At 48.9% G+C, this 108,344-nt stretch overlaps 3 protein-coding genes across 8 annotated transcripts; 2 read left to right on the top strand and 1 right to left on the bottom strand.

Annotated features, from left to right (window-relative positions):
• Positions 1-28,663: 28,663 nt before the first annotated feature.
• On the top strand, positions 28,664-78,480 carry ARHGAP45 (Rho GTPase activating protein 45). 6 transcript variants are annotated; one of them, XM_036769504.1, is made up of 23 exons: positions 28,664-28,939; positions 35,446-35,773; positions 47,210-47,353; positions 50,193-50,277; positions 50,843-50,915; positions 52,076-52,148; positions 52,769-52,906; positions 54,230-54,294; positions 54,473-54,583; positions 54,994-55,074; positions 55,585-55,788; positions 56,584-56,721; positions 58,234-58,388; positions 59,741-59,853; positions 59,997-60,083; positions 60,300-60,401; positions 61,390-61,556; positions 61,686-61,874; positions 63,853-63,990; positions 65,534-65,760; positions 68,737-68,974; positions 73,589-73,685; positions 76,366-78,480. In XM_036769504.1, exons 1-23 carry the CDS (start codon positions 28,850-28,852, stop codon positions 76,767-76,769), a joined length of 3,447 nt encoding a protein of 1,148 aa, XP_036625399.1. In that variant the 5' UTR covers positions 28,664-28,849; the 3' UTR covers positions 76,770-78,480. The 6 variants fall into 6 exon arrangements, with proteins under 6 accessions (XP_036625399.1, XP_036625374.1, XP_036625392.1 ...); XM_036769479.1 differs by having other exon boundaries at positions 58,234-58,424; positions 60,303-60,401; XM_036769497.1 differs by having other exon boundaries at positions 58,234-58,424; positions 61,393-61,556; positions 68,737-68,959.
• A 1,171-nt stretch (positions 78,481-79,651) lies between these two features.
• On the bottom strand, positions 79,652-93,402 carry POLR2E (RNA polymerase II, I and III subunit E). The gene is made up of 8 exons (XM_036755262.1): positions 92,921-93,402; positions 89,467-89,641; positions 88,189-88,304; positions 85,371-85,451; positions 84,131-84,189; positions 83,889-83,967; positions 82,760-82,846; positions 79,652-80,472 (listed from the first exon to the last, which is right to left on the bottom strand). Exons 1-7 carry the CDS (start codon positions 92,975-92,977, stop codon positions 82,781-82,783), a joined length of 633 nt encoding a protein of 210 aa, XP_036611157.1. The 5' UTR covers positions 92,978-93,402; the 3' UTR covers positions 79,652-80,472; positions 82,760-82,780.
• Positions 93,403-94,901: 1,499 nt separating this feature from the next.
• On the top strand, positions 94,902-103,982 carry GPX4 (glutathione peroxidase 4). Its single transcript, XM_036755249.1, has 7 exons — positions 94,902-95,101; positions 100,844-100,938; positions 101,209-101,353; positions 101,630-101,781; positions 102,044-102,068; positions 103,411-103,470; positions 103,743-103,982. The coding sequence occupies exons 1-7, from the start codon at positions 95,018-95,020 to the stop codon at positions 103,773-103,775; spliced, it is 594 nt and encodes a 197-aa protein (XP_036611144.1). The 5' UTR covers positions 94,902-95,017; the 3' UTR covers positions 103,776-103,982.
• The last annotated feature ends 4,362 nt before the right edge of the window (positions 103,983-108,344 follow it).

Raw genomic sequence — 108,344 nt, 5'->3', positions numbered from 1 at the left:
AATAATGGAGGCTTACAAAGTGATTTCCTCCCAACACCCCCTGACGTGGGCAATGCCAACATTATCATTCCCGTTTTACAGATATGGAGACTATGACCCCATAAAGTTAAGTGACTTACCCAAGATCACAAAACCGGTAAATTTCTGGGTTAGGATTTGAACCCAGGTCTCCGCACTCCGAGTCCAGTGTTCTCCTCACCTTTCCACACATGTACAATTCTGGATACGTATTAAGAGTGTGTGTGTACATGCCTGTGTGAAGGCCCCAACTCTTAGTCCTAAGGCCTTGATCATTCAGGCCCAGCACCCAGAGGACCAGGGCCTTCAGCCCCAAGGTCTTCACCATCGTCTATTTTTATGATAATTAATAATAATGGCTAGCATTTATATCGTGCTTTAAGGTTTGTGAAGCACTTTACAAATATCTCATTTAATCCTCAAAAACAACACGAGATGTTAGTATAGGTGTAGGTTGGTGTAGGAGCTATTATTATCTGCATTTTACAGAAGGGGAAATTGAGGCTGAAAGTTTTATTTTCTAAACCTCTGAAACCTGGAGACTTGGAAACCATCCCTCTGCCTCGCCCGAGCCCTCTAAGCATCTGAGACTCCAAGATCCCGGGGCTCAGAGACCTGGCGTTTCCATCCCTAACTGCCCCCTGCGGCCACCACCAGCCACCAGCCTTGAGTTTGACATCTGCTCCCTCTTCCTTGTCTCCCCCGCCTGCCCCCCAATCCTTAGTACTGGAAAAAAGTGCTGTGTCTGAAGTCAGAAAACCTGGGTTTGAATTTTGCCTCTCCCACTTTGGCTGTGTGATATCAAACAAATGCCTTCCCCTTTCTGGAGTTCCATTTTCTCATCTGTGGCCAGCATCATCATTGTCCGGAGATAACACTGACCCACAGACGTTTCAGAATGATGCTTTCTCTTTTGCCTTTCTTCGTATCCCCAGCACTCAACACGATGCCTTGCACACAGTGGGTGTTTAATAAATCCTCGTTGACCTGACTCTCCCACAGGTTGGCCACAAAGGGCCCACCCATGAGGCGGAGGTCTTTCTGGGGCTCTTTGACATCACGCAGGTGCCCATGTAACACTTAGGCCGCCCACCCCTTGTGGCCGGCTCCTTCTCCCGTTCATGTATGCGTTTTTTTGACGGCCTCCTCTGCTCTGGCGCTTCTTTGTAGACCTTCTTTCCTGAGGCACTACAGCGTCTGCTCCTCCGTGTCCCCGGGGCAGTGCCCAGTTTGAATTCTTCAGAGATCGTGGCACACTATGCCCGTAGCCATATGGCAGAATCAGCAGTAACGGCTCCCATCTATGTCATTTTTGGAGGCTTGCAAAGCAGATTTCTCTATCAAATAAAGGGATTGGACTAGATCATAACTCTAGAGCTGGAAGGGATCTCAGAAGCCATCTAGTCAGTACAGATGAGGGAACTGAGGCACAGAGAGACCCAATGATTTACTTAAAGTTACTCAAGCAGGAAGTGTCAGAGGCGAGATTTGAACCTAGAACCCTTGACTGGAGAGCCAGTGATCTTTTCACTATGCCATAGCTAAGGTCTCCTCCAGCTCCAAATTATATATTTGTATATATGCAACTTCATTTGCATTATATTTACATATATGTAAATGTGTCCATGCATAATGTAAAGTTTTTAAAAATGGGAAGATTCCAAAATGCTGTTCCGTGCGGTGACTCGTCAAGGACTGGCAGTGAAGCTCGACTTCCCCCTCTGGATTGCGGGCATGGCCCATGGCATGTGTTGTCAGACATGGCCAGAGTGTTGGTTGGTTTGGCTTGGTTGGGATTGCCTTTTCCAATGTGGGTGAGGGTGCCGTTGCCTGGGGGTGGGGAGTCCTTGGGGAGTGATGGGGATATTTTTTTAAAAAGAAAGAAAAGAATACCCATGTGACATTTTTTAAAGGGTGACAAATACACCCATGCCCACATACATGTCTCCGGTGTGTATGTTGGTCGCACATATGTGCATTTCTGAGTTCATGTGGTTTGTACATATATGTTTAGGTCTGCGGACATGTGTTCCTGGTAATTAGCATGCCCCCATGGAGTGGGGGAAGGAGGGAGCACTCCTTCAGGGATGAGCTCACCACCTGGGCATCCTAAGGAGCTGCTCTCAGCCTGGAGAGTAATCCTTACCCGCCTGCCCAGCTGCCAGCTGCCTGCCTGACCCAGGCTGAGCCAAGCAAAGGGAGGGCACAGGGCTGGTAGAGACCAGGCCTTGCCAGGGCCTTCCGGGGCACCAAAGAGGGTGGCTGGCCTGGGGCAGACTAGGGACCCCTGGCAATCTGGCCTTGACCCCACAATGCCCAAGGCTGCTGGCCCCAGGTCTAAGCCCTGTCCCAAGAAGAGGCTGAGCTGACCCCAGGATCCTCCCTCCCCTTCTCTCCAGGCCATGAAAGGACTCTGGTGCTGGGTACAGAGGGCCTGTCCCTGGATGACGGGCTGGCCGTGCCCCGCTCAGCCCCGGCAAGCCCAGAGAACTCCGGTGAGTGAGAAGGGGGAAAAATGATAAAATGAGCTTGGAGCCCTGACTTCTGAGCTCTATTCAGGATCACACTTTGGGGACTAAAACAGGCAAATTGGCAGCCTTTGAGATATGAGCTTCAAGGGTTCAGCAAGGGCAAAGGGGCACTGAGGGGAACAGGGGAGGGAGTCAGCAGGGGCATGAGGACTCAGTTTAAGGGGAGGGTCTGTGTTAGGGAGAGGGTAGCCCAGTGAAGGAGATGGGTTCTCAGGGAGGGGGAAGGAGTGTGCAGAGGTAGAGGTGGGGACTCATTGATAGAATACGGGTTTTAGTGAGGAATTGGGAATTCGTTGAGGAGGATGAAGGCTCAGTGAATGGATTAGGACTCAGTGAGGGAAAGTGGTCTCTGTGAGGTAGGTGGAGGCCCCCATTGATTGGGATAGGGGCTCAGTGAGAGGAGTGGGTCTCTGTGAGGTGGGCGGAGGCCCCCGATGATTGGAATAGGGGCTCAGTAAGTGGATAAAGGGTCAGAGGAGGGAATGGTTCACTCAGGGGGAAAGGTGACATCAAGAAGATGGGTGAAGGGGTAAGGGGTTCCGTGAGGAGATGGAGGTTCAAGTTGGGGGACAGAGTTTAAGGATGGAATTTGAGAGAGGAGATGAAGGTCCAGTGAAAGGGCGGGAACACATTGAGGGGACAAAGACTTAAAGAGAGATGAGGATGCTGTGAGAAGATGAGCATTCAATGAGGGGAAAGGAGGTTCATTGTGGATGTGGATTCGGAGAATGAATGGGGCCCATGAAGAGATGGGGGACCCAGGCACTGGAGTGGGGTAAGCGACCCAATTCTCAAAAAAAGAGGAGGGTAGGCCTACCAACTACAGGCCAGTGAGCTTGACTTCAACTCCCGGCAAAATTCTAGAACATGACATTAAGGGGATGGTGACCAGTAAACTCCAGCGGTTCCTTATTTTGTGTTGAATCGTTTCAGTCGTGTCTGACTTTTCATGACCCCATTTGGGGTCCTCTTGGCAGAGATACTAAAGTGGTTTGCCCTTTCCTTCCCCAGTTCATTTTACAGATGGGGAAACTGAGGTAAACGGGTTAAATGACTTGCCCAGGGTCACACAGCTTGTAGGTGTCTGAGGCCAGATTAGAACTCATGAAGATGATGAGTCTTTCTGACTCCAAGGCCAGTGCTCTAGCTGCCCAATTCTCTAATACCTCTTAAGATCAAATAAAAAACTCTTCTGTTTGATATTTGAAATCCTTTTCTGGCTCCAACCTCACCTTTCTAGCTTTATTACTCCTCTTCAAGATCCCTGCGGTGCAGTCAAACAAGCCTTATCTACTATTCCTCATTCACAGAACTTAATTTCTCATCTCCCTGTCTTTGCCTGGGCTGTACTCCCTGCCTGGAATCCATTCCCTTCTCACCTTCTCTTCTTAGACTCCCCAGTCTCCTCTGAGACTTGCAAGTACCAGCTTCTACCTGAGCTCCCAACCTTTAAGTTCCCTGTCCCCAAATCACCTTGTATCTATTTTGTATATCGCCAACATGTATACATGTTGTCTACCCTGATAGCATGTAAGATTCTTGAGGGTGGGGACTCTTTCACTTCTATCTTTGTATTCCCAGCACCCTAGCACAGTGCCTGGTGCACAGTAAGTGCTTAATAAATGCTTTTTAATTGATTGGTTGATTCAAAAACCATCCTGGCTTCAGAAGGAGCAGGTTATACCAGACTTAACTTCATGGACTTTTTTGGCAGGTTCACTAGTCAGGGAGAGAGGCAGGCATATAGCAGAGTGTATAAAGAACCGGGCTCTGGGTCAGGAAGAATGTCAGCTGAATAACCCAGCGAGTCACTTAACCTCAGAGTGCACAAGGAACTCTGTAAGACTGTAAAGCACAGACTGCTTTGCCAGAGAGAGTTTCCTCACCTGGAGTTCCTTACCAATGAAATCAGAGGTCTGATAGAAACCGGTGGTCAAGGCAAGGCTGGAGAAATTCTGTAGACAACTGACAAAGTCTTTTATGCTAAGATTGTGGATTATAAGGGCAGAAACTAGGCCAAAAGTGAGCAGAGTGAGGCAGCTTGGGCATCATTAAAAGAAGGAGGCCAGAGTGGAAGGAGGTCACCAGGGAAGTGCCCCAGGGCTCTGCACCTGGCCCCGTGCTATCACTGCCATGAATAAAAACACAGAAGGCACGCTTGTCAAATCCACAGTTGACCTGGAATTTGGAACATCAGCTGCCATGTTGTTTGTATAAGAGAGTCTGGACAGGCTAGAACTATGGGCCAGATTAAATATACTGAGACTCAATAAGGTTCACAAATTGAGAGTTGGAAGGGATCTCAGAGGCCTTAGCCCTTGATGAAGAAACTGGCATCGAGAGAGATTGAGTGACTGGCAGGATTATACCAATATTGTCTGAGGCAGGGATTAAACCAAGTCAATATACATTTATTAAGTTCCTACTATGTGCTAGGCACTATGCACTGAGGATGCAAAAAGAGACCAAAAAACAAACAAACAAAAAATCCAAACCCCAGTCCTTGCTCTCAAAGAATTTACAATATAATGGCAGAGACGACATGCCATCAACCGCGTACAACTACAAACAAACTATATAGACAGGATAAATTGGAAATATTCAGCAGAGGGAGGGTTCTAAGAACAAGGGCTGGGGAAGGTTTCTTGCATAAGCTGGGACTTTGGTTGAGACTTGATGGAAGCCAGGGAGCTGAGATAAGGAGGATGATCATATCAGGAAGGGCAGCCAGTGACAATGAACAGAGCCGATGGAGGGTCTTATGTGAGGAATAACAGAGGGGCCAGCATCACTGGATTCCAGAGTACGTGGCCGAAATAAGGCACAAGATGACGGGGAAGGGGCCAATTTAAGAAGGGATTTAGAAACCAGAGGATTTTTTATTTTATCCTGGGGGCCATGTGGAGCCATTGGAGTCTATTGAGTAGGGGGTGACATGGCCACATCATTTTAGGAAGGGACAGATGAGTGGAGGACGAACTGAAGTAAGAAGAAACTTTAAGCCAGGAGACCAGCCCAGCAGGATAGAGGAAATTATCTCATATAATAGGGTGCAAAAGCAGAGAGCTATACAGATGACGAGGTGAGGGTGGGAGGAATGGCTGATATTTACACTTCACTCTCCTCTGAATTGGTCTAAAGAAATTAGAACACACACACACACACACACACACACACACACACACACACAGAGTTAGGTAGGGAAATACATTTTGCCCAAAAGGAAAATAGGAGGAAAAGGGGAGGAGAATTAGAGAGAATTAAAGTAGGGCAAGGGGAGGGATTTGTCCTAAGTAAAACCAACTCAAAGGATGTACAAATATGTTTATAGCTCTTTTGAGCAAAGAATGGGAATCTGAGGAGGTGCCCAGAAATTGGGGAATGGATGAGTAAGTCATGGTATACGGATGCAATGGACTATTGTGCTGTAAGAAATGATGAAAAGGATGGTATCGGAGAAACCCAGAAAGATTTCTATGGACTGATGCAAAGTGAAGTGAATAGAACTGAGAAGAATTTATACTGTTACAAGAATAGCATGGTAAAGGCAAACAACTGATAAAATTAGGAACTCTTATCAGTATAAAGGCCAACCGAGATTTCAGAGGACTAATGATGAAACATGTTCCTCACCTCCTGATAGAGAAGCGAAGGACTCAGAAAGTAGAATGAAACAATTTTTAATATATATGTGGAAATTTGTTTTAATTCTATATAACATACATGTTTGTAACAAGGTATTTTTTTCCTTTAGTTCTCAAGTGGGAGAGGGGCCAGGGAAGGAAGATTTTTTTCTGATTGAAAAATATAAAATAAAAATTTATTTTAAAGATCCAGCAAAGAAGACTGAGAAGGAACAATCAGACAGGTAGGAGGATGGCCAGGAGAGAGCATTGTCATGAAAGCTGAGAGAGAATAGAGTATCAAAGAGAAGAGGATGATGGACAGTGTCAAAAACCACAGAGAGGCCAAGAAGGATAAGGATTGAGAAAAGGCCTTTAGATTTGGCAATGAAGAAATCTCTGGCCATTTTGAAGAGAACAATTTCAGCAGAATGATGAGGCTGGAAGTCAAGGGTATAGAGCGGGGGTAGGGAACATGCAGCCTCAAGGCCACATGTGGCCCTCTAGGTCCTTGGGTGTGGCCTTTTGACTGAGTCCAGGTTTTACAGAACAGATGCTTTTATTAAGGGGATTTGTACTGTGAAATTTGGATTCAATCAAAGGGCTGCACTTGAGGACCTAGAGGGCCACATGTGGCCTCGAGGCCACAGGTTCCCCACCCCTAGTGGAGTATAAGAAGAGGGTGAGAGGAAAGGAAAAGGCTCAACTCTTCCTGTCTCTAAGCCCAGCACTCTCTAGCTGCTCTACACTTGGGTTCAAAAAGTCAACTCCAGTAGGAAAATAGACCCACTCGTTGTTGGGGCTATGAATTGCTCAGTTGGTCAGCAAGCATTTATTAAGTGCCCACTATGTGCCAGGTACTGTGCAAAACAAGAAACAAAGAAAGACAAAGAGAGTCCCTCATCTCAAGGAGCTCAGTTTCTCATGGAGAAATAACCGTGTAAATAACTACATCCATAGAAGATCCATGCAGAGCTGATACAAAGTAATCTCAAAGAGAAGACAGTAGGAGGACGGGGGAACTGGTAAATTGGGGTTTTGATCTGAGGCTTGAAGGAAGCCAGGGAAGCCAGGGGAAGGGGTGGCAGGGGGAGGGGGGGGAAGAAGACCATTATAGGCATAGGGGACAGTCTCGGGAAACAATATGAAGAAAAGTGATTAATGTGTTCATATCCCTTGTTTGACCCAATGAACCCACAATTCTGATCCCGCTACATATAGCCCAAGGAGGATAAAGATGAGATGGTCATAGCATCACTTTCTTTTTTTTCTTTTTCTTTTTTTATTGTTTATTTTTAGTTTTCAACATTCGCTTCTATAAATTTTAAATTTTCTCCCCCTCCCTCCCATCTCCCTTCCCAGGATGGCGTGCAATTTGATATAGACTCTACATATACATTCCTATTAAACATTTTCACATTAGTCATGTTGTAGAGAAGAATTAGAACGAATGGGAGAAACCGTGAGAAAGAAAACAAAACAAAACAAAAAAAGGAGATAGTTTGCTTCACTCTGCATTCAGACTCCATAGTTCTCTCTCTGCATGTGGATGGCATTTTCCATCATGAGTCCTTTGGAATTGGTTTAGATCCTTGCATTGCTGAGAAGAGCCAAGTCTATCAAAGTCAGTCATCACACACTATGGCTGTTACAGCGTACAATGTTCTCCTGGTTCTGCTCACTTCACTCAGCATCAGTTCATTTTAGTCTTTCCAGGTTTTTCTGAAGTCCACCTGCTCATCATTTCTTATAGCACGATAGTATTCCATTGCATTCATATATCACAAGTTCTTCAACCATTCCCCACTGATGGGCATCCCCTCAGTTTCCAATTCTTGGCCACAACAAAGAGCTGCTACAAGTATTTTTTGTACATGTGGGTCCTTTTCCCATTTTTATGATCTCTTTGGGATACAGCCCTAGAAGTGGTATTACATAGCGTCACTTTCTATGGTAACCAAAAACTGGGTCCCTATCAGCTCCACGATCAAATATAAGTCCTGTATTTGGCTTTGAAAGCCCTTCGTGACCTGACTCCTCCCTACCTTTCCAGTCTTCTTACACTTTCCTCATCCATGAGTACTCTACAATCCAATGAACCTGGCCTTCTTGTGGTCTGGTTGCCTAAACAGAAATAAAGTGGGGTCCATTGACTGGGGAATTGGCTGGAACAAACTGTTGCATGTGTAGTAAGGAAGGACTAACATAAGGAATTCAGAGAATCATGGAAACACTGTCTGAGTTATTATTGCAGAATCAGGAAAACAGAAGTAAGAGAAAATATATCCACGACTACAATAGTGCATGAAAAGCATTTATTAGGCACTTACTGTGTGTCAAGTACTGTGCTAAGTCCTGGAGATACAAATAAAATTAGTTTACCTTCTAATAGGGGAAGACAAGGCCTGTAAGGGAAGAATGGAAGGAGAGGAGAGGAGGGAGGGGAAGTTTGATCGCTGTTTTCAGAGCCAGAATTAGAAGGCAAGAGAGGGAGAGGGAAGGTATGCAAGCTCCTGTTTGGCACGAAGATGCTCAGAGAGTAGCATGGTGGGTCTGGGTCCTAGCTAGATGGTGGTGAGTGCTCACCATTGTTCCAGGGTAGAAGCTTGCAAAGCTGAGTTGGGGTTGGAGACTGGAGAGCAAGAGGAGATGAGTTGGACCCTGAAGTCATCAGAGTGACTAAGCTTGGTTCCAGGGAACACAAGATGAAATATGCTTCCTTCCTTCTTGGTAGAGAGGACTATAGTACAGAATGACGCATATGATATCAGATATAGTTGTTTTTAGGGTTAGTTTTGCTTTATTTTTGATTTGTTACAAGGGAGGGTTGGAGCGGGAGTAGGAGATATGGAAAAAACTTTGGTGTGATAAATAAAAATCATATAAACAATGTTACCATGGCTAGGCCTATATCCTCTAAGAGATCAGAGAAAGAGGAAAAGGACCCATATATAGAAAAATATTCATAGCCTCTCTTTTTAGTGGCAAAGAATTAGAAATTGAGGGGGTGCCCATCAATTGGAGAATGGCTGAACAAGTTATGAGATACGTATGTGATGGAATACTGTTGTGTTGTAAGAAATGATGAAAAAGATAGTTTCCGAGAAACCCAGAAAGACTTGTATGAACTGATGCAGAGAGAAGTGAGCATAACCAGGAAAACCATTTATACAATAACAATACTGTAAAAACCAACAATTATGAAAGATCTAAGGACTCTAATCAACAGAGATCATCCTATGCCAGAGAACCAGTGATAACCATGCCACCCAGCTTCTGTCGAAGAGATGGTGAGCTCGGGGTGCAGAATAAGGCATGCATTTTTGGACATGGCCGATATCAGAGCTTGATTCACTTGATTTTGAAAACAAAACAAAACCAAAAAGGCATAAATAAAACTTTTTGAAAGGACATGGAAATCTTAATAGACTGCCCATTCAAAATGAATCAACTACCTATAAAAACGTTAATGGGATTTTAAGCTTAATCGAAAGTGGTATAATATCCAAGAGAAGGGAGAAGATAGCCCTGTTGTCCTTGGGGTGGTCCAGACTACATCTAGAGTGGTTGGGTGCCCCATTTTAGAAAGGACATAGACAAGGCATAGCATGTCCAGAAGACAGAGACAAGGATGTTGAGGGGACTGTAGGTCACGCAACCAAGTGAATACTGATTGATGGGAAACAGGAATGTTTCACTTGAGGCAGAATAGATTTAGGAATGGATAGAAAGGGGTTTGAGGCCTCTGAGAGGTTATCTGAGGCTCAGCGATTGGTTAGGGTGCTCAGTGAGGGGATGGGATTCTGTGAGCAGAGCGAGGGCTATTGCTGATGATGAGACCTCAGCGGAAGGTGAGGGTTCAGTGAATGTCACGGGGGCTTACAAAGGGATTCAGTCTCCCGGAGTCAAGTCAGGGCAACAAGCATTTATTAAGCACCCGTTAGGTGCCAGGCACTGTGCTAATCACAAAAGATACAAAGAAAGGCAAAACTAGTCCCTGCCCTCAAGGACCTCTGTCTAATGAGACGGACAACATGTAAACAACTATGTACGAGCAAGATATATAAAGGATAGACTGGCAATAGCTCTAGCAGTAAGGGGGACCAGGAAAGGATTATTGCAGAAAATGAGACTTTAGCTGAGGCTTGAAGAAAAGACAGGGAAGCCAGGAGGTGGAGCTGAGGAGGGAGAGAGCAGTAGGCTTGGGGCACAGACGGATTGTCATCGTGAGTGAGGAACAGCAAGGAGACCAATGTCGCAGGATCCGAGAGAACATTGAGGGGAGTGAGGTGTGAGAAGACTGGAAAGGTAGGAAGGGGTCAAGGGCTGAAAGCCAACCAGCAGATTTTCATATCTGATCTTGGAGACCATAGGGAGCCGCTAGAGTTTGTTGAATAAGGAAGTGCTACGGTCAGACCCAGCCGAACTTCAGGAAGATGGATTTGATAGTTGATTGGGTTCCATGAGGTGGGTCATGTCTGAGTGATAAAGACAGTAGCTCAGGGAGGAGGGTGGGAATTCAGGGATGGAATAGGGAACGTTGGGATAAACAGGGCCTCAGTAAGGGGATGGAGTCCAGTAAGTGGAAGAAGGCACGGCGAGGGCAGTAATCCCTGTGGTAGATCCTTGAGAAGGTGGTGGAGCAGTAGATGGCTCAGTGAGGGAATGGAGAGGATGGCGGAGGCATGGAGAGGTCACTTAGTAAGGAGATGGGAGATTCAGTGAGCGTGATGGGGGCTCAGCGGGTGTGATCAGCACTCCCTGAAGGGGGTAACGTAGGAACTTAGTGAAAGAATGAGGGGCGCTGACGGAAGGAGGAACTGGGGGGGAGAAAGTGTGGCTCAATGAGACAATGAGGGTCATGGAGGGATGGGGACTCAGTGAGGGGGATGGTGACAGCATGGGACATGAGCACTCAGAGAGGGACAGGGAAGCTCAATGTTCCTAAAGTACTTTATGTCATCTCTTTGTACTCGGGCTGACCGTATCACTCCTCCACTCGATAAGTTCTTTGTTATTGTTCAGTCATTTCAGTCATGCCTTCCTCTTCATAACCCAGCTTGGGGTTTTCTTGGCACAGATACTAGAGGGGTTTGCCATTTCTTTCTCCTGCTTATTTTACAGATGAGGAAACTGAGGCAGGCAGGGTTAAGTGACTTGCCCAAGGTCACACAGCTAATACGTGTCTGAGGTTGGATTTGAACTCAGGAAGATGAGTTTTCCTGATTCCAAGCCCAGCGCTCTATCCACTGCACCACCCAGCTGACACAATAAGCTCTAATGACTCCCTATCACTTCTAGGGCCAAACACAAATTCCTTTGCCCTGCTTTTGAAGCCCTTTCTAACCTGACTTTTAACCTGCTTCTGCAGCCTTATTCTGCATCACTCTCCTTCGTGCTTACCACCGTCCCATCCCTCTGGCTTTCTTGCTGTTTCTCACACTGGACGCTCCATTTCTGATCTCTATGCCTTTGCACGGTCTGGCCCCCTGCCAGGAATGCCCTCCTTGGTCACCTCTGCCACTTAGAATCCCGCTCTAGCGGCCCCTCCTTCAGAGCAGGGGCTGTTTCATTTCTTTTCTTCGTACCTCCAGAATCCGACACATCGTAGGCTCTAAATAAATGTTTATTTTCGCACTCTCTTCCCACCATATTATACTTATCTGCACATGTCTTGCCCTCTAGTGGGAACAGAGAGCCAAGCAGCCAAGGAATAGTAGAACTATTAGCAGACCAGGGCAAGGAGGTAGCTCTAACTAGATGATCAACTGCTCCGCTTGGCTTCTCTCTAGCTGTGTTTGCATTAGAGCATGGCAGGAATGCACCAGCTAACTGTCATCTAGAGGGAGGTGAATAGACCACATCTCCTAGGGAGGGGTCAACCAGCTCAGGGAGGGGTGAGGCCGGGGGAAATACGTTTGACATGCTTTAAAATTTCACCTGCATTACTAACATTTTATCCGAGGCCGCTAGGTGGTACAATTCATAGAGCTCTGAGCCTAGAGTCAGGAAGACTTTAGTTCAAACCCAGCCTCAGACATTTATTAGTTCTATGAGGCTGGGCAAGTCACTTAAATCCTATTTGCCTCAGTTTCCTCATTTGTAAAATGAGCTGGAGAAGGAAACAGCAGACGACTCTGGTATCTTAGCCAAAGAGTCATACACGACTGAACAAGACTTTTTATCCATCACCTTCTTGAGTCTTCTGTAAAACTTGGACTCAATCAAAAGGCCGCACCCAAGGACCTAGAAGGCGAGGCCACAGGTTAACCACCCTTGGCTCTAGACAATCAACAGAACAATGACTCAAACTCTGATTTGTAGTGTTTGCTTATTTCCAAAGTGTAAATGCTAACACTATAATTTAGCAATCAGCTCTCACAACCGTGGACCCCTAGAAAAGACAGGAAAACGCCACATCCCTAACCTTATGGGTATGCCCTATGTATGTTCCTGCTCTCAAGAATGGTGGGGTAACCTGTAGAACCATGTATCTTTTTGGATAGGAGAAATTTTCCTTATTATATGTTTCATTAAATGTTCACCTCAAAAAAATTTAACAAGTATTTATGAAGCACCTACTATGCACGAGGCATTGTGCTAAATTCTGGGGATAAAAAAAGAAGCCAAAGACAGTCCCTGCCCTCGAGGAGTTTACATTCTAATAGGGGGCAGGGAGGAGAGAACATGCAAACAGACATATACAAAGCAAGTTCTATACAGGAAATGATTAACAAAGGGAAGGCACTGGAATTAAGAGGGGCTGTGAAAGCCTTCCTGTAGAAGGTGGGATTTGAGTTGGGACTAACTGAATTGTATAGGCCAGTGTGAGAGTCAATGTGGTGTAATTGATAGAGGCCTGGCTTCAGAGAGAAGAGAACCTGTCTCTGATACCTACTAGCTGCGTGACCCTGGCCAAGTCACTTACCCTCTCACTGTGCCAGGCAAACTCTCTGAGACTCAAAGTTTCAGAGCACGTGCCAACCTGTTTTTTTTTTGAGGGGGAAAAGCAGGGCAATTGGGCTTAAGTGACTTGCCCAAGGTCACACAGCTCCTAAGTGTCAAGTGTCTGAGGCTGGATTTGAACTCAGATCCTCCTGACTCCAGGGCCGGTGCTCTCCTCACTGTGCCACGTAGCTGCCCCCCAACCTATCTTGAGAGATGTTCCTCACCAGGAATTCTCTACACGGACAAAACCACAGGTCTAGTCAAATGAAGGTAGATGGCACTTTCAAACTTGTTTTTTAATCAAGTGCTTTACAGATAGGACCTCACCACAGTCTTGTGAAGGAGTTACTACAGGTATTTTTAATCCCATTTGGCAGGTGAGCTAACTGATGAGTCTTGGGAATTTCCCCATTAGAGCCAGATCCACATGCCACTGAGTGTTGGACTCTGGTCCTGAGTCAGAGGGGTTGCGGAGATGTTGGTGCTTTCCCAGGATTCTGTGATTTGAAATGTCTTGCCCAACATCACATGTGGCTCACAAGCGTCAGAATCCAAAGCCGGGGGGTTCCTGACTCTAAGCCCAGCCCAGCATCCTAGGAGCTGTGCCAGGAACCCCAGGGCCTGAGTTCCCAGACAAGCAACCTGCCATTAGCCACACAAGTCAACCATGAGAATGACACCGATGAGAGCAAACAGAAAGACAATGAATTAGGATCTAGCTTTATGCAAATCAGAGAATTTTATTTTTTCCACTTAATAATATTTTGTTTTTCCCAATTACATGTAAAAATAGTTTTCAATGTTCATTTTTATAAGATTTTCATTTCCAAATTTTTCTACCTCTCTTCCTCCCTCCCTCCCACCTCCCTTCCCCAAGACACCAATTTGATATAGATTATACATGTGCAATCATGTTAAATGTATTTCCACATTAGTCATGTTGTGAAAGAAGAATCAGAAGAAAAGGGAAAAACCATGAGAAAGAAAAAATAAAAACAACCCAAAAAAGTGAAAATAGCCTGCTTTGATCTACATTCGGACTCCAAAATTCTTTCTCTGGATGTGGACAGCGTTTTCCATCATGATTCTTTTGGAATTGTCTTAGATCATTGTATTGCTGAGAAGAGCTAGGTCTGTCGTAGTTAATCATTTGCACAATGTTGCTGTTACTGTGTACAGTGTTCTCCTGGTTCTGCTCACTTCACTCAGCATCAGTTCATATAAGTCTTTCCAGGTTTTTCTGAAGTCTGCCTGCTCATCATTTCTTATGGAACAATAGTATTCCATTACACTCATACACCACAACTTGTTCAGCCATTCCCCAGTTGATGGGCATCCCCTCCATTTCCAATTCTTGGCTACCGCAAAAAGAGCTGCCATAAATATTTTTGTACATGTGGTCTTTTCCCACTTGCACGATTTCTTTGGGGTACAGACCTAATAGTGGTATTGCTGGATCAAAGGGTACGCACAGTTTTATAGCCCTTTGGGCATGGTTCAAACTGAGAATTTTCCAGCGACCTGTTGGAAGTGAGCTGTGTTTGCATTGTTTCCAGTCCCAAATCACAACTATACGAGAACAAAATATAAATTGGTCTCCATCTTGTTCTCTGGGAGACGATGAAGGGGCAGAGGACACATTGGTAACTTCCAAGTTACCAGGGAGAGGGAAATGCTCCTTCAGGAAAGCAAAGAAACTCTCCAAGGAGAAAAGAAAGGGGAAAAAAGTGAAGTGATACAGGGCAATTCTCACCGACAGCAGGAGGTTGCAGCTGAGTAATAGGTGTGAAGTTCCTCCAGGAGAGGCTGAGGCTGGACCATTTGCAGAGAAAATAGCTCCACAGGTGCCCTGAAGCCAGGGATCATCCAGAGGATGAAGATGTGGGGAGTGGTGGTGGGTCAGCCTGACATCCCTCAGGGCCCGTACAACCCTGCCTCTGAGTCTGGCTACTGGTCAGCTTAACCCATAGAGGGTCGGGTGCATTCCCAGCATTCAGTTAGCTGCCAAGGTCATGAACTGAGATTATCCATGGAGAGTTCTGGGAGAGAGACACTGGAAAAAGGAGGAAGTTTCGATCTAGGGGGTAGAAGGCCACCCTTGTACTGCTACCATAACAGAGGCTGCCTGGATTAATATTTCGTAAGAATGAGTGTGACTCGGGGGCAGCTAGGTGGTGCAGTGAGTAGAGCACCAGCCCTGGAGTCAGGAGGACCCGAGTTCAAATCTGACCTCAGACACTTGGCACACTTACTAGCTGTGTGACCTTGGGCAAGTCACTTAACCCCAATTGCCCTGCCTTCTCCCCTCCAAAAAAAAAAAATAATGACTGTGACGCATGAGCACTGAGCCTGGTGGACTGGGTTTGGTGAGATGACTTCTGATGCCTTCATGGCAAATTCCTCCTTCCACAGCTGTAGCGTGGGCAGCCGCCCTTCACTGCTGTTGTTGTCTACTCGTTTTCCATCGTGTCCGACTCTCTGTGGTCCTTTTGGGGGTTTTCTTGGCAAAGATACTGGAGTGGTTTGTCATGTCGTCCTCCAGCTCATTTTACAGATGAGGAAACTGAGGCAAACAGGGTGAAGTGACTTGTCCAGGGTCACACAGCTCATAAGTGTCTGACTTCAGATTTGAACTTGGGCCTTCCTGAATACAAGCCCGGCACTCTATCCACTGCGCCACCTGTTTGCTCATCTCCTCCGGTGTTTCCAAGCTGGAGGACACACCTACAGCCCATTCTGTCTCTTTCTCTCGCTTCTCTGGGGGTCTTACTCCAAGAACTCTATGCCAACAACACAAGAAGCATTCACACAATTCATGACTTCGAATCTCATGGAATCCTGGGAAAGCGCCAACATCTCCACAGCCCATCCGACTCAGGTCCAGCGTCCAACCCAGGGTGACACGTGGATCTGGCTCTAACGAAGAAGCTCCCAAGGTTTGTCAGACCTTACAACCCCTACTGATTGTTAAGGGACTAAATAACACCTGGTAGAGAGAACCTGGCAGCTGGGTGGTAGTGTGGATAGAATATTAGAGTCAGGAAGACCTGAATTCAAATCTTGCCTCAAAAGTTAGTTGTGAGGGGCAGCTAGGTGGTGCAGTGAGTAGAGCACCAGACCTGGAGTCAGGAAGACCTGAGTTCAAATCAGACCTCAGACACTTGACACATGGACTAGCTGTGTGACCTTGGGCAAGTCACTTAACCCCAATTGCCCTGCCAAAAAAGCAAAAAAAAAAAGTTAGTTGTGTTACCCTGGGCAAGTCATTTAACCCCTCTTTCAGCCTCGATTTCCTAATCTGTGAAATGGTGATGGTAATAGCACATACCTCACCAGATTATTGTGAGAATCATGCATGTAGACCCATGTAAAGCCCTTGGCAAACCTTAAGGCACCATTTAAATATTAGTCATTATTATTATCATATAAAACATAAAAGTCTTAATCTCAGTGATGGATGAAACCTTTGTTTCTGGCATTGAAAATGTCACTCTACACAAGGTGGGAAAACCCTTCTTAGTACCACATTTGGAACCTGAGTCACGGCCAGTCATTCTTACGTAAAGCCACACATTTGATTTTGACCTTTAAAAAGGGGAACTACAAAGATGGAGAAGATTCTGAACGTTGAGACTCAGATTTTGTTTCCTGAAGAAGAAGCTCGAGCGTTTGTGGGGCCCCTCCTGGGAATCACGTGCCCTAGGGAGAGGAAGAAATAGGGGATAGTAGAGATGGCAGCGGGGTCCCTAGAGAAGGCGAGGAATTCCCAGATAAGAGAAGGAATTCCTGCACAAAGCCTCCTGGACGGAAGGGGAGGAGATGCTGGATGTCCCTGGGCTCTGGGAAGCAGTAGCCGAAACCAAGGAGGCTTTGTGGGCTCACAGATTTAGAACCTTAGGGACCAAGTAGTCCAGGCCCCTCATTTTACAGATAAAGAAACTGAAGCTCATTAAGGTGGAAGGATTTCCCCAAGGTCATATGGTAGTAAGTGACAAAGGCAGGATTTAGACCCAGGTCCTCTGAATCCAAAGCTGGTGCTTCCCCCGCTTCCCCACCCCCACCCCACTGCTGAGTAGGAGGGGAAAGAGCCAAAATTCGGTAGCACAAACCCAGACCTTGTCTTCCACTAGTTCTGTGAGTGATACACACTGTGAAGATCCTGGAAAAGGGAGCTGACTTTTTTTCTTTTTTTACAGACAGGCCTTTCCGCTTTAGGATACCTCAACCTTAGGATAGCGCTATGGGTCTATAGGACTGCATGGATCCCTAAGGGAGGGGAAAGAGACTAGATATTTAGTGCCACCAAGAGCTTTCCCTTTTTGGATGGACTTCAGCTGTAGAGTAGTATCTGGGATAGGTTGAGGCCTATAGGAAAAGGAAGGAGAGTTGTTTTGGTCCTTTATGGGACTGTGCGAAACGAAGACTGTCCTATATTCGGTGTATTATTAACCTGAGTCCTTGTGAGGGAATTGAAGACATAGATTGACCTTTTCTGTATAGACCTAGACACAAGTCATATTCTGGCGTTTCCAAGTAGGACATGAGCTAAAGAGAACTTTGAAGGTGACGTTCCCAAGACTGAAGCTAGTCCATGAAAATCCAGAGCCCCTGAACCATGGGTTACATACAATAGGAACACTGAACCCTTACCAGGATTGGTAATTACTTTGGAGTATTGGCTTGGATGTGCTGTCATGGAGCTAATTATTCATCCAAGGAGTATGAATTAGCTCAAAGTGCAATATCAGAGTTACATGCGTTGCTCTACTAGAGTTTTTTAGTCATTCATTTATACTTGACATGGGTGAGCCCCGTTTGACAATCAGTATTACCCCTGGGGACTAGAGGGTGTTTAAGCTTGTGAATGCCCTAGACTGCTTTCCTCACCTGGGCAGGGTGGCTTTTCTCCATTCAGTGCTATTCCAGTTTGGAAGGTTTTTCTCCCTTTAACCTCTAAGTCCAAATCTACTCGAGGGGATAAAATATTGATGATAGAAACCATAAAATTTACTGTGTATGCCTTTGTTCATTAGACCGCGAACTCCTTGAGGTATGGACTGACTTTTGCCATTCTTTGTAACCCCAGTGCTTAGCACAACCTGGTACATAGTAGGTGCTTAATAAATGCTTATTGCCTGACTGTTCCCACCCCATAAGATATTTTAGTCTCTAGGTCTTTTCCTTCAGTAACCATAAATATGGACGTTCCATATATAATCTCAGAGCTTTAAAAACAATGAAGAAAAATGCCACATTAAATATAAATTCGTCCTGTCAATCCATTTCCTCCCAGAACATCGGTGTGAAGGGAAGAAAAATTCAAGAGTGCACACCTCTCCCAAAGAGGAATAAGGTGAGCGCCATTCACCTCTCTGCTTGAGACTCGTAGATAAAAGGAAATTGGAGAAGATGACATCTCCCCCCCAGTTCATCATACAGGTGGCTCTGGGTGATGCTGAGTGTGGCATCTACTATCAACCACCCAGATCAGCCCTGGTGCTTCATCTCTTGACCCCGAGTGCTGCTTGCCTCATGACTGGACTGAATGAGAGGAAGAGAGGAAAAGGGAGTGCATAGCTCAGATAGCGGCTCTTATCCTGTTGGAAGACACCCTTGTAGCGGGGAAGTTTATTGCAACCTTGGGATGGTCCCACTTCCCTGTCACAGGGAGGAAATCTCATTCATAGCGGATGGTCTCAGAATCTTGCTCTTTCTAGCCTCCTTCCTCCTCCGATTTTTCAGGACCCATGGAAAAGATTCAAAGGAGTTAGGAGTGAATGGCCTTCACCCCAGTGTCCTTTAGACATGTGAGCATTCTCAGGAATTTTTTGTCACACCTTGGATGATGGTTAAGATGCAAAAAAAGATCTAATGACAGGCTTGAGCATTGAGTAGGGACGTTCAGTGGGGAAAAATGGAAAGTCTTACACTTGGATTCAGAAAGTCTGCTTCACAAGAATATAAGATGTTGAGTTTTGTAAAGTGCTTTATAGACATCTTGTTTTATCCTTATAACCATCCTGGGAGGTAGGACTATTGTGAACCCCATTTTACATATGAGGAAACTGAGGCTGAGCGAAGTTAAGTGACTCGCCCAAGGTCATACAGCTAATAAGTGTCGGAGGCTGAATTGAAACTCAGGTCATGCTGATTCTGGGCCCAGCCTACTATCCACTGAGCCATCTAGCTGCCTCTAAGCACAAGATGGGGGAAACATAGTTGGGCAGTAGTTTGTCTGAAAAAGATCTGGGGGTTTTAGTGGACTCCAAGGTCAATGTCAGAAGTGTCAGAAAGTTAATCTCGAATCTTGGCAGGGCAGAGCCTCCAGGAACAGGTTAGTGGTAATCCCTCCGTCACACCTGAACCACTGTGTTCAGTCTTGGGTTCTGTGTTTTAAGGACATTGAGAAGCTGGAAACCTTTCCTGACTTCCTTTAATCTAAGATTGTCTCTGAGTTAACTTGCATATATCTTGCTGTCCTACAAACATAATACATTGTGTCACCTATTAGACTGTGTGCTCCTTGAGGGCAGGGGCCATATTTCGTCTTTATATTCCCAGCCCTTAGCACAGTGTCTGGCACTCAGATATTGAATAAATGCTTATCAACTGACTAGCTGACTGGCTGGCGAGTGTCTAGAGGAGGGCAGCCGGGATGGCGAAGGGCCTTGGGATCATGCCACGAAGGACTGAAGGGCCATGACAGGGCTCTTCAAATACTTGAAAGAAGCATTCAACTTGTTATGCTTGGCTACCAGGGGCTAAACAAAGAAGGTTGAGGGAAAGTTAGAGGAGCTGAGAAGCCCATTTCCCGTATTTGTGAAACTTAGACATGAATAATATTTGGAGATTTCCTGGAGTTAACTGAAGGTGAGGGGATACGAAGTCAAAGAGATGATCTTTTGGACATCAGCCCCCAGGCTCAGACCCAGTCCATGTTAGCCCAGAAGTTGGGGAACCATGAGCTGTATGACATTTATTTCAACCATTTTTGATGGAAATCTTTCTAAAATTTGCCACCAGATTCCCTCTTTCTCTACTTCTTTTTTTGGAGGCAATTGGGGTAAGTGGCTTGCCCCGGGTCACACAGCTAGTAAGCATCAGAGGCTGGATTTGAACTCATGCTCTCCTGACTCCAGGGCTGGTGTTCTATTCACTGTACCACCTAGCTTCCCTCTTCCCTATCTTCTTTTTCTTTTTTAACCTCATTTTTTGGTAATTTTTTTTTTATTTTACACTTACATACAAAATGGGAAAAGAAAGAAAAACATTGTCATATGCACAGCAGACCATAAGAGAGGACTCAATATAAAACTAATATATAAATATATAATATATTTACATTATTTATACATTAATATAAATATATAATATATAAAATATGTAATATATTAAACTAATATATAAATATAAAATAAAAACTCCATAAAATATAAAATTCAAAAAACATATAATAAATGCATTGTTTTCAGATTTCAATTATGTAACTAGACATCTGCTTGATCTTTCTCTCTGCCAGAGCAACTGATAAAATAGTGACTTGCCTTAATGAGAATTTCAAATATCGGGTTCTGATGCTGTGCTCAGGTTCTTAGGACTTTTAGGGTTTGTAATCTTTTCACCCACTACTCATGAGCCCCCATTTCTCTCTCTGTCCCCTGCCAGCCAGAATTAATATGGAGCAGCTAGGTAATAAAGCGGATAGAGGGTTGGACTTGGAATTAGGAAGATCTGAGTTCCAGACCTACCTTAAACATTTATTGATTGCGTGACCCTAGGCAAGTCATTTTACCACAGGGTGCCTCAGTTTCTTCATTCTGTAAAAATGGGGATAAAAACAGTACATACCTCGTAAGGTTGTCCCCCATGCCTGTTCCTCATCTCTGCCTCCTGGCTTTCCTGCCTCCCTCAAGTCTAAGCTAAAATCCCACCTTTTACAAAAAGCTTTTCCCAATCTCTCTTAATGCTGGTGCCTTCCTTCCACTGATAATTTCCAGTTTATCTTGTATATATCTTGTTAGTACGTAGCTGTTTGCATGTTGTCTCCCCCATTAGACTGTGAAGCCAGGGACTGTCTTTTGCCTTTTGCCTTTCTTTGTATTATTCCCAGCTCTGGGGCCAGTCCCTGGCACACAGAAGGCATTTAATCAATGTTTATTGACTAACATGTAAGGGATTTTACAAACCTTAACACACATATAAGTAGTCGGTTATAATTATTATGTAATGTCATGGTAATGCAAAAGTATGTTTAGTTAAAAGAGAATGAATGATATGCACCAAGAAATAATCCAACAACAAATATCCTCACCTTGCACTTCCCCAGCTCTAAGCCTCCTAAACTTCCAGGGAATGTAGGCTGCAAGGCCTCTTGGACCTACTTCCCATGCTGTCTTATCAGCATGGCTCTGCGAGTGAGCAGAAGAGAAAAACAAACAAACCCCAAGTTTCTGAGTCTGCATTCCTGACAGTGCTGTATCAGCCAGAGGCAGCAACCTAGGCAATGAGAAAGGGATGTTAGCAATCAGCCCAGTGGCTGGACCCAGGAGCCTTGGGGTTTGCAAGATGTTCCCTCTTTGAATCAGGTCCGGGAAACATTGGAGTCTTGCAAAGGGAGCTCCTTGGGATGAGAACTGCAGCTCCAAGTACCAGACCCACAACTGGGAGGGTCTGTACAGGGGGCACTTCCTGGTATAAGAAGGAATGACTCTGTTACTATCAGCAAAACTTGGTCATAGCCTTGGAGTCCCTTCCCAGCTCCATTTCTGTTTGCTCTTCTCTCTTTTCCAGAGTCCTATTCAAGTCTTCCCAGTCCCATCTCCTTCTAGGGAGTTAGCGCCCAGCGTCCCACTAGGTACACTGAAAATAACTGCATCCAACCAGAATCCTTCCTGGGAAGCGTCATCACCTGCTGTACAGGCACGTGGGGGATATAGTTCCCAAGGTAAACATGCGCCCTCCCCTACGTTTTTCACAAGGTGGAAAAAGCGAAGGGGGGAGTTCTACTATGGGTCTAATTATCATTTTTAAACAGACATCAAAAAAGGAGGAATTAGTTGATGAAGGGGGAATAATAGGAGCCTTGGGAGGAAGTAACCACTCAGTCTTAGAATTCATAATAGAGAAGAGGGAAGCTTCATCGTCTGACAGCGAGGCTAGATTTTTTGAGACCAAATTGAAAATAATTTGTTGAAAGAATAGGTAGGATCCCGAGGGCTAGACTTCTATACTTCTGTGATCTCATCTACATGTGCAGATTACAACCCACTCGTCTTCTCAGCCTGTGTGACCCCTGTCCATGTGCTCTTGTATGTATTCCATAGGCACTGCTCCCAACATCCACAGGCAGTCCACCCAACATGCCATGGACCTCCCTCACGATGTCTTGGCTGGCTCTGCCTCCCTATTGGTACATAAATGGGCCAGTTTTTTCCTAGTCATGCCACTTGCCATTTTTTTTTTGCTCACTGCACCTCCATTGTCTTTTGGGGGACCATCCACTTTTTCCCATGTGGTACTCCATGACTTGCACTCATATGATTATCACCAGAAGAATATAGATTTTTTTTTAATGGGCCAGGGAGAAGCTTAGGGTGGCTAAATGCAATCTAGTATTGCCCCCAGCACAGCACACCAAGGAGGACATTGAAGCCAGGGTCCAAACGGAAGTGGGATTCCATGTGGATAGTGGAGTCCTCCAGATGCTCTTGTTTGAAGATGATGCATTCATTGCAATAACACAACGATAATAGCTAATATGTATATAGTGTTTACTGTGTACCAATTACTGCGCTATGTGCTTTACCGATATCTCATTATTACCCCCATTTTACAGTTGAGGAAACTGAGGCAAATAGAGGTTAAGTGACTTGCTTAAGGTCACACACAGCTAGTGAGAATCCGAAGCTAAATTCAAACTCAGGCCCTTCTGAGTCCAGGCTCTATCTACTGGCTGCCTTAGAGTATTGCAGATCCTCCTGAATGAATGAGACCATCAAAAGAATTCAACCTGACTATCCACACAAGAACAAACAAGTGGATGAAGAAAATCTATTGTCCAGACTAGACCAGAAAGTAGAATTTTTCTCACTGGGCAGATGGGGGGTAAGGCAGGACAATGACACAGAGAACCATTTGACCATAGGTTCAGTTATATCAGGAGAGGGGAAAGTCTGACTTTTGCTCCAGTGTGTGTGTGTGTGTGTGTGTGTGTGTGTGTGTGTGTGTGTGTGTGTGTGTAGGAGGGAAGGAGGTCTAAGAAAAGGGTAGTAGTCGACCCTTAGTTGTGCCACGTGGCTACATGAGCTGGCTAATCACTACAGGGAGTAAGACTGCCTTCTCCGCATCCTCAGGAGAAAGTCATTCCCCACCCATACCAGTGCCAGATGTTGGCACTTTGGGGCAAAGCCCCCTTTGCTCTGGTTCAATGGTGGTTGTGGCTCTGGTCCAGATTATGAAATGCAGTTGGATGGACAATCCATAAAATTGGTCCTTCAGTAAACATACTTTGGACAGACCCTGCAGATAGGCAATGAACTGAGTCCAGGATTGAAGGCAAAGTGAGTGGACTTTAAAAAGGATCAAGGGAAAGTCCTATATGTCAAACAAATCAACCATACAGGTTAAGAAGTGGAGGTGGAGAAAATGTAGCTAGACAGCAGTTGAGAAAAAGACCTGGGAGTTCCAGGGGACCACAAGTGCAAACTGAATCCAACATTACAACCAGAAAAGCTTGAGTGACTTTAGGTTGGATTAAGAGAGGTAGTATGTCCAGAACATGGGTGTCTGACTGCCTTTATATTCTGTTCTGGTTAGATCACCCCTGGAGTACTTTGATCAGTTCTGGGGGACACATTTTAGGAAAGACACTGATGATCTAGAGAGCTTTGGGAGGAGGATGAGAGGCCTGAAGATCATGCCCTATGAGGATGAGAGACCCTGAGGAGAGAAGATTTATGAATTAAGAGAAAGTTTGTGAATTAAAGAGATCAGACTTTTTCTGCTTGATCTCAAAGGACAGAAGGAAGAGTGAAAGAAGGTGGGCCTAGCGTTAGGAGAACCATACTAACCAGGAGAGCATCCCAGAGTCGAATAGGCTGACTGCCTTGGGCCACAGGGAGCACCCAGCACAGCCTCCCTTCAAATGGAGGCTGGCCAGCCATGTGGGGGGGGGGGGAGGGCCTGGGCAAGGGATTGTTGTTCTGGTTTAGGCTGGGCCAAGTCTGAGATTGTGTGATTTGGTCACTCTGGGTCACAAGATGGCCCGGCTCTGTCTGGAAGGTGGGGAGGCCTTAGGTTCACTGACTTCCCACCAGCCTGTTCTGAAACGTGGCAAAGATTTCTGTTAAGAGGGCTGCCTTGCGGAGAGTCACCCATCTCTGAAGATGTCATGGCTCTCTAAGTTCAGAAAATTTACAAATAGGAACTAGTCAAAAGTGGAACCCGGTGTCTTGGGAGGGAGGGAGTTCTCCATTGCTTGGGGTCTTTGGGGAGAGGCTGGAGTGTGCCCCTTTGCTGGAGATGTTTGTGGAGGAGTTGCCAGCAGGTACAAGGCTGAGATTCAGAGAAAGCCTCAGCTGCTCCACCCCCACCCCCCAGGTAACTAGGGATCCTGGAGGGAGGGAAGGAAGGGATAGGGAAGAGAGGGAAGGGGAGGAATGGGGAAGGGAGGGGAGAGCAGGACCAGATCCCAGGCTTCAGGGTAGGCCACAGCAGGGCAGCTGGAGAGACAGAGAGGGAATAGGGTTGGTGTGGGCCGGAAGAGAGTCTCCAAAGGAGGGTGGGGCTGGCCGGAAGAAGAGAGATCTGGGGAGGAGGGAGGCTGGGAGGTGACAGGAGGAGGGGACAATGTGAGGGTGGGGCAGGGAGGTGCTTTGTAAAGGCTGGATGGGGCCATAGGAGGAGGAAGAAGAGGGGGAGAAGGGGAGGGAGAGGAGGAGGAAGAGGAGGGGAAGTAAAGGTCCCCTGAAGCAGCCAGGCTTTCCCATCAGAGACAGGTGCCAGTTGGCAGGAGCCCAGAGGTTGAGCTTTGTACAGCAGGGGCTGCCCTCCTAGGCAGCCAATGATCCGTCAGGGTTCAGCCACGGCATCTCACCCCATGCATGCTCACTGGCACACCCAAATACCTCCTCCTTGGGCCCTACAGGTGTTTGACCCCTTCAATAGCCCCGGCCCGGTCCCAGAAAGAGACAGGGATGTGGATGTAGCTGTGTGTGTGTGTGTGTGTGTGTGTGTGTGTGTGTGTGTGTGTGTGTGGTGGGTCAGCTTGTCTAGAATGTGGCTGGTACACCCGCTGGGGTCCAGCCCTCAGGCAGGCGGTCCCAACCACCAGCCTTCTGATGAAGACAACATGCAAAGAGTACATAGGAGTACATATGTACATAGGAGATCTATCCAATGTAAAGGGAGGTCTCCCAGGAAAGGATGTGTGGGGTGGGAAGGGCCTTCTGCAGAAAGTGGTGGTTCAGCATTTGAGCCTTGAAAGAAGCCAATGTGGCCTGGAGGCAGAGGTGAGGAGGGAGGGCGTTCCTGGCTTGGGGCACAGCTGGGGCAAAAGCACCCAGGTGGGAGGTGAGAGGTGGGAGAAACAGCCAGAAAGCCAAGGTTGCAGGATCATGTGGAATACTTGGATTTAAGAAACCTGGAAAGGTTGGAGGGGGCTTTTTTTGGTAAGGGGCTCTAAAAGCCAAACAAGATTTTATATTTTACCGTGGAGGTAATAGGGAGCCACAGTACAAATGAACTGGAGAAGGAAATGGAAAACCACTCCAGTATCTCTGCCAAAAAAAAAAACAAACAAACCCAAAAAGGGGTCACAGAGAGTTGGACGGGATTGAACCACAACTACAAAAATGGCAGAGGGGTGTGTGCGGGGGCGGGGTCCAGTTCTAAATGTCCAATGCTGGCGATATAAGACTGGGGGAGGAGGAGGGTGCACACAGATGTGTGTGGATGTCAGTTTTTCCAGGTGAATGGTTCTGTATCTGAGTGTGTGAGCACAGGTCTAGGATTTAAAGTCCTAGCTCTCTCGGGAGGCAGGAGCATGCTTGAGAGAGTTGGAGGGAGGAAGGAAGGGGCCGGGAGAGGCTTGGCCAACCCAGAAGGTGGAGGGGCTTGGGGAAGGCGGGGTAGGAGTTTCCCACAGATGAGGAGGATGCTAATCAAAGAGGCAGGAGAGGAATTCCCCTGCAGGCCTCCAAGGTCCAGGGGAGGCAAGTGCCCTCATCCCAGAGGCAGTCCCGGGGTCCCCTCAGGACACTCCAAGGGGACTGCCCCTTGCTAAAGGCCACTGTAGCGAGAGCCAGTGCCCTTCCCATTCTCTGGGAGTCCCAACCTATACAAAGAGCTTTTTCGTTGTTGAGTCATTTTGGCCATGCCCGACTCTCCCCATTTGGGGTTTTCTTGGCAAAGATACTGGAGCGGTTTGCCGTTTCCTTCTCCAGCTCATTTTATACATGAGGAAACTGAGGCAAACAAGGTGAAATGACTTGCCCAGAGTCACACAGTTAGTAAGTAAGACTAGATTTGAACTCAGGTCTTCTGACCCAGGCCCCTTTCCATTCAACTTACCACCTAGCTGTCCAAGCATACTTCCATTGAATTCACTCACATAGCTCTGGGGCAAGCCCAGGTGTCCTGGCTCCCAGGCAAAGGTTTCCCCCCAGAAGTGGGGGACTCAGAGGATTCCTGAATCTGAAAGGACTCTGGGAGACCATGCACTTCCATCCCTCCCACTTCACAGATGAGGAATCTAGAAGGCAATCTCTGCAGGTCTAAGGCCTCTCTACCACTGCAAACTGCCTTGGCTTACTCTCTGTCCTTCAGTCATTTTTCAGCCCTGTCCAGCGCTTGGTGACCCCCTCTGGGGTTCTCTTAGCAGCGATGCTGGAGGGGTTTGCCATCTCTTTCACCACAAATTATACTTACCTGTGTCTATACTGTACCTTTTTTGTAAGCAGAGCCCTAACCAATACGGGGCCAATGGGGCTTAGGCCCAGGGCACTGACATCTGTCCCTGAACTATGGTGCTCCTCTCTGAACCTTCCTCTCTTCCTTCGCCTTTCCCCATCACCCCCGCATTGAATGGAGAATCCTGGTTGTTCCATTGTCTCTGAACACTCCCCACTCCTCTGCTGCCCCCCTCAGCTTTTACTGCCACTCCCCGCTTCTGTTCCTCTTCAATCAATCGATTAATTGGCAAGCATTTATATTTAATTATACCTACTATGTGCCAGGCACTAGACATACAAAAACAGAAATTAAACAGTTACTGCCCTCAGTGAACTTATAGTCTGGGGGGTGGGGGTGGGGAGTGATATGTAGATGTGTAGGACTACACAAAACATACAAAATGGATTCCAGGAAACTTTGGGAGAAGGGCACTAGCAGCTGGGTCAGGAAAGGCTTCCTATATAGAAGATGGCTTCAACAGAGTCCTAAGAGAAACTAGGAATTCTAAATGGTAGAGGGGAGAAGGGAGTGCATTCCAACCAGGGGGAACAGCCAGTGCAAAGACATGGAGGTGGGAAATGGAGCTCTCTGTATGAGCTGCTGTTCTTTTTCCAGCTCTCCAGCCCCCCAACGAATTTGCCCCAGAGCTCAGTAGCAGGCTCCGCCCTTAGGGGCAGGGATTGTTTCATTTGTGTGTTTTTATTCTTAGTGTCTTTCATATCCCAAGACCTTAAAAAATATTTGTCAAATGAATTGAAATAAGTGGAGAGAATTCTGGGTTTAAAGTCAGTGGGCCTGAGTTTGAATCCCAGCTCCGCTCCTTACCGAGCTGCATGACCTTGGGTAACTCACTTCCCCTTTCCGGGCCTCCCTGTTGGATGAGATGATCCCTGAGACCCTTCCCAGCTCTGCATCCTCTGCTCCTCTGAGAGGGGAACTGACCTGCTCCAGTCACCTGCCAGACAGGTTAATGCTGGAATTGCTGAGACTAGCTGGGACCGCCTCCTGAGGCCTCTCCACCCTTAAAGACGTGTGTGTGTGTGTGTGTGTGTGTGTGTGTGTGTGTGTACGTGTGTGAGCATGTGCATGTGTGTGCGTTGGTAGGTGGGTTTGGCTGCATTTATAGCTGACACACATATGTAGCACTTTCAGGTTTATAACGAACTTTATACAGGATATCATTCGAATCTCACAACATTGGACAGATGTGGAAATTGAGGCTGAGAAGTTAAGATTTTTCCATGAGGTGTGTGTGTGGGGGATTGTATTTGAGATCCTGGGCCATACTGGGGTCCCTCCCCCCAGATCCCAGGGCTGCTGCTCCCCAGGGTCCTCCACACTCCAAAGCTCTCAGGGAAGGGGGCAGGGGAGTGCAGGAGAGGGCTCCCAAGCCGGCCTGTGCAGAGGAGAGTGCCCGAGAGAGGAAAATAAGCTTGGTGGTATGTTTTTGTGGGTGTGTGTTTAGCCTTCCGCTCCTTTTCCTGTTGGGGGGTGGGGGGAGACCACGGGGCCAACGCCAATGAGTGGCGGGCCCCTGTCACATGGCTCTGGCTCTGACAGCTTGGAGGTGGAGGGGGGAGAACCAATGTGGTCCCATCGGCCGCCAGACGTCTGGAGTGAGGAACCGAGAGGGAGGGCTGGGGATCTCGGAGCTCCCCTCCAGGGCCCTGAGCTGGGCAGGCACCTTGGCCCCCTGGCCCCCTTGACCCCCTCTGGAGGGCGGCGGCTCAGCTCAGCCCTTCTGCTCCTCCCACCCACGGCCCCGGAGCCAGACACATCATGTTCTCCAGGAAGAAGCGGGAGCTGATGAAAACCCCATCCATTTCCAAAAAGAGCCGTGCGGGAAGCCCCAGCCCCCAGGCCCCCTCGGTGAGTGGTCCTGGCCTGGGGGGAGGGGAGGGGAGGAGACTGGGCCAGGGCTGAGCGCAGACCTGAGGCTCCTGAGATCCAGAGAAGACTCTCAGACATCAGCTAGTCGTCCACCACACTCATCTTAAGAAAGGGAAACTGAGGTCCAAGGAGGGGGATTGCCTGGCTTAACGGCCCAAAGGGGACAAGATCTGAACCCCAAACCTCGGCTCACTCTCTGGGGCAGGCGGAAAAGGGGGAAGGGCCAGAGATGACAGGAGCCAGATAGGGTGGCAGGATCAGGAAATGAACCCTCAAAGCTAGAGGAGGAAGGGTCTCCAAGCTGGAGTGAATGGGGGTCCCAGGGCCTAGAATGGGTCAGAGCTCAGAGTCTCCCCAATTCTTTGACTCCCCCCACTTTTTCCCTTGAGATTCGGGTGTGGCACCTGGATTGAGGTAGGCTTTAGTTAGCCTTAAGGAGATCCTGAGAGGGGTCCCTGAGGTCTGGGGGTTGGGGTGGGGGGCGTGCTCCCCGGGGATCCCGTGGGCTTCATCAGTAGTGGTCACGCCCATACTCGGCACCCCCTTCCCTGCCCTGGGTCCTCCCCCGCCCCCATGAAGCAGCGCCCAAGAAGCTCTCTAGGTGGGGCTCCCCCTCCTACCCTGTGTCCCACCCTAGGGGCACTGGAGGTCAGGGGGATGCTAAGCCGGCGACTGGGGACAAAGCAGAGCTACAGTCCCTACTCAGTTGGTCTCAGGGGGGCTGAGTCTCTCAGCAGAGACCCCCGCGTGCGGCTGAAGGTAGGCCTGGCCAGGGTACGGCGAATGGCGGGAGGGAAAGGGGGAAGTTGGGTTCCCAAGCCTGGCTGAGCAGAGGGGTGGAGGGAGGCCCTGCAGTCAGTTGCCCCTCTGCTCCCCCTGTCTGAGCTGGACACCTGCCCATCCCCCAAGGACTGGGTGGTTTTCTCTTGAACTCAGGACTGCTCCAGGAAGCTGCTGCTTCTTCCCAAGGGTCATTGGGGGCCATCTTGGGAAGACTCTGAGCCATTGAGGGTTTTGGGGGGAGATCAGGGAGCTTCGCGGGAGACGGTGGGGAATGCCCATGCCTTGCCCTCTTCACCTGGTGAATTCCTACTCATCCCTTAAAGCCCAGCTCCAGAGCTCCCTTCTCCTGAAAGCCTTCCTGACTCCCCTCGAGGCTTCGTAGCACCCCCACTCATCATGTGGATCATTACAGTTACTTGTGTTGGAGGTCATTCACTCCCACCCTCTCATTTTACAGACGAGGAACTGAGGCCCAGGGGGGTCAGTGGTTTGGCCAGGATCACATGCTCTCAGACACCGTCTCCTTAGCCAGGGGTTCAGTTCCCAAGCCAGTCTTTCTTTTCTATCTTCCTTGGCTTCAGTGAACAGTAGTGATGTAAAACACCACCACTGCTCCTTAGGTCTTCAGTTTCTTGCTTAATCCATCCTTATCTCTGGCAAGAATCTCCCAATCTCTGATGGAAGTGATGAGGGAGACCCAGGGCTGCCTGGAGATGATGCACTTAGCATAGTACCTGGTACATAGTAGGTGCTTAATAAATACTTGGCTGGCTGACTGACTTATGGGGAGTATCTATGGGGCTCTCTGGAGCCTGGAGCATCACATTTAGAATGGACCTTAGCAATCATTTAGTCTAATTCCTTCATCTGAGATCATGGAAAACTGAGACCCAAATAGGTCTTGTGCACGGTCCCAACAGAAAGTGGTGATGATGGGATTCAGACCTGTGGCCTCTGCTGAGGGACATGATTCCCTGCTTCCTGCCCTCCCACTCCCATCTTTGGGCACTGGCTGGGAGGCAGTATTGGTAGAGTGCAAAGACGGCTGGATTTGAAGTCTGAGGACCTGGCTTTGAATCCTGACTCTCTCACGTGATACCAGTTACATTTTCTTCTCTTGGTCCAAGTTTCCTCCTCTGTAAAATGATCAGATGATCTTTAAAATCCCTTCTACCTCTAAATATGATTCTCCCAATTCTGGAGCTCCTGATTCTCTCTCTGCCTTTCCATGCCCAGATTCCTGGGGGCCAAAGGAGACATTCTCAAGCCTCTTAGCAGAGGGAAACTTCGATACAAACAAACATTTCCTAAGTGCCTACCATGTGCAAAGTTTTGTCCTCAAGGTAGTTGTTGTTAAACATAATCCCTTCCTTAAAGGGGGAAGTTTATATTTTGATATAATACGAGATAGGTGGGTGCAAAAGTGAAATCCAGACAAAGTGCTTTTGGAATATTTGAGGAGGATTCTGAAGGGCAGAGATGAGGAGGAAGGGCATTCCAGGTGTGCTGGTGTGTTATGAAACAAGTACCAGGAGATGGGAAACTGTAGCACAAGATTAGGGGAAAGAGCTCTCTTGCCCAGTTTGGCTAAAATGTACAGTTCATTGAAGTGATGTGAAATAAGAACAGAAAGATTAAAAAAACATTTTTAAAAAAGAATAGAAAGGTAAAATTTTTTTAAAAGAATAGAAAAGCTAAAAAATATTTTAAAAATAGAAAGGTAAAAAATAATTTAAAAAAAATTTTTAAAAAAGAATAGAAAGGTAGATGGGAGGCTGATTGTAGAGGGTCTGGAATCCCAGGCTAAGGAATCTCCATTTCACCTTAGAACCACTCAGCTTTTTAGAGCAGATGGTGGAGTGGTCAGTGCATCAGATTTTAGGTTTTTTTGCTCCAGTGAGAAGGCATTATTGGAGAGAGGAAAAACGGCTGGTTTTGAATTGATTGACATCTGTATAGAAGGAAAGGGGCCAACCTGAGAGGCGTTGTGGATGAAGGATGGACTGGATTGCTGGGGCGGGGGTGGGGGAAGTGAGGAAAAGGGAACAGTCAAAGATGTCTGAGCCTGGGTGCTGATCCAGGGAGAATGGTACTGCCCTCAAGAGAAAGAGGGTGTTAAAAGAGGTCTAGCTTTGGGGGAGGGATGAGGCCTTCATTTAGGGACTCCAGACACCATGCAGGTGGGGAGGTCCCATAGGCAGTTAGAAATGTGGGTCAGGAATCCCCTGGAAAGACAGGGCCATGACTTGCCCCACCCTGCCCTGAGTCCTGTGGCCCTTGGGCACAAAATGGTTCCCCAGGGTTGCCTCCTACCCCTTTTTAATTCACCTGGGACTTGACATGAGGGTCTTGCTTTCTATTCTTCAGCTGCTGCTTGGCTTTCTGGGGAAGAATTAGCAAGAACCCAGGGTGTTCAAGTTTATCTGGAGGGCGTTAGAGAGTGAATTCCCCATCCTGAGCAGAAGGTGAAGAAGAAGTTGTAGAAGGGAGTTCTGGATGGGTACAGCTACACGTCCTCTGGGGACCCTTCTAGCAAAGAGTTCTTGTGATCGTGGCACCCTGTTTTCCTGGTAGTGGGGATGGAACTGAAGCAAGCAGCCCTACCCCACCCCCACCACGCTGTAGTCAGAGCAGGAAGAGACGGCTGAGCCGCCCTGCCCTGTGGTTTGGAGGTTCTGTAGAGTTGCTTGTGAAAGGGCCCCCAAACAGGAGGAAATTGAGTAACAGAGGGAGGCCTGGAAAAGGGTGGGGGGGAACCCCATAATAAATCTCACCCCTTTGCCTTTGACCTGTAAACCCAGGGATGCCCCATAACTTCCCACTGGGACCTGAGAACATCAACACTAGGAGGGCTCTCAGAGTTCAGAGTATGCACATTCTGGGGGACCTTGGAGGTCCTCAACCCAACCCTGTACAAAAGAACATACTGGAAGTATTGGGGCAGGGGAGAGGGGCAGCTAGGTGATGCAGAGGTTGGAGCACCTGGAGTCAGGAGGACCTGAATTCAAATTTGACCTCGGATACTTACCACGTGTGTGACCCTGGACAAGTCACTTAACCCTGTTGTCCAGAGAGAGAGAGAGAGAAAGAGAGAGAAAGGGTTCATTCATTCAATCTCTGCTTGAAGACCTCTCTCCAGAGGGATCCCATGATCTCTTGAGGAAGCTCATTCCACCTTAGGACAGCAGGTTTTTCTTAACTCTAGCTTAAACCTACCTCCGACAACCCCCCTCCCCTGTTAGTTCTGCTGCTTGGGGCCGAGTAGACAAGTCAGTAGACTCCCTCTTCCACAAGACAGCCCTGACTACTGGAAGCCAGCTGCATCCTCCCGAAGACTTCATTTCTGCAGGCTAAACTTTCCCAGTTCCTTTAGTAAATCCTCATATGACTTGGTCTCAACCACCAGTCTCCAACCTCCTTCCTCTGGACACCCTCCAGCTTGTAATCATAATAACAACAGAGGTAATAATAAAGGCGCTTCAGTGTGAAGACGGTTGTGGAGAGAGGAGAAACTGAAAGCAGGGAGGCCATTTCTGAGCTGATCCACTAAGGGGGTGGCCATCTACACAGAAGGAAGGGGGCAGATCTGAGAGGCGGAGGAGGAACAGATTGGACTTAGCCAGGGACTGGATGTGGGTGGTGAAGAATATTCCAGTATTTTGGAATATTGGAGGAGGGAGCTGGCAGGGCAGCTGGATGGTGTAGCGGATACAGCACCTGGCCTGGAGTCAGCAAAACTCCTCTTCCCGAGTTCAAATCCGGCCTCAGGCACTTACTAACCATGTGACCCTGGGCAAGTCACTTGACCCTGTTTGCCTCAGTTTCCTCATCTGTAAAATGAGCTGGAGAAGGAAATGGCGAATCATTCCAGTGTTTTTTGCCAAGAAAACCCCAAATGGGGTCGTGAAGCGGTTGATACAAAGAGCAGAGATGAGGAGGGAGGGCATTCCAGGGAGTGGTGGTGTTTTGTGAAGGAGGTGGGAGACAGCGGCACGAGATTAGGGGAAGAGCTTTAAGGTTTGCACATGTATATGTGCGCATATACATATGCGTGTGTATTGACTCCTTTGAGCCTCACAACAACCCTGTGAGAGAAAGAGATGCTATGATTGTGTCTACTTTGTTGTCACTGTTCAGTTACTACAGTCGTGTCTGACTCTTCACGACCCTTTTTTGGGAGTTTTCTTGGCAGATACTGGAGCGGTTTGCCATTTCCTTCTCCAGCTCATTTGACAGATAAGGAAACTGAGGCAGGCAGGGTTAAGTGACTTGCCCAGGGTCACATGGTTAGTAAGTGCCTGAGGCCGGATTTGAACTCAGGAAGATGAGTCTTCCTGATGCCAAGCCCAGTGCTCTATCTATTGCACCACCCGGCTGCCCATTTTATAGATAAAGAAGGTTGAGGGATGCTAAATAAATGACTTGTCCCAGGTCACACAGCTGTTAAATGTCTATTGTAGGATTCGAAATCAGATCTCCAATTCTAACACTATATCTGCCATGCCTAACTGCCTCTCAATGTCCCTTTTAAACTGTGCCAACCAGAGCTGGACAGGATGAAGGCAGATTACAGAGGCATTATCATCTCCTTACTCCTGGAAGGTACTAGCTTTTTTTTTTCCAGGCAGTTGGGGTTAAGTGACTTGTCCAGGGTCACATAGCCAGGAAATGTCAAGTGTCTGAGGCCAGATTTGAACTCAGGTCCTCCTGACTCTGGGGCTGGTGCTCTCTATTCACTAGGCCACTTAGCTGCCCCATGTTGCCTGATTTTTTTTGACTGCCACAAGACACAGCTGACCCACATTGAACTTGCAGCCCACTAAGATCCTGGGGATGTTTTCTAAACAAATGATTGTTTCACCCCACCTCCCTATCTTATACTTCTGCAATTGATTTTTTGAACCCAAGGGTGAGACCTGACATGTATTTATCCCCATTGAACTTTATCTCTGCTCAGGCCTGTCAAGATCTTTTTGGTTTCTGACGATCAGCCAGTGTCACCTATCAGTCCTATCTGCTGCTCTGATAAGCAAAACGTGGATGTCCTCATCCAAGCCTCTGATAAGCCAAACACAGATCCCTGGGGCGCTCCACTGGAGACGTCCTGCCCGGTTAACGCTGACCCATTAATGGCTTTCTGAGCAGAGCGGTCTGATCAGCTCTCTGTCTAATTGTATCACGTCTCTGCCTCTTCTCCACGAGAATAGTAGGGTGCTCTAATCAAACTCTCGGCTAAAAACCTATGTAAGGCTGATTCTTCTTTACAACATGACTAATGTGGAAATATATGTATAGCCTATATCAGATTGCATGCTGTCTTGGGGGAGGGGGAGGGAAAATTTAGAACTCAAAATCTTATAAAAGTGAATGCTGAAAACTAAAAATAAATGAATTAATTAATTTTTTAAAACCCTATGTAAGATTCTAGTCACATCATTCCCCCATCTACCTGTTACAAGATGAAATAAGGTTAGTCAGGCATGACTTGTTTCCAAGTTCTCCATGACCACCGCCTGCTTCTCTTTTCTAGATTTCTAGCTTATATAGCCCAAGCCTCTCATTTCACAGATGGGGAAAGTAAGAACACATAGCAAATTAAGGTCAGAAAAAAAAGACTAGAACCCAGGCTTCCTGGCTCCCCCAGCATCATCCTGTTCTCTTCACCTTCCCTCACCTCATGATGTCTCCTTTCTTCCCACCAGGAGCTGCCCAGGAAGGATACCACAGAGCTGTCATCTCATGCTGCTGGACCGGAGTCATCTCCTAGCGGGACCAAGTTAGGCTCAGGAGCTGTGGGTACTCTCAAGCGCCCAACTAGCCTGAGCCGCCATGCCAGTGCTGCCGGCTTCCCCCTCTCAGCCCCGAGCACCTGGACACTGGGCCGGGGTCATAAGAGCCCCATGACCAACAGCCCTGTGGAAGGCAGTGATGGGCTTTTTGTGGATGTCGAGGACATATCCCAGCTGCTGGCCCACGTGGCCCGATTTGCTGAGGCCTTGGAGAAGCTCAAAGACACGATCCTGAGAGACGGTGAGTGCCTTTCCCCCTTCGTTGATAGGGTTGCCAAGCCTTTTGTCTCCATGGACCCATGGGACACCTACCCTCAACCCCCTCCTCACCTGGCATCATAGGCCCCTGAGGACAACACTGGGGGGAATCAGAAGGCCCAGATTTATATTCCAACTCTGCCACTTACTTCTCATGACCCCCTATCACTTAAGCTCCGTAACCCCTATGAATACAGAACTTAGAAGGTCACACAGCTAGGAGGAACTTTAAAGCATAGATCTGAGCCTCAGTTTCATCATCTGTCAAACACAGTCAACTCAAATTAGGTCAACTCTGAGGACCCTTCCAGCTTGACATCTTACGATATAATGATCTGGGATCAATATGCCATCCTGCAGCATTGCTACGCTGTCCTGTTCCATGGCCTGGCCTTGATGCCAATGCACATAGCTGAACTCTGACCTACTCCCCTCCCTCCCCACCCGATTGCAGGCCTAGCCTGGCTATGACCAGGTCCTGCCAGGTGTGAGGCTTGGAAGAGGTATCTGACCCAGCCTGGGTTTATCCCTTATTCCAAGGTTGAGGTCAAGGCCACGCTCCCCAAAGATTGGGCACAACCATGTCATGAACCGTTAGGCACTTCTCCATCAAGGTTAGGCACTGGGTGCATGGGAGTCGAGGAGCTCAGGCTGTGAGTCCCAGGTCTGCCACACTCTGGGCTTTGTTTGGCCTCTATAAAACAAGCTGACTGAGTTAATAGAGTCTTGAAGGCTCCTTCCAGCCTTACCATTCCATTTTCTAAGGATCCTTCCAGGTTTGATGGTCTATGCTCGAAGGATCCTCCCACCTAGGACATTCTGGGTTCTAAAGACACTTTTGGCTATGATGTTCTATTTCAGAAAACCCTTCTTCCCCTTCTCCTTCGTCGCCCAGCTCTGACATCTATGCTCTAAGGTCCACCCCAGCTCTAACATTCCACGTTCTAAGGTTCATCTGGTATTCTCTGTTCTTTAGTCTCCCTAGCTTTAACAATCTCATAATATGATATTCTCTGTCCTATTCCCAACTTTGCCCCCCATTGGCCTGGGTGAACTGTTGAGGATTGTTTCTATTACCTCAGAACCAGCCTCCAGTTCCCTCTAGGAAGGTATGTAGCCACTGGGTATGAGGAGCTAGTATGACCTCCCCATTCTGTCACAGTGGAAAAGCCACGTGGGGAAGTGTTGGGTGAGGCTTAGGTTTAAGCTCTGGCTCCCCGTCCCTGGGGCCAGGATAAGTGAGCTTCCTGCCCCAGAGTTATTTTCATCTGCCTGTCTTCCTGTTTACCCATCAGGGCCTCAGAGCTGTCGGCGGGTAGGGCTGGGCCAGGGGCACCAAGATAAATGCTCCCAAGGCTGCCAGGTCCCTGCCCCAACTGCTCCAATGACTAGGGATAGAGCTGGGCCTCTATACACTGGGGGCAGATGGGAAGAGATGACTAAGGGAGTCTGTGTGGGGACCATAGCTCCACACTGGCCCTTTAAGGGGATGCCTGTACCAGAAGAGATAAAGGAAGCAGGGAGACATTCTTATCAAAGGTGGATATGACTTGTCTATGAATTGGAACTAAGCCTCCGCTGGTCCATTCTCTCCTCGCCCCCTATGAGTCATCCAGGGCACAGACTCAGGGACTGGGGGACAAGAGCCCTGATTCTAATCTAAACTTTGCTCCTAGCCTGATGTATGACCTGGAAAAAGTTAGACTAGAGAATCTCTACGGGTCCTGCCCAGCTCTGGCATCCTGTGTTCTAAGAGCCAGCCCCTACATTCTGGGTTCTAAGGGCCTCTCTCCTAGCTCTGACATTCTCTGTTCTGACTGCCTCTCCCCTAGCTCGGACATTCTGGGTTCTAAGCGCCCTCCCTGGCTCTGACATTCTCTGTTCTGTCTCTCCCTTAGCTCAGATATGCTGTGTTCTAAGGGTCCTCCTAGCTCAGACATTCTCTGTTCTGTCTTTCCCCTAGCTCAGACATGCTGTGTTCTAAGGGTCCTCCTAGCACTGACATTCTCTGCTCTGAATTCCTCTCCCCAAGCTCTGACATCCTGTATTCTAAGAACCCTCTCAGCACCTACATTCTGGGTTCTAAGGGCCTCTCTCCTAGCTCTGACACTCTCTGTTCTGACTGCCTCTCCCCTAGCTCGGACATTCTGGGTTTTAAGGGCCCTCCTTAGCTCTGACATTCTCTGTTCTGTCTCTCCCCTAGCTCAGACATTCTGTGTTCTAAGGGCCCTCCCAGCTCTGATATCCTGCATTCTAAAAGCCCTCCCAGCCCAGCCATTTCATGTTCTAAAGGCCCTTTGTTTTAAGGTCCATTCCAGTTCTGCCATTCCATGTCCTAAGGGCCCTCTTGGTCTGACTTTTACGATGGAAAAGATGAAGTCTCTGTTTTGGTGAGATGGGTGTATCAACTGATTATGGTCATGGTGTATAACATTCTGACTGCAAGGGAGGGAGGAGGTTGTGTCCCCCAAACTCCATGGAGTTTGGGATCCATGTACCCCTGTGCTAAGAGGAGGGTATCTGAGCCCCAAATGATTGCTTCACACCACTTTGTGAACCTTGAGGGGAGGACAGAAAGGAACTAAGGAGGAGGTCCTTGAGTGCCCAGAGGCTCAGAACCCCTCCCCCATCTGGACTTTTCCTTGGAAGAGAAGATCCAGGAGATCATATCCCAGCCCTGGGCAGGGGGGCGGGGGGAGGGTGTAGGAATTTTACCAGAAGAAATAATTTCCTAGGGAAACTCTTCCATCCCCCTTTACTTTTGCCTCAATGGCCCTTTCTCCTAGAGGTCCCCCTATGAACCCTGAAAGTTGGTTATTGGCCAGTGTGTAGGGAAGGAGGGAGAGGCCGTTTGCAAGATGGAGAAACTGAGGCCCAGAGTGGGGAGGGGACTCGGCCAAGGTCTCCCACTGAGTCAGCAGCAGAGCTGGGAGCTGAAGCCTTGACTGAGCGGATCACTTGTTCTTTCCAATGTACGAGTGTCTCCCCTGGGTGTTCCCAGGGGAGGATGTGTAGCCTCTTAATGGAATCTACTGTTATTTCCTGCCTCTAGCTAATAGACTTTCTTCCTGTCCTTCCTCACGTGCGTGAGTCCTCTGCCCTCCTCCCTTCCCTAACAAAAAAAAAAAAAATTCCTCTTCCTTCTTTAGGTTTCCATGGCCCTGAATTCCCCCTGAGTCATTGTAGAATGACCACAGCAACCCCCACCTCTCCTTAGCCCCAGCTCGGATAACCTTCAGCCTCTAGGAGGGTAGAGAGGCAAGAAGGGAGGAGGACCTGATCAGACTGGTCTGTTTCCTGGCTCCCTGAGGCAGGTGTGGGCTGGTAGGAAGGGTCCTTGAATCAGGCCCTCCATCTGCAAAAGTGGACTGAATAACGTTTTTGGTCCCTCTCAGGGCCTACCTTCTGTTATTTAAGATTCCTTCCAGTCCTGGGCCATTTTTTTTTTTTTTTTTGGCAATCAGGATTAAGTGACTTGCCCAGGGTCACACAGCTAGTAAGTGTCTGAGGCTGGATTTGAACTCAGGTCCTCCTGACTCCAGGGCTGGTGCTGTATCTGCTGTGCCACCCCACCCATACCTGTGCCATTTTAATAATAATTTTATGTAGAGCTCTTTAAGATCCACAGATGTTGGTTGACTTGGTCTTCACAATAACCCGATGGTAATAATTAATAATGATGGCAGCTAGCATTGATTTTAAGGTTTGTAAAATGCTTCATCAACATTTCATTCTATCCTCATCCCTACCCCAGGAGGTGGGCACTATCATTACCTCCATTTTCTAAATGAGGATACTGAGGCTGAGAGTGATCACCTGAGGCTCAGTTTGAACTCAGGTCTACAGGCCCATGATTCCATCTACTTCTTCACCTCCTTGACACAGGTCCTTCTAGCTCAGACACTACGTTCCAAGGTTCTGTTCCTTTCTGAGTTATATATTCTAAAGTCCTCCCCTGCTCAAACTTGCCAAGTTCTGTGTTCTAAGCTCCCTTCTGGCTCTGAAATTCTATCTTCTAAAGGCCTTTTATGTTTCTTCTCGTTCTAACCTTGTAATAAGGGGAATTTCTATAGTGTCTTGAGCTCCCCAACACCTCTGCTCTGCAGGGCAGGAATTTTTATCCTTGTTTCACAGATGAGAAAGTGAAAATTTGTCCATGGACACTGAGCTAGGAAGTGTAGAAACAGGAGTCTCCTTTCCCCTGACTTGCCTGCAGTCTGGTCCAGAGACTTTCCACGATCTCCTGCCCTATCTCAGCAGGGTAGGGTATACCCCACCCCCCACCTTGTAGCTGGTTTTGAGTGTCCCCAGGGGAAGTGATCAGAGTCCGGTGGACCTAGAACAGGTCCTGGTACATAGTATTTGTGGAATTGATTAGAGATAAACGGAGGAATTCCTCCCCAGCTTCATTTCCCTAGAAAAAAATTCCTTACTTGGTGACAATCCTTCTTGGAGATAAACCTCTGGCTCTATTCCTTTGGTCAAGGAGAGACAGATATGCACTCTGTCCCCAGGTCCGGAAACAAAGCCCTTCTGTCTTAAGAATACTGTCCGGAGCCTGGGTTCCTCTGATAGCCTTGGGGATCTCGGTCTCCTCTGAAAAAGGGAGGGGGCATCGGAAGTAAAAGGAGGATTTTTATGATCACAGATAAGCCACCTGCCTTCAACCTAGGCAAACAAAAACCACCCGCCACACCAAAAACTCACCACCAACTGACAAAACTTAAACACCTCCCCGGGTCTAATTTCAGCTTTCTTCTGGCTGGTGAGCTTACCTCCTTTTCCAAAGGTTTGTCTGTGTGATGACGAATTAATCATTAAAATGAGATCAATTCCATTCAACAAGGTTTGGCTAGGTGGCCCAGAGGATAGAGAGCTGAGCCTGGAGTTGGGAAGGCCTGAGTTCAAATCTAGCCTCAGACACTCATTAGCTGGGCAAGTCTTATTAATCCTTGTTTGCCTCAGTTTACCCCCTGTAAAAAATCCCTCCCAGGATCGTTGAGAGGATCAGAAGAGATACTTAAATCGTGAAGTACTTAGCCCATAGTAAATGCTACATAAATGTTAGCTACTGTTAATAATAATGTTATTACTGTGTGTGAGGAGGCTCTGGGCTAGGGACTGAGGATAAACAGATTCAGATTTTACTCTCAGGGACTTGTTGGAGGAAAAGACAAAGCCACAAGTCTCTCTGACATAAGAGAAAAGAATTTGGGGGTGGGGACGAGGTACTGTCTTGGACTAGGCCCTACAGGGTTTCTTCTCCCTGTGTGACCCGGGGCTCAGTTCCCTTATCTACTAATGGAAGGAGGGGGGTCAGACTCTTAGACCATCTTGAAGGCCTGTTCCAGCTCTAAATTCCATTGAGCTCACACACTCCCCCCAGGAAGGAAGGCTGTACCTGGGGGTAAGGGGAGGGGAAGAGGGGCTGACTTTAAAAAGGGGAGGCGGTCCATGGGTGGAGTTGGAGAGGGGGATGGGGAAATCTGAGCCTTGGAGCCGGAAGGGACCCTAGAGACTATCTAGTCCCACCTCAGAGACCCTTCCAACCCCAAGTGATTTGGGGCCAGTCACTTAACTTTCCTTCCTTCCAGCGTCCTCGAATGTAATATGGCGGTTGGGTTAGATTGGCCTCTGTGGGATCCTGGACAAATCGTTGAACCCCCGTCAACCTCAGTTTCCTCGTCTGTAAAATGGGGGTGATTATCACAGTCCCTCCCAAGATTTATAAAGTTGCTACATAAACGCTGTAGCTATTCTTAGGAGCGTGAGGATGACTCCACCAGCCCTGGAGCTAAGATGCTGGCTGCAAATGAGGAAACTGATCCAGAGAGGGTAACTGATTGTCTAAGGTCACACCGGTGCTGACTGGCTCCAACCCTGGCACTCTCTGGCACCTAAGGCTGCTACCCAAGGGGCTCCATTGCAGTCTTGGGGAAAGTTGGAGTAGCCGTGTGACCCCGGGCAAGTCACTTTCCCGCAAAGGGCCTTGGCTTCCATCCGTATAATGGGGGCCGGACCAGCCCACCCAGAGTGCCCTCCTTGCTAGAAAGCAGGAACCGGTGGCACGTTTCCCCTCCCCCACCGGCCAGGGTCTTCTCCCCCGCCCCCAGCCCGGGGCTCGCGGCCTTTGGAATGCGGGCTGTGCTGGGGGGGTGGGAAGCGAGAGGACGAGTCCATTGGGGTTGAGGAGGGGGGCCTAAGTCCACTTGGTCCGATTTGGCGGGGGTGGGCCCCCGAGCCCCGCGGACCAGGGCGAAGGTGGGAGTTCTGCCGATGCGCTTGGAGAGTCGGCGCGCACCCCCGCTCTCCGAGCCTCCCCGGCCCAGCACCCCGGCCACCCCGTGCGCCCCCGGCCCCCCAGACCTGGGTCACCTGTGGGGCGGGGCGGGGGTGTGGCCGCTCGCCGCCCCGCCCCCGCCCCATGTGAGCCGCTCGGGAGGCCGGACCGCGCTAGTTCTGGGGCCGCTCGCGCCCCCTCCCCGCTATCTCCCCTCGAGGGCGAGGGACCCCCGGCCGGCAGTGGCCATGTGCGTGTGCGGCCGCCTGCATCCCCAGCTGGACGGGGGCCGGCTTGGCTGCCCCGTGGGTGCTCCAGGTGAGAGGGCCGGGGGCTGGGAGCGGGGGGCCAGGGGCTACTGCCCTTCCTGCGCGCCGGCGCCCTTCCGGTCCTCTCCTGGGCCGGATGGCCCCGCCCCCCCCACCTGACCGGGTGGTGGACCTAAGGCCGGGGCCAGGTGTGCTGGGGTGCCCGCCCTCCCCCCGGGAGGGGGTCCTCCCTGGTGCCAGGTGTGGGGGGTTGCCCGCCCCCCCGGGAGGGGACCCTTCCTGGGACCAGGTGTGCGGCGGTGCCCGCCCCCCCGTCCTCCCTGGGGCCAGGTGTTCGGGGGTGCCAGCCCCCTGGGGAGGGGACCCTTCCTAGGACTAGGTGTGCTGGGGTGACCGCCCCGCGGGGAGGGGGTACTCCCTGGGGCCAGGTGTGCTGGGATGGCCGCCCCCCGGGGAGGGATCCTTCCTGCGGGGGTGCCTGCCCTCCCCTCGGGAGGGGGCCCCGGAGCTCAGAACCCCGAAAATCCCTTGCCTGCCGGCAGGAACCTTAGAACAGAGAACTCAGGATGCCAGAGCTGGAAGGCGCCTTAGAACCCGAGAAAGTGAGGTTTTTATAGGATGTATGTACAGCCCTTAGAAAATAGACCCTTAGACCTGAGAACGTAGGATGGCAGAACTGGGAGGAACCTAGAACATTTTTAAAAATTCTGAACTAATACCTCCCACCCTCCACCCAAAAGGAGTATTTCCATTTACATAGCACAGCACCCAAAAAGAGTGTTGTATATGAAATCTTGAGTCTCCCTTCGATACTGCTTGGCTTTTAAAAATAAATTCCATGCATTACTTTCAAAACTGTTTTGCTTCTCTGAACTTCCTTCCGAACTTCTCTGTCACACATTAAAAGAAAGTTTCGATGCACCTCCCCTCTTTGTAGCATCACTTTCTAATCCTGTCTCTCCCCTTTCCTCCCCCCATTTAAAAAAAAATACAAACAAAAGAAAATGGGGGAAAGGTCCTTCCACAAATAGCTAGTGGGGTCAAATCCGCACAATGGACCTTCCTGAATATGTAGGACTTCATGCACCTTTAGCCCAACACCTCTTTGTTAGGAGGAGGGTAGTGTGCTCCCTTTTAATCCTCCTGGAGATCAGGGTTCTTAAAGCTTTCAAAGTTGGTTTTCCTTTACAATGTTGTTATCATGGTATCGATTGTTCTCCTGTTACTGTTCACTTCACTGGTTGTCACTCCTCAGGCTTCTCTGAAATTGGCTCTTTCAGCATGCCTCACAGCACAATTATGTTCCATTATGTCCACAGACCCCAATTTGTTCCAGCCTTTCCTATGTAGCACTTAGAAGGAGGGCTTTAAACTTTAGAATTTGGGGTGAATGCTAGAAAGGACATAGCATCGTAAGATGGAGAAATCAGATTTAGAACTGGGCATTAAGTCCAATCCCCTCATTTTACTGATGAGAAAATTCAGGCATCCTGAGGTTAATTGGCTTGCCCATTGACATACACCTGGTACATGCCTTGAGGCCGGATTTAAAAGGTGGTCTTCTAGACTCCCAAATCCTTTGCCTCTTGGCCATGGTGACCTTAGAATATAGAATATCAGAGTTGGGAATTTAAAACATAAGATGTCAGCTTGGAGGGCCCATAAAATAATATTGGAGCTGGAAGGACCTTAGAACTTAACACTTAATGTCAGAGGTGGGAGGGACCTTAGAATGTTGAATATCAGATTGCTTGTCTCTTGGAAAAAAGGGAAGGGGAAGGAAGGAGAAAAATTTGGAACTCAAAATCTTATTAAAAAATGAATGTTGAAAACTATCTTTACATGTCATTGGAAATGTCATCTTGAAAGGCCCATAAAACAATGTTGGAGTAAGAAAGACCTTAGAACATAGGGTACTTAATGTCATAGGTGGGAGGAACCTTAGAACGTAAGATATCCGAGCTGAAAGGGACCTTAGAACATTGAATAATAGAGCTGAGAGGGACTTTAGAAAATATAATATGTCCAAATAGGAGGGATTGTACTTGATCTCCTTGGCCCCAGAGGACTGGAACATAGGCAATATTTGCAGGCAGGGAGATTTAGGGTCTGTTTGAGGAAAAACATGCCAAAAGTCAGAGAAAATCAAGATCAGAACTGGCTGTCCTCAGAAGGAGGCATTCCCCTTGCCTGGATGTTTTCCAGTTAAGGAGGGATGAGCATTTGTTGGAGAAATTGTAGAAGGGATTCGATTCTAAGACTTTCTTCTCACCGTGATTCTGTGATCTGGGGGATTGCTGCAGAGACATACCTATATCTCATCGAGCCATCTGACAGTCTTTTACATTATCTTTGTGGATGAGATAGAGAGATGTGGGCTGGGTGATAGTATCATTAGATGGGTTTGGAACTTGTTAAATGAAGATTAGTCCTTAATGGGTTTGATGTCACTTTATAAGGAAAATTCTAGTGAAGTACCCCGGATCCCTCTTCTACTGAACATTTTTATTGATGACTTGAATGCAGGCATAGATAGATGCTTATTTAATTTATAGATGACACAGAGTTTGGAGGGATAGATAATACAACTCAGACCCAAAAAGAATTAAGAAAATTAATATGGATAAATGTAAAGTCCTCCTTTTTGGATATGCGTTCAAAAAATCAGTGGCACAAGTAAAAGGTGGAGAAAAAATTTAAAAAAAAAGATCTAAGGGTCAATATGAGTCAATGGTGTGACTCCCTGAAGAAAATCCAGTATAGAAACGGACGATGAGTAATCCTGAAATTCCCTGCCCTCGACAGATCACGTCTAGAGCGTTTGTGTGTGTTCTGTTCTGGGCAGTACCATTTTTGTAATGACTTCCAGTGGTGACCATGTCGGTGGGAGTACTTAAACTGTATTCCAGGTGATCTGTTGGAATAACTCTGAAGAAGACACACTTTGATGAAGAGTATTCACATACAAGGTGTCCTGAAAGTTTTAGTGTTTATTAAACACCCTGTATTTGAAGGGTTGTCCAATGGAAGAGGAATTCAATGTACTCCGTTTGACCCCAGAAGGCAGAAGAGTTGGGGTGGGGCTGGGGTTAGGGGGAAAGTTTAGGAGAGGGGAGAGTTGCTTAGAGGAAAATTTTTGGCTCAAAGGAAGGAACATTTGTTTTAAGAATTAGAGCTGTCCAAAAAGTGAATGTGTTTCCTAAGAAGGTAATGAGTTCCTAGTTCCTTCAGGGGGAGGTTGAATGACCGCTTGTTGGGGATATCATTACTGTTTAGATAAGGGCTGTATTATTTCAGGGATTCTTAACCTTTTTTTGTGATCTAGACCCCTTTGATAGTGAGTCTGGTAAAGCCCATGGACCCCTTCTCAGAGTCATGCTATTAAATGCAGAAAATTAAATACATCGGATTACAAAGGAAATCAATGATAATTATCAAAATAGAATTATCACAGTGTTTTTTATAAGTTCGTGGACCCCAGGTAAGGAATCCCTGGACTAGATGACCCCTGAAGTCCCTTACAACTCTGAGATTCTGTGATTCTTTGACTCTAGAACACAAAGTTTCCAAGCTGGGGGTTGGTGGAGGGGGTACTGAGGCGGGCCATGGCCCAGACCATACCCAGGTGTTAGAGTTGAAAACACTGTTGGGATCATGATTCCGACAGGCTCATTTTGCAGGGAAGGGAAGGGACACCCCCAGAGAAGGGTGGACTTGCCTCTGACGGCACAAGAAGTTGTCGGCAGATTGGGAGCTAGAACTAGTGACGTGAGAGGCTGTGTTGCAAAAGGGCTAGACACCCAATCCAGAGACCTGGGTTCAAATGCCATCCTAGTCAGTTACTAGCTTTGTGACTACATCCTTTCAGTCCTCGGAGCCTCTAAATAAAACATGGGCTGTTGTGAAGGAAGTGCTTTGTAACCCTCACCTCACTATAGAAATGCCTGTTGTCATTAGAAGCCAGGCCTTCTGAATCTCAGGCTGGCCGGGCTCTTTCCGTCATTCTTGATTTTCCATATGGAATGAACGTAGGAGCCTCCGGCCTCTAGCTTCTTTCCCTCTTGTGCCATCTTGATTCTGTACTTTTCCACTCCACCGGACCAGAGGAGGATGGGGGAAGGGCTTTGCCTGCCCAAAGAGGCAGGGGTCCAGCAACGTAACAAGACCCACAGCCTTTATATCCAAACATCTCCCCCCATTCCCTCCCCTTGCCCTTTGTAGTATAGTGGGAAGAGGATTGGACCGGGAGTCAGCAGAGACCTGGGTCCTAGTCCTTCTAACACTGGCAAGGCGTGTGATCAGAGGCAAGCTCTCCAAGCCTCAGCTCCTCATCTGTAAACTAGGGATAAGAATATCTGTGGAACCCACCACATGGGAGATGTTGTGAAGATCCAATTTTCTCTCTGTCTGTCTATATATCTGTCTATCTGTCTGTCTATCTATCCATCCATCTACTAGGTGGCATGGTGAATAGACTGCCAGGTCTGGAGTCAAGAAAATTCATATTTCTGAGTTCAAATCTAGCCTCAGACACTTAATAGTTGTGTGAGTCACTCTACCCTGTTTGCCTCAGTTTCCTCATTGGTCAAATAAGCTGGAGAAGGAAATGGAAAGCCATTCCTGTATCTTTGCCAAGAAAACCCCAAATGGGGTCACAGAGTCGGACACGACTAAAAATAACTGAAATATATGTACACACGTGTTATTGACCTCTCATGGCCTGGGCTTTGACCATGGGGTGACCCTGCATCTGAACCAGGCATGCGTGTTAGTATTGCCCATAATGTGGGGGATTCTGCCGTGTACTCCACCTGACCTCCACCTCCTCTGGGTGCCCCCCTGTATCACTGATGTTTCTGGATGATTTCAGAGCAACTGGATGCTCGGAGACCGTTGGCCCACGAGTGCCTGGGTGAAGTCCTGAGGGTCCTTCGACAGGTCATCAGCAAGTATCCCCTGCTCAATACTCTAGAGACCCTCACAGCTGCTGGGACCCTCATCTCTAAGGTCAAAGGTGAGATGGGAGGTGAAGAGGAGGGGAGGTGTTGGGGAAGAGCTTTTCTCAGTGACCTTTCAGGCCCAAGGGCTGGCATCTGGCCACCTGAGCCAGGCTTCACCAGGTTGAGGATGGGCATAAAGTAGGAAGAGAATAATTTGGGACTGGGTGACTTAAGGCCCAGAGCCTCTTTCTTTGGCAGTGCCATAGACCTTAGGTGACAACAACTGACATTTATTAAACACCTACTGTCTACATGTTGCATTCAGCATTGAGAGAGATGAAAAACATGGACCCCAGTCCCTGCCCTCATGGAGTTTAGGGTCCAGTAGAGCACTAAGACACCAACACAGACAATAGTCATACAGACATTGGAACTCTGGGAGCCCCAAGGAAGAAGGGTGTTTTTGAGCAGAGGAGGCTTTTGAAGACAGATTGGAATTTGGCAGAGATATCGGGAAGGGGGATAGTCATTCCATGAACACAGACATAGAGTGAGTCAAGGCACGGGGGCCAGCGGGTGCAGTGTACTGAACATGCAGGGACAGAGTTTAGCTGTAACGATCAGTGGTTAGAGAGGAGGAGTAAGACGTGGGTCTGGAGAAGTAGGGTGGCAGCAGGCTGCGAAAGGCCTTGAATAACCAGCAAAAGAGATTGAACTTTAACCAAGAAGCAACAGGAAGGGACAGGATCCTGAGCAGGGGAGTGATGAGACTCCGCTTGGGTGGGAAGACCCATTAGGAATTGACACTTCAGGTGGGTGGTGCTGGGGGCATGGCTGATGGCACTGAGGGATACAGAGGAAGGGCCAGAGGCCAGATGTGCTCGGTAGATAGGCAGAGGAGAGGCAAAGCTCGCCCTCAGGTTATAGGCAAAGGAGAAGGTGAGTGGCTATAGATGCCACAGACAAAGGGGAGGGACGATGGGCTTGGTTTTGAATCTGTTGAGTTGAAGGTGCCAGGAGGCCTTCCATTGTAAGGTTGGCAGCTGGAGGTACAGGTCTGGAGCTCCAAAGAGGAGTCAGGGACTGGGGATCATCTGCATTCAGGTGGTAGTTAATGCCATGGCAGTAGGTGAGATCGCCAAGGAGTAGTGGAAAGAGAGAAAAGAGTGGGTATGGGACGTGAGGAATGCCTGAGCTGAGGGGCTGGAGAGAGACTGAGGACCCCCTGAAAGGCCAGGACACTTGTAAAGCTGAGGGAAGAGAGGAGATCCAGAAGGATGCGCTGCTCTGCAGTGTCAAAAGTGAGAGAAACATCCTGGAAGGTGGGGGCTAACACGGACCCTTGAATTTGGTCACTGAGTGGTCATTGGTGACCGTGGAGGAAGCAGCTCCCACAGAATGGTAGCATTTGCCAGGAGTCGGGAGGACAGTGAGGATCTGCAGTCGTGAAAGGCAGGTAACTTTGGGAAAGCCTCACCATGATAATGTTGGGGAAGGGAGGAGAAGAACTGGCTGGTCCAAAAAGATGTTTAAGGACTGGTTAGGAGACCCAGCCTGTTTGTAGGTAGATGGGAATGAGTCAGCAGGTGGGGAGAAAGTGAAGGTACATGACCAGGAGTGACCATTACAGGAACTGAAGGTGGGGGTTGAGGGGGCAGGGTCAGAGGCCCTGGTAACTGGAGGAGTGTGGGAGCTCGGGTCAAAGAATGAATGAATGATGATACCGAGGTCAGAAACGGGAGAAATTGAAGATACAGACTGCAGAGGAAGCAGGGTCTAAAGCAAGAAAACAAACCTCGGAGAGCGTGTGGGCTTGGTGTTGGAGGTGCTGCTGGGACGTGTTTGTGGGCATCCAGATGCCCACAAAGCCGAGGGTTCATCCCTGAGCAGGGGCCGTGTATCACGTCCCCCAAGGCTGGACTTTGTGTTTCCCAGCAGACTGACCAAGGGCAGCAGTGGGTGGGTGGGTGAGTGGGGAGGGGAGGGATGCCTTCTTGGGGTACAAGCTGAGCCTTCAGGGTCATTGCCCCTCAGTGGTGAGGATTGGTCTGGGAAGAGCGCCCAAGAATTCTGGAAGTCTGGAAGGGAGTCCAGGGGGAAGCCTTTCCCCTCAGGCCCTGCCCAGGGGCCACGTCTAGGCCTAGCTGCACTGCCATGGCAGGACCAACTTCCTGTGTCTGTAACTGTTCCTGTAGGAAGAGCCTCTGTCATAGGGGGAGCCAGACCATGGGGAGAACTGTTTGTCTTTGGTGGTGAGGGGTGGGCTGCCATTTTTTCTGGTCAGGGCAGCTAGGTGATGCAGTAGATAAAGCTTTGGGCCTGGACTCTTCCTGAGTCCAAATCTGGCCTCAGACCCTTTCTAGCTGTGTGACCCTGGGCAAGTCACTTGACCCTGTTTGCCTCAGTTTCCTCATCTGTCAGGTGATCTGGAGAAGGAAATGACAAACCGCTCCAGTATCTCTGCCAAGAGAACCCCAAATGGGGTCACAAAGAGTCAGACTAGACTGAAATGACTGAACAACAAAGTGGTTTTTGGGGTTTGTTCAGGGAGACAGGAGGGAAGAAGACCTCTGAGAAGGAGAGTTCTGGTTGGTCCCTGCCTTGGGAGCCTCAGTTATCCTCGTGGGTCACCTGGGGATTGAGTCCTGGGATCCAATGTTAAACTGACATGGCCGGGGCAGGGCGGGGGGGGGGTAGCTCTTCCTCTGGGGCTTTGGGGTGATCGGGCCAGCCCCACTTAGAGGTTTCCACCTCTCCAGGAATGTGCTTCGGCCAGTCGTGGGGGACCAAGGACTTCTTCCTTGCTTGTCCTATGGGGTTACCTGTGGCCCCAGATGTCTTATAACAGTAGCTTTAAACTGTGACTTTGAGGGGATCCTGGGAGATGGTTCTCACTCCTCTCCCCACCCCCAGGGTTCCATTACGAGTCAAACAATGAGTCTGACAAGCGTGAGTTGGAGAAAGCCCTGGAGACCATTGCTGTGTCTTTCAGCAGCACGTGAGTACTGGCCTGTGGCCCTCAGGGCCTCCCCGCCCCAGGTAGAGGGAGAAGGGCATCTAGGGGAATCCCCTCCTTCTCCTCCTCCTGAGGCTCCAGAGCTCTGGTCCCTCCACGGAGCAGGGATCGCTCTCTGGCTCAGTGTCAGGAGGCCCCTCTTCTGTTGCTGACCTCGCTCTGGCCGTGGGTCACATAGAAGGGCGATAGGCTTTGTGCATCCGGGTTTTGCCACTCCCTGTGCCCAGGAAGCAAATTGCTTTCTTCTTGGGCCTCAGTTTCCCTTTTTATAAAATGACAGGGGTGGGAGCGACCAGTGGGATCCCTTCTAGCTAAAAATCTCTGCCCCTGTTGTCAGTCCCTTCCTTCCTCTGGGCTCTCTGTTTCCTCATCTATAACATGAGATAATAAAGCCCATCTTACATGCCCGCTATGGGGATCAAACAAGGCTGTGGATCTCCAAGCACCGTGCAATTCTATGAGCTTCTTACTGGCCCTGTGGAGGTTGTGCCTACCTCCTCAGCACTGTCATCCTCCTCACCGGCTCTCTTACCCTCTCTGTGTCCAGTGTGTCTGAGTTCCTCATGGGTGAGGTGGACATCAGCACCCTTCTCTCGGTGCCTCCCAGTGACCAGAACCAGGTAAGTGGGCCCAGCCCTTCACTTTCTTGTCAGAGGGTTCTAGATCTTGCAGGACCCTGGATCAGTCGTGGCTGGGGGGTCCAGAAACCTCAGTACTAGGCCTTCGTTGTCCTGGATTTCCCGCTACATGCCCTCAGGCAAGTTCCCCCTCCATTCTCTGGGCCTCAGTTTCCTGCTCTGTCATTTAGGCTAACACACACCTGCCAGGCACTGCTTCCTAGAAGCAGTAGGAAATCCTAAGAAACCTGACTTCCCTCTTTATAACTGGGAGGGACATTAGCACGTAGAATATTGGTGCTAGAAGGCCTTGTAATGTAGACTGGAGCATGTAGCCTTTCAAAGGCCCATTAGCAAAGAGCAGCCTGGTATGGTGCGAAGAATAATGGACCTGGAGTCAGGAGAAACCTGGGTTCAAATCCCGCTATTGCCCTTTGCCAGGTTTGTGACCCAAGACAAGGCATTTCACCTTGAGCCTTATTCCTCATCTGTAAGATACTTGTGATACCTGCCTCACAGGAAGGTGTTAAGGACATTAACATAGTACTGTGAACAATAGTGCCAGAGTGCGGCAGGCCGTCGAGACACTGCGTGTCAGAGCCAGAAACTACCTTAGAACATAGGATGTCAGCTATAAAAACATGGAAGCTCAGAACATAGAATGTCAAAGCTAAGACCTGTAGAACAGAGAATGCCAGAGCTAGACAGGGAACCTTAGAACAGAGAATGTTAGCACTAGGAGGAATCTTGGAACAGAGACTGTTAAGAGTTGGGAGGGACCTTAGAACATGGAATGTCAGCACTGTAAAGGGAACCTTAGAACACAAAATATCAAAGCTGACGCCTTTAGAACAGAGAGTGCCAGAGCTGGAAAGAGAACCGAACAGAGAATATCAGAGCTGAGAAAATAAGAGAGAAGCGACTTAGCCAAGGTCACGTATCTTGAACCCAGGGCCAGTCAGCCTTCCAGACCTAGGCTCTTCCTTTAAACCTGATTGTCTCCCACAGGTATTTCACAGATCTATCAAGGTCACACACACATACTTGAAAGTACTGGACAGGGAGGGTTCCTGGTTCCTGGTGGCCTTCCGGTGTGGGTAGTTTAGGCTTGCTTTGCATTGCGTTGTGGAGCTATCTAACCTGTTCTCTCTTTCTTTCCTAAGTCCATGGAAAACCTTTGTGGGGGCCTCTCAGGGCAATGTGCGGATAGCATGTCACCTGGCACAGAACCTTATGGTAAGCTGGCCTGCTACATCTGGGGTATCTGGGCCCATTTGCTGGGGAGGATCCTGTCCTGGCTGGGCAGCTTGGCCCTGGTGCATTGCTCCTGGCTGGTGCTGGGAAGCCTGGGCAGAGTGGGCCGGTAGCTGTGGGGAGCTGGGTGGAGATCTCTGTTGGGCAGGTGTGGCCTTTGGTGATGCCTTCACTCTTGAAGCCTCCAGCTGAAGTAACACAGTGCTCAGCATTGAGGGAAGGGCGGTCTCTCCCTGGTGGCTGAATCTTGTTCCCAGCATAAGCCAGCATCTTGTGGGGGCAGAGCCCCAGACTTGGCACTTGATGGGGTTCTGGCTGGAATAGAATGCCCAGCCCTTAGCCCCAGGGAGTACATGGTCTGAGGAACTGACACCAGCCCCTGCTCTCTGGAATAGGTCATCAGAACTCAGGTCATTCTGGGAAGGGGAATGTGGCCTTTGAAGGCAAGGCAGTCCCACTGCCTGAAGAAAGACACAGCTCTTTCCAGAGTTCTCTCTCTAGCAGATCCCAGAATGTCTCTGAGGAGAACAGTTTGGGAGCTGGGAGAGGTTGGGAGGAACTCATGGGGGAGGCTTCCTCAAAACCTGGTCTCCTGGGGGTAGGCTGCCTGTCAGCGGACGACGTGGACATGGTGCTGCAGCGTTGTGAGGGGGGTGTGGATGTGGCCTTGCAGTACGCCAAGAACATTGCCAAGTATATGAAAGATCTCATCAACTACCTGGAGAAACGGACAACGCTCGGTGAGACGCAGTGAGAGCTGGATTCCTGTGTGCATGGGATCTCTCCAGGAGGAGATAAGAGAAAGAGCAGGCAGAGACTAAGACATGAGTGAAGGAAATGTGAGAGCTAGGAAGAACCCAAGAAGGTCAGAGCTGGGAGGGCCCTTAGGACACAGGATGGCAGAGCTGGGAGGGCCCTTAGAACACAGGATGGCAGAGCTGGGAGGGCCCTTAGAACACAGGATGGCAGAGCTGGGAGGGTCCTTAGAACACAGGATGGCAGAGCTGGGAGGGCCCTTAGAACACAGGATGGCAGAGCTGGGAGGGTCCTTAGAACACAGGATGGCAGAGCTGGGAGGGCCCTTAGAACACAGGATGGCAGAGCTTGGAGGGCCCTTAGAACACAGGATGTCAGAGCTGGGAGGGCCCTGAGAACACAGGATGTCAGAGCTGGGAGGGCTCTTAGAATACAGGATGGCAGAGCTGGGATGGCCCTTAGAACATGGGATGGCAGAGCTGGGAGGGCCCTTAGAACACAGGATGTCAGAGCTGGGAGGGCCCTTAGAACACAGGATGGCAGAGCTGGGATGGCCCTTAGAACATGGGATGGCAGAGCTGGGGGAGGGTGCTTTAGAGATAGTTTAGTCCATTTCCCTTATTTACAGTTGAAGAAACTGAGTAGTGCCATAGAGGTTGTGACTTGGCCAAGGTTCCAGAGTGTGTTACTAGCAGGGACCTCAGTCCAGGCTTCTACATTATACCACACCCAGAAATTAGAGTGTAAGACAAGATGGTGCCTTCTTAGGTGGGTTGGGCTCTAAGACGCCTCAGGAAAGGAAGCTCTCCCTGGTGGTTAGGGAAGTCGCCTTGGAGGAGGGGGGTCAGACAGGCCCTTGGAGGAAGGTGGGATGTGGAGGATGGAGCGAGGACAGAGGTCCTCCATTGGGGTAGGGGCTCAGGATGCTAAAGTGAGTGACACTCATACTTCGAGGAAGAGAACGCTGTGGCCTAGTGGACAGAGCACTACATTTGGCATCAGGAGCCTCTGCTACTTTGACTGCCTCTGTGACCATGAGCCAGTTCACCTAACCTTTCCTGCCTTAGTGTTCTCCTGAAAAATGAGGGTGTTTGACCAGTGATCTTTAGAATTCCTTCCAGCTCTGAATCCCAAGTCCTGTGCACCCATGTCTGAGAGCTCTTCCCAAGTGACTTTGGAAGTGAAATCCAGAGAAGGAGGATTCCCCAGCCCTTAGGCCACGGGGTGGGCCCAGGCTTTCCTCTGCTCCTGTGGGTCAGCTTCAGGTGCTGAGGACTGACAGGTCCCCCTCCTCTCCCCTTGCCTAGAGATGGAGTTTGCCAAAGGTCTGCAGAAGATTGTCAACAGTTGCAGACAGACCATCACCCAAGAGGTGGGCAGATGCTCCCGCTGCCCCCCCACCCAGAACAAAGGATGGGGGTGGGGCCTTTGCTAGAGAGCTGCAAGGGGAGGGGGAGGGGGCTGGCTGTGTGGGTGCGATGCACTGGATGGGAGTGGGGGGTGTTAAGAAAGGGGCCTCCTGGGTTTGACCGGGTCCCTTCTTTCTGCAGCCCCACATGCCCTTCCTGTCCATCTATTCCCTGGCCCTAGAACAGGACATGGAGTTTAGCCATGGGATGCTGCAGGTGGTGGCTACCCTGCAGAACCAGACCTTAATGCAGGTGGGAGCCTCCCCAGCCCCTCTTCCATCCCTCTTCCTTTCCCCATCCCCTTCTCCATCCCTCTTCCTTTCCCCATCCCCTTCTCCTGAAGCCTTGGACAGAAGAATCAGTGACTTTGACTTTTGAACTGAACCTAGGGATTTCTGCCCAGTATGGGAGTGGGTTTGGGAGGGGGACAATTATCTTCACTATGTTAGGTGTCACCTCCGTGGAGCCTTTCCTGTAGCTCTCCTCATTGGGGGCGCCAGGTGTCTTTGGGGATAAATGATGGCATTGAATGGGGAGGTGTGGGGGGCAGGCTTACCTGAGGCCTTAGCTCGTGGTGGCTGGCTACAGGGTCCCCCTGATGCTAGGCCTGGGGTCTGGGTCCCCCCTCCACCACCCCCTACACATGTCTCCTTCCTCCCTAGCCCCTGACTCTTCGGCGTCTAGAGCACGAAAAGAAAAGGAAGGAGATCAAGGACCAGTGGCATCGGGCGCAGAGGAAGCTGGTAGGGAAGAATCTCTGAGCCTTGTCCAGGAGGCCATAGATGAGAGCGTGTTAGGACCTCCCAGGGGCCTGGGGGGCCACTCAGTCGAACCTCCCCCTTTCTTACAGATAGGGAGGATGAGGCTCATAGAAGGGGAGGGATTTGTTCAAAGCCACTCATTGAATCAGTGGCAGAGTCAGGAATATAGCCCGGGTCTCCCAGCTGCCGTTCAGAATGCTTTCATCACCCTACACAGCACGGGGAAGCCAGTTTTGTGTCGGAACATGATCTGGAGGTGTTCACACAGGCTAGGAGCTCAGCGAAGGGTGACCCAGGTTACCTCGGAGGCTTCTGCCACTTCTGAGATTTTAGGGAGTCTTAAATTGTACTGCTGTCCGCTTTTTGCTCAGGCCCAGGCAGCCTCATGTCTCCTCCCTCTGAGAGGCTGACAGAAGAGGGTCCACTCCCTCCTGCCCAGGAGTCTGGCCTGGGACCCACTTCCCCCTTCAGCTCTCTTCCCTCCCTCCTCAGCAAGAAGCAGAGACCAACCTTCGAAAGGCGAAGCAGAGTTACATGCAGCGCTGTGAAGACTACGAGAAGGCCAAGTACTTGACCGTAAAGGCCGAGGAGGAGCAGGGTGGTGGCGGTGGGGCTGGTGCAGGCGGTGGGACCAGTAGCGCTGCCACAAAAGCCCTGGACAAAAAGAGGCGGCTGGAGGAAGAGGCCAAGAACAAGGTGAGGAGATGCTGGCTGGGCTGGCTGGCCGGGGCTAGAAAAGTAGAAGGACAGGAATAAGGGAAGGGAGCTCTTGGTGCCCCTCCCCCTTCAAGCCACTAGAGAGCTGGAGGAACCAGGAGGGTTGAGCCTGGGGAAGAGAAGACTTGGGGGGAAGCAGGGCTGGGGCAGGAATGTGGATCCTAAGAGGTAGAGCCGGAAGGGGTCAGAGTATTGGACAGATGAGGAGGCTGACCCTGCAGGGTAAAACTGGGAGCTTCTCGTGCAAGTCTCAGGGATTCAGCAGTCTATCAACAAGCTAAGTTGACTCAGTGTGTGCCAGGTTCCAGGCATTGTGCTGGTTCCTGCCTCAGAAGCTTGTGTGATCCTGGGTTTCCCCTTAATAATAATGATAATGACACACATTTTATAGTGCTTGGCTGAGTTGTTAGAGGGATGGACTGGACATCCATGTGGTTTCCCAGCCCGGGTTGGAACCCTACCAGCCACGCTTCTGTCTTTGAGAGGCACCATGGCAGAGTGGATAGCAGAAGTCAGCAAGAACAGGGTTCGAATCTCACCTTGGACCTGGGCAGATCACTGAGCCTCTCTGGGCCCCAGCTTCCTCCTCTTTAAAATGAGGGGCTTGACACCCAAGGTTCCTTTCAACTCTAAATCAGTCTCTCCCTGGGAAAAGTTAGGGACGAGTGTGCCTAGCGAAGCCCTAGAAAGGGCTTCTCTTAGGGGCAGGCAGTGTTTAGGTCCCCTGTAGGTGTCCCCACTCATTGGGTCACGCATCTCCCTGCGCTGCCCCAGGCGGAAGAGGCCATGGCCACATACCGCACCTGCATCGCCGATGCCAAGACGCAGAAGCAGGAGCTGGAGGATGTGAAGGTGAATGCTTTGCGCCAGATCCAAGAAGTTATAAAGCAGAGTGACCAAACCATCAAGTCGGTGAGTCCCGCCAGGTGCTGCCTGGGCCCCTCCTGGGGTGGGGGAGCGTGGCAGCATGGCAGCCGAGAGTGACTTGGGGTCCCGGCTCATGGGGACGAAGGAAGGAGGCGGGCACTGGGGGAGGGGGCCTGGGCCAGGCCAGGCCAGGCCTGGGGTGGTCTTGAGGGCAGCTGAGCATGTAGAGCCAGATGGTGCAGCTGAGGAGGAAGAGGTCACCAGGCACGGGGGGAGGGGAGGCTCCTCATGCAGGGGCTGAGGGGAGAGTGGAGCTCAGGGAATAGCTGAGAGTTCAGTCTGGCTAGAGCATTGAGTGTGGAGGGCAGTCATGGTAAAATACAGCTAAAAAGGCCATTGGGAGGCAGATGGAGAAGGGCTTCAGATGCCAAGCAAAGAAGTTTCCATTTTGTTTCACAGCAACAGGGAGCTCCTGGTGCTTGTGGGGCAGGGGAATGACTGATCAGATGGCTCCCTTTGGGTCAGTCCCATTGGCTGGGTGGGGGATGGGTGGGAGAAGGGAGGTGATTAGGAGGCTGTTGTGATAGTCCAGGTGGACTGGGCAGGGCCAGGGTTGTGAGAGGAACTGGAGGTCAAAGTGGCCTCACTTGGCTGCCTCTGTGGGAGGGGAGGGGAGGGCCACTGGTACCTGCACCAGGATCGGGAGGGTGGTGTCCACTGTCTGCAGGAATGCCTCGGCTGGGCGCCGGCAGACTGAGGAGGGTCCTGGGGCATTGGGCTTTGACCGTCGCTGGTAAAACATCCCTGGAGGTTCTTAGCAGACAGCTGGAGATGCAGGCCTGGGGTTCAGGGAAGAGATTAAGGTTGAATCAAGAACTCCTCTACATTATTTGTGGTCATTGAACCTTTGGGAAAGTATAAAGGGGGCTGAGGACACAGGCACAAGTCACACAAAGGCCAGGAGATGGGAAGACATTGGGAGGCCAAAGGGAGGCCCTGGCTCCCATTGGAAAGATTCAGGTGGTCTGTGATGCTCAAGGGGGATGTATTTGGTGATCCATTAGTGTTGGTGCTTGCGTGCGTACGTGTGTGTGTGTGTGTGTGTGTGTGTGTGTGTGTGTATGCATGTGTGTGAATGTGTCTCTGGTCTCTCCATCTTTTGAGTCTCTGAGCATCTCTGGGTTTCTGTGTGTCTGTGTGTCTATCAGAGCATCCCTATTGTTAAAGCTTCCTGAGGATGGGGCCGTCTTTGCTTCTGTTTCTGTGTCTCCCATGCTTTTTAATGTTTGGTCTTCCTGTCCCCAGCTAAGCCCTACCACAGTGCTTGGCACCTAGAGGCTTAATAAATAATTAGGCATGTAATGAAGGATTGACTGTTTCTGGGTGCCTGGGCGTGTACCGTTTATGCATCTCCCCATGGCTCTCTGGTCCCTGTGTCTGTTCTCACTTTCTGTCTGGGCATGGCCTTTGTGGGGAACAGGACTTATACAAGGGGCTTCCTGAGCCCAGGCACCCAAAGCCACCTTCCTAACTTCTCCCCATCTCTGGACCCCACAGGCCACCATCTCCTACTACCAGACCATGCACATGCAGACGGCCCCACTCCCTGTCTACTTCCAGACCATGTGTGAGAGCAGCAAGCTCTATGACCCTGGACAACAGTATGCCTCCCACGTGCGGCAGCTTCAGCGGGACGTGGAGCCGGACACTCAGTACGACTTTGAGCCCTATGTGTCCCACAACACCTGGTACGGCCTGAGTTGCAGCCCAAGCGGGCCTGCAGTTTGGGTCTCCCCCGCTCCTCACGTTTACGGGACCAGGCACTGCTTGGGAAACCGGGGGTCTCCTGATGACGGCCATCCAGCTCTGGTTCATGACACAGGCCTTGCGTTTGACGTGGCTTCTGATTTCTAGGTCTAGGCTGGGGAAGGAGCGTCTGCTAAAATATTCCCAACACTCCCTGCAGTAGCAGAAAGCTGGAAGTAGCTTGTGTGCCTTGCCGTTTCTGAACAGATGGTGGTGCAGGGCTGTAGTCTTTATCTCCCATAATGTAGCTTGCCAGCCAGCATTTCTATAGTGCTTTATTAGTTCATTTGATCCTCAAAAAACATTCAGAGGGAGATGGTTATTCTCTACCTTTTACAGATGAGGAAACTGAGGTTGAGAGAGGTTTTGAGTAGCTTGTTAGTCCCGGGTCACACCACTAGTAAGGCAGGATTCACACTCAGGTCTTCCTGACTCCAGTTCTGGCATCTATCTGCTATGCCACCCAGCCGCCATAGAGCAGAGTCTGGGGACGGCCGGGCTGTGAGTGTCCCATCTGGCTCCTGGCAGAGGTGAGGGACGCCCAGGAGAGCAGAGTAGGCTCTCGCCACTGGATTTGGTTTTTTAGTAAATGTTAAATAAACACGATGGTAAATTTGGAGGCATTTGGAATCCCTGTGTCTGCCCCTTTCTGCCCACCTTGAGATCGCCCTGTCCTAAGCCCAAGATGGTTCCTAAACTGGCCTCTGCCCCCTTCCTCCCAGTAATCAGTTATTTAGGTGAAGGCCTCTTAACCCCTTGTGGGTGTTCTGGACCCTTTTAGCAGTCTGGTGAAGACTGTGGACCTCTTCTCATATTAATATTTTTAAATGCAGAAAGTAAAATCTATAGGATTACACTGGAAATCTGTTATATTGAAATACAGGCATCTACAGATATAAAGTGAATTATAATTCTATATATGTGTTTGTGTGTAGATGTCTATGTTATACAGATTCCACTGAGCTAATGTGATCATTGGGCGTTTTCTTGGGCAGGCTACTTACCTTCTCTTGGCCTCAATTTATCTCATCTATAAAATGGAAAGGGGAGAAGGGACTGGACTGGATGGTCTCAGAGATCCCTCCCGGCTCAGCCATGTTCTAAGCTCCCTTCCAGTCCCAACGTTCTAGATTCTGAGGTCTTTTTCAGCCCTGACATACTTGGTTCCATGTTCCAAAGTCATTTCCAGCTCTGATTGTTTCTAAGTCTGAGCCTCCCTACCCTGCTGAGTGTCACCCCTCTTATGTTCTCTGTTTAGGTCGCCCTTAGTACGGGGGCGGAAGTCCAGCTTCACTGCTAATGATGTGAGCGGTGGGACGGAGGGTAGCGGAGGGGGCTCTGATGGCGGGGCGGTACCTAAAGATCGTCGAGGTGAGTTTGGAACTCCAAGCCATTGGTCAGACATGAGGATACCTCTGGGGGCCAGACAGATGCGGTTACATGGTTGAAGGTGGCTGGTGGGGGTAGAGTTATTTGTTGACCCACAGACCCTTATGGACTTGGCTCCTTTCCAGGTGGACGGGGCCACCAAGTCCATAAGTCATGGCCCACCCCCACAGCAGACTCCGATAGCAGCTTGGACCCCAGCGCCGCCGGTGCAGGTAAGAGAAGTTTCTGAGAACTTTTCTTGTCCCTCTTCCTTCTTGAAAGGACATTGGGGTGTAGGATGGAGTCTTATCCATCACGTGTTTTGAAGTTCCTTGAACCTGTCAAATGTTGTTTATTTCCCGGGGCCAGTCTCCTGGAGTCCCAAGATGGTGTCTCTAGGCCCAGGCCACATGGATAATGTGAACTGATGGGGGGGTGGGGTTTCCTAGCAGGGGACTTCCAGAAGATTGAGAGGACCTCCTCCAGTGGCACCATGTCTTCCAATGAGGAATTAGCCGAAAAGGAGGGTGACTCAAACACATTTGAACAGAGTATGTGGGGGCCCTACCTCCCTTCCCCCAGAGAGCAGAACAGGGGGTGGGGTAACTGAGTGAGGGGATGGCGGAGGCAGGGGGATGTGTTTGGGACAGGGATTTCATGCCATCACTTAATTCTGTGCCCCCGGGGAGATGAACAGGGTCTCAGAGCCAAACCCCCAGAGAGGGGCACGGCCAAAGCGGACGGGTATGTCAAGCCTCTCCTCCAGTGCCTGCTCCCCGGCTCTCTCTCCTCTGAGCCCCAGACTGAGCAGATGTCACTGAGGCCATCTTGAGGTGGTGTCTGAGGTGCTGGTGATCCTGTTCCAGGTGCACTTCAACGGATGGGCTTAGGGTCAGGAGATGGAGGTCTGAGAAAGAATCTGTAGGTGACCCTGACCAGATTATGTGTCAGCTTCCCCACCCCAAAGATGGGGATGACAGTTGTTGCACTATTAATCTGCCAGTATTGTTGTAAGGAAATTGCTTAGTAAGCTGTAAAGAGCTTTCCGAGTATGAGCTGTTAGTTAAACCATTTTTGCTGTCTAGTGAATCTCTCCTTTTGGGCCTTGGTCAGTGGCAGAAGGCTGGGGGACCCGAGAGGGAAAACCAAAGGAAAGGGCCATTTCAGGGAGAGTGGGGGGCAGGTGCCACCAAGGAGTGTCAGGCAGGCAAAGCCAGGGGTTGGGCAGAGACAGGTGCCTTTAAGGGCACTTAGGATTAGTGGATGTTGCTCAGGCCACCAAGAGGACTTCAGAGTGACCTTATCCAGACTGGTCAAGGAGTAGAGAGACAGGCCATGGAGGAAGACAGCCGTGGAGCCACAGAAGCAGCTTTTAGTTCAGTTAAGCATTTATTAAGCACCTTATGTGTGCCAGGCACTCCTCTGGGTGTGGGGGCTACACGTACAAAAATGAAACCATCTCTGTCCTCGAGGATCTTGCGTTTGGCATAGAACCAGAGAGTTGGGGTGTGAGGCGCTGACTTGCCTTTGCCCCCTCAGCAGACCTCAACGGCATCGCCCCTGAGATGGCAGTACCCACTGGCCCCTTCCGAAACGTGGGGCTCTCCAAGGCAGCCCAGACTCACCGGCTTCGGAAGCTGCGTACGCCTTCCAAGTGTCGCGAATGCAACAGCTACGTGTACTTCCAGGGGGCCGAGTGTGAGGAGGTGCGGAGGGGCGTGGGGCTGGCTTCCCCGTAGCAAGGACAGTTGCCCGTCCCCCTGCGCTCCAGTCTGGGGGGTAGGGGTGGGCGTGACAGTGAGGTCACACCGGCGGCTCTTGTCCTCTCTCCCCAGTGCTGCCTGGCCTGTCACAAGAAGTGTCTGGAGACTCTGGCTATTCAGTGTGGCCACAAGAAGCTCCAGGGAAAACTGCAGCTGTTTGGACAGGACTTTGAGAAGGCGGCCCGGGGCACTGCTGATGGCATCCCCTTCATCATAAAGAAATGCCTGTGCGAGATCGAGAGGCGGGCGCTCAGGACCAAGGTGAAGGCCCTGGCCGGCGGGGGAGGGGCCAGGGGTCTGGGCCAGGGCCTTAGCCCTGCTGCATGAGCCAGGCGGGGGTGGGGGTAGCGGGGGGGGGGGGGGGGGGGGGGGGTGGCGCGGGGAACCCTCCAAGAGGGGCGGGGTTGGAGGAAGCAGCAGAGGCCGGCTTGGGGAGCTGCTGAGTGTGTGACTGTGAGCCAGCAGACCTGGGTTTGAATCCTGGCTCTGACGCTGACTGGCTTCATGGTCATGGGCGAGTCACTCATGCTGTCTCTCAGCCTCAGTTTCTTCCCCTGTAAAATGGTCCCAATAATATTTGCACTTCCTCCTCCATGGGTATGTTGTGAAGAAAGTGCTGTTTTACAGATGGGAGATTATTAAGGAACAAGCATTTATTAAGCACCTCCTGTATGCCAGGCACTGTGCTAAGTGTTTTTCACAAATAGGATCTCATTTGATCCTCCCAGCAGCCCTGAGAGGCAGGTGCTTTATCGTCCCCACTTCACAGCTGAGGAGACGTGAGACAAGGGGGGGTTAAGTGACTTGCGCAGGGTCCCACTAAGTGTCTGAGGCTGCATTGGCATTCAGATCTCCCTGACAGGGAGGGGTGAGTCATGGGTTTGAATCCTGAACCTTTCCCTTGTCACTTATGTGATTATGGGCCAGCCGTTTCCCTCCCGAGCCTCGGGTCCTTCTCTGTGAGATGGAGATGATAATGCTTCCTCTGCCTACCCCCCAAGGCTGCTGTGAATGGGCCTCATGGACTCTGAACGCATAGGGACAGGAGTCTTTGTAGAGTCAGAAGGCCTGAATTTGAACCCCAGCGCTCATGCTCACCCTTGGTGGGGGCCAGGGGCTGGCTGCTGAGCTTTCCTCAGCCTCAGGCAGAGGGAGCAGCCCCAGCCTTGGGTTCTAATCCCAACCGACCCACCCTTCCAAGGTACATTCCTGGACGGTGGGAGTGACTGCTGCATTTGGTTGTGGGGGAAAGCACTTTGAAAGGCCTGGAGTACTGTGGAAATGCCATAATAGAGTAATAGAAAACTAAAAATCTAGCAGCTGCAATAATCTTGTTACGTAATTACGCAGTCATTCTGTTACTATCGTGTGCCTCTGCCTGCCTGCACCCTCCCTCCAGAGCCAAGGAGGGGTTGCAATCTGTATTGGTGGAGGGGGCCCCATACAGCACAATCACAAATCTGCTGGGGGATGGTAGAGGTGGGGCTGGTGCTCATGTTGGTAGCAAGGACTCCTCTCTGTGACCTTGGGCAGATTTGTTTAACCTCTCTCTGCCTCAGTTTGGTCCTGGGGAATGAGGGATCTGGACTGGACAATGTCCGAGGTGCCTCCCAGCTCTGAACCATGACCGTCTGTCTTCTGGGCTCAGGCTGTGCTGGGAGCCGTCTGGCTACTTAGTGCCCCTCATGAAAATAGCCAGAGGACGATGTGAGCTCGGGACCCACCAAGGGAGTCGTTGCTGAATTTGAACTCAGGTCCTCCTGACTTCAGGGCTCGTTCTCTGCTCACTGCACCACCTAGCTGCCTTCACAAAACTTTTTTTTAAAAAGTTGTTTCTCCCTTTTGTTTTTACATCACAGTCATTTATGGCTCAACGGACATTTGACAAATTCTCTTACAATTTTTGTGGATGAGATGATAGGGCAGATAGTTCACTTAATCGGGACCAGCTCCCAGCATCATCTACTTAGGGCTGGGGTGGGGGTGGGGTGGGGGGCTGTTGATGTGGTGGTATGGAACCACCTCATTTTATAAACTAGAGATGTGAAGACACTCATCCAACGCCCCGGGGTCATTCATGCATGCCTAGAGCTGGGATTCAAACCCAGGGCTTGGGACTGAGGCCTGTGCTCCTGTTGCCCTCCTTCCACTGATCCAGGCCACTGGAGACATGGAGAGAGCAGACCATGGTCTTCAGGCTTCCATCCCACTCTGATCTTCTGTGCTCTGGCCCACACAGGGGATCTACCGGGTCAACGGAGTCAAGACTCGAGTGGAAAAACTCTGCCAGGCCTTTGAGAACGGCAAAGAGCTGGTGGAGCTGTCCCAGGCCTCCCCGCACGACATCAGCAATGTCCTGAAACTCTACCTGCGTCAGGTGAGCCTGGGCACGGAGCCTGGGTGCGTCCCTCTACCTTCCCGGGTGGTGGGCGGGCCTCATTGGGTCAAGATCAGTTTGTCCCTGGAGAGATGACTAAGGGGCTCAACTGACTTCCCCACACACTGTCTGGGGCTTCTGACCTTGTCCTGGCTGCTCTGTGGATCTCAGTCACCTGATCCCCAAATAAGGAGGTTGGATTGGGTGACCTCTAAGACCTCATCCAGCTTTAGATCTTGTAATGTGTCGGCTCACCCGTGTCCCAAACACAATCAGCTCTCCCATGAGGAGGGAGCAGATGAAAAGCCCCCATCCCTGAGATATTTGCAGGAGGGGAGGGCTCTGTCAGAAAGGGCAGTGGTTATTTCTAAGGCTTTGTCAAGGACTAGTCAGGCCGGACTAACCCCATCCCTCCTAGCAGGTGCTTCATAATGTTTATTGATTGATCAGGATGTAGATTGGGGTTGGAGGGAATGCAGTAGGTTGAGAGCATCTTGGACAGGGAGGGGGTAGCGGTGGGAAAAAGAATGCCAAGTCTTAGAGTATCTCTGGACAGGGGGCAGGGGGGAGGGGAGGCAATCAGGATTGAGTGACTTGCCCAGAGTCACACAGCTACTAAATGTCTGAGGCTGAATTTGAACTTAGGTCCTCCTGACTTCAGGGCTGGTGCTGTATTCACTGTACCACCTAGCTCCCTTTTGTTTATATGTCACGGTCATTTATGGCTCAACAGACCATTTGACAGATTCTCTTACAATGGTTGTGGATGAGATAATAGGGCAGGTAGTTCAGTAGACTCCTAGCTGGTTAAAGTCTGTGTGAGAGCTGTCCTAAAGTTGGGGGAGGGGTCCTCTGGGAAGGTGGTGGAGATCTGCAGATGGAGGCTGGAGGACCAACCACTCTGAGAACGTTGTAAAAGGGATTCTTGACCAAATGGCCCCAATGTCCCTTCTGCCACTTGGGGTGTCCAAGAGGGGATTGGTCTCTGAGCTCAAGGGGGCTTCTCACTGCAGTGGGGAGAGGGGTGGGGCAGAGAGCCAGTGTGGGGGACCCTGAATTGGCACGCACTCTGGTGTGCTGGTTCTAGAATTAGGAGACCTGGGTTTGAATCTTTGCTCCAGTGCGTTTTGATGTTAGACAAATCAATAAACCTCGCCGAGCTCCAGTTTTCTTACAGTCTTACAGATAATGAGCCTTTCATGATTTCCATAGCTGAGTTGTAAGGTTTAATCTGCTCTAGATGAAGGGGACCATAATTGTGGAGAAACATTGTGGTGGGGAGGTAGACATGGCCGAACATGGGGGTAAGGGGATATGGGATCTGTAGATCCCAGCCCAGGAACTCAGAAGCTCTGCGACCATCGGCAAGTGGCGATAGCTTTCTGAGCCTCAGTTTCTGTAAAGCGGCAATAATATTCTTGTGGGGAAGATGCTTTGTAAAGCTTGAAGTGCTAGAGAAGTGAGGATGAGGAAGGCGGTTAGTGGGAGGCAGAGCAGTCTCCGGACATGGCTCTGGAAGCTCACACCTCACTGTCCCCCACAGCTGCCTGAGCCCATCCTTTCTTTCCGCCTATACCATGAACTCATGGGGTTGGCCAAGGAGAGCCTGCAGGCTGAGGCAGAAGCCAAGGCCGCTCGGGGCCGAACCGAATCCAGCAGAGACAAGGAGCAGGATACAGAAGCCATGACAAGCAGGCTCCGGGACCTGTTGAAGGAGCTACCCCCAGAGAACAAAGCCACCCTGCAGTACCTCATTCGGCACCTTCGGAGGTGAGGGAGGGGCAGGAGACCAGGCAGGGGGCCTCTCCAGCTACCTAGAGGGAGCAAGAGAAGGCTGCTATCTCTCATGGAGTCAGGGACCCTGGGGCCGTGAGTGTGGGTTAAGAATTTTTTTTCAGTTGACAAAAGTCTCTTTTTTCTTTCTTCCATCTACCCCGTCCCCATTGAAAAAAAGAAAAACAAACTCCCTATGATAAATACGTGCAGTCAAGCAACACAAATCTCCCCATTGTCCATGTCCCAATAATACGTACTCTGAGTCCATTAACCTCTCTGGCACGAGGTGGGAAGTGTGTTCTATCATGAATCTTTTGGAATCTCTGCAAATCCTTTGGTCATTGGGCTGGTCAGAGTTCTGAAGTCTTTTATTAAAGCTCTTTGTCTTTACAATGTTATGATATGAATTGTTCTCCAGCAGCCCTGCTTTCGAATCCTTTTTCTGATAATAAACTGGCTCTGTGACCTTGGGCAGATTATCGAACCCCTCTGGGTCTCAGGTTCCTCATCTATGAAGTGAGGGGGGGTTAGACCAGTTGATCTCTTAAGGTCCAGCTTGGGATATAGTGGGTTTATGGGTTAAGAGGACCAGGGTTGAACTCTCCCCTCCAAGAGGTGTCAACTGTCTGGGTGACCAGTCTGAGTCCCTTTCCTCGTCAGTAAAGTAGAGACCTGATAATCACTGTACCTCCAGTTCTGGACCTCTGGTAGGAGGCTTGCTGTGAAAGTCCTATAAACAAACATCAGGGAAAGCTCTTTGCAAACCTTAAAGTCCCTTCCCAGGGTGGTCATGCAGAAAATGCAGTGCAGCCTTTAAATTGCTATAGAATATGTAGCATGCTATTATTTTTAAAAATCTTTTACTTTTTTTCCCCCAATTACATGTAAAAATGTTTAATATTACTATTTTTTTTAAATTTTGAGTTCCAAATTCTCTCCCAGCCTCCCTACCTTCCCCTCTCATTAAGAAGGCAAGCAATTTGATATAGATTATACAATATGCAAATATTTCCATATTAGTAGGGCTATGAAAGAAAACAGACCCCCCCCCCCAAAAAAATACACAGAAAAAATAAAGTAAAAAATAGTTTGCTTAAATCTGCTCTCAGACTCCGGAGACGGATAGCATTTTTTCATTATGACTGTTGGAATCGTCTTGCATCATTGTATTTCTCAGAATAGCTAAGTCATTCACGGTTGATCATTGTACAAGATTGATGATACCGTGTACAGTGTTCTCCTGTCCGCTTACTTCACTTATATCCGTTCATAGGACTCTTTCCAGGTTTTTCTGAAACCATCCTGTTTGTCATTTCTTAAAGCACAATAGTATTCCATCACAGTCGCATACCACAACTTGTTCAACCATTCTCCAGATGATGGGCATCCCCTCAATTTCCAGTCCTTTGCCACCACAAAAAGAGCTACTATAAATGTTTTTGTACATGCAGGTCTTTTTCCTTTTCTTTTGATCTCTTTAGGATACAGACCTAGTAGTGGTATTATTTCTGGGTCAAAGGATATGAACAGTTTTACTAGCACTTTGGGCATAGTTCCAAATTGCTCTCCAGAATGGTTGGATCAGTTCACAACTTCATCAACAGTTACATTAGGATCCCAACTTTCCCACATCCCCTCCAACATTTATCATTTTCCTTTTCTGTTGTATTAGCTGATCTGATAGGTGTGATGTGGTACCTCAGAATTGTTTTAATTTCCATTTCTCTAATCAATAGTGATTTAGAGCATTTTTTCATATGACGATAGATAGATAGCTTTGGCAGAGACGATAGATAGATAACTTTGATTTCTTCATCTAAAAACTGCCTGTTCATATCCTTTGACTATTTATCAATTGAGGAATGAATTATAAATTAGACTCAATTCTCTATATATTTGAGAAATGAAGCTTTTATTAGAGGTACTTGCTGTAAAATTTTCCTCCAGCTTTCTGCTTGCTTTTAATCTTGGTTGCATTGGTTTTGTTTGTGCAAAACCTTTTTAATCTAATACAATCAAAATTACCATTTTACATCTCACAATGCTGTCTATCTCTTGTTTGGTCCTAAATTCTTCCCTTTTCCATAGATCTGACAGGTAAACTATTCCGTGCTCCCCTAATTTGCTTATGGTATTGCCTTTTATATCTAAATCATGTACTCATTTTGACCTTATCATGGGGTATGGTGTAAGATGTTGCTCTGTACTTAGTTTTTGCCAAACTGTTTTCTCAAATAGTGATTTCTTGTCCCAAAAGCTTGGATCTTTGTGTCTGTTAAACACTAGATTACTACAGTCATTTACGACTGTATGCTGTGTACTTATCTATACTGATCGGCCACTCCATTTCTTAGCCAGTTTCGGCAATTTCTACACTTTGTAATACAGTTTGAGATCTGGTAGGGTTAAGCCACTTTACTCCACATTTTTTTAATTGACTCACTTGAAATTGACTTTTGTTTTTCCAGATGAATTTTGTCATTATTTTTTCTAGCTCTATAAAATAATTTTTTTGTAGTTTGATTGGTATGGCATTGAATAGGTAAATTAATTTAGACAGAATTGTCATTCTTATTTTATTGGCTCAGCCTCCCCATAAGCAGTTACTATTCTTCCCAGTCATTTAGATCTGTCTTTATTTGTGTGAAGTGGTTTGTAATTGTGTTCATGTAATTCCTGGCGTTTGTCTTGGCAGGCAGACTCACAAGTATTTTGTATTGTCTGAAGTTGTCTTACGTGGAATTTCTCTTTGCGATCTCCTGCTGCTGGACTTTGTTAGTGACACATAGAAATGCTAATGATTACAAGGGCCTTTTTTATGCCCTGCGACTTTGCTGAAGTTGTTCACTATTTCACTTAGTTTTCCAGGTGATTTTCTATGGTTCCCCAGGTATACCATCATCTCATCCGCAAAGGGGGATTGTTCATACAAAGGTCTTGTTCATACGTTATCTTCTCACCCCCGGGCAGGATCGTGGAGGTGGAGCAGGACAACAAGATGACTCCGAGCAACCTGGGCATCGTCTTTGGGCCCACGCTGCTGCGCCCTCGGCCCACAGAGGCCACCGTGTCTCTGTCCTCCCTGGTGGACTACCCGCACCAGGCGCGCATCGTGGAGACCCTCATCTCCTTCTACGACATCATCTTTGAGGTCCCGGCTGAGGACATGCTGGAGGAGAGCCCCAGCAGTGAGGTCAGTGTGCAGGAGGTCAGTGCGGGGCCGCTGAGGCCACACGGGGGCCCTGGGTGCTGGCCGTCTGCAGAACACACTGCACACTGGCCACTTGTGTGTTGTAGAAATGGTGCTATTTGTATGAATGTTATGGATCGGTGTTAATCCATATTGGGAGGCATGACGGTAATCAGGTTTCTGTAGCAGTTTCAGGCTTATACCTGCTTTCCCTGCAGTCACCCTCGGGGTAAATTAGGACATTTTTATTCCCACTTTACAGGTGGAGACACAAAACCTTCTCTGAGGAGAGTTAGAGTGATTTGCCCGTGATCAGATAGCCAGGAGAATTTGAATTCAGTACTTTCCACACTGTCTCACTGACTTCTTAGAATGGCAGGAGCTGGAGAGGTCATCTTGTCCGTCCCTATAGGCCAGGGATCCTCCTTAAACCTCCCCAGAACTACAGGGTAGAAGCCGAGTCAGAGTGGGCAGCTTAGGGTGTGAACCAATGGCTTTCCCTTTCCTCACTTCTGCCATTCTTCCCCCTGTCGTCCCCAGGGCATGCCAGATGTTTGGGGACTGTAGCTGTGGCATGCCATGTTGGAACACCCACACTTAGAACTGAGTGATGCTGGGCAAGTCACTTAACTTGTCTGCCTCAGTTTCCCCAACTGCAAAATGGGGTTGCTAATAGTAGCACCTGCCTCCCACGGTCATCGTGAGGAATGCGTGAAATGACATTTGTGAAGTACTGGCACGCAGTGGCCACTTATTGGATACTTATGGCCTGCCTTCCTTTGTTCTCCTGAGCCTCAGTTTTTCTCATGTTTGTAACTGTTAAAAATTAAGGTAGACTGAGGCACAGATGGGGCAGCTACTTGGCACAGTAGAGAATACTGGGCCTAGAGTCAGGAAGACCTGAGTTCAAATCTGGCCTCAGACGCTTCCTAGCTGTGCGATCCTGGGCAAGCCACTTCATCCTGTTTGCCTCAGTTTCCTCATCTGTAAAATGAGCTGGAGAAGGAAATGGCAAACCACTGCAGTGTCTCTGCCAAGAAAACCCCAAATGGGGACACAAAGAGTCAGGACAAGACTGGAAACAGCTAAACGCCAACAAGGGGCGCAGAGTTCTGACCATGATCATTTGATTAGTGAAGCTTGAATTTACCAAGAAATAGGATCTTGGCTTCCCCAGCAAAGCTAAGACCCCGAGGTAGGGAATGGCTGCCCTTTTTTAAAGTTCTTAGGGACATGCAGAACAAAGAATAGGACTCAGTAGGCAGAGAATGAGCTGTGATTGGTGAGAAATGGGGAAGGAGGAATGGCAACCATGCCCTCCTTCCCCCCGGGACTGAGAAATGGGCATTGCCTGAATCCACCAGCAAGGTTAGAGATGGGACCAGACATCTTTGGATGACAAAGCAGACGTCCTCCAAGGGCAACAGACTTCTCTGACACAGGCATGGAACAGTGAGAACAAGAGAACTGAATTTCTGAACTCACCCCATTATAGGACAGCTCTGATTCCATCAGAGACAAAGAATTATGACTTAAGCAGTTAGCAGGACAAAATCAATTAACTGCAAATAGGAGCCATTTAAAAAGACATCGAATCTGATTACTTCATGTTCAGTGGCGATGATAATGCTCATGCTCCGTACTTCTGGGGGCCGTTGTGAAAAAAGCGCTTTGTGAGCCATCAGAAGGAGCTGCTGGAGAGTCTGGTGGCCCAGCTGGCCTCTCTTTGCCACCTCTGGGCTCTAGGAAGGCTAGGATGTCCATCGGTCTCCTTGAAGGGCAGGGGGGGGGCAGGGAAGCGCTTAGGCCAGTGCGCATGTTGGCATCATCATTATCATGGCTGGCTTTCTACCTCGCAGCTGTGGGAGAGTTGTTTTTTTTGTGATCAAATAATATGATTTATCAGGAGAAACAAGATCTGGAATATCCAGAGAAATAAGGGAAAAAAGAAGGAGTGCCGGGAGAATAGTACTTTTATGCTCTAAACTTCATCCCAGAGCAGGTCGTCAAAACCATGTTAGCTGAATGCTTCCTTTATTTATTTATTTATTTGGTACTGGGGCAGAACAAGGCCCAGGACTGTAGATGACTCTTGAGTTTTTTTTTAAATAATATTTTATTTTTTCTTAATTACATGTAAAAAAAATTTTTTTAATGAGAAAAAGGATTTATTATTCCCTTACTATGTGACACACATTGTATTAAATGCTGGGAATACAAATGAGACAATCCCTTCTCTCAAGGAGCTTACATTCTAATTGGCAGAAACAACATACGTGAAAGTGTTCATTAGGGTAGCATGTCATAGGGATAGTGAGTTGAGCCACAGGGGGTTGCTTTCTTTCCTTTCTAAATATAATGTAAGTACTTTTTTATTTTCCTGAGCTAGAGATGGAAATTGTCAGCTTCCTTCATTTCATTCTTTTAGGCTACATGTAAAAACTTTTAACCTTCATTTTCAAAAATTTTGAGTGCTAAATTCTCTCCCTTCCTCCTTTTTCCCCTCCTTGAGCCATTTGATATAGGTTATACATGTGCAATCTTGTAAAATATTTCCATATTTGTTATTTTGTGGAAGAAATCTCAAACCAGAAAAAAGTGAAAAATAGTCTGCTTCTCTCTGCATTCAAACTCCATCAGTTCTTTCTCTGGAGGTGGATGGCATTTTTCATCATGAGTCCTTTGGGATTGTCTTGGACCCTTGGATTGCTGAGAAGGGCTAAGTCATTCACAGTTCTTCATCGTATGATATTGTTACTGTGGACAATGTTCTCCCAGTTTTTTAAAAAACATTTATTTATTTTTAGTTTCCAACATTCACTTTTATAAGATTCTGAGTTTTAAATTTTCTCCCCCCACCCCCAAGATGGCTTATAGTCTGATACAGGCCATAAATGTACAATCAATCATATTAAACATTTTTCCACATTAGTTACGTTGTAGAGAAGAATTAGGGTTCTAATTCTAGTTCTAATTCAAAGGGAAAAACCACAAGAAAGAAAAAAAAAGGAAAAATAGTCTGCTTCGATCTGCATTCAGACTCCATAGTTCTTTCTCTGGACGTGGATGGCATTTTCCATTATGAGTCTTTTGGAATTGTCTTAATTGTTGCATTGCTGAGAAGAGCCAAGTCTATCCAAGTTGGTCATTGCACAACATGGCTGTTACTGTGTGCAATGTTTGTTCTCCCAGTTCTTCTGATTTACTTTGCATCAGATCATGCAAGTTTTTCCAGGTTTTTCTGAAGTCTGCCTGCTCGTCATTTCTTATAGCACAATAATATTCCATCACATTCATAGACCACAGCTTATTCAGCCATTCCCCAGCTGATGGACATTCCCTCAATTTCCAATTCTTAGCCACTACAAAAAGAGCTGCTGTCAGTATTTTTGTACAGTTTCTTCCCCCTCTCCCCTTTTCTAAAAAAAAAAAAAAAATCTCTTTGGGATATAGACCTAATAGTCATGTTGCTGGGTCAGAAGGTATGCACATTTTTGTAGCCCTTTGGGCATGGTTCTGAATTGTTCCCCAGAATGGTTGGGTTGGTTTACAATTTCACCAACAGTACCTTAGGGTCCCATTTTTCCATATCCCCTCCAATATTTGTCATTTTCCTTTTCTGTCATAGCCATTCTGATTGGCATGTGAAAAACTAAACTCATCTTTCTTCTCAAAGCCTGTGGAGTAGTAGCTCAGAGTTGTTTTAATTTGCATTTCTCTGATCATTAGTGATTTAGAGCATTTTTTCATATGACTATAGATAGCTTTGATTTCTTAATCTGAAAACTGCCTGTTCATATCCTTTGCCCATTTATCAATTGGAGAAAAACTCCTATTAGTATAAATTAGATTCTGTTGTCTATATTTTTTGCAAAATCTTTTTAATTTAATCAAAATTATCTGTTTTACATCTCACAATGTTCTCTCTTATTTGGTCCTAAATTTTTCCCTTATCCAAAAATCTGCTCATTTGCTTATGATATCACCCTTTATGTATAAATCAGTGTATCCATTTTGGCCTTATCTTGGTATATGGTGTGAGATGTTGGTCTGTACCTAAGCTCTGAAGGGCCCTTGAGTTGTCGGTGTCAACCTTTCTGGGGAGCTCTGAGGTTTGGGGAGAGTGTTTTCTCTCTCTGTGTATATGGTGTGAGATGTTGGTCTGTACCTAAACTCTGAAGGGCCCTTGAGTTGTTGGTCTCAGCCTTTCTGGGGAGCCCTGAGGTTTGAGGAGAGAGTTTTCTCTCTCTGTGTTTAAGATGGGAGAGAGTGATATGGTGAATAGAGAGCTGACCTCCGAGTCAGGTAGGCCTGGGTTTAGGTCCTGCCTCTGACAAGTGCTAGCTTTGCTAGGGGTATGGGGAGGATCCATTGCTTAGCATGGTGCCTGGTGCATATTGGGTGATTAATAAATATCAATTGATTGTGACCCTAAGCAAGTCACTTAATCTCTCTGTGGCCCAGGTAACCCTCTAAGACTGCAGGTTGAAGAAAAGCTGCCAATCTACTTTGATGGATGGAGTTTCCTGTACCAAAGTAGGGGCCCAAAATCCCACCCAGATTTCAATGGGATATAGCTTGGCCTTCTTTGTAGGGGCTCTGATGTCCTCACCACTCCCAACTTCTTTCTAGGATGGACCATCTTCCCAGCATCCTAGGGATGAGATACCTTTCTTGGAGGTGAGTGAAGATACAACTGACCTGGATTTCCAAACAGATGCATATAGAGGTGAGTTGGAGGTGCCCCTCCCTACCCCCGGGGAGTCAGTGCTTGGGGCAGGCAGTGTCAGCCCTTGGTGAGGAAGGTTGGGAGGTGGTCAAAGGAGAGAAGGGTGTGTATGAGAGATGTGAAAGTGGACTTGGCCCCAGATTGGATGTGTGGAATATGAGAGGGATGGAGGGGTAGATGCTGAGGTTGCAGGCCTGGGCGAGTGGGTGCTGGTGCTCCTGTCAGAAATAGGGATGGTTCGTGGATGGAGATGATGACTTTTGTTCTGGGCATATTGAGTTTAAGGTGTCTTTGGGACGTCCGGCTTAAGATGTTCAGAATTCATTTGGTGATATGGGACTGGAGGTCTAGAGAGAGTCTGGGCCAGACCTCTAGATCTGGTGGAAGCTCACTTGGAAGATCCTCAAGTGAGACGGTATAGAAGGGGAAAGGAGAGGGCCCAGGACCAAGTTTTCAGGGTTTGGCAGGGTGACCATGACTCAGATGAAGATCCAGCAAAGGAGATTGAGGAGCCAAAGAATGAGTAGGGCGCTGTGTTCCAAATCCCCAGACGAGAGAGTATCCAGGAGAAAAGGGTGATCAGGAGGGTCAGAGAGGACTGAGAAAAGGGCATACATTTGGCAATCAGGACATCACTGGGGACTTTGGAGAGAGCAGCTTCACTAAAATGATACAGTCAAATGCCAGCATGCACAAGGTTTAGAAGCAAGTGAGAGGAGAGGAAGTGTAGGCATAAAGTGTAGATGGCTTTCCTCGAGGATTTAGTGGAAGCGGAGAGGAGAGAAATGAGATCCTAACTCACAAGGCTGGGAGGAGTGAGGGAGGGTTGGTTTGTTTTCTCTAAGAATGTGGGAGACGAGCACCTTTGTAGGTGGTGGGGAGGGAGTCAGGAGATAGGGAGGGGCTCAAGATTAGAGACAGAATGGGCACAGACTGTTGGAGGAGATGGAGGAATAGGGGCTGGAGGGGTTTGGGTTGGACTGCCTTTCTCTCTATCCCCAGCATGGCACATTTTACCTATTACATTTAATGCCTAAGTCATCTTTGGGCAGCTGGGTGGTATAGGGGCGGTAGAGCCCTGGACCTGGAGTTCAAATCTGACTTCAGACACTGCCTGTGTGACCCTGAGCAAGGAACTTAACCTGTCTGCCTCAGTTTCTTCATCTGTAAAATGTGGATGGTAGCACCTGACTCCCGGGGCGGTTGTAAGGATCTGGTGAGATGGCAGATGTAAAGCATTCTGCAAACCTTCTGGCGCTGTGTGACTGCCGTCATTCTTTTAATAAATGCTTGTAATTTGGCTTCCCACCTACCACCCAAACACAGCTGCTCTTTCCTGGGTTGCTAATGATCTCCTACCTGCTAAATCTAAAGGTCTTTCCTCACTTTGTCCTGAAGCTTGCGATGCTCTAGACCACTCCCTCCTCCTCCTTCTCCTCCTCCCCCCTGCTCTCTTCCCTGGACTTGTGCTTTTTCCCTGTTCTGCTCATTGCTGTCTGTTGTTTCTCCTCTGCTAGATCAGCACCCGTTTCTTGCCCCCCTGGCCTCTGTTGGGGGCCATCTTCTCTCCCCATTCATAAAATGGATAACGCTACTGTTAAAGTGATTCTAAGGGACAATTTAAGAGCTAACTCAAGTATAGATGGTAATTATTATCTTAAAAGATGGTAGCATGGGTTCAGTGAGCATCTCCACCCAGAGGACTCCCAAATCTCTACAGTAACTGTCATCAGTGCTCTAAGCCCCAGTTGCTGGGCAGACGGTTCTACAGATAACTCCCGTATGCTCTTCAAACCCAGTCCATCATTTCCCTTACTCCCTTAACCAATCCCTCCTCCAGAATATCCCTTTGTTTTGAAGATGCCACCATCTCTGCAGTTACTCAGGTCACAGCCTCATCCCCCGTGTCTGGCGGTTCTTTCTCCCTATGTTTCAGATGCCTGCCTCTTGACTCCCATGCCCACTGCCTTCTTCAGGCCCTCATTCCTGCCAAGGTGGTTGCAGTAGCCTTTTAAGTGGTGGCCCCCTCTCTAATCCATCTGCCACCTAACAGCCAAAGTGACTGACTTTCTAAGGCGTGGTTCTGACCATGTGTCTTCCGTGTTTTTTTTATCAACTTTGTATTAAAAAGCCTCAGTGGCTTTCTCCATTGCTTCTAGGATAAAGTAAAAATAGAGTTTGGCATTTAAAACCCTCCACAAACTGGCTCCCACCTATCTTTTGAAACCTGTCTTACCACTTTCCTTTGTAAAATCAGAGCCCAACTGGCCTAGTCTTCCTTGACTGCCACCTCGCACTCCTGCGGGTTCCCCTACCTGGCTCAAGCTCCCTCATCATCTCTTCCAGGTTAGAATCCTTTCTTGAGCTACAAGGGACCTCAGAGGCCAAGTAATGCAAACCCCTTATTTTACAGATGAGGAACCTGAGGCCCAAGAAAATGATTTGTTTTTAGCGTTCTTTTTCTTCTGAAGTGATCTTTTTGTGTATGTTGTATCTCTTAAGAGAAGGTAAGCTATTTAAAGGGAGGGACTAGTGTTTTTGGTGTCTTCATAGCCCTAGCATGTCAAGTTATGCAATGCACATAGTAGGTATTTTAGTAAAATGTGTATTGAATGAATATATGTTTGTCAGTTGTAGAAAGGCATAGAAATGTGAGCTTTTATTTCTTTGGTTTTCCCAGCGTCCATTAACCGTTCCAACGACTCTGACTCAGAACTGGAAGATAGCTCAGACTTGCAGGCATCTGATGGTGCCAGCACCCTGCACCGACTCAGTCTCTTGATGAAGCAGGAAAGTGAGACTAGCACCGAGGAAGGGTCCCAGAGCCACAGCGGCAGTGTGGAGCACCTGGACCCAGTGAGAGGGGAGCAGAGTGATGGCGATGAAGATCAGGACCCCAGCAGAGAGGTCCTGGTCCTGCAGCTCTCATCTTACAACACCAACCAGTCCAATAACACCCTCCAGGCAGGGCCTACCTCTGCCCAAGAGGCGCAGGCAGGTGGCTGGCAGCTCCCTGCGGTCCGGCTACGTGGGGGGAAGATCACCATGGGCACGCACAGAGAAAGGCGGCCAGAGTTTGTTTGAAATCAAGCTGTTGGCAGAGAATTTGATCCCTGCAACAGAATTTGGGGAAAGTAATAGACTTATTTGGAACATGAGAAAAAAATTGGAATGAGGAAGACTACATAACCCATAAGTCTGCAGCTGGTGCTGGGCGGAGATAGGGTTGCTCCAGATGTTCTGAAGAACTCCACAGAGGCAACTTTGTCTGAATATAGACTAGACAGCTAGATGACTGTCACAGCTCAGGTCATCGTGACTTGTCACTTTTTTCTTGGTCCCCGCTATGGGAATTCAAGCAAATTTTTTCACTTTTTTTCCCTCCATGGATCTGGAAGTATCCTGGGATTCCTGATAACTGCTATCTGGCCTGCTGTTTCAGAGAGCCAGAACTTATTTTAAAACAGGTGATTTTTGCCAATGGATTGCTTTTTTTAAAAAAATGTTTTTATTTTTACTTTTTTGGAGTAGGGAGGTGAGGGATCACTCGGGGAAAAATTTAAGTGGTGTGATGTATCCCCCAAGCCATACTGGATTCAGTACCCCCAGAGGCCCAAATGCCTTGCCTCCAGCATATCAGAAGAGGCCTTGAGTAGGCGGGTTCCTTCTCTTTTAATGTAGGTTGGGTCTTTAACAGCCACTTGCCAGGCCCCTGGTGGGCCTAGGGTGATTGAAAAAATGAACCAGACTTCTGGGCTACAGCCCTTCTATAGCATTAGGTTCCTGATCTGCCTGGACAGCTTGGGTGGGAAAGCAAGTTTCAAACATTGCAAATTATATGATTTTGAAATACACGAGTGTAATCCTTCCCATGCAGAAGTTAAAACAAGGATCCATTTCTCCTCAAATTCAGACCTAGCCTTTAATCTCTGCTGCAGAGATCCTGAATACTGTCTGGTGTAGGGCCCTTTCATCCCAGTGGGGTGGTCGTGGCTGGAGTTACTGCCAAGGGATACTGGTTTCACAAACTGGGAAAATCCCTTTCCGGTTCTGGACTTCACTAGAACTTAGTGGGAAGTGTTTAAGTGCACTTAGGAGGATCCTGAGCCAGGAGCTGCTTCAGACCAAAGGTCTTGCCTAAGATATGCTATATATATGATATAGCATTTCCATGTGACAGCAGTGTAAAGTGTCATGGGAATGCTGACCCTTATCCCTCAGTTTATATACCGTCTTTATAAAGTTCCTGAAGCCAGGCTCTCATCTGTGCTGGAAATAATATACAAATACATAAACACTGCTTTAAGGCTTACAAAAAGCTTTCCTCCCAACAGCCCTGAGGTAGATAATACAAGGTGCTTCTCAACTTTACCAGAGAGGTGCCTGAGGCTCAGATAATAAACTTGACCATGGTCATAGAGCCACTGTGTTAAGAGCTGAGATTCAAGCCCACCTCTCTTGACTTAAGGCCTTTCCCCGTGCCGGGCTGAGCACTCCAGAGTCTGATTTTACCCCTTAGCAGAAGGAAACGAAGCTTGCTTCATGCTTGCTGCAGAAGTGCTCAAAGAGAGGGAAGATTGTCCTATGAACTGGAAGCAGTAACAGGGCTGAGCGGCACTGTTGGAGCTCAGCAGCTGTAGGCAGGGCACGCTATTTGCCATGGACAGAGAATCAATCCAGTGGTCCTTTGAGAGCACAACACTCATGGTTTGTATGTTTTATCCGTCTTGCTGGGGACTTTGAAACGCACATTTAAAATATTAATTCCTTTGCTTAAAATAAAATTTGGAGCTCATTTCCTCCTGAGAGAATAACTCATTCTGGTCACCAGCCTCTCAACTGACAATTTCACTGCGATTTTAACACAGAAGCAGTAGTGGGAAGTCATCAACTCTGGGCTACATAGGAGAGCCAGGGAGAACTCTAAAAGCTGTCCCAAGACCTCAGATACATGAGCTCAAGCTGGCCCTTGGGCCCTGGGACTCAAAAGTAGAGCTGTGCATTCTCCTTGTTTGCATTTCATTCAAGTCATTCAAGGACAGGAACCTCCCTACCCATAAGGAGCAGATAAGGATCTTTGAATGCATACTCAGCCTAAGCATAGCAGCTTGCCAGGTGGGCTCCCCACATATTGGCACTGGGTGAGGGGATTCCCCCGTAGCCCCAGGCCTCTGGGTGAGTGGGGCACTCCGCAACACCCCTACAGAGGGCGCTGGGCCTGCATCTGGACTTCAGGGTACACATCCTACATTCTAACCAACTTGCTCTATCAGGAAGGCCACAAGGGGGCATACTTTTTCCTTATATGAAGTCTATATTTATCTGCAAAGTCCACTCAGTCCTAGTTCTGTCCACTTAAGCCACAGGCTTCTCAAAGCTGTCATCACAGACTCACATCATGCGTACTACCAGAAATCTAAAGTGATGATGGTGTCTTCTCCCTATGCCAGTTCCGCTACACCTGCCTCTACCTTATTTCAAAGCAGCATGCCAGCGGGTCTTCTTTCCAGATCCTTGGTAATGATTTTTCCCCCTTACTGCACAAGGCGGCCAGATTCATTCTCGAGGCCCTGAGAGTGAGGCTGGTGACGCAGCAACTTCCCCAGGCACCAGCACTGATTGCTATTCTCAGCTAGGCCAAATGCCAGCTCCCCTGAGAAGAGAGTGAACAGAAGGATACTATCTTGGAAATAGCTGTCATATCCTCCCAAAAGGTTTAAGAATTTATCCTGAAACCTCACCTTCCTAATTCATTTATTTATTGGCACTAATTTATCTAAAACTTGGAGATCAGATCTTAGGTTTCCTAAAGCAATACCAAGCACACATTCCAATTAAACTGTTTATTAAGTACCTGTCATAGACAAAGCACTATACTAGGCACTTAGGGATACAAAGACAAATGATACTTCCTACCCTCCAATAGTTTATAGTCTAATGTGGGAGAAAGGACATGCACAAACAAGTATAATACAAGATAAAGTTTAATGGAACTAAAATAAATCTAAAACGCTAGAAAATGTGGGTGAGATAATCTTTACATAGTGCTTTTAGGTTTGCAAAGCACGGTCTAATCATTTGACTCACAAAAACCCTAGGGGAGGCACTACCATTTAACCAACGAAATGAAAGGCTCAGAGAGATCTCAAGCCCTGCTCTTCTCCATTCCAAGTCCAGCACCATTTCCACCAGGCCACATCACCTCTTTTACCAATGATGAAGCTTCATGGAAGAAATGCCCCCCTCAGGCTAAGAACTGATAATTTCAATGGGCAAAAATTAAGGAAGGGGGTTCCAGGTAGGAGACAAAGCCTACAAAAGGCATTACAGTGCAGACAATTGCTTATCCAAGTCAGGTGGAATATCATAGAGTCAGTACATGACGGCAAATGAGATGAAAAGTCAAAGATGAGTTATTTGTCATTTACCCTAGAGACAACAGAGAATCACAGTTGGTTTAGGCAGGAAAATAGTGTGATTGCACCTGTATGTTAGCCAGATTGTTTGGTGGCTTTGCAAAGGGTGGTTTAGAGGCCAAGATACAAGATCCATGATACACATTTTATTTTGTGAGCCATTATGCTCCCCACCATTCCCATCCAAAAAAGATCCTATGCTATTTGTTCATTTCCCCATTTCAGTCCTGTCAAGCAAGTGAGAGGGAAAACCCCTGCTTTCTTCACTGGGTTAGTAGCCTGCAAGCAAGTGTAGAAGTCGGCCCTCTTCCCGGGTGGATCTGCCTTGCACGCTGAGACAGGAGTCAGCAGCTAGCTCATCTCCAGGGATGCTGGGTAACATGGAACAACAGGAATCAATCAACAAGCATTCAGTATATGCCTACCATGTGCCAGGCAGTGTGCCAAATGTCCCTGCCCTCAAGCTGATGGGCTAGATAACACACACATTAATATGTATCAAAGTAAGACAAGGTAATTTCGTGGGGTGGCACTAAGATAATATTTTAGGTAAGTCTTGAAGAAAGCTAGGGATTCAAAACGGCTGAGGTGAGGAAAGGGCATTCCAGGTATGAGGAGACGGAGCTTTGTGTGTGAGAAACAAGGCTGGTTTGGCTGGACCAAGTGGGGGAAGGGAAGCGTATCATAAGGACCAGGTTGTGAATTAAAGGCTTTAAAGGGCAAAAACAAAAACGTCCAGTTTATTTGCTCCCAGAGGCCACTAGAAGTTAATAGAATGGGAGTGAGATAGTCAGATATGTGTTTTAAAGAAAGTGTTTTGGCAGCTGTGTGGAGGACCGATTATAGAGGATGGGGACTTGTGGCAAGGAGACCCAATAGGAGAGTCAGATGACAGCAGGCAGAGAAGTGAAATCCTGAATGGCTGCACAATTCTCACTCTACCCAAAGGTAAGGGATCCTTTTACCATAGAGGTCCAAGATGAGAGACTGTGCTTTTGTTTGCCTGCTGCACGCCAGGGAAAATGCTACAGCTGGGATACTTAAAAGCAGGCCACTGGGGGCTCAGATTGGGCTTAAGAGGGATTTGTTTCCCAGCAACCCATCAGGCAAAATTCAATTGGTGAGATTTATGATTCACCTCCAGTAAAATGTTCCAACAATTCCTCACAGAATGGACATGACCTTGGCTTCTTAGAGACTGTGCTGGTACTGCCGGATCCTTTAATGCTGGAAACGCATTAGGTTTGGGCATGGGGATGGGGCAAAGAGTTGTTGTCTAATGTTGGCCGAAGCCTACTGAAGTGTGTGGGGTGGAGAGGGCAAGATAGGGAGAGATCATTTTTAGGAAGAGTCCAGGAAAGAGAGCTGGAAAGGGGAGGGGGTGGGGGGAGAGAAGGGGATGAGGATAGTAGGGTCAGGACCTTAGTTGTTTGAGGTCATGCCAGTAAGTAGCAGAGTAATGTCTGAACCCAGGTAAGTTTATTCCCTTATCTATGTGCTTTTACAATATGTATTACTAGAGAAAGCATACACATCAAATAAATGGTGGACCTTCTCAATTTCTGAGATACAATCTAGCACTGACTTTTGGGCCTTTGGCGGTAGGCTGAGCAGAGATGGTCCTGGTTCAGTGGCAGAGGGGAAATGGAAGACAGCTTTGGGAGGGTGGGCTGGACAGAGGTCCCCAGAAGGCAGGGTCTGAGTGGGAGCAAGCCGGCGGGAGCCAGATCCCTGTGAGATTCCCCCACCCCCACCCTTTCTTTCTGCAGTCTCACAAGGCATCCTGCAGCTCCTCTGGTGATGTTCCAAGATCACCTGAGAACCCAGCCATTAACAAAGCACTGAGATACCCTTCTCCATGGTCCTCAGGTCAAATACTTTGTAAGCCTGGCAGAAAGGAGTGACCTCGGGCAGTAGCAGAATGGAGGCATGTGGGTGGCAACCTCTTGGCTTCATGTTGACATTCTCCTCCAGCCCCTGGCACCCAGGGCTGTCCCTGAGAGACTAAGCATGGCGGGGGAGGGGGGGGGGGTGCTCAGATCTGGGGAGACCCACAAACAACCCAGGAAGTGCCACAGACCCACAGACAACCTTGGGATTTTCTGAAGAGATGATACCCTGGGAGCCCGAGTAGACTGCCAGGCTTAATCTGCCCTTGGGGGTGGGCACCCTGCTCAGGTGAAGGACACATTCCTCCTCCCCACACCCACTGCTCTGGACATGGTTTACACAGGCTGTTGGACTAAAACTGAGCAAAAGAACTATCTTGAGAGACTTCTATAAAAGGAGAAATAGATCCTAGACCGGACTGTCAAGCCTGCCTGTCATTTGCTGTGGGACTCTGGGCTGAATATGCCAACTGGGATTGGAGGGTGCTGTATCTGGAATGGCTGGAGCCCTGTGTCTTCTATTTCTCCTGCTCCCAACACAGGGCTCTCTATATAACAGATGGCTCCAAGTAAATGAAGCCAAGGTCCTAAATACTAACCCACTAACCCTGTGGCACTCCCCACGACCCTTCCCTCCTGCCACTGCCCCAAGTAAGCATCAGAACGTTAGAAAGGAATGTAAAGATCTTTTCAACAAAAATCCCCGAACAGTCTGGTGTTGGATTAACTCAGAACCCTCAGAGGGGATGAAAGAAAAGCCCCAACTCACTTCTCAGGGAGTCACTGCCAGTCACTGCACCAGCCGGTAAGTGATGTATCTGCCTGCAGTCTCACTAGGCCTTATGATCTTCACCACCTACAAATCCAAAAGGAAAATCCCATTTGTACTTAGTGGATATAAACAAAAAATAAATAATAAGCAAATATATAAATAAAAATAATAAAAAATATACAAACATGTTCAGCCTTAAACTCAAATGTCATCTTTTCCATAACTTTGATCCCATCCTTTCCACATAGTGAATGAGCCCCACCCTCGTGCAACCTCAAGGCAGCACTGTGGCACGGGGGAATAGCACTGGATTTGGAGGTCCTAGGTTCAAATTCGGGTTCTGCCACTTAGCTTTACTCATGTGACCCTCAGCAAGTCACTCAAACTGTGGGGGCCTGTGACCTACCTTTAAAGTGAGAAAGCTTCTAGCCTTCCAGCTCAAATCTACAATCTTAGGAATTCTTCTCAAGAGAGGGAGAAAGCACTAATAAAGAGAGGAGCAGGAAAGCCCTCCTGAAGGAAGAACCTGAGTTGGGCTTTTCAGAAACCTTCCAACATTCCTTGATGCGAAGGTAAGGAGGGAGTGCATTCCAGACGTGGGGGACCTAAAGTGACGGTAAGGAGGGAGCACATTCCAGATGTGGGGGACCAGTTTCCCCTTGCAGCCAGAGACAGGAGATGGAGGAACAGCTGGCAGGGCAATCCTGGATCAGACAATGGGCACAAGTCTGGGAGATGGCAAGAAAAATCAGTCTTGGAAGATAAGCCAGATAGAGCCAAACAAAAGTCTGATTTAATTCTACAGACAACAGGGAACCACTGATACTTCTTGAGTAGTGGCTCGATATGGTCCCAACTGTGCTTTTTAGGAAGATCTATTTTGCAGCTCTGTGGGTCTGCATCATTGAAAGGAGCTTCTGATGATGTCACAAACCTATGTATTTGAGAGTGGAGGGACATCTGAGGTAGGGAAACCAATGAAGAGGCTTCTTCAATAAGCCAGCCACAAAGATGAGGGTCTGAACCAGAACAAAGGGGCTGGCCATGTGCAAGGTGAAAGGATGCTGAATATGTAAGGGGGGAAGGCAAGGGGAAAATCCCTGGCCAGCTCTGCTTCCTTACTTACCTGCCCTCGCTTTATTCCAAAATAACGCGCTACCGGATCCCCAGCCTGGATTCTGGGCAGCTGGTTTTCTCGAAGCTTACTGATGAACCGAGTGAAGGAAAAGTATCCCTCTGGCCCTGGTGAAGAGCCTGGTACTATGGCAAACCCCCCTCCCCTCCCAGCACTTGCCACACCGTTCTCAGCCACCTCAAGCACTTAATGCCTGAAAGAAAAGGGGCCAACAAGGGGAGCATGAAGGATACTATCTTGCCAGCAGCTCAGTGACTTCCTCTTTTGTCATGACAACATGCTCGGGAACCAGCTGTAAGGAAAATCAACCAATTATGAAATTAGAAGGAAAATCAAAAGGGGCAGCTACAGTGAGTTTCTAGACTAGGAATCTAGTTGGAAAGAGACTGGTTGCAGTGCATTCAGTCTGCACTCTCAGTACAGTCTTTGCTGAATGTTTTATCCATGAGTTACATGCCTGGGGAATTTTATCTGCTAATCAATGAACAAGCATTTGTTAGGCACCTGTGGATACAAAGACAGAAAGCAGAAAACACCGCCTGTCCTGAAGCAGCTACAGCCTGTAATCACTAGACCTGTATCTTCTGCTCCCTGCTTCCAGGTCTGAAACCACAATCAAATCAATCCTGCCACTGCTTCTGAAAAGGGCACACTGACTGACTCGACCAAGCCTCCCTGCCACTTTCTGAACCAGAACACCCCACTCATGGCCAACACTAGCCTAAATGTGCTCTTCTCACTTTACATGAGCTCCTGAGGGCAGAGACGATCTTCATTTTGTACTTTTATTCCTGGCACTTAGCACACAGTAAGCAGTAATAAAATGCTCAGGTGTGAACGGCTCTAGCTAATCCAGGCTTTCCTCCCTGCTCCCTGTGCTGCCGAAGCCTCCATGTTCTGACCACTGGGAAGCTGCTCAAGCACCCCCTACTATACATAGCACCCCCTCCCACCTCTGCCTCCCTTTTCCATATCCCACCATCCTTCAAATCAATCCAACAACCTCAAGGATGAAGGATTTTCCTACTGCTTTAGCCACACAGCTCCTTCCTCGTCCCAAACTACAGGAACACAGAAGTAAGCCATAAACTGTTAATACTGGCTCCTAAATTACTGAAGTGTTTGTCTTGCTTCTCCAACTAGAGCAGCAGCTGGGTGGAGCTTCGGAAGAGTGCCACCCTAGGAATGGGCTGGTATCCTGGGCCTGCCAGTTTTCCAGCCATGGGGCTTTGCACAAACCCCCTTCTTTCCTGAGGTCTGAGCTAGATCATCAATAAGGTCCCTTCAAGCAGAGAGTCTATGATCGTTTCTTCTCTTTTGGAGCAGATGCCCCCCTTCTTTCATCTTCTTTCCCACATGGCTGGGTATACAGTTCTTAAGCACACACTGCTTTTGACACACTTGAGAGGGGACTGGTCCTATACTTCATTATTCCTTTTTTCCCAATGAATTCACCGCTGAGAGGTGACTTACCTCATGTTCGGTGATATTGATGAGCAGCTCCTGCTGTAGAAATTGTTCTAGGATATATTTGGGAGCCATGTCAACCAGTGACTGAAAAGAAAAGAAACTGACACTAAAGAAAGTCTGGTACTCTTCATACTGACTCTTTACGTAGGATGCAGGTAGAATTTCGCAGGCCTGGGATCAGAAGGCCTGGATTTTCAGCCTGGTTCTATCATTATCTCCAGTGTGACCTTGGAGAAAGCTATGAACTTGAGTTTCCTCTTTTGTAAAATGAGGGGGACCCAATACCATCAGCAGGTGTACCTCTCAAAGAAACAAAGGAAAGGATCCACATGTACAAAAATATTTATGAGAACTCTTTTATCATGGCAGAGAAGTGGCAAGTAGAGGAGTGGCCATCAACTGGGAATAGACTGAACAAATTACGGTCTACGAATGTAATGAAATATTACTGCACAATACCAAATGTTAGAAGAACATTTTCTGGGAAAAGACAAAAATGGTAAATGAGTTTTTTTAAATGAAGGGGTAGGATTTAATTTTTTATCAGCAACCTGCAATAAAGCCTCCAAATTCTATACATAGCTCCAAAAAACAAGTTTCCTTGCAGTAATTAGCTATATCCAAAGCCAAGGCCCTCATAACTTTTCTACTAACAACCATTCTCATTTGTACAATTTGTCTAAATTCTCTAAATGATAAACTTCATAACACTCAATAAATACAGAAAATAAAATAAAAATATAAAATACAAGCTATTACAAGGCAGCTGGTATACAGAATTCTGGGCCTAGAGTCAGGAAGACCCGAGTTCAAATTTGGCCTTAGTCACTTAACAGCTCTATGACCCTGGACAAGTCACTTAACCTGTCTGCCTCAGTTTTGTCAATTGTAAAATAGGGATAAAAATAGCACCTACCTCCCAGAATTGTTGTGAGGATCAAATCAGATAGTATTTGCGACAGCACTTAGTGTAGTGCCTGGCACACAGTAGGTGCTATATATGTGCTTATTCCCCTAGTTCCACACTGACTGAATAAATAATGTGCATCTTAAGAAAACAGAGAAAACTGAAGGTAAATGTATCTTAGATACTAACATCTGTTGCAGAGACTGCACCGAGAATTCAAGATCCTTCGAACTGGCTCCTGGGATCATTAAAGGCCATCTAGTCGAATACCTTCATTTTATAGAAAAGGAAACTGAGGCCCAAAGAAATTAAGTACCTCTTCGAAGTTACTGAGGTAGAAAATGTGGCAGACAGGCACTGGTATTTGGTGACTTGGATGCAAATGTGGGAACAAGCGAGTAGTGACAAACACAGTTCAGGATTAAGAAATCAAAGAGGCCAAATGGTGGGAGACTTCTCTCAATCTTCATTATCTGTCATCATGAATATCTTCTCCAAGAACAAAGTTGGAAGGTATGCCAAGCACATCAGGAAAATGAAACCACCTTGACAGAAAATGACTGGTTTCTGAACCAGCTGTCCATGTATTCAGACAAAACTTCTCAGGTTCATTGCACTCCTGGGGTTGCTCAAGTTTCCCTCCCCCAGACACTAACACATCCCTTTCCTTTTTTCCCATATCCTACTATCCTACTATCCTTCAAAGCCCAAGCCAACTCTAACCTAATTAGAACAAAGGTCAATACCAAACTAAAAGGACAAGGACGAGAAAAACATTAGAGTAGCATCAACTGTGCTTATTCAAACAAGCTACTGATACCAAAAAGCAGTGAATGGACGAAGCAACAGACCATGATTTGGATTATTTGCACTTCCAAGAGAATATGAATTCACGTTAAAGTTGGAGAGGCGATGTGGAACAGCAAAAAGGGCACTCGTTTCAGAGCCAGAGGACCTGAGTTCAAGTCCTGACCCTGCCACCTACCCATGTGACTTCAAACAAGTCACATCCCCTCTCTGGGCTCATTTCCCCATCTGCCAAATGAGAGGGTTGGGCTGCATGGTTGTTGGTGTCCCTTTCAGCTCTAAGCCAAGGATCCTACACAAAGCAATCACCAGAGAGAGGGCTCCAGAGGGCCCAGAGACCACTGCGGTCTACAAAAAACGTGACCCTGCCAAATGGTGAGGAATAGCAACAAAGGGCAATACTGCGTTTAACTCCCTGTCCACGTCTCATCTGCCTGTGTGCTTATTTTCACATATATATATTATTTTAACTGGTCTTCACACCAATCCTGAAATAGAGGGCAGATATCACCCCCATTTCACATATGAGGAAACAGGCTCAAAGAGTCCCCTGAACAAGGTCAAACAGCTACTGGAGACGGGACTTGGACTGTGGTGGGGGAGGCTGAATGGCAAGCCTCTCTAACCTCTTCTACTCTTTAAATGGACTGACTTAATTACAGAACAAAAAAAAGGGGTCCTCAGTACAGCAGTGCCCTAGCTATTTTCAGCTACCCCACAACAAAGGTGAAGACTCCAGGGGCTGAATAGGACAGAAGAGCCCACTTTACTCCTCAATCATAGCCAAATTCCTGCTGTGGCTTACAAACTGTTCTAGCAGCAAGAGGGGAACACAAGCATAAGCCTGCTCATGCCTGAACCAAACAGAAGTGGTTAAAACGTTCTGGACAGTTCAGCCATTTTCTTGCTTGGATGCCCCAGCTCTGGGTAACAGGACAGTTTCTCAAGCTGGCTCTGCATTGTGAGTGTCCCTTCCACCTAAGCCCTGAAAGACTAAAGCTGGAGAGGGGTCAGGAGCAGCCCAAGTAAGACTTGGCCTCCAAAGGCAGGCAGGGTAAGGGGGAGATCAGAGTTTCTTTTTCCTCTGGCCCCAAGGTGTCTGAGCACCTGCTTCGCAGAGGGCGTCATGCCCTGTTGTACCACGATGAGGGCCCTGGTGATGTTCTCCTCTTGCATCCGCTGGCAGTACATCTTGATGGTTTTTATTCCAACCTTTGGCTCCTCTGGGAAGATAAAACGCAAGATTATTTTCAGCTACAACTGTCACTTTCATTTGAAGACCTTTACCCTTCTGAACCATTCTAATTGTCTCCACGGACCCAGAGCTACGATTCAATACTTCAAGAACTAATTTTTTAGTGTAGGCCTTCCTTCCCATAATGACACAAATTGCCACCCAAATATATGTTAGTGCATGGTTTCCTTAACTGCTATAACCAAAAAAATTCATTAGCCAGTGGCCAAACTTCCCATGAAGAGCCTCTCTGAGCTGATGCTGGGTCCATCCTTACAACCTCCCAGCTTAGTAGGACCAAAGCTCAAGCTCAAGTTCCACTGGCATGGCCTTTTAGTACCTAGGGGCTCTTTCCTGCGATGGCAACAAAGATAACAAAGCATCAGAGCTGCCCAATTTCTAAGACTTTAGCACTTCCATCTCTATATCAGAAGTGACAGGCAGGAACGTGGGGCTTGTAGTCAGGAAGCTGGCTAATCTATCAGGCTCTCTATGTGCCCCACAGCACAGTTTTTGACAGGCTGCTTCCCCAGTTCGAGCTGCTTCTGTGACATGATACAGCTGAACTTGATCTCTGAGGTCCATTCCATTCTATGATGACGGTATTGGGAAAGACAGGGGGAGACCCGACGTGATGGATTTGAGGTAGAGACGGAAACAGCTTTCTGAGGGAACAACAGCAGGTATACCCGGATATGATTTCCAGTTTACACTGAAATTTACATGCACATAACACAGAAGTATCTCTGGTAGGGAGGGGGAGTGCAAATAAACACCACCATACCAACCCCAAACCCCAGTACCAAAGTCTGGGAGAACTGGGAGTTCACCTGGAAGCTGCCACACTCGATCAAATGTAGCTTTGTCAGCGAGTGGTCTTATCTGACAGATCTGCTAGGTATGGTCACAGAGCACAATTCAACCATACACAACTCACACTTCTATAACATATCAACATTTCACAAAATGCTTTCTTCCCAATAACTCCACTAGGTAGAAAAGTCCCATTTTTAGGGATGAAGAACCTAAAACTTGCCGGGAACCCAAATTCCAAAGCCACATGCCCCCTACCTCCCAAAATTCTGGGCTAGAAAACATATTTAATTAATTTTTCTAGACAATGAGTTCTCACTAGTCAGTCTCTTCTTTACCTGGGAAGAAGACAAACATCTGGTCTGTGGGGTCATCATTGTGGGCCACCAACACGGTAAGATCAGTGCGTCGAGGCCGTCCTTCACTGGGCTTATCCCCAAACTGGGCTTTGAACTCTTCCAAAGTCTGATCTAATTCATCCTGGGTCACCAAGTAGCCCCGATCATGACATAACTGAAAAAGCCAGATAATCAGTCAGAAAGAATTCCAAGGGAACATTCTGTCCATCTAGAGCAGGGGATAGAAACCTACCTTTTTTGTCTATGAATGCACTCATGAATCTCACTCATGGCCTACCGTTCAACGGCTCTCACCAACTATCTAGAACTTCTCTCATGTCTAACCAGAATCTCTCTCATTTTACATATAACCCCTTCATCCTGGACAACTTTGCTTAGCTGGGGGCACATTCGCTAAGTGTTATGCCAGGCCCATCCCAATTCCCTCCAAGGCCACTGCCTTCTGCTATCCCAAATCTGGTCTGTTTATATAGAGAGAACCACAATATGGATTTTATAATCTTTCCATACTATAACCTCGATATCCCAGGCTCTGCAGGCAAATTAAATGTGTTCTTCCACCTAGACTCTCATCTTACTTCAACAACCTCTCTCCCTCCAAATCTTATTTCCTTGTTGGTGAAATGGGAAAAAGAATAATAGTTCACATTCATATAAAGCTTTAAGGTTTTCAAAAAGCACTCTCCACATACTCATTACAATATACTCGTCTGAGCCTTACAATTACCCTAATGAACTAGATGCTAACATTATTCTCATAATACAGAAGATGAAACAGATCTGGGAGCGGTTAAGTGACTTGTCAGCAGTCACAGCCCTAGTGCATGCCTGGGGCAGGATTTGAGCACAGACAGATCGGACTACATATCTCCTCCTCCGCTTAGAGAATAAACAGGGAGAAAGAAGCAGTTCAGCAAAACTAACTCATATAAACTGAGCCAAACAGTACAGGTAATGGCTAATGGGTCTATATCCTGGAGATCAAAGAAAGAGGAAAAGGACAGACGTGTACAGAAACATTTATAGCAGTTCTCTTGTGATACCAATGAAGTGGAAATGGAGCAGATGCCCATCAACTGGGGAATGGCTGAACAAGTCATAGCAAATGAATGTGATGGAATGCTATTGTGCTATAAGAAATGAGAAAAAAACTGGGAAGATGTATTCAGATTGGAAGTGAAGTGAGCAGAACAACTTACACAACACTGTAAAGATCATTAACTTCGAAAGACTTAAGAATTCGGATCACCACAATTCCAAAAGACTCATGATGTCATCTACCTCTAGGTGACAGACCGTGCAAAGCGAAACATTTTCTTGTCCCTCTTATACAGGGCTAATGTAGGAATTTGTTTTGCATGACTACACACATTTGTAAAAAGCTCTGTTTTTCTTATCTTCTTAACGGGTAGAGGAAGGGAAAATTTGGAACTGAAAATAAAACAGAATTTTTAAAAATAGTCTAGATAACGTTCTGGATCCACAGTCTTCACCTCTGCAAACGGTATTTTCTCACTTCTTCCTCCAGGCTAAGTCTAGTCAGTATGATTGCACAGCCTTCAGTTCTGCCTTGGTTCACTCCACTGACACTGCTGTAATCACTGTACATATGGCTTTCCCAGTTCTGCTTATTTCATTGTGCCTCACTTCATAAGCATTTCCATGCTTCTCTGAATTCTTCATATTTGTGGTTTTTACAGCACAGTAATATTCATGACATTCATGCACCACAAAAATCATGCCCACTTAATTTATTGTTGATGAAAGCAATTTGGAATTATACCCAAAAAAGTGACTAACTTCTCCATAGCCTTTGCCTATGAGACAGGCAAACAAGCCTTGCTGATGCAGCGAAGCACCCTAAGGGAGAAGTAATAAGAGAGAGTTCATTCAAGGTGGGTCAAACCTCTACCACTTCTACCAACACCTCCCCCTTCAAACCTCAAAGGACACAGCCCAGGATCTTGAATCTAATGGGGGAGACAATAAGGAAACAGGTATGTGCAAACAAGCTACATGCAGAATGAATAGGAAATAACTGACAGGGAAGGTATTAGGACTAAGAAAGGTTGGGAAATGTTTCCTGTAGAAGATTTTAATTGGGCCTTAAGGAAAACAACTTACACACGGTGGGCAAGGCAGCACAGCTTAAGCAGCAAGGCATTCACCATAAGGGAGAAACAAAAATATGGCGTGCCAAGCCAAGACAAAACACCACCACCTCCCTTCTGTTGGAGATACAAGTCTGTACCCAAAAGCTCTTGAAATATCCCCGAGACCGCCAGCCCTATTTCCAGCTAGGGATTCTGCTTCCAGGAAAAATCACTCTGGAGACTGTAACTTCCTCACCATCATCAATACCAACAGCTGCTAACCAACTGCCACCTACTAGCAGGTAAGCCCAAGGGTCCCGGGGGTGGCAGTCCTCCTCTAGGCCACTGGTCCTGCTTTTAGCCCGGCCATCATCCTGGGAGACAACTCCTGCGGATTGCTTCTGAGGGTGCTGCAGTCACAAGTTACTGAAGACCCAGAAAAGAATGACCTTTGTCCTCGGCACTATTAAATGATTCGCCATCAGAAAGTGATATGATTTTAGCAGTGGAATAGCCTCCTACTATGTGCTTTGCCACTGCACAAAGGACCTCGGGAACTTTCAGTCTGACTTGCAGCTGCAACCTCCTCCACGAGTTCTCTAGCCCGCTACAACCTAGAGGTCCTAGAGAGCAGGGAGTGTCTTTTCTATTTGCATCCCCAGCCTTTAAGCACATCGCTCCGTACAGTAAAGTGCTTTTACGATTCAATCATTCAGAGATTCCACGGCTAGCCCAAACAGGAGAAAGATAAAAAGGTTATCACATACATCAAAATATTGCAGCAGCACGTTCTGTGGCAGAATTGGAAATGGGTTAGATACCCACTGATTGGGGAACTGCTCGATAAACCGTGGTACATAAATGCAATGGAATATCGCTGAGCTGTAAGAAATGGTAAAAAAAAAACAAAACCCGAGAATACAGAAGACCACAGAAATATTCCTGATTGACCAAGTGGCAGAGCATTGTAAAGCAAAAACACGCTGGCCGTCCTCCAAAAGGATGCATGCAGGCCTGACCCCCTCTCCCCTTCTCAAGTCTCTTCCTCGCCAAACTGCTCTTGCTCTCCTTCTCCTGGACCCCCTCCCCACATCCCTGCATTTCTCCATCCTCCGCTCCTCTCCCTTCCCAGAACCACTCACGCGGCCCGAGCTCTCCTTCCCTCCCACAAACCCCAGGCGCCCCCAGCCCTCCTTCCCTCCCACAACCCCCAGGCGCCCCCAGCCCTCCTTCCCTCCCAAACCCCCATGCGCCGGCCTTCTGCCTTACCGGCCCTCAACCCTCACGCGCTCCCTTCCTTCCTCTACCTCTCTCGGGGTCAAGGGAGGGTCTTGGCGTACCTGCATTATGGTCTTGCGGATCTTCCACAGACGATAGGTCTCCTCTTCGTCATCCATGTCACCTTCGCGTCCGGCCGAAGAAGCGACTAAATGTTCTCGAGTTCTCCCGCACCGCGCGCCGCTCAGCTAGGACCCTGAAGGAACTAAGTGCGTCTACGCCAGGCCCAGTATCGAGGCGAGTGCGCCTGCTCGAGGCCCAACAGCAGGCCCCCTACGTGCCTGGGCGGAGGTGTCCTAGGAGAGTGCCTGAGAGCAAGGGGCACAGGCAGTGCGACAGACAGGCCGACGTTCGGAGGTCGGCGGTTAGCTGTTTTCTTTGAGGCTCTAGGCAACGCCCCACTCCCCCGGGAAATTCTCGCAAGGATGCCTGGGAGTTGTAGTTTTCCAAATTGTCTGCCCTCTGTCAAGCTCTGGGGTCCTGGAATGTCAGAACTGGGAGGGAGGGACGTCAACAAATATTTGCTTCCTCTATGTGCTCAGCCCTAGGAGAGACACAAAATTTAAACAAGCCATTGCCCTCAAAGAGCTCTCATGGAGACCCATGTCATCTACTTCATTTTATTGAGAAGGAAACTGAGGCCCATAGACAAGGGAAGAGACATTCAAAGTTACACAGCACCTTAGTGGCAGTCAGTCTTGATTCCACATTCAGCACTATTCAATGTCTCCATTGATCTGGGAGTCCAGGGAATCACAGAATCTTAGATTTGGAAAGGCCGTCAAAGGTTATCTAGTACAACCTAGATCAGAACAGGAATCCCATTTACAGCAGCCAGGGTCCCTGCAGTTCATCTCTTTAATCTCAAGCTAACAAAAGAGAGGGGCCATTTTGGAACCTCGAGTTTCACAAGTTACCAATTCAGATCTAGAAGGGATCTCATAGATCATCCGGTCCAAGTCCCTCATCTTACAGACAAGGAATAGAGGCACAGAAAAGTTAGTTAAGTGAATTAAGAATAACCGAGTTTTTCAAGGTCACACAGGTAGAATGTTGGAACTAGAATTTCACCTTAGATTTAATGAATCCTAGTCTCGTGATGTATACTACACACTCCTGACCAAAACAGTGTTTTCTGTTTATTTGTAAAGGGCTAGAAAACACACAGATCAAGAATATTTAACAGAGAAAGATAACAAGACATTCAAATTAACGGAAAACTCCCCAGTTCCAGAGCTTTTGTAACCTAATCTTTAACAATTCCCCAGACCCTGATCTTATCAAGACTGGGAACCTCTCAACAAAGCCCTTCTCTTTGTCTCTGCTGATCCCAGGAGTTAAAACTCGCCAAACATACTGAGTATGAGGATTTATCCCTCCTCCTCCCATGCAGGCTTGACAAGCAATGAAGCTTCTTGAGTTTTACTAGATAATCTTCACGGTCCCTCCAGCTCTAAATCCTGCCAGTCTGAGGATTTGCACTTGGGGGCCTGGAATTAGTAGCCCTGGAAGCCTGTGAGTCAGCCTCCTTGACTTGCCGGGAAAGATGTGCAGATAAAACTCATGTGGACTTTGTGGCTTAGTTGGTAAACTAGGCTTCTCCTCCATTACTAATTACACTTCTACATCACCATTAGGCAGATTAAGTAGGCTGAAACTGGACCCTGGAGCCACTAGACCGGTATAGGCCACAGTTATACAATCTATGGGAGAAACTAAGGCAGTAATCCCGCGAGTTGGGTGACAGATTGGGGATTTGGGGCACATGGTCCGGGTAAACAAGCCGCACAGTTACAGCCGCAGTCCCTAAACCGACAGGCGCCCTCGTTAACAACTCTGACAGCAGCATCAATACCCTGGGGCCACGAGAAAGCAGGGAGTCAGGTGCTCAGCCGACCTAGGGGGTCTCCACAATCTGCCCCGCCCCACTCCTGACCACACCTCCAGCCCCGCCCCCAAGGCCCCAAAGCCCCGCCCCCACCACTCCGGCCTGTTGATTGGCTGGATGAGCCGCCTATCCGGCCCCACCACAATCGGACCAGTGATTGAAGGCCTGAGGGTGGGGCGATCCGGCACGGCCTGCCCCTCGGGCGCGCGTTGATTGGGGCGCTCGGGAGGGCGCCGCCTCTGGGGAAGGAGGCTCCCCCACCGCCGCAGAAATGAGTTTTAGCCGCCTCTACCGCCTGGTGAAGCCAGCTCTGCTGTGCGCAGCCCTGGCGGCCCCGGGCCTTTCCAGCAGCATGGTGAGCCTGGGCAGCCCTGCGCGGCCGCGGGAGGGGAGACTGCGGGGAGCCGGACCCGGCCGGGAGGGGGCCATTGAGCCCAACCCTCGCCCCGTGGGGCCGTTAGGGATCGGCGCTCGAGACCCGCTCCCCGCCGGCCCCCCGGCCGTCGGACGCAAGCCGCCCCTAGCCAGCCTCGGTCTGGCCCGGCTCCGGCTCAGATCCCTTCCCAAATCCCGGGGCTGGGGGCGGCGGGGAGGCGGGGGTGGGGGGTGGGGGGGGTTACCATGGGGGAGGGGGCTGCTGGCCGGACGTCAGCAGGCGATTGTTCTCCGAGACCCGAGTCGGAAAGGGGAGGGGCGGGCGCGGCCACCAGACCTCCCCACTGCCCTCCAGGCCGCACTGAGAAAAGAGGATGGGGCTGCGGGTTCAAATCCCGACTCTTCTGCTTGTTCCTTCCGCGCGTGCCCCGAGATGGCCGGAACGCCGGACGCTGGGGTCGCGAGACCCCCTCTGACAGCGGGGTGACTCTGGCAAACCCGTTCACTTCCCCGGGCCTCAGTTTCCTCATCTGTTAATGGTGGGAAGGTTGGGCAGTGTGGCCTCTGAGTCCCCTCGATCCGGAGCTGTGAACCTAAATCCCTGAGAAGGCCTTGGGTTCAACTTCTGCATCTGATGCTTCTAGTCTCTTTACCTCCCTGGGTCATCTTTTTTCCTTTCTGTAAGACGAGGGAGCGAGTTACATGCCCTGTGAGGACCCTCAGTTCCCCCATGACCCCTTCTGTAAGACAAGGCCCCCCAGACCCCTTCTAATTCCATTTACAGCAGGATCCCCCATCTTTTGTTGCTTCCTGGATCCCTTTGTCAGTCTGGATAGGTTCCCTTCTCAGAAGGATGTTTTTAAATAATTGCAGGAAATGCCAAATTTCAGTGAGCGCTTATTGAAAATAAAGATGTCTTTTTTCTTCATCCAAATTCATGGACCCCTTTCTCTTCCCTCTCCCCCCAACCCTAAGGCCATTGCAACCTCACCTTTTGGGGCCTGAAAATTCCCTAGCTGGTAAAGTAAGGGGGAGGGGGTGTTTTCAGCTCGAAAATTTTATCAATCTTAGGAGTCCTTGATCTGCGGTTGTCTTAATTATGACCTTGGGAAAGTCTTTTGCTCCCTGAGGCTTACTTTCCCCATCTGGAAAAGCAGGGTGGTGGCTCTTGTCCTCCTGGCCTACAGTCAACAACAGTTCCTCCTCTCCTGCTGGCCCTGGGCTGGGGAAGCCAAGCAGACAGAGGGAGGGTGTTGGGGATAGGCACATTAGCACAATGTAGCAGTTTTTCTGAAGTCTGCAAAGCCCAGGATTTTGTGTCATGGGAGCTGGGGTTATGAGGCAGGGCTTCTGGCGTTAATTTTGTTTATGGGCCCAAAAAGTGGATATTAGGCTCTGTTACTGGACTGAGTACATCAAATTGAACTCCTTTCTCCAGAAGTACAAAGCAGCCTATACTGTGTCCCCTTTTCTATCTGTTTATGGTGCTCCTGTCTCCCAGTCCCCAAGCCCTTTCCGTTCTAGCCCCATGACATCACTTATCTTTCTTCCTTTCCACCACTACCCCCCTAGCCCTCATCGCCTGGCTTGCTGTAATTAGCCTCCTAAATGGTCTTCCTGCCAGGGATCCTTCCACCAGTCCAGTCCATTCTTCTCCACTGTCCAAAAGACCTCTGTCTCTTCCAGGGACCCTTCCTGATGGACCCCAGCCTCTCTGAATCTCTTCTTGATCCCTCCTGTGTGCCAAATCATATTCCAACTTGTGTACTTCTGTGTACATACCTCTTCCTTCTCTCTACCCACTAGACTGACCACCCCTTGAAGCCCGAAGTTGGCTACCCTTTCATCTCTACCTCCTTAGCCTTGTATAACATTGACTTGACTGAACTCAATTGAGTGACTGCCTAGACACGGCCGGCAAGGATTGTTCCTCTTGCTTCCCAGTGTGTGGATAGGGAACTGGACTTAGGGGACAGTTTTGAAAGCTCTGAGGTAAGAGGTAGGCCAGGAGGCTGCTGAGTCATTTGAATCACAAGACCTCTGTTCTGGACTTTGAGTTGTGCTATCTGTGGTACTGGAGGCCTCTCTGTTCCCTGCCCTGCCCACTTTAGGCTTGGACTGACTGCTTTCACCAACCTCTGTAGGGCCTGGCCAAGCACACTCTAGTCTCCAGCTTGTAAATATTTTTGGGACTGGGGTTTGTTTTCCTCCCTGGGGTAATCTTATGGGTGTGTCCACTGTTTCTCCAGAAACTGCTCTGGCCTGCTTAGGAGGCCCTTGGAGGAGACCACAAGGACCAGCCAGGCATGGGCTGGCCAGACCTCATGTAGAGGACAGGGACTGAGCTGGTTCCTTGGTAACTTCCCCCCAAATAGGCCCATTGAGGGGAGACCGACTCAGAGTGCCACCCAGCATCCATCTTTGTTGGGCAAGTGAACGAAGAGACCTGGTGTAGGAGTATGGAGATGTAGGCTCCAGGCCTGCCCTTGCTCCTAATTCAGATCAGTTCAGCTAATGTGTGTGACATGTTTATGACCTGCCAGGTACCTGGGTCCAGGGTGGCACAAGCCATGGCTTCATGAGAGCCTCTAAGACCAGAGATTTCAGAGAAGGTGCACCGGGGAAGTCTCTGACTGGATGGATTTTTATGTGTCCCTAAGATACTGAATGCCAAGTTCTGGACATACAGAGGCAGGATGAAAACGGCTCTGCTCTCTGGGGGCTTCTGTTCTTGGGGGAGGCCCAACAGGCACACAGACCAGTCTATACAGAGTGGTTTGTGGGATCCTGGGCAAGGTTTAGCCTGCAGCTAGAGTGTTTGTCCCTTATTGTGGAGTGTTGTCTCCCCCACTAGACTATGAGCTCCTTGAGGGCAGGGCCTGTCTTTTGCCTCTGTTTGTAACTATAGTGCTTGACCTCTGGATTGAGTACGATACTTGGGGAATCAGTACATGATAGTTCTGTGGTTACAGGATAGTCCTGTTGTTACAAGAGAATTTCTTCAGAGGTCAGTTTGTCCTTGTGAAGGGGAAAGACAGTTTGTTTTACTGGGGCCCACTCATGAGTGCTTGGCATAGTGTCCTTGGGCTGAGGAGAAAAGTGTCAAGGATAGTGTTTTGAAGCTAGGGAGAAATGTGATCTTGGAATTGGGGTCCAGGCACAAGCACCCCATCAGAAGGACCTTAGGGATGATCTGGTATGAGGAGGATCCACCTGCCTCAAAGGGCTCTGGCTGCATCAGGGACCTGCAGGCCTAGACTGGTCTCCTGCCTCTGGTCCTGAAGGACATTGTGACCTTGGGGAAATTCTCTAACCTCTTGGAGCTTCAGTTTCCTGGCTTTGTGGGATTTAGAGCTTGAAGATATTCCTGTATGTAAAAGGAGGGGGTTGGACTAGCTAGACCATCTTTAAGGTTGCCTTCAGCTGCACTACCTTATGAGCCAAATGGAAAAACTTCATTTTTACTAGTGAGGAAACAGCCTGGAAACAGTGAAGGGATCTGGGGCCTAAAGGCCTACAGCAGAACTAGGCTAGGTGCCTCTAGGGCCTCTGGCTCCAATCCACCTCTTTCCACGGAACACTCAGCCTCTCGAGGCCATCCCAGCTCTTAGACTCTGCTCCTACGCTATGGAAACCCCTAATGTCCCCAGAAAAGAGCCCCCAGGGTGTCCTAGAAGTGAGTGGGACTGGCCCCGGGCCATTTACATAATGCCTTAAGGTTTCTGGTCTTGACTGTCCCTCACCAACTATTGTAGCAGCTTGGAGAGTGAGCTGGCCTTGGGGCCAGTCAGCCAGGAAGGCCTGGGTTCAAGTCCTTCCTCCAGGGCTCTGAGCAGCTAAGGCTATGTATTGCAGAGTTTCCTCATCCCTGAGTTCCCTGGCCCAGTGAAATCCTAGGTCTGGACCCCATCCTTTTAAGGTTTCAGAGCTCTTGACCTTTGCAGGGTTGTTAGGAGGATCAAACAGTGTAAGTGGCACATATGTAGCCCCCACATACTGATGGGGAAACTGAGGCCGAGAGGTTCAGTGACCTCCTGAAGGTCACGTAGGTAGTAAATGACTGAGGTAAGATTGGAACCCAGGTCCATCTGCTCCAACTCTCAGTGAAAAAGGTAGGGCTGTGCCCAGGTCAGGTGCTCACTGCCAATGGGCTGACTAGTTGCTGCTCTGCCAAGCGTGACTGCCGGGAAGGAGATGGAGCTGCTTGGGGACCTCTTCTCTCACCGGCTGCTCATCCTGGATCCCAGTGGAAGTCAAGAACTGGGTCAGGGTCCTCCCTCCTTCCCCAGCCAGAGATCCCTGAGTTCCTGCTGTGCCTAGCCCTGCCCTGGGGGCTGTCAGGAATAGGACACTCACAGTCAACCTCAGTGACCTTGCCAGGGCCCTTTCAACTCAGATTTGATGATCAACATTTTGATCTTTCTTAAAAATGTGTGCGTAGGTGGTGCAGTGTGTGCTGTGGCCTGCCTTGTGAGAGAGCTCTTCATAAGCCATCACATGATGTGGCGGTGTGCCCTATCTTTGTGGGAGACATGTCTGCATACAGTTGAACTCTCGAGTGGGCCGGGCCAAGGAGAGGAAGGAGATTATCTAGCCAGGTTTGGCCATCCCCCCACCCCAGGCTATGGGGGACTTTGCAGAATGGATGGAATGGCCCATGGCTGCTCTCTTCAGCTGTCTTGGAGCCTAGAGACCTTCCCAGAAAGGAGAGAGGCCACAACATAGGGAGGAGCCTCATAGGAAGAACAGTCCCTGTGGAGGAGGGTAATTCTAGTGGAAAGGTCTGCCACATCAGAGCTGAGGGGAACTTCTGAGGCCACAGAGGCCAGCCCCCTTGTTTCAATTCAGCAAGTAATTATTAGGCACCTTCTTTGTGCCAAGCACTGAGCTAGATACAAAACTTCAAGCCTCCATAAGGAGCTTACCTTGTACCAAGGTGGGGTGACATGTTCCTAACTCTGAACTCCATCCAGCATCATGGAGGGCTGGTGCCCTGGTGCTGGTGTTAGCATTTGTGGGGCCTCCACCTCCACCATCCCTCTCTCCTAGGTACCACTTATACCAAACAGTCTCTTTTCTGCTTTTAACTTTTTTTTTTAAATTAACAAGCATTAATTTTCTCTCCTCCCCCTGAAGAAAGAGAAAAACAAAACCCTTACAACAAATATATATGCAGTCTGACTTTGAAGGCCAGACATATGAGAAGACCCCTACCCACCACCCCATCCCTTTGCAGAGGGGAGGCCCACAAGCATTGTGCACTGCTCATACTTTCAGACTTTTTCTGATGTATCAATCAGTTTTGCTGATTTTTTTTCCTTTCTTTTTTATCTTTAAAAAATAGTATTATGTGGAATGGCTGGGGGAGGAGGGAAGGGTTACCAGGGGAAGATACAGTAATGTCAAAAAAAAAGACATCAATTTAAAGAAACAAAACAAATTTTCATAGTGAAGCAAAACAGTTTCCTGCATTGGCCACGTCCAGAAAACGTATTTCATTCCCTGCCCCACCCCCACAGGAGATCAGGGTCCAATGGAATCGTCCCCCCACTCATTTCACAGATGAGGAAACCTAGACCCAGTGAGTCTTGCCCGAGGACACAGAGGAAGCATTTGAACCCAGGTCCTCTGCTGCTGCCAGCCCAGAAGGAGTGACTGAGTGCCCCTGAGCCCTGGGTCGGTGCCGCATGTGGTGGGCTCACACCCTCTCTTTGTCCTATAGTGCGCTTCCCGCAATGATTGGAGATGTGCCAGGTCAATGCATGACTTTTCTGCTAAGGACATTGATGGTCGCATAGTGTCCTTGGATAAGTACAGGTGAGGAGAGGGAGGTGTGGCTTGAGTCTGGTAGGATCCCACATGGTGGGTGGGGGAGGGGGGTGGAGGAGGCCCTTCCCTGAGGCCGGTCCTGTAACCTGAGCTGGCCACTCGTCTAGAAGGCATGCTTGAATCTCGGGCCTCCAGCCAACAAGGAGCAGAGAATGTGCAGGAACAGTGGGCAGGCCTCTGGGAAATACAGTTATGGTTGCCACTGGCTGGGTGGGAGCCTGCCTGGGATGACCGCTGCCTCCTGCATCTCTCCTCCAGGGGCTATGTCTGCATCGTCACCAACGTAGCCTCACAATGAGGCAAGACGGATGTAAACTACACTCAGCTTGTCGACCTGCACGCCAGATATGCTGAGCATGGTTTACGGATTTTAGCTTTCCCCTGCAACCAGTTTGGGAGGCAGGTAGGTGGGGGGGGTGGCCTCTCCCCAGAGGGTAGGAGCCCAAGGGGGACCTTTGCCAGGGACACAAACTTGGGGGGGCTTTTGGACAGTGGGTATGCGGTGCCAAACCTGTTTCGTAATAATAGGCACAGGTCTAATGGAAGGGCAGGTTCTCAGAAGCAAGCGTTAGCTTGTCAAAATTAAGTGTATAGAAGCAGGAGCTCCTTGCTTGCAACTGGGCATCAAAGCCAGCTCCTCCACCTAGACCAATTGTACCCTGTCACCCTTCATCCCCAGGAGCCAGGGAGTAATGCAGAAATCCGAGAATTCGCTGCCGGCTACAATGTCAAGTTTGATATGTACAGCAAAATATGTGTCAACGGTGACGATGCCCACCCCCTATGGAAATGGATGAAAATCCAACCCAGAGGGAAGGGCATTTTGGGCAAGTGAGTACCAGCTGTGGGGGGAAAGAGCCCTGGGGTGGGGAGGGCAAGAAGGATGAGGCCTCAGCTCACCCAGGCCTAGAAATGTGACTGCTACGGGTGGAAAGGGAGATATGGGGGGCAGGGGAGGACAGAAGGATGAGGCCTCAGCTCGCCTAGGCTGCTGGGGGTGGGGAGGGCACTTTGGTCCATGAGATGACTGGGAATGGGTAGTGGGCTGGATGCTTGTTAGAGACCTCACCCTTCTGTTCACCTTCCTTTCTAGCGCAATAAAGTGGAACTTCACCAAGGTAAGCCTAGCCTAGTTGTCCTGGGGTGCAGTGGCGTCATGGGTTGCCACCACGGAATGGCTGTGACTGAGTCCTACCACTCTCCTGACGTCCCACCTCCCCCCTGGCCTCGGCTCCCTCTTTGGGCTCCTGGTCTCCTCTCTCCCTGCACTCTCCTCCACGTTCAACCTTTTAGATTTCTGCATATTCATGTGGGTGTGCACGGACACGTATATGTTTCAGCCCAGCTGCAGTAGTGGTAGAAATCATAGCCAGGATTTAGTGTTTTGCAGATCATTTCTTTTTTATTTGATCCTCTTAACAGTCCTAGAGGTGGGGAGTGGGAGTAATTGGCCGGTCAGCTCGAATTTATTAAGGGTCTACTGTGTGTGAGACAAGTTTAAGCAAAAATGAAACAGCCTGTTCACAAGGAGTTGATGTTCTCAGGATGGAACATCAGGGTGGTAACAGCCCCATTTGACACATAAGGAAAATGAGGCTTAGTTTACAGGACTTTTCCAGAGATCCATAACTAGGAGGGTTGGAATTGGGACTTGAACCTGGCTCTTCTGCTGGGCCTCCCAGGAAAAAACCAAATTCACAGCTTCCCTGATTAGCTAGCAGACACTGGAAGTGGGGTGAGGTTCTGCTATTCCTCTTCCTGGCTGATGCCTCCCAATGCCCCTCTGCAGTCAGCTGTCCAGGAAGTAGGACGGTCTGGCTCAGCAGGTCCTCAAGCCACAGGTGGAGGCCTGACTGTCAGCCATGTTGTGACAGGGATTCTCTCACAGGCTCATTGGTTTAAAGCTGGAAGGGCTGCCAATTGGGTCTGTTAAGTCTAGGTTGGACTAGGGGACCACTGAGGCCCCTTCCAACTCCGATGCTATGAGGAGGAGGAGAAGGGAGCTGAGCTGCTGGCAATGGCAGCTGACTGGGTAGGGCCAGGGAGGTTGGCGGTCGTGTGGGGAATGAAGGGGGAGTGGGAAAAGCCCTGGATTTGGAGTCAGAAGACCTGAATGTGACACCTGGTTTTGCATTAACCCTGTGAGGCAAGTTGCTTCTCTCTGGGCCTCTCCTCATTTGCAAAATGAGCATTCACCTAGCTGAGCTCCAGAGAGGGCATGGGGGCCAGTCATCCCGAGGCCCGGCTTCCAGGCCCGGCTCTGCTGCTTAACAAACGGCCTCCCTTCTCCGGGGCCCTGCTTCTTTATCAGAGAGGTTTGCAGTGTGGCCTGACCAGCTCCCATGGCGGCAGTCAGTGTTCCATAAAGCTGGTGGGCTGCCCCTGGGAGGGCACGGGGCTGCCCTCATGACTCTCCCTGTGTGGGCCCCCGCCTGATGGCTCTCCTCTTCCTCTTTGCAGTTTCTTATTGACAAAGACGGCTGTGTGGTGAAGCGGTACGGTCCCATGGAAGAGCCCCTGGTAGGTGTCTCCTCCCCTTGGTCCTGAGCAAAGCCACATGGACTTGCCTTAGTGCTTCCCAGGGAAACTGAATTCATTCTCGGGCCCTGTGGGGACCATGAGGAAGGGGAGGCCGATTCCCCAGCAGACCGTGGGGCCGTGGGCTGCGACAGATGGACCTGACCCCCAGACCTGTCTGCTGCCCAGGAGTGGTTCCAGTCTGGCCTTTGCCAGCAGGGCATCAGGAGCAGCTCCTGGCTGCCCTTGACCCTTCTCTCCCATTCTTCCTCCAGGTGATTGAGAAGGACCTGCCTTGCTACCTCTAGTTCCCCTTCCCTTCCTGCACCTGTCTCCCCCTTCCTCGGAGTCTTCCACCGGCACCAATGACGGTCTGCCTTCAAACCAGGCCCCTGGTGGGGTAGACCCGACAACCTGGCGTGCATCTCAGCTGGAAGAAGACCCTGGGGGCCTGTGGCGACAGCCTGCAGCCTCGAGCCCCTGGCTCATTCATTGGAATAAAAGGTTAAAAATAACTGCTGCTCGGGTCTCACTCTGTGGTACCTCCATTTGATCCTTGGCCTGAGGAGTAGGTGGCTCCTCTCATTGCTTATTTCCTCATCTGTACCAGCTCTGTCTCTAGAGAAGGGCTTTGCTGAAGGCCTAGTGCTGGGGGCTGGGTGCCTGGGGAGGAAGCATTCAAAGAGGCTGCCTTAGGCTTAGCATCTCCAGCTTCCTACCATGAAGGGGCCTCTGAGAGGGCCTCAGCCTGGGCTAAGCCAGTGCCAGGGGAAGGGGGGAGGGAGCTTAATCTCCATTCACTTCTCAGCCAGAGCAGGCCTTTGGCTCCAGGCCCTCTTGGCCTCCTGTTGGTTCCCCTCCCGGCTTCTCATGTTTGTTGTCACCAAGAATGGCTTTGTGTTAAGTGGCCGGGTAACTGCCTGCAGCCAGCCCTGGGCACAGGGGGAAGGGCACTGGAGCTGCAGGCAGAGGACTTTGGCTCAAATTGGGCTCTCCTTCTGCTGACTTGAACCCCAGGCCTCAGTTTTCTCACTTGTAAATTGAGAAGTTGGACTTCCAGGCTTAAAGTTTTGCCTGTGAACCCTCTCAGGAACTAGGAAGGAGTCTTTCAGGGTCTATCTCAGATGTGGCCGAGGATTTCACTCAAATCTCTCATTAATGGGGGGAAAAGGGCCCTTCCCCTCTGCTGGAGAGGGAGCTGTGATGGCAAGGAGCCTCCTGGTTGTTTCTTGTGCTTCTGGTGTGGGTCGGGGGCAGAATTGGAGCCTTGGGGAATGCAGGTGTCAAGGACACTGTTGAGTTCTGTGTCCTGCTCTGTGTCTCTACAGTGCTCTGGGCTCTAGCCTATTGGTTCTGTGGACCCCTCAGGGGTCAGCCTGGGGAAACATCATGTTGTAAAATAAATGCATAAAAGAAGATCCAGAGAATTACAAAGGAAATTATCAAAGGAAATTCCGAGAAGCTCCCCAGGGAGTGACTTTCAGGGAGGCATCTTGAGGCCCCAACTCTTTCTCTTCACCCCCATAAATAGGGGGCTAGTCCTGTGTATTGTCCCCCAAAGGTAATTGTGGCCCCACTGCAGCCCAGCCCCGGCTTCCGTCCCACTGACTGAGTGCCCCGACTCAGTGGTCATATTTCATTTGGCTGTGATGCTGCTGGTGAATAGACCAGAGGTCACCTATGCCAAGGCTTAATGCTACCTCCCCCGTGGTTTGTGCAGGGCTCACAGGACAGGAAGCAGTGGAAGGAGGGCTAAGAGTGGGAGGAGGTCCAAGTATCACTTGGCAAAAGGAGAAGGTTGATTCTCAGAATTTGTCCATTTGGGCGAGGTAGGAAAACAAAGAACTCAGTTTAGACTGGGGGTTACTGTGGCAACACCTGCCAGGTGAGCCAGGTAGTGATGCACAGACTGTGGGAGGCAGCACTCAAGGAGGTTTGAGGACAGGCCCCCCAAAAATGCGCACTTTAATTTGATAGTACCCTCCCTCGCCTTTCCAGCAAAACAAGACCCAGGCCTGAGTAGGAGGTTGGCAGGGAACAGGCCTCCAGGCTCTGAGCCTAGCAAGTCAGGGAGATTAGAGTGTGGGCCAACGGTCAGATTCACCAGAGCTTCCACATTCCCTTGTCATTCAGCCTGACAACCTGGATCCAAACGACGTTGTCAGAGACTAGGGCAGATCTGCTTCTCACCGAGTATAAGCAGTGTGCATGGTGATCATGGCCTTGCCAGGTTAGAGTCATCAGGGACCAACTCACCAAGGCATTACCCATAATCCCTAAACTGGGAGCCCAGAGACCCAAAGTTTTGTCCCAGCTGTGCTGCTGACTAAATGAGCTTGGGTCAAGCCCTTCTCTTTGGGTCTTCATTCCCTCTTCTCTAAACTGAGGGGTTGATTGGGGCTTTTGAAGGGAACTGACAGGGGAGCTATGGTACATACATTGAGATACTTGGGTGGGGACAAATGAGCCAAGGAAGTTTAGAGGTCTCTGTGTTGCACCTGGCCCTTCATGTCAAGCAGGAGCCTCTGAAACAAGTCACATACTGTGACCAAAATGTCATTCTTCTGTCAGTGGTCCCCTCCTGACAGGAAGGGCCTGTTATACTCTGGAGATTCCCTGACCTGGCAATGTCAGTGGCACATGGCAGTCCCTCCTAAGCGGTGGCCACCGGGCTCTCCTTAAAAGCGCTCAGCAAATAAGGCTTTAAAAGTATGGCCAATTAAGGTTACCTGGTAGAGGGTTCTAATCCAAGCCCATAGCATGTCAAGAGACTTCCTTCTCTTTCTAGAAGACTCAGCCTTACCTCAGGAGATATGGACAGTATTGGAATACTATGTGGGTGGAACTCCAGGCAAGGAGAACAGATTTTTTGCTGGAGTCCAGAAACCCCAGGAAAGTCCAGTGCTTTCTTGGATTCAAGTGGTTCTTTCATATGCGGGGTATTGGGTATGCCTTGTCCACCATTTTTAGATGAGGACAAGGACTTGGCACTAAACTTGAGTTCATTCAGGACCCACTCTCCAGTCATGCTTTGCTGCCCGTGTCTCAAAACCATCTGAGATTTGAACCTTGGACCCAGAGGCACCAAAGGGCCTGCACTTCCCAGGGATTCATTACAGGACCTTAGCGCTTGTTCCACATAGTATCTTTTGGGTGTGTTTCATCTCTCATCATCTTGGTATAAGGGTACAAAGTGAGTTCGGTCTGGCTCAGGGGACCTGATCATGAGGTATTATTTACTGACATAGAACTCCCTGAGATATCCACTCCCTCCAGTTTCCTAGGGTTGCAAGTTTGTCACTCCCATGGAAGCTAATGCCTTCTTCCTTGCAACAACTCCATGCTCAGTCCCTGCAGGATCCTGGAAGGTGGAGGCCCCAGTTAATTGCTCCCTCCCCCATTCTATGGCAAATGAGCCCCCACCTTCCCCTCTCTCCCCTCTGATTCATAGTCACTGTCTGTTGAGTCAAAAATACTGCTATCTGTCCCTTTGCTTTCATCTTTCTCCACCTCAGTCCCTTCCCTCCATGGTCCACACCCTCCGCTGTTCTCTGGCTCCTCTTGCCCTCTGGGACTCCTCTGTACCCTAGATTTCTTCATTACCTGCTATTGCCAACATCATGTGGCATTAATACAGATTTCATCCCTGGCCGCCCTCTGCAGGGTGGCTTCTGTCCCATCTCCTGCTCCTTGACACACTGGGCTGGGATCTCTCACTGCTGCCCTGAGACCCAGCCTCTTCTGCCCATTACTCTTACCCTCTTACTGTAAGGTCACGCCATCTGTCTAAATCACCCCATTTCTATGTTACTCTTGCCCCTTTAGCAAGGAACTGTCTCCCTCTGCACCCTTACCGCCTGCCCACTTGCCTTTTCAGCATACCTTGGTCTGTGTCCAACCTCTTCCATTCCTATGACCTACATCTTTGGTCTGACTTGGCCACATAGGGGGCCGTGCCTTCACTATCTCCCCATCCTTCATTGCCACTTTCATCCCCTCCAGCTCAGAATTCCCTTTTCTGATCGTTATCTTCCACCTCACCACTGCAAGGCAGTCCTTTTATTCTTCATTGAATGCCTCAGCTGTTCCAAACCTCCTTCTGCCCACTCAGAAGAGGACCTCACTGACTCGACTGAGAAGATGAAGTCTATCCATCATGCGTTCCCCCTTCAGCCAGACTCCCTACCTCAGAAGCTTTTACCTCATCATCATCTGTTCTTTCCCTTTGTCCCAGTCTTTGAGGAAGTGGCCTCAGTCCCATCCCATTGGGGTTCCACAGGAGCTTGTCCCAGGGACCACTCCTCATTCCTTTTTCAGTCTCTCATCTGTAGGTGCCAACCCCACTGCCTACAACCATTCCCAGATTTTCCCATCATTAAAAAACAAACCCAAAACAAACCAAAACACCCTTAATTTGTTCCTCCCATCCACCCAAGCTGTATCTATACTCCCTTTCACTGAGGTCTACTTCCCCACCAATCACTTCTCAACCCTTTACAGTCAGACTTGAGACCCCACTCCACTCTTGGAGACCACATTTTCCAACTTTGGAATGTCTTCAATGCCCTTTTTTCAGCCCTCCTCACCCTCTCTGCATCCTTCCCCCTACCCACTGTCTTTTTCCTTGGCTCCGACAACATTGCCTTCCTCTGGAGCTGCCTGACTTCTTTTCAGCCTCCTTTTCTGGTTTACCAGCCATCCGTCATTCCCGAAACATGGGTGTCCCTCGAGGCTCGGTCTCATGCCCTGTTGTCACTTTCTCTCGTGGTGATTTCATCACCCCTCATGGGTCCAATTATCATTGCGCTCGATAACTCCAACATCTATATATCCAGCCCTAATATCTCTTCTGAGCTCTAATCCACTTTCCAACTGCC

The sequence above is a fragment of the Trichosurus vulpecula genome, chromosome 1 (genome assembly GCF_011100635.1).
Source record: "Trichosurus vulpecula isolate mTriVul1 chromosome 1, mTriVul1.pri, whole genome shotgun sequence".
Lineage (NCBI taxonomy): Eukaryota > Metazoa > Chordata > Mammalia > Diprotodontia > Phalangeridae > Trichosurus > Trichosurus vulpecula.
This window is presented reverse-complemented; position numbering and strand designations above follow the sequence as displayed.

Bases quoted from the DNA above. Each gene is read 5' to 3' on its own strand.
- ARHGAP45 (XM_036769478.1), top strand. From the start codon at position 28,850: ATGTTCTCCAGGAAGAAGCGGGAGCTGATGAAAACCCCATCCATTTCC. The intron at 28,940-35,445 runs GTGAGTGGTCCT...TCTTCCCACCAG, and splicing joins CCAGCCCCCAGGCCCCCTCG to GAGCTGCCCAGGAAGGATAC. The intron at 68,975-73,588 runs GTCAGTGCGGGG...ACTTCTTTCTAG, and splicing joins GTGAGGTCAGTGTGCAGGAG to GATGGACCATCTTCCCAGCA.
- POLR2E (XM_036755262.1), bottom strand. From the start codon at position 92,977: ATGGATGACGAAGAGGAGACCTATCGTCTGTGGAAGATCCGCAAGACC. The intron at 84,190-85,370 runs GTAAGTCACCTC...TTTTCCTTACAG, and splicing joins TCAATATCACCGAACATGAG to CTGGTTCCCGAGCATGTTGT. The intron at 83,968-84,130 runs GTATCCTTCATG...TCGGTTCATCAG, and splicing joins ACTGAGCTGCTGGCAAGATA to TAAGCTTCGAGAAAACCAGC.